General features: G+C 35.3%; 1 protein-coding gene, 1 non-coding gene and 1 pseudogene across 6 annotated transcripts; 1 reads left to right on the top strand and 2 right to left on the bottom strand.

Annotated features, from left to right (window-relative positions):
• The first annotated feature begins 3,103 nt into the window (after nucleotides 1–3,103).
• LOC118523353 (protein FAM98A pseudogene) lies at nucleotides 3,104–4,647 on the top strand (annotated as a pseudogene).
• Nucleotides 4,648–16,814: 12,167 nt separating this feature from the next.
• NCKAP1 (NCK associated protein 1) lies at nucleotides 16,815–119,527 on the bottom strand. 5 transcript variants are annotated; one of them, XM_036072860.2, is made up of 32 exons: nucleotides 119,394–119,518; nucleotides 104,511–104,528; nucleotides 103,340–103,450; nucleotides 84,418–84,504; nucleotides 84,180–84,236; nucleotides 83,075–83,217; nucleotides 82,901–82,991; nucleotides 79,969–80,106; nucleotides 78,377–78,425; nucleotides 74,178–74,334; nucleotides 71,732–71,788; nucleotides 69,409–69,505; nucleotides 68,872–68,978; nucleotides 67,986–68,118; nucleotides 65,316–65,397; nucleotides 63,757–63,815; nucleotides 57,562–57,707; nucleotides 55,557–55,689; nucleotides 51,844–51,963; nucleotides 51,090–51,229; nucleotides 50,111–50,242; nucleotides 47,019–47,237; nucleotides 46,715–46,845; nucleotides 46,336–46,433; nucleotides 34,218–34,311; nucleotides 27,544–27,626; nucleotides 27,055–27,135; nucleotides 21,918–22,011; nucleotides 19,807–19,923; nucleotides 19,123–19,232; nucleotides 18,683–18,772; nucleotides 16,815–17,738 (listed from the first exon to the last, which is right to left on the bottom strand). In XM_036072860.2, the coding sequence occupies exons 1-32, from the start codon at nucleotides 119,499–119,501 to the stop codon at nucleotides 17,622–17,624; spliced, it is 3,399 nt and encodes a 1,132-aa protein (XP_035928753.1). In that variant the 5' UTR covers nucleotides 119,502–119,518; the 3' UTR covers nucleotides 16,815–17,621. The 5 variants fall into 5 exon arrangements, with proteins under 5 accessions (XP_035928753.1, XP_035928752.1, XP_035928757.1 ...); XM_036072859.2 differs by having other exon boundaries at nucleotides 84,418–84,510; XM_036072864.2 differs by lacking the exon at nucleotides 104,511–104,528 and having other exon boundaries at nucleotides 119,394–119,527.
• Nucleotides 119,528–138,466: 18,939 nt separating this feature from the next.
• LOC118523361 (U6 spliceosomal RNA) lies at nucleotides 138,467–138,573 on the bottom strand. Its single transcript, XR_004911059.1, has one exon. It is a non-coding gene; the product is annotated as a U6 spliceosomal RNA (small nuclear RNA).
• Nucleotides 138,574–144,179: the final 5,606 nt, after the last annotated feature.

Consider the following 144,179-nt stretch of genomic DNA (forward strand, 5'->3'; position numbering starts at 1 on the left):
CCTCTCTCTCTCACTCTGCCTGCCACTCCCCCCTGCTTGTGCTCTCTCTTTCTCTGTGTCAAATAAATAAGTAAGATCTTAAAAAAAAAATCTAGGTTACAATAATTTGTTAATGGATACACAATATAAAAAGATGAAAATTATGACAAAAAAAGAGTAAAAAGGTAAAGCTTTTGTAGCAATCAAAGTTAACTTATCAGTGTAAAATAGACTGTTATATCTCTACAATGTTTTATGTAAGCCACATGATAACCATAAAATGAAAACCTACAGTAGATTCATAGAAGGTGAAGAGAAGAGAATCAAAGCATAGCATTACGGAAAATCATCAATTTACATATGGTATTTGTGTGGGGTGGGGGGTTGAGGAGATGTACACACACACACAGAATATTATTCAGCCCTGAGAAAGGAAATTCTGCCCTTTATGTCAACACGGATGAAACTTGAGGGCATTATGCTAAGTGAATGAATATGTCGGACAAAGACAGACAAATACGGTATGATATGACTTATATGTGGAATCTAAAAAACGCCAAATGCATGGCAACAGGGTAGAATGGTGGTTACCAGGGGAGGGAGGGTGGGGGAAATGGGGAGAGGTTGGTCAAAGGGTACACACTTCCAGTCATAAGATGAATAAGTTCTAGGGATCTAATGGACAGCATAGTGCTTATAGTTACCACTACTCTATTAGATACTTGAAAGTTGCTATGAGAGTAGATCTTAAATGTTCTCACCACAAAAAGGAAATGGTAATCATGTGACTCGATGGCCATGTTAGCTAAAGCTATGGTTGTAATCATTGTGCATTATGTAAGTGTATCAAGATTACACATTGTACACCTTAAACTCACATAATATTATATGTCAACTATATCTCAAAAGAGTTGTAGTGGGGGTGTAGGGGAACAGACTTCACAGGAAAAACCCCACATATTTCAGAGGGAGCTTTCCCTCGTGCACTCTTCTACACCTGCCTCAACAAATTTGAGATGGTTTGACTTTTTTCATTTTAAATTTTTCATGATTTTATTAGAAAGCCATAACTGCCTTGGAACCTTACTGATATCCTACTTCAGGATGCCTTTTGCATTATTCATGCATTTTTCACAATAGACTCTTCATGCCTTTGAATTCTTTTAGTTGGAGTAGGAAATGCAAACAAATCAGCAAATGGACTTAGCCCTTAAAAGTTTATGTCCAGCTGAGTAGCTACGATATCAATTACATCATAAAAAATTCCTTTTACCTAAAAAACTGCTAAAGCTCAGAGGGTTGCAGTACTATTTCTCAGCTTAGGACAGACTGGGGTGGGAGCGGGTGGAGAATGTAGATCTCTTTTAAATATCTTTGGATGCTAGCAAAAATCTGGGGAGTCTTGATATGAGAAAAATATGCATTTGTCTTTAAGGTAATATGTTGCCTGTTACATATTAATAAATTGGCTTCAACAAAAACCTTTTTTATCTATTGTTAAAATTGACCAACTATAAAACAGCTACCACAGTTCTGTTCTTGTCAGTGACAAAAGGATTTCCAAATCTTTTCCACTAACAAGTCAACAAAGATCAAAAAGTTTTCACATGTGATCTCTACCTGCCAATAAGATAAAAGTGCTATCTTTTACTACATTATAATAATCCTATTGTGCAATACTCTTTTCCAATGACCTGTAAATAGTACATATTTGAGGAAGGCATTTTTTTCAGTTAAAGAGACAAAGTATGAGTTAGGAAAGGTACATTTGACAAATCAATGATCTATTCTATAAACTAATATGCTTTTTCCCCATTCTGTAAACTTCAGAACAGCAAATGCTTGGCCAATTAGACATAACAGAGACAGACCTTGAACGTTACAGTGCAACTTGACAACATGATTTATTGCCCCTTTGTCATTGAAATAAATAATATATATGCTCTAACATTTATAGCTTTTCACTTATTTTGTTATGCATGTCCTGCACCAAATTAAAATATGTGCACTAGCACAATATTGTAGTCAGATTTCAAAAAGAAAGAAAGGGAGGAAATAAGGAAGAAAAGGAGGGAGAGGGATGGAGGAAAAAAAATCCAGCCAAAGTTGAATTCTAGTTAAGTACAATTTATTTATTTTTTTGCTAATGATATCATACCAATTTTCTAATGCATTCACATATCCATTGGTCATGGGCAATAACATTGAAACTTTTACCTGAGCCTCTGTTTGTTTTTGACACTACAATGTTGAATAGTCATTATTTGTTTAATATTTGCCTCCTGCATCTGATGATGAGAGTTAACACTTGTGTTACCGTCAAGACCAAATATGTAAAATCTGTCTCCTCTATACTGTAAACTCCATGATGTCAGGAACCATATCTGCTTCCTGTACACACCAAGCATTTAGGACACAATGCCCTGTACATTTATTCATTCAACAAATATTTATCGAGGACCTTCTCTGCACTGGGAAGTTGTAAGAAATATAAATCTAGTCAAATCAATTCAAGTAAAAAAAAGAGAGAGAGTCTGGATGTTTTCTCACCTTCATCTTGTCATGTTTCTTTGATTTCTTCTGGGCATCCATGCCATCCCTTTCACCTGATCAGCTTTTTCCGGTTCTCTCCTCCCTCATAACCTGAGAGCATAGGAAACCCAGAAATGGCTGCTCCAGTCTCTACTCCATGAGGCTGCCAGCTTAAGTAGCCACTACAACCTTCAGCCCTGCTTCTAATTTGTGAGAAAAATCTGGTAAAAACAGCCCACCATTTTCAAGTCATCGGACTACCTCCCCGCGAATTCAGTTTCCTCTCTCATTTAATCAGTTGTAGCCAGCAAGAAGACACATCAGGACCAGAGTGTATAATCGCAGAAGGAGCCTCCATTAGGAGTCTTCCTCTTTAGATAAAGCTGTACATAGGGCAGGAAACCTAGATAAGTCTAGTTAAACTGTAGCTTTAGTTAAGATAGTTTTGTTTTTACTATTCTGCCCCAAGGATCTGGCACATAGTAGGTATTTAAAAAAATATTTGTTGCGGGAAGGCAGCACACACGCGAGTGCACACGTTGCAGGAGAAGAGGGGAGCCTGATGAGTAGGAAATTTGAATACCACAGTAGGATGAGGTGTGACCTCATAGAGACTAACATCTTGGAGCCTTTGGAAGATCTAGGTTACAAGGGTCCATTGTTGGAAGATGGCACTCTGTCTCAGGCAGTCTCTGGTGGAGCCAGTTCCCCCAAGTTTACTGAACTCTGTGCTTGGCTGGTGTCTGAATTAAGAGTGTTCTATAAACTAGAGGAAAATGTGCAAGCAACTAATAGCCCAAGTGAAGCTGAAGAATTCCAGCTTGAGGTGAGTGGGCTACTAGGGGAGATGAACAGTCCATATCTTTCATTGACATCTGGGGATGTGACCACACGCCTTCTCATTCAGAACTGCCTCCTTTTGCTCACATTCTTGATCTCAGAACTAGAAGCTGCCAGAATGCTCCTCTAAAGAAAGGTCAAGAAGGAGGTGGTAGTGAGGTCTTTCAAGAGTTGGAAGGCATATGTATTGCTCTAGGAATGTCCAAACCTCCAGCCAATATAACTATGTTCCAGTTCTTCAGCAGGATTGAAAAAAAAAAAATTAAAGGAGACATTAGCAAAAGTTCCACTTAACCATGTGGAAAGCCTTTATGGAAGAAGCCAATGGGACCAGCCCACTGGGCAAAGAAAGAAGCAATTCACCAAGCCATAGCCAATGAATATGAAGTTCTGAGAAAGCTGCTAATAGAATTCTTGGATGTTACTGTCCAGTCTTTTGGTTGGTCTGACAGAGCTAAGAGTCAGACAGAAAAAACAGCAAATAAAAAAATAGAAACGCTAAGTCCTATCTCCTAAAAGTACTATTTCCCTTCCCACCTTTTGGCTACAAGACAAGACTTGCCAAAGATTTTAAGGACAAGCAGTAGCTCTATAAAAGAAAAGACTGCCTGTGCCATCAATAAGGTGTTGATGGGCAGAGTGCCTGACAAGGAAGTAGACCCAGTGAAAATTGAACCTCCATCTCCAGAGATGCCACCATGGCAAAAAAGGTAAGATGGCCCCCAGCAGCAAACAGGAGGCAGAGAAGGAGGGAGAGGTGGTTATGAACACTCTTCATATGGAGGACAAGGAGGTCATGAACAAGGAGGAGGGAGAGGTGGACATGGTGGCTACAACCATGGTAGCGAGGGGGGAGGAAGAGGAAATAAGCCTCAAGGAGGCTGGACGGATGGAGGGAGTGGAGGAGAAGGTGGTGGCTACCAAGATGGTGGTTATCGAGATTCGGGTTTCCCGCCAGGTGGCTATCATGGTGGTGGTAGCTATCAAGGTGGTGGTCATGGTGACTTCCAAACATATGTGTACATATATACATATATAGGGAGTGGATACCACGGTGGTGGATAATAGCAGGACAGTAGGTACCAAGACGGTGGGCACCATGGTGATTGAGGCAGTGGCTGTGGAGGGAGAGGTGGTTGCAGTAGCCAAGGTGGATGTGGAGGCCGGGAAGGAGGCTGGGGAGGAAGGGGGAGCTGGAATTATCACCAAGGAGGACAATTTGAATAGTACTTCCAGCATGGAGGTTATCAGTATAATTATTTTGGATTTGGACAGGGAAGACATTATCCTAGTTGAGGCTAAAGACCCTTACATTTTGCTGGAGCTCAAGTAACAGAAACTTAGTTTCAGAATCTTGAGTCCAACATCAATTTTTAATTACTATGAGACCATAGGTGGCAGGCAGATTCCTGCTGGGCCTAAGTACTTGTAGGTCTTCATTTAATTGTTTTTGTTTATTTTTTTAAGAATTTACATAATGCAGTTTATTTGAGAAACACATACATCTCTCCTTTGTATGAAGAATTTTTTAAAAGGTAATTAAAATTGCCTTTAATTGACCAGTCAACTAATTCCACAGTCAGAACATGCATACTTTTTTGGGAATAAATTACTTGAATAAATAGTTTAAATAAGCGGTTTTGAAAATGAGTATTCTCCTAGAATTTTTTAGATTTATAACTAGGAAACCTCCCTCATATTATGAATCCATTTTAATGTGTTTTCCGTTAAGTATTCTAATGTCTATTTTCCAAGCACTGTTCTGCCCTGATTGGCTTTTCATCCAGAGTTTATGCCACATTTGCTTCATGATAGAACTTTTAGGTCAGTTCCTATGAAATGAGCTCTTCCACAGAAAGCACATTCAGTAGTCTTATCCTTTTGATGGAATACTGTACCATATGCTCAACTCTGAAAACCTTGAACATGGCCAACATCCACAAAGATTAAAAAAGCAAACTAAGTTGTGAACCTATAGTACATGTAGGCATTTATATAGTATAGCAATTCAGACTGACCTGCATCCATTCAAAACAAGTTCTTCCTTAAACCCTATTTTTACTTGAAATCTGTTAGAAGAAACAGCAAACTGAAATTTGTTTTATGCACGAGTTATTACCACTGGCTCAGCAAATACAAGTTAGTTTGCTTTGGGCAGACTTTTTTTGGTAATGGAAGAAATGCACTACCAAGTAAGAGGACAGATTTTCGCTTGGTGCAGGAGGCCCCTTATTATTGCTGCAGAAAACAAAAGCCTGGCTGACTTGATGTTTTACATTCTCCTTTACTGAAATCTACACAAAGCTTCTTGCTGGGTTTTTGTAGACCTAAACATTGTCAAGCTGTGAAAGAAAATGGCTGGAGGTGTGCTTTGTGTAAAAGGTGAACAATAAAGTATCTATCTTTATGTTCTCTCAAAAAAAAAAAATTGTTGAGAGATACCTGGCTGGTTCAGTCAGAGGAGCATGTGAGTCTTGATCCCAGGGTCATGAGTTCAAGCCCCACGTTGGGTAGAGAGATTACTTAAAAATAAATAAATAAAAATAAACTTAAAAAAATACTTGTTGCACTGATGCTAGGATGTGATATATTACAGTAGTCCTCCCTTATCTGCAGTTTTACTTTCTGTGGTTTCAGTTACCTACGGTCAGCTTCTGTGGTCGAGAAGCATCTGATCCTCCTCGTGACATATGGTCAGAAGGCCAGTATTATCCTAAGGCTGTCATAACACCTACATAATCACAAGAAGGGTAAGTCTAGTAGAATAAGATATTTGGAGAGAGAGAAAGACCACCATTCACATAACTTTCATTACGGTGTATTTTTATAATTGTTCTATTTTATTAGTTATTGTTGTTAATCCCTTACTGTGCCTAATTTTTAAATTAAACTTTATCACAGGTATGTATACATAGGAAACATACTATATATAGGGTTTGGTGCTGTCCACAGTTTCATACACCCACTGGGAGTCCTGGAGTGTGTCCCCTGCAGATAAAGGAGGGGCTACTGTATTTCTTTTAAGTGTCACATTTTTATGAGATGGGAAAGAAAAGTGGAGGGAGATAAAGTAATAGTTGCTGAGGTTTTGGACTCTGGAAAGATACATAATGCTCCCAGGATAAGTAGAATTAAAGCTGGAAATTTATAGTTCACTTTCCTATTCAAGCATGGCTTTTAAAATGAAAACTCTTATCAAATCAATCTTTTAAAGGGGCACCTGGGTGGCTCAGTTGGTTAAGCATCTGCCTTCGGCTCAGGTCATGATCCCAGGGTCCTGGGATCGAGTCACATGTCAAGCTCCCTGCTCAGCAGGGAGTCTGCTCTCTCACTCTCCCTCTGGCCCTCCCCCCACTCATGCTCTCTCTCTCTCTCTCAAATAAATAAATAAATAAAATTTATTTTATTTATAAATAAATAAAATAAAAAATCCATCTTTTAAAAATCAGTTAAAACAGAAAATGGAGAGATTCTAAGTTATATAATTTCTCAGAAACTCGTTGCCCGTTATAACGATCCTTGAGGACATGCCACATTCTAAAAATGCCACGATACTGTATTTTCTCCTTTTCTGATTCCCTTTACTTAAGTTATTTAGAATGAAGAGTCCTATTATTAATTTCAAGATTAAATAATTAAGGAAACACTCTCTAATAATTTTCCCCTCAGAAAGTATGCTGTGAAGTGGAAAAGCCTGATGGCTAGACAAACATTACAGAAATCTAGTGGTAGAGATGCCCTTTGCTTCAATGTTAGGAGCAAGCAATTAGTTTCTCTTTGTTCTTATGGAAGGGCTGGCCCCTCTAGTGCCCAGAGGAACATTTATTAGCCTTTCCCTCCCTTCACTTCAAATAAATCAAATTTTGTAAAGGGTGATAAAGCCAAGACCAGATGTGATCACTGAAGCTGGGAATCCAAGCATGCCAGTCACTAGAACATGTCGTGAGCACCTCTACCTGGGTGTTCTCCCCAGGAATACAGGTACTCTCGAGGTCTTCTCCCTTTCACACAGAGAGGCAGTCAAATTCAATCTGAGGATTTACCATCTGTGCACACCTCAACTTCAAAAGATACAATGACATTGATATATGAAGCAAAGCAGAATTTCTATGATACGTTTTATTTAGGATGGCTTGGGGGATTCAGAAGCTGTTCTTGAAAGACCACACCTATCTTCTGACTGTAATGTTTTGTATAGAATGCAAATGTTCAGACTGCGGCTGAAGAAGGCTCTACGGCTTATAGCTGAGGAGAGTATATTTGAATTGTGTGATATTTCCTTCAGACTGAAGTCATGGTATTAATTCACTTGCTAGCAACCATCGGACTTGGGCTCAGATATAACAAAAATAGAACTCACTAGACAGGTCATCAGCTGCTTCCTCTAATCAGTTTCTGGGTGCTGTGACCTCCAGCAGCAAAGGCATTTATTCTCCAAGAGTGTTCTGCCATCTTGAAAGCCTAGGAGCCTTGTCGGTCGTCACTGTGTGATCAGCTGCCAAGGTAATTGCCAGTGCGATCTTGAGAACAGATGAGAAGTTAGACTGACAGGATAACATTTCAAGGTCTACTAATCCTTGTACCTGGTGACATGAGAAGATCATCCGACCAGCTCAAGTATGGGAGGTATTTCTGCAAAGGGATAAGATTACAGTTAAGTGTCTCAAAGCTCCTGCCTTTTTTATAAGTACTGACTTTAGTTAGGGGTGAGTCACCAGATTGAAAGGATTATTTTTCTATTTCAGGACAATGACCTCAACTGTCACTTTGTAATTTCTCTTAGAGCTCCTCTTCTTTGCTCTTGGCATTTCACTCACATTTCCAGATTTTTTTTTAAAAAGTCATTTTCCTGTAACGTGGAAGACTTTCTTGATCTCTCGCTAATCCTCCCATCCTTATGCCTATTTTTTTTTAATTTTTTATTTAAATTCAATTTTGTTAATATATAGTGTATTATTAGTTTCAGGGGTTTGTACCTATTTATATAAGAAGTTCAGATTCCACATCTTCCCCAAATACTCCAAACATGTGAATCATCTCCTTGGGAGAAATCACAGAAACCACTTTGTGTCACCACTGAGCTACCTCCATTCCAGGCATTGGAAGTACCTACCTGTACTTCACGATGCCCTGTCCCTCCACAAGAACAAAAAGAAAAATAACCACTTGCCCCTAACATGAAGCAAAGGACATTTTTCTATAGCATCTGTCTAGCCATCAGCCTTTTCCACCGAGTTGGGGGATTGTTTAAAAAAGGAAAGATGAAATAAACATGGACCCAGAAGGCATTCCCAGAATCAAAGGAGACACAGATATGTAACAATTACACTATGATTCAATAAGTACTATAATAAAGGTATTTACAAGGTTCAGAAGAAACAGAGGATGATGTGCTATGGAGAAGAAAGTGATGTTTGAACTCACTGTTGACAATATGATCAGCAGTTTGCAGGCCAGAATATGAGAGAACATTCCATTCTAGAGGTAGGAAACAACATGAGGAAAGGCACAGAGGCTTCCAATGAGCCACTGTTGAAATTGTTCTGGGTCCTACAATGACATTTGAAAATGTAAGCTTTCTATCTTTTACATCTGTTGTGTATAATACACACAAATATAGTATAAAGTATATACAGTAAAGAGCAGTCTTAAATTAACTTGAGCATTGCTTTATGTTAAATCCACATGAGAAAAAGCTCTTTGCCATTTAACATAAAGACTCTCAGACCAGAGCTGAAGTATAGGCTGACACAACAATGTCACATTCTCATGAATGGAAGTTGTGATGTTACACTACTCATAATGACCAGGACACACTCTCTGAAGATAATTTTATAAAAAGCAAACAAAGCCAAATCAACAACAAACCAGAAAAACAACCACCATTTATTGAATCTCATCGATTTATGTACCTGACCTCACTTACCTTAATCCTTACAACAGCTGTTTAAGGTAGATATTATCCCTGTTCTACACTTACAGAAACAAACTCAGACAAGTCAAGTAATTCATCCTTAAGTGACAGAGCTGGGATTGAGATCCCAGATTTCTTTGAAGCCATGGAATCATACCTCACATACACCCTAAAATCCTAGCAGGAACCAGCAAATGCTCATTATGATTAAGACTTTATGACTGTGAAACTATGCACATTTATGTAGCAGCATGGCACAGCAGAAGGAGTCCTAGACCCACTAAACCAAGAATCAAGATGTAAGAATTCCTTCTATGTGACTTTGGATACATTACTTGCCCTTGAGTAGGTTAAAGTAGATAATTTCTAAGGCTCTATCCAGCTATAAAAGACTGAAGTGCTCCATTATTACTGTCCCTCCATATTTTTGTGACAGGGATTTAAAGCTCTGTGATACAGTTTCTTCATGAAAAAATAATCCCTACTGAGCAATTTGGTTGTGGAGATTAAATGAGGTAATGGGCATGAAAATGCCTAGTATCAAGAGTGGCACAATGTAAGCACTCAGAAGTATTTCCTGACCCTGAAGCTGCAGGTGAGTTAGTGCAAAGCAACTTTAAATGCCAGTGCAAAAAAAGCCCATATTTATATCTGAGAGATCTGAGACAATGTAATGATAAGTATATAGTTCAGGGCCAGATTTAAATCTTAGCTGCTTCTTCCTTGCAATATGAGTTTGTACAAGTTACTTACCTTCCTTCCCTTAGCTTCAGTTTCCACATCAGTAATTTGAGGATAATCACCATGTAGGGTAATTGGGAAGACTAAATGAGCAATACTTAGAGGATCAAATTAGATAAAACTTAGCAGTATGCTGCATAGTGAGCTATCAATAAATGTGAGCTCTTCTTATGACTCTAACCAGCATTTTCAGCTTGGACAAAACCCCTATTAACAGCCAAGGTCAAATTTGACCTTTCCTCCCATCTCAAGTTCTGCCAGCTGGGCCTTGCTTCAGGCTACACACAGAGACCCTTGTACATTTCGGCTGAAGGTAAGAATTAGAAATGAACTGAAGTTCATCTTCAGTCTAGGAAGTTGTGCATTATCTGCTCCTCAGATTCAGCTTCAGTTTTTGCAAGGTCTAACAGTTGAATGCATGCTCCAGCCTGCTTTCTTGCATCCCCACAACTCGTGTGTGATCAATCACCATGTAATTACATAGGTTATGGTCATACCTAGTTAGTACGGCATCTCAATTTATGATTAATAATTGAATATCCACTTTCAAATAAAGATAAACCTTTTAGATGTAATTGGAGTGGAGCTCTCCCTAAATTGGATTCTATCAGTTTAAGTATGAATGTGCCTTTTTTTTTTTAAGATTTTGTCAGAGAGAGAGCGAGCGAGCACGCACAAGCAGGGGGAGCAGCAAGCAGAGGGAGAAGCAGGCAGAGGGAGAAGCAAGCTCCCTGCCGAGGTTTGTTTCTGGAAATATCATCCAATAATGCATGAAGTTCAGCATGCGAGAATACTTTAATGAAATTTTATCATTACCACTGACCCCTAAGACTTCAAATCCAGGAGTTAAAGAGGAAATGCCTTTAACTTAGTTACTAATGGAGAAAAAGCGTATCTTAACTAATTTGATAGCAACTTCATGAGTTGCTCTCCACTCTATACTTAAAAGTAACTATTTAGTATTATATTTTTTTGTTTTTTTAAAAGATTTTATTTATTTACTTGGCAGAAAGAGAGAGAGCACAAGCAGGGGGAGCAGCAGAAAGGGAAAAGCAGGCTCCCCGCTGAGCAGAGAGCCCTACGTAGGACTCTATCCCAGGACCCTGGGATCATGACCTGAGCCAAAGGCAGACGCTTAGCTGACTGAGCCACCCAGGTGCCCCATTAGTATTTTAAATGAGTGGTTTAATATGAGCACAAGAGCAATTTAGCAGTTGACAGTGGTGAAAAATGAATGATCCTGAACTACATTAAGCTTTAAAAACATAAATGATGTAATAAAATTACAATTTTTGAATAAAATTTGTTCATATATCTTAGAAGCTTACATTCTATAATGGTGTTCTTCCATGTAGGCCTTGGCCAAATACTAATTTCAAGACTAGACCATTGAGCATTTGGTCAGTATGTACACTATGAATGTGACTTAGCCCTAAACCACAGTTAAGACAGGACGATCACCAGGTTGTTCATCCAGTATAGCCCCATTTCCAGGTCACCCATGTCGCAGGTCTGTGGACCTCATGCAAGAAGTTGACCAGAACCTATCCATCCATCTCATTCTCGAAGTTAAGAGAAAATAGTAAAGTGAGGGTTAAGGTTAATTAGAAATAAGATATGGCCCTCTCTGGCTAGGTTCCTCACTTTAATTTGCTAATTTATCCTATTTTGTTATTTTTAGGTCAAAATGAGAGACTGAAGACTTTTCTTGGAAGTGAGACATATTAGAGTTAGGCATGCTTGATCTGAAATGTTAGTGACAGTAATGTGTATGGGAAGTTCGATTCATATAAGCATCCCTACTTCAATATACTTAAAGCAGCTTTCCACTCTGAAAATAATACCAAGTAGGATCAATAAATACTAATTTTCCTTTCAACAGGACCAAATAACTAACCATTTTTCATTAAAGATTAAAACATTTAAAATTTCAAACCAATCTTTTTCCCAAAAGACAAAGGTCACAGCAAATCTTTAGAAAAAGAGGCATATTGTCTATTTGAAAATTCAGGCCAATGCCATCAAATGAAATGGTGGTTTGTGCTCAAGTGGCCATAAAGAAGACATGAAGGACCGATGTGGAGTTACTACCTTAGGGATTACTCACTCATAAAAGTTTTTATGAATATCACAGCTGGTATCTTCCAAAGGCAAGTCATTGTAATAGAAGACTTGGCATCATTACATAGATTATGATTCACTGCCTGAAAAAAATTTGAACTTGGTTTAGAAGGCCCGGTGGTAGGTATATAATAGACTTTACCATCCTCAGATCAATGCCACAGCCGATCAGTGAATTCAGTTTCTTTACAGCCAACCTAACTTAGATTGGATTTCTGAACTTCGAATATATAAGCACAGAAGAAAGAAAGAAAAAAGAAGACAGGCAGACCAGAAAAGTAAAAGAGCTAGCCAGCCCAATGAGGCTCCTACAAACAGAAATGCTAATTGGTATACTTTCTTCTTCTCATACCTGTGAAGTTTGTTTTTGCCTTCTGGGCTTTCACCTTCACTGTTCTCTCTGCCCATTTCTGGCCCCCTCTCATCCTTCATGTACCAGCCCAACTGTTTCTCATACAGAGGCCTTCCCTGATGCCTCAAGCAACTCTCTCCCTGACTCCCCAGCCCAGCATCCCATATATTTCCCTCTATCAGAAGCTTGTTCCTTTACTGCCTACCATCATTAATGTGCAAACCGAACTGTAAAAGGGGACCTTCTCTATTTTGCTCACCATTATATCCAGGCATCTAGAAATATTTGCTGAATGAATGAATGGAAAAGTGGTACAGAATTATTAGGAGAGTGCCAATGACTAACAGGAGGATCCAAAATGGGAAGTCATGGGAAGCATTTGTGCCAAGTTCCAGGATTACCTTGAAAAGAGAAGGGAAAATTAAGAGGTAACTTCAAAAAAAGAAAGAAAAAGGAATAAATAAGAGTCTAATGGAAAAAGAAGGAAGCCCCCATTTCAAATCTGAGGCACTGTTTTTACTTACTGGGGAAATACAAAGATAGGTAAGGGCATTTATTGCTAGTTTAAATGAAATTTATCTCATCCAGCCAGTATTTGCTCAACCACATCAGATTCTCATTACTATCACCAGAGCACCATGTAAAGTATAACCCACAAAACTAAGCTCTGAATTTTTTTTGGACTCAACCTTCTCCTGCGTGTGATGAGGGAAAAACTCTCGAAAGGCCTGATAGACAAGGGAAGCCATTTTTAGATTCCTAAGTCAACATGACTATATATAAACTTTGTTCAAACCAAAAGCCCACTTTATGGCCCACCACACATGCATGGTACATCTACTTTGTGAATGAGTAACCTAAAGGAAAACCATCCTTGAGAGATCGATCAGTGCACCTACTCCCTGCATTCCTTTATGATAAACCTTGTGATTCCTGCCTATGTGCTAATCTATACTCTTTTGAGCTTTTACAAGACGTAAAAAGTATATAACCCTGCAAAAACTATTCATTCTCTGGAGCACCTTCTTGACCGTGAAGACTGTTTCCCCAGCAGCTGTCCTAACTTAGGCTCAAATGACTCTTCCTTACTTCTAGATTCTAAAAAGTTTGTTCATTTTGTGTTGATGTTCCCAGAAGCCTTTTTTTCCAGAATAAATGACCAGAGCCCTAGTCCTATTCTGAACTTTGGAATTTTTTCCATCCTTTCTGCGTTAAGAAATTGACAACACTAGAAGAACAATCAGCTGATTAAAAGACGACTTAACAGCAAAGTTCACTCTAAGCTCCCAGAAGGTAGGTACAAGATCTTACCCATCTTTTTCATCCCAATCGTACAGAATATGCTCTCCAACTGACTGAATTAGAGAACGTTCTGTGACCAGATTTCCTGAATTAGCACAATCTATAAAGGTAAGGATTACAGTAAATAAAGATGACTTAATGACAGCTTTCTCTTCACAAAGAATTATCTAAATTACATTTAAAATAATGTATGATATAGATCCTATTTCCTTTATATATTTTTTCCTTTATATTCTTAGTAACAAAAAGGCCACTTTACCTTTGTTCACAATCATTTTGTAAAATGGGAAAACTTTCCATAAAATGAAGGCTGGGGTGAAATGAATGATAGAAACAATTTTATCAAGCACATTAAATTATAAATAGCTTTACAAATTAACTTTAGAGGGTGTAACTAAAAAACAAAGGTTAATACTAGTTATACTAATTTAGGAAGAAAGTGCTGAAGTTCTTTTTGGTCTTTATTCTTTCTCTTTAAAAAAATGATGTACACCAGGCTATTAGTATGAAAGGCAAAGAAAATCTTACAACTGTTTGCCTTCTGATTGGTAGATGTTTTTATTGACAACAGTTTTTAAAATGACATCTCTGAGGAATGAGGTTAAAAACTGCTATATACACAGTCTCCTACATATAGTATCTAACACACAAACAGCATCTCTCTGAATTACCTTAATATATAATTTATTTTATACCTATTTAATAGAATAAAGGAATTACAATCTTGGCATAATTTCAATTGATTCTTAAGTTCATATATTTAAATTGGACATCTTTTCATTCTTTAACATACCCTTTTTATATGAAGCTATTCTTAACTTGGACTTGGAAATAAATGTCCTATACTTCTAAAACTCAATTAAAATTCAGTTTTCAAAGTAGCTGTATCCTAACATTAATTACTATGCACTATTAATAGATTTTAATAGCCTTATCACTACACTCAAGATTGTACAGGAGCTGTTTTCAACCCTAACTATACGCACTACAATTTTTTTACATATGCCAATAAGTGTTCAATTAGTATCTTAAAATAAAAGCTTTTGAACACCACTTGAAAGTAACAAAAAGAATGAAAATGAGTAATTCATTAAAGAAATAAAAATAACTAATTAACACAAAAAAGATATTTCACCTCCTAATAAACAAAGATATGCAAATTAAAACAAGATGTGTCTCCCCTTTTGAACAGGCAAAGATATGCACTGGCAGTAATAGAGGAAATTATATTCACACAATTGCAGGAGTAAAACTTATATAATCTTATCGGAAGGAATCTAATATTATGTATCAAAGTTTAAAATGTGTACATGCTCCCACCAAGCAATCTTACTTGTGAGAAATTATCCTAAGGAGGTAATAGGCCAAATTCACCAAGACATAGATACAAGATATTTAAAATGAAAAATAAGAAATTGCCTAAATGTTCACCAAACGAAATTACTAAATTAGTCATGGCATATATGGAGACACTGAAAAAAAAAATCGAAGACCTCTTTCTATTGCTGAGTGAAATAGCATAGTATAGACACGACGTGACTGTACAGAAAACAATAAAAACAGTATGTTGTACTTTAAGTTTAGAATAAGAAACATTAAGACAAAAAAAAGGTTAAGACAAACAAAATGTTAGAAATAGTATTGTCAATTTACTTTTAATTCTCTAAGTTACCTTTGTCTTTTTTTTTTCCATAGAAAGATTGTCTGTGAAGAATAATCAGACACTACACCAGTCAGTCAGTCAGTCAGTCAGTCAGTTTGGGGATATGGGAAAAAAACTGGGCAAGAAAAACTTCACATGACTATGAAGGAGTGATCTTTTCTTGGCCTGAACAGGGGTAAATAATGGCATATGGACATCCCTATGCTCTACCACATTTACCAATCTAAGTACACATATTCAAATGCCTACTTTACCTCTCAGGATATCATTACCAATAAGTTACTATCACTCTAGGATGCTAATATTTCAAGACAAACAACATTTAATCTTAATTTCAACTGTTCACTGAGTCATCAGGCTATTTCAAGTCTATAAAACCACTCCATTTAAAAATTCCTTCCCCTCTTTTTAAAAGATTTACTTATTTTGAGAGACAGAGAGAGAGAGCACATGTGAGTGAGGGGAGGGGCAAAGGCAGAGTGAGAGAATCTCAAGCAGACTCCCCGCTGAGCATGGAGCCTGATTTGGGGCTCAATCCCAGGACCTGGAGATCACGACCTGACCCCAATTCAAGAGCCAGACACTTAACCAACTAAGCCACCCAGGCACCCCAGAAAATTCCTTCCATTTTCAAAAATCCTCACTGAACTACTGAAAATTTCCAACAGATAGTGGTAACTATTCCTGCTTTAAGTATAGACTGGAAAATATCATATGCAAAATAGCAACACGATAATCTTGTGGCACTTCAATTTCATTCTACTCTTTGTATGTGAACAAAGAAGAACATTATATAACTGAGTTCATAGTGGCTTTCTTTTCTCTTAACATTTTACTAGTGTATACTTAAGAAGCTGTGAGCAAAAGCTCTATTTGATATCCAGATACAAAGCTGTTGAGAAATAGTCTTTATAATGCCAATTAAAGAACAAAACATCTGGTTAGTTTTTAAACAAAATGAGCTATTCTGCCCTCCATGCCAACCACTAAGCAATAGGTCTTTCCCATTCATTACTGACTGATGTAGTTCTCAGCAACATTTTACTAGTTCCATAATCATTCATTTTATTCCCATTCTTTCAAATAATTCTGTCCATTTGGTCGCATATACAATTGCAAGCTGATGGCACATGAGTTTCCTTTTAGTTCTTAACTCTTAAAAAAATGTTACGTAATTTTATTTTCCAATTTTATTTAAAATTTTTTTCCAGTGGAATGTTTTTCAAAATATTTAATCGAATTTTGTGACAGCTGACCTGGTATCAAATGCTACACTTAGACATTCCTATATTTTAAACTAAATTGAAACTAAAATATTCATATTATTGAATAAATTTCTGGAGATCCAAAATTAAGGAAATAATTCAAAATGTGATACAGTCTAGTGTTTATTTTATGTTATGGCAGGTACACTTGAATTTCAAAAATTTAAAACATATAAAAAGTGGTTAGGGACTAACATGTGTATCAACAGTTGATAAATGTCTAAGACTGTTTATTATACAGCAGGGTACAATGGTAGTGCTAATGCCGGCAGGGCACCATGGAAGTTAGTCTAAAAATTATCACCAGGCTTTATACAAGCAACAACATATGCTGCTGTTTTAGAATTTCCGGACATAGTCTGCTTCTAATGCTAAGCAGTCCTTTAACATTTTTAATGTTATACAGTGTTACAGTGTTTAGTTTGGCAAATGTTTCAAAATAAAGTAGAAATGTATTCATAACATCACAGAAATGCACATCCAGTTTTGTTTGCAATAAGAACCATAGGTACAGATCAGAACTCTTCCCTATATGAAATAATTTACACACAGATGAATGCTATAATATCACTATCTAAAATAATCACTAAATACAATTCTTTTTCAGAAATAAACAAGCAAAAGTTTCTTTTATTTTCAAATATCAAAAACATAATGTATGTTTTTCAAACAATGATATTCTAAAATTATAGGAATAATTTTAGTCAATTCAGTGAATGTGAAACCTAAATCAACCAAGTATACTGTAGTAGAACCATATTAAATGAAACCAATGATCAGAAAATACAACCGTATGAAAGAAATTTATAATCCACAAAACTGTTTTTCAGGCCTTAAGGTAAAATAGTTCCACAGTTCACAGGTAAAACCAGAGCAACAAAAATGCGTGCTTGTCTTCAATAAGCAGATATTTTATGCAGAAGATGTAACACTTTGCTTGTAGACAGCATGGTATGCATTTCTCAGCAAGACATAAGGAAAACAAGATTCCAAAAGATCCATTGTCAGGAATGGGGATTCCTGCACAATCTGAAAAGTAGCAAAAATGCATCACAGAATTGAAGTTATTTTAATGGGAACATTTACAGCCAGTAAATCATAATTTCTATAGTGTCCTTATTAGAAATAATTAGAAAATTATTTTCCTTTTACTTTAAAACCTGAAATATAAATGTGACAGTGTTTTGCTATCAAAATGTTTAAAATCACTTTTCAATTAAGTCTATTAATCAGAGGAACAGATTGAGCACTTTCATTTGCCCTCAACTGTATACTAGACATATAAGAGAATATAAACATATTTAAAATATGGTCCATACCATCAAGTTCCCAAGACTAAGCCAAAAAGCCAAATCAAACATAAGACCAACTGTAATTAAGTGGAAAGCTAGAGGAGTTCAAAAGGGATGAAAGATTAATGTGGGCCAGAGTAATCAGGAAAGTCTATCTAGAAAAAGATTTTAGCTATGGGGTACGCCGAATCATAGAACAGATACAGATCTCTGCAGGAAAAGGAAATTATTCTAAGTGAGAAGAGCCACAGTGTAGAAACAAGCATAGCTGGTTCAGATAGTGAAGAGAAAGAGCTGACTAGGCACTGAGAATCACAGGAAATTATATTAGATGGGTGGAAGAGAGAGTGTAGAAAATTCAGAAAACTGGAAGAGTTCAAACTGACACACTTGGAAAATATAAGGCCTTAAATGCTTCCCACTGGTTGAAACCTATTCATAAAATAGGTAATACTAATCTTTTATTCTGTTGTTTTATGGTATGATTACCATATGGTAAAATACAAGTAATGTTAGTCTTTCCAGTGATATTTAGACAGTATGTGGCTTGAGTGGACTGAACAGAAGGGATCAAAAAGGTACTTCAGCTCATATTATTATTTAATTACTAAATGCCAAGAAAAGACTATTAGGAATGACTGGAACTTTTTTCTTGTTAATAAAAAATAAAATGAGACTTACCATATCTAGCAGTAAATAAACAGATTCTCTATTTCTTGTTGTTGTTTTATCGGTCTCCTGGCCAATTTTCAGTAGACTGGAAGATGCAAGCTTAAAAGTATATAAACATTTTAAGAAAGTTTTAATGAAATGTTCACTCACGAGTTACTTATTTTCAGTATGCTTCAACTTATAATATATTTCAATCATTCAGTGCCTATATATAAGATAATGGGCAAAATTCTAGGCAGTCCAAATACCAGCTTAGAAAAAAAGGTCATACTGCAGAGTTCTAGAAATGAGAGATTTCTACGGGAAAAAAATGCTAACCAGCTCCTTGATTTTAATGCCTACCTTCACCTGGTCCTCCTTCCAGGGGAAAAAAAAAGGAGAATTTATTGTTTAGTTACCATTTTTATTTTCCTTATAAAACATCATGAGTTCTATTTGATTATACCTACCGCCAGAAATTCTTTAAGACGGTCTTCAATGCTTCCTTTGTGAATTGTAAACAAAGCTGCGGCAATCTGGTTGATGGCCTTGGCCAAGCAATGTATGTTGTTGCAGTGCCCTGAGAAAAGTGCAAGTAGGGTTTGTGGTTTCTGCATGACCCCAAAATTTCAAATACATAAACAGCAAGTCTTTAATCACTTCACAATCTACATAGTGACATTATTAAGAGTTGGGAGATTGCCTGCCTTGCTCTCCTTTCATTTTTATGAGGACTAGTGCTTTTAGAAACACTATAGCAAAAAAGCAACAAACGATGATGTCTGTATTAAACAGGCAAATTTTCAAAAATATCCCCAAGAGAAATCATACATAAATTTTATATTGTCTCTGAAACTTAAAAAAGATGTTCTTAGCTGCTTTACAAACATTTCGTCATTCGATCTTTAGAGTTGGATACTCCTTCATCATCCCCTGCCACACACACTCAGGCACCCAAAAGCTCACACATACATGTTTCATGAATCAGGAAACCGGGGCTTTGAAAAAGAAAAATCAACTATTCAAGGTTGTAAAGCTAGTAAGTGACTAGTAGGTTAACCCATGTTCTATTATAAATGAACATTAATTACCTGAAAAGTATCTATATCAAAACTCATGACTCCTTCATTGCCAAAACAGTTTTAAACCATTACCTTCTATAGCAGGGCTATACTGAGACATCACGTTACTGGCCAACGTTGGCAAAGAAACTGCCACAAAGACCATAAGGAGGCAGGCAATTTTATATTCTTCTTCTGGACTTATGTTTTCTAAGGGAGAAAAATCAAAATAAAACTAAGGTATTTCTTCAAGATTAGTTAAGAGTTATCAATCTAAACCAGAAAATGCAAATTTCAATTTTTGTATAAGGTATATTACTGAGCTTCTACAGAACTAATCGCAACTTTGTTATAAGTGATATAGAATAGAAGTAACATACATTATTGGCTATTATCAACTACCCAAGCATTTTTTAAGGACCTCTAAAAAAACAGTAAGGCAAAAAAAATTATTCTTAATTGTAAGATTATAAGGCAAAAAAAAAAAATATGATTAGGGTAAGTGGAATCCTAAAATTTCCTAACTGAAAACTGATAAATTATTATTTTATAAGAATATTCTGTGTACTACAGTTTAGAAAATTTAATATCTCATAAATTACTCTGTAAAATCATCCAAAAAAACCTTAATTTTTTTAAAAAAATGTGATTTGAAGTTTATTATTAGTATTTAAAAGATATAAATATGGAAAATGGACTAGATTTCCAACCTATCCATTTTAGAAGACAGAAGGAACCAGTCATAAATGAAAATAACTAGCACTGCCCTAAGTCTTTTAAGATATAATCCTTTCTAAAATATTTATTATAATGTGTACTAAAATTACAGGTTACCTAAGGCACTTGAATCTGGTACCTGGGAAATTCCAGTTATTCTACTATTCACCCCACCACATATATGTAAGAATTGAACGTAAGAGCCAGAATGTTTTAAAATTTGGCTATGAAAAATATAGCTGTAGCTGGGCGCCTGGGTGGCTCAGTTGTTAAGTGTCTGCCTTCGGCTCAGGTTATGATCCCAGGGTCCTGGGATCGAGTCCCACATCGGGCTCCCTCCTCGAGGGGAAGCCTGCTTCTCCCTCTCCCACTCCTTGTGTTCCTGCTCTCGCTATCTCTGTCTCTGTGAAATAAATAAATAAAATCTTTAAAAAAAAAAGAAAAATATAGCTGTAGCCAAATGAGTAACAGTGGCAATTACCCATGTGAATATAATTAACATATTGCATGAATGATGAAACAAAAAGCAATGTTAAATAAAAAAAGAACTGATGAACCCAGCCAAACATGCTAGGTACAAGGGGATAGGGATGGTCATTTTAGTATCAGAAACAGGTAAAATGTTACTTTGTAGACAAATCTAGAAATATCTAGAGCATTCTGGGTTCTACATTTCAAAGAGCTGGTTTTAAAATCTTTTAAATGTTTAATACAACACAATGATGCACTGACTCCACAGTAAATAGCTCTAGTCCGGTGAAAATAGGACACCCTTTTCTAGATACCAATTTTGCTACCTACTGGACCATCTCCATCAGTATACAAATTCTGTGACTCTCTCACCTGAAAAAAATCCTTCTCTTGATTTTATTCCTGCCTCTAGCTACTGTAATTTCATTTCTTTGTTCCCCTTTACAGTAAAACTCTTTGACAGAGTTGTTTTATACTTATTATTATTTCCAATTCCTTTTCTCCTATTCTCTCGTAAGCCCTCTCTACTCAGCCTTTTGCTCCAAAAATTCCACTGCCCTGCTCTTAGCAGCATTACCCATTAATCTGCATACTTGATCAATCCCTCTCCATTTTGGCTGGAAACTCCTTTCCTAGCTTTTCTTCTCCATCATCCATCCTTCTTTCTCAGTTTCTTTTTGGTAGGTCCTCCTCTTCTCCCTGAGTTCTTAAATTTGAAAGTGTCCTAAGGCTCAGACCCTGATCCTCTTTCTTCTGCATCTATGTTAACTAACCTTAGAAATTCCATCTAGTCTTATGGCTTAAATACTGTCTGTATGATGACTCCACTATAACATAAGCTCCAGACGACAGGGATTTTTGTTGTTTCTGCATTGCTATATTCCAACTACCAAAAAAAAAAAAAAAAAAGCAAGTTGGACATTAAGCAGGCATTTGAATAATAAGTACCACACCTGTATCTGTGTTGCCCTGGTAATTTTAACTAAGACTAATACATATTTACTAATGTATTTTACCTGATTTTTGTGAGGAGAGAGCTACCACCAAGGCAGGATCAATCTCACAAGGTAATCCAGCAGCTGATGATAACTCATACACATTCATTGCAACCTGATGGAATATTTAAGAATTACAGAGTAAGAAATATTTTAGCAAATTTCTAAGAAATCTCACTTTAGTAAGAAAGACATACTTTTTAAATTAGAATCTACCTATAAGAACACTACAGAATTTCAAAACTTGGCTGAAACAGGAACTATAGCACAACTATCCTACAATGAAAAATTCAGTTATTACTTCACGATGTGCTGCTTATTAGAACCTCTTATTGTTAGGCCAAAAAAAATTTGTATACTCTCTGCAGCAAATGCCAATAAAATCATGCTAATATTACTTTCCTTGGAAGCATGGATGTAAAATATCAAGCCAAAAGAGATGAATAAATGAACAAAAGTAAATCAAAATTGCTGAACTTATATTTACATTCATATTTATTTAATAAAAAATTGTGGTGGTTCAATGACTCATCATATCATAGCTATAAATATTTAGGTAAATTACTTATCATAATAGATTTTTTTTTTAAAGCTCTGTGCTCAACATGGGCCTTGAACTCACAACCCAGAGATCAAGAGTCACATGCCCTACTGACTGGGCCATCCAGGTGCCCCATAATAGATTTTTAAGGAGTACAGATTTAAAGCCTGATAAAGGAATTTCTAATGACTAAAATAATTCTTTTTGGCATTACATATGGATTTCAAGTATTTATGATATTCTGACTGCTCTATACCTCAGTTAAAAACCACCTACATAGTTGGTTACTTTTGATACTGCTACCAAAAAAAAAAACTCAGTATAAAATATGAAGTAAAACTGTGTATCTAAAAATAAATGGAAATTGTCATGGATTAAGCTCTAGAAAAACATTTTTTGGGGGGGGCGCCTGGGTGGCTCAGTCGGTTAAGTGTCAAACTCTTGATTTCGGCTCAGGTCATGATCTCAGGGTTGTGAGATCAAGCCCCACAGTTAGCAGCAAGTCTGCTTGTGATTCTCTCTCTTTCCCTTTGCTCCTCCCCCTGTTCATGCACATACTCTTTCAAATAAATCAATCTTTAAAAAAAAAAAAAAAGGAAAAACATTTTTTTTGTGATCCATTACTCCACACACAAAAATGAACTCAAAATGGGGCGCCTGGGTGGCTCAGTCCTTAAGCGTCTGCCTTCGGCTCAGGTCATGATCCCAGGGTCCTGGGATCGAGCCCCACATCGGGCTCTCTGCTCTGCAGGAAGCCTGCTTCTGCCTCTCCCACTCCCCGTGCTTGTGTTCCCTGCTTGTGTTCCCTCTCTCACTGTGTCTCTGTCAAATAAATAAATAAAATCTTTAAAAAAAAAAAAATGAACTCAAAATGGATCATAAACCTAAGAGCTAAAATTATAAAATTATTAGAAGAATATGCAGGTATAAATCTTTATGACTTGGGTAAGGCAACAGTTTCTTCGATAGGGCATCAAAAGAAGCGGCAACCAAAGAAAAAAATAGACAAACTGGACTTCATCAAAACTAAAAATTTTTGTGCCACAGAGGACATTATTACGAAAATGAAAAAACCACCCACAGAACAAGAGAGATTTCCAAATTATGTATCTGTTAATGGACTTGTATCCAGAATATATAATGAACTCTTACAACTCAAAATTAAAAAGGCAAACAATCCAAATGAGCAAAGGGTATGAATAGATATTTTTCCAAAGAAGATACACAAATAGTCAATAAGCACATGAAAACGTATTCAACATTCATCATTTCAGAAAAATGTATAACATAACAATGAGATACCATTTCATACACACTAGCATGGCTATAATTAAGAAGACAGGAACAAATATTGACAGGATATGGAGAAACCGAAACCTTCATACATTGCTGCTAGGAATGCAAAATGGTACAACTACTTCGAAAACAATTTGGCAGTTTCTCAAAAGGTTAAACATAGAGTTTCCATATGACCCAGCAATTTGACTCCTGGCATGTATCGAAGAGAAAGGAAAGCGTATGTCCACACCAAAACTGTATAGGGATATCCATGGTAGCATTATTTATAACAGCCAAAAAAAGAAAACCTAAATGTCCATCAACTGATGAAAGGATAAATAAAATGTGGTATATCCATATAATGGAATACTAATCAGCAATAAAAAATGAAGTACTGATACATGCTACAACAGGAATAAACCTTGAAAACATTATGCTAAGTAAAAGAAGCTAGTACCAAAAGCCTACATATTGTATGGTTCATATTAAGTGTCAAGAATAGGCAAACTTGGGGCGCTTGGATGGCTCACTGTGTTGAGCACCTGACTCTTGGTTTCAGCTCAGGTCATGATCTCCTGGGTTGTAGGACTGAGCTCCATGCAGGGCTCCACGCTCAGCAGAGAGTCTGCTTGAGGATTCTCTCCCTCTGCCCCTCCCCCTACACGTGCAAGCATGCATGCCTTCTCTCTCTAAAATAAATAAATAAATAGATAAATCTTAAAAAAAAAAAAAAAAGAACAGGTAAACTTACAGAGACAGAAGCTAGCTTAGTGGTTGCCTAGGGCTGGAGACTGGGAAGAATTCTGGAATAACTGCTAATGGGCATAAGGCTTCCTATTAGGATGATGACAATGTTCTAAATTTGGCTGTGGTGACAGCTGCACGACTCTGTGACTATACTTAGATCCACTGAACTGTATACTTTAAGTGAGTAAATTTTAAGATAACTGAATTATATCTCAATAAAGCTATTAAAATATATATATTTGGGGGCGCCTGGGTGGCTCAGTCGGTTAAGCATCTGCCTTTGGCGCAGGTCATGGTCCCAGGGTCCTGGGATCGAGCCCCGCATCGGGCTCCCTGCTTGGTGGGAAGCCTGCTTCTCCCTCTCCCACTCCCTCTGCTTGTGTTCACTCTCTCACTGTGTCTCTCTCTGTCAAATAAATAAATAAAATCTTAAAAAAATAAAAAATAAATAAATATATATATTTGGAGAACTGGTGGTTGCCAGAGGGGAGGGGGACTGGGCAAACAGGTGAAGGGAATTAAGAGGTACAAACTTCCAGATATAAGTCACATCAATGAAAAGTACAGCACAGGGAAATAGTCAACAATGTTTTATGCAGTATGTTGCTGTATGTAGTACAACATTGTAGTAACTTTGTATGGTGACAAATGGCAGCTACACTTATCACGGTGACCATTTCATAATGTGTATAAATGTTGAATCATTATGTTGTATACCTGAAACTAGTATAATACTGTATGACAACTATACTTCAATTAAAAATTAATTTTAAAAATATATATTTCAGTTTTCAAAATAAATATTAAGTTCTGGGGCACGTGGGTGGCTCAGTCGTTAAGCGTCTGCCTTCGGCTCAGGTCATGATCCCAGGGTCCTGGGATCGAGCCCCGCATCAGGCTCCCTGCTCTGTGGGCAGTCTGCTTCTCCCTCTCTCATTCCCCCTGCTTGTGTTCCCTCTCGCTGTCTCTCTCTCTCTCTCTCTCTGTCAAATAAATAAATAAATAAAATCTTAAAAAAAATATATTAAGTTCTGTTGAAAGTTTGCTAAAAACTAAACATAATTATGTCAGGTGCTGAGAGAACTGGATGGTTGCTGAGAATATTCTCATAATCCACACACCATTGTGTTTTCAACGAATGATTCTTCTTTAACGTTTCCTTAACTTTTTTTCCCACAGTGTTTCCATTTAACAATTTTACGCTAATCACACATGGTTTTCAATCATAAAATCATAGGACAATCATTAATCTCAAATGTTTACACTATGCAAAGCACTGTGGGAGACACAAAAATAAAACAAGGTCTTCAAAATGTTTACAATCTAGTATAAATTTAAGAGAAAAAACACAATTATAATACAAGGCAGAACATATTTAACTCCGCAATGGATAAACAAAAAGTTTTCGGATAAGAAGAAGAAAAAAGAAATCCTTTATTGCCTAGGGATCAAGGAATGTTTCTTAGAATACAGCAATTAAATCAGACCTTAAAAGATAAGCAGGACTTCAAAAGGCAGAAAACAGAAAAGTGCAGGATTTTCAGGTAGAATAAATTAGACAGATGTGAGAATGCACACGGGAAGAACTAGTTACCTCATGGGATACATATGAAGAGAAGGGTAGAGTAAGAAAGGGAAGAGCATGGGAGAAGGATGGAACAAGCCATGGAAGATAAGCCTCAGAAAGTGAGTAGCATCAATCTGAGAAAAAAAACTTGAGTGTCACACAAGAGTTTAGACAACTTTTTTCAGACAGTGCGTTTCAAAACATGTAAAATAGAAAATAATCTTTCCAAGACACGTGAAAGCTTAGAAAACATACATATGAGGTCACTTAGTGGATGTGTAACCACTGGTTAATTATTGCTGTGGTTAGATAAGTGAGTTGGATTTCATGATCAAAAAATTTTCAAAAGAAAAATTGTAAACTCACAAAGGGCTACTAATACTCTATCTTATATTTCTAAAAACAGGGTATTAAATTTTTTTTAAATTATACCCTATAATTGACATCCTCTTACAAGACTTTTTAACATCAATTTAAAAAAACTGATTGAGGGGCGCCTGCGTGGCTCAGTCGTTAAGCGTCTGCCTTCAGCTCAGGTCATGATCCCAGGGTCCTGTGATCAAGCCCCGCATCAGGCCCTCCGCAGGGAGGCCTGCTTCTCCCTCTCCCACTCCCCCTGCTTGTGTTCCCTCTCTCATTGTGTCTCTCTCTGTCAAATAAATAAATAAAATCTAAAAAAAAAATAAAAATAAAAAAACTGACTGAATTTTACTACAACTTTTATTTCACTGGCTTGTCTTTCTAATTCTGCTTATGACCAGGTATGGACAGCTATCAGTGTAAGAAAAGATCAATACCAACCCATTTTACATTGCTATGGGTGATTAAGGAAGATTAACTTTCAAAATGCCTATGTAGCATTTTGGTGCTGAGCTCTCAAAGATGTATTTTCAAAGGTAAACATGCTAACAGATCACTCTAGAATAAAAACTTTACAGTAGTTTAGAATTTATTAAATTTTATTTCATATGTAACTCAAATATTTTATTTTAGAAACTGTAAAATCCAAATAGAAGCTTTATTACCTTCATATCAGTTTCCCTTGGAATATGATCCTTGAAATCTTCAATTGAACTTACAAGAAAAGGAATGTGGTAAGATAGGACCTAGGCAGGGCAACAAATAAAAATGCAGAGTTATTTTTAAATGGTGAGCCCCAAATTTAAATATTACCATTCAATTACTTCTAGTTTTCATAAAAATTATTTTACCTTTTCTATTTTCACATGATTTTTCTAAAGTACTAAGAACAGTACTTAGAATGCCAAACTGAACATAGCCAAAATGGAAAATGCTTCAATGAAGAGAAAGTTGAAAAAGTAGTACAATATCCAGGCAAGCTATATCCCCACCCCAATTTCAATGCCAAAATAAAAATAAGTTTAAATAGCTCTAATTTCTATATATTTGATTTTATGTAACTATGAAAACTGGAATTTTAAGTAACTTTTAATTTCTGGGAAATTAAAAGGGATTACTTAACTATAGGATATGTACTTAAAATGGTTTCTTACATCTCTAAGTGCTTCTTGTGCCAATGATCGGAAGGATAAAATTACACCAATTATTGTCATCCTCTTCAAGACACTGTCAACAGCTAAATTGGAAGAAAAGAGAGAAGAGTCTGAATTCAATTCTTTCTTAACTTTGTGAAGAAAACTCTTAGTCATAAAATTCCCATGATAAAAGATACAACAGCAATTTGATTACAACAAAGGATTAAAGATGGAAAGGTACTGAAAGCTGATATTAAAAGTAAGGAAATTACAGTTTACTTCATATGGAGTAGACACTATTCTTTAAAATGGTTTAGATGGTTCACCAGAATCTTGAAATAATCACATAAAAGTAGCCACCTGTATAATCCTCTCAGAAATGGCAGAAGTAGGAGGAAGGAGAGAAAGACTAGGGGAGAAAGAGGAGTTGTCAGAGTGGACAGGAGTTAAATCCTCAAATGGTCCCAGAACTTGGAGATGCTAAACTCTTAAACTGTTGAGGTCTGGAGAGTCAAGAAACAAAAAAATGACTATTGAGATCACAAGCAGTTTTGGCAAGACCAGGTTGCTGAAGACTATAAATGGATTTGATCATTTACATTTTAGTTAGAAAGCATTATTCTGAAAACTATTACTATATATTCAATATTAAAACTTAATTAACAAAATCAAGGGAGATTAGAATTGGAAGGATCAATACCTTCATATTTTAAAAAGCCAACAAACATTTATTGAATTACTCCCAATATACAAGGCATAGTACTGTGTAAATAAGAACACAAATATAAACAGAATAATAATCTAGACCATAACTAACACTCTAAATGGACTGTCAAGAAAACTAAGAAAATATGATCCTATTTATGTGAGACAAAAAGATACACAACTGACCCATGAACAACACATTTGAATCGTGCAGGTCCACTTACACATGGATTTTTTTTTTTTTTTTTGGTAAATACAGTAAATATATTTCCTCTTCCTGGTAATTTTCTTAATATTTTTTCTCTTGCTTACTTTATTATAAGAATACAGTATATAATACATATAACATACAAAATATGTTAACTATTTTATCAGCAAGGCTTGAGGTGAACAGTAAGCTACTAGCAGTTAAGTTTTTGGGGAGTCAAAAATTACATGTAGATTTTTGACTGCACAGGGAGTCAGCGCCCGTAAACCCCGCATTGTTCAAGAGTCAACAGTATATATATATATACACATATATTTGTACATATATAGCAAATTTCTAGAAAAATGTATAGAAAACCATTAACCATAGTTACCTTTGAGGAGTAGGAATAGAGAGTTGTTTTGACTTTCTACCTCCTATGTGGTTTGCTTAAACTTTGACCATGGCATCTTTTATTAAAACATACTAACAGCCATAATATAAGCCAAAATGTGATGAGACTTAAAACAGTAGTGTTAACAAAATGAGGTAAGGCATTATGTTATTTGTTATACCTTCCACATGAGCAGGAACCAGTCTAATCAACCAATCTTTCTCTAGCACTCAGTGGAGTGCCTGAGACCCAGAAGACTAGAAGATGTTCAATGAAATGGTTATTCAAGAAATGAGACTATGTTATCATCCAGAAAAGGAGAGAAGAAAGAAGGGTGAAAGGAAATATTTCTCTGAGAAAATGTCATCCAAGTTGGTCATAAAAGAGAAGACAAAAAGCATTCCAGGCCAGGGAACAAAACAAAAGGAAATCTAGAAAAAGGAATGACAGAGAATAAGATGAATAATCAGAAAATAAGTAGTGTGATATAATCATGTATTTCCCAAGGGATGATATCCAGAATTTAATCAAATAATTCTGCCAGAAGTATATCCTATAACCTTCTCTTGAATATATATAACAGTAACAACACATTAAAAGTTCTGAGGAACTTCATGGTAAGAAATGTTGTTTAACTTATCATTAATGGATTATTTGCCATACCTTTTTAAGCACTGGCACCTCCTCTAATTCCCCATAATTTCCATTAACATCCTGCTGTGGGCTGAATGTTTATGTCCTTATAAAATTCATGTATTAAAAACTTAAGCCCCAAAAGCTGATGGTATTAGGAGGTGGGGCCTTTGAAAGGTGTTCAAGCCATGAGGGTGAAGTCGCATGAATTTGATTACTGCCTTATAGAGGCTTCAGAGAGAACCCGATCCCTTTCAGTCATGTGAAAATACAATGACAAGTCTGTGACCCTGAAGAGGGCCCTCACCCAACCATGCCAGCACCATGATCTTGAACTTCCAGCCTCTAGACCGATAAGAAATAAATTTCTGTTGTTTATATACTACCCAATCTGTGATATTTTGTTGTAGCAGCCCAAACAGACTAAGGCACATCCCAAGGAACTAACACTAGAGCAGAGCTGTGTGGATCTCAGGCCAGGCAAGCAAAAAGTTGTGAAGGAAAAGAGGGGAAACAATGGCTGGATATGAGGTTATCCAAATAATGGCTTTTGAATGCATGCTAAGGAGTTTTTAGACTATCCTCTAAGCAAGGAGGAGGTAGTTCAGGGTTTTTTAAATATAAAGAGTGATATGAAAAGAAATCTTTAGAAATATAACTCTGAATGTGGGAGATGGGTTAGAAAGTGAAGACTGAACCCATTAGGAAGCCAAGATTGTAGTTCACGAAATAATGACAAAGCCTTAAATGTGAACCATGGGAACAAAAGGAATAGATTTAGGCATCACATTTAAGAGGTGGGATCTGCAGCAGGGGTTACAAGCTCAATATCTATAGCAGGTAACATAAAGTAGTGAAGTAGACTAAGTGAAAGACAGAATAGTGAGGGGAAAAACTGGAGAAAAACACTTCTAAAAGAGGCAACTGCTACTAAGCTCCAGCCAATCACTGCCATGTGGCAAAACACTGCCCAGGATTTGGGGGGAAAGAGAGCCAAAAGTTTGGATATTTATGCAAAATCTTGCATTTTTAAAATAATGATCAAAAAATGTTTTTTAATTTAATGTAGCATAGAGCAAAAAAATTATGTCTTTGGGCCAAACATGACCCACCAATTTGCAAACTCTGATCTAGAAGACACAGCTACTAGATATGGAATGGAATGTGATTACAGGAAAAGTCAGATAACATACCCAAGTTTCTCTTTGAGAATCACTGGGTGAATGGCATAGGAGGTAATATAATGGTCAATAACAGAAGAATATCAGGCTTTTTCTCCCCACCCATTTATACCTCCCATCAGGGGAATATCCTTCCTATTCCAGAGATGCTGTAAAGTATCTGTGGGTCATACAGCTGTAGATATCTAAAAAATGTTTCTCCAACTTCAATGGAAATCAGAATCACCTGCTGGGCCCCAGCAAACTGATTTAGTAAGTCTGGAGTGGAACCCTAATAATTTACATTAACAAACTCCTATGTGGTGCTTTTGCTTGTTGCTTCTGGTCCATAGACCACACCCTGATCAAATTAGCACTTGGTATTAAGTACCTGGAGCTCCATACAGAGTCAAGGCTGGGGATGAATATTTTAAAGATACACTGATAAATAAGACTGGATACATTTCCTCAAAAGAATTATAAAAACAATGGCTTAAAAATGGTAAAAGCATTGGCAAATGAAGAGAATAAAATTTCAATAAAAAGGAGAATAAAAGAGATAAACACTACAGAGAAATCAAGTAGAAGAAGAGGAAAGAGGACCAGATTTTGAAAATGGGTAGTCACTAATGATCTCTTCCAGAAAGGTTTCAGGCAAGTAGCCAGATGAATAAGAGGGAGGTGTAACAACAGACTTTAACAAGTGTTATTTTACAAGCAGTATCTGGCTTCCAGGGAGCAGGAGATTTTTCTGGGATCAGGGAAATTGCTTGGAATGATGAATGTAGCAAAAAGTCAAAGGTATGATAGCACAGAGGACAATATAATTAAAATCACTAAATTTTAAAGTCCTGAATGGATAAGGAAGTAAAGCCAGGAAGAGACTGATTAGAAAACTAGAGAGACATCAATGTTTCAATGAGCTAGAACAAAGAATTTAATAGGAGTGAAGGAGTGGAAAAGCTGGAAGACATAACTGATCTGAGAGTAGAGCTTCAAATTCAAGATCTTACCAGTGCAACAATTTTAGGTGATAAAAACATTCAAAGTATTGTTAAAGTAAAGGTCTTTGGAGGCAACTTGTAGATTTGTAGATGGTGGCAAGGTCAGGGCAAAAGTGAATGGAATGAATTTTTAAAAAGGAAGAATTACTATAGGAAAACTAGAAAATTAAGGTCTATAATAAGGGAGTCAATAAAGCAATGAACCTAGTCCCAAGAGACACACTGTCAGAAAACATGAAGAAACAGATACAGTATTAAATTTGCTCAAGTCACATAGCTAAAAAGTCCTAAAACTGAAAATTAATTCCAGATTACCTCCCAATTCAGAGCTACTTTTTTTTGTTTTAAGATTTATTTATTTGAGAGAGAGCGAGCATGAGTGGTAGGGACAGAGGGATAGAATCTCAAGCAGACTCCGTGCTGAAAACGGAGCCCGATGCAGGGCTTGATCCCAGGACTCTGAGATCATAACCTGAGCCGAAATCAAGAGTCAGACGCTTAACCGACTACACCATCTAGGTGCCCCAATTAGGACTACTTTTAACAAATTACAAGGCTTTTTAAGGGTATTAAAAAGAATATGGTTGTTGACTATGAAAATCAAACTGCTACAAAAGTATATCAACCTCTGGATATAGCATGAAGGAGGCACAAAGATGGGAATCTGAGACAAAAGAGAGTATTTTGAAAAATATTTCAACTGGAAGAATAGCTTTCTCTGGTCCCCTAAGTAAGCCATTCTCAAGCAGATCTTTTCTTTTTCCAAATCACAAAAAAGAATTAATAAATTCTATTTAAAGGCAAATTTGATATAGATGGGCCATTAAGGATTATGGATTTTATTTTGAAAATTTACAAATTGTTTGGAATTTTAACAAATTCCATTTTGTTTCAATTCCACAAATAGGAGAGTTAAAGTAACAGTAAACAGGCACTGAACAATGCAGTGGATTAAAGGCCTTTAACCAAATGATACAGTCAAAATATTATTTACTAGTAAGAAGCTGAGTAGTTAGGCTGGTTGGGTGGTCAACTGAGCATTTAAAAACAGGAGAAACATGAAAAAATAATTAAGAATAAGGAAAACAAGACTGGTAAATATAAGTATATAGTAAAACAATGAACAAAAGAGATCAGGTAGAAATTTAAAAAGTAATTTCCTACTAAGTATTTATTCAGACTCTACCTCCCTAAAATACTACCAAATCAGTATTTTCATTTTTATCATTTTAATTTCATTTTTTAAAGTACTGTACATTAAACCTAACCTTTTTCCCCCCTTTTGGTATATAGCTCTAGGAAAAAATTTTAACATGTGTAGATTTGTGTTACCACCATCACCACTCCAAAAAACTCCCTTGTTGCTTTCCCAGTTCTGGCAACAACTGATCTGTTCTATAAGGCAACCTATTGTGTAGTTCAATTTTATACTAATTTTTATTAAATAAGTTTATATTTTTGAAGCTGGATAAGACAGCCTAAAATAAAGTGATTCTCTAAATCATTTTACACTTTTAAAAATTTGATATAGGTGCATAACATTTAAAAGAAAACTATCAGAGGGGAAGTATTATGTAAAATACATATGGCTTTAATTTTTTTCAGGATTATTTTTTATTTGGGAGAATAAACTCTTTCTTTGGTTTTCTCAAATACAAAGAATATTTTATTTGGTATTTCATTAATTTTTTAATGCTAGAAAGGCTTTTAAATGAATCAATAAGTATGACTTCAGAATAATTTTTAATTATACTTCAAGTACAAAAGCAAATGAAAATAAAATTAATTCAAGTGCACCTAAAATAGTTACCTGGCTAAATATGCTTTCATAAATTTTTAAGATTCACTGTTATTTCACAATATACCTCCCACAAAGAATCAATGTCAAGAAGACATTAGAAACAATTTTTTTTAGTTGTAGGGCTAAAGTTTTCATGCAAAGACTACTAGATAGCAATAAAAAGGAACAGATTACTGATTCACGTAACATAGCTGGGTGAATCTCAAAAACATACTAAGTGAAAAAAGGCAGAGACAAGAGTATATACTGTGTGATTCCATTTATGTGGAGTTCTAGAACAGGCAAATTTAATCTATAGTGACAGAAATCAGATCAGTTTTTGTCTGGGTTTGTGGGATGTTGAGAAACTGACTACAAAGGGATGTGAGGGAACTTCCTGAGGTGATGGAAGTGCTCTATGTCTTGACTGTGGTAAGGTTACATGGATATACACATTTGCTAAAATCCATCAAACTGTTCACTTACATGCGTAGATTTCATTGTATGCAAACTATACCACAATAAAGTTGATATTTAGAAAGTTATAGACTCAAAAGTTAATTCTCCTTTAGTCTAAATTAATATAGACTTACTTGTATTAAATGAGTTTATGAACTAACTGATAATACTCATTAAATATTTGATACATGGTACTAAGACTATGGTTAAAAAAATGTGAAATAGATAAGCCATATATTTAAAATATCCTTTGACTGCAACTATTTTCTGCTCTCTTCATAAGCTAAAGAATACTTATATTTAAGCAAAAGCTAAATACTGAGTGTCAAAGTCTTCTTAATGCTTATAGAAAGTTTCATGAGTTACCCACATGATAATCTTTTAAAGAGTGCGGCCATCTGGTCTGGTTTGTCAAAGCTGGTCCTCATTTGTGTTAGCACATCAACATTCTCCACCACAAGTTTCTAAAAAAAAAAAAGGAAAGAAAGAAAGAAAGAAAGAAAAAAAAAAGATCCTAGGTTAGGCATGGACCACCTTGTGTTAATGAGATAAGAGCATGCTTGGAAATCATAATCCAGCAAGTAGGAAATACAATTCATGAAATCCAGATGTTCTATGCTATATACTTTTGTTGTTGGTTTAACAAAAGAATCTTAAAATTATTTACATAGGATTAATGTTTTTCTTCCATTTGCAAATTCAAGAAGGGAGGATGTTCAGGAAAAAGCAATAAAGATAAGCAGTAGGATAAAGGATTATCTAATGCTTAGACACAGAACAGCATCAATAATAAAAAACAGACACTGAAGGGGATACAGAGAGCAATAAATTCCAACCACAATAAAAAGAACTTGCTAAAGTTAAAGCTAGCCAAAGACAGCCTACAGTTCATCACTGGATGTATACAATCAGAGGAAGAATAACTTTTGTACTACACTTCATGTTTGTACTACTTCATATATATGTACTACTTCATGGGGATTATAAGAGAGCAAGGTTTCCCATACAAATTATAAAATGGAAGTGTTAACTATCTACCTTCTCTTTCAGAGACCACTGCGAAAAAGGAAGAGAAGGAAGAGATACAAATAAGGGAAGGGAGTAAAGAACAGCTATTCAAGGAAAGTATAACTCACTAAAGAATGTTTTTCTTAAAAGGCGCTTTGGAAAAGTAATTTAGTTTGAAATTAAAATGAAAACAAATATAATTAAATTGATTCTGGCAGAGATAATGTCTATATGTATGTGGAGAGCCTGGATATAATATTTAAATATCCAAGGATAAAGCCTGGGTATATTTCAAAATACATACAAATCCAAGCTTCATCCTTGGATATTCCAATTTAGCAGGCCTGGTTGCAAAGATTTAACAGCAAGCATATTGTTAAAGTGCCATGAGGGTTTTGTTACAAGCCAAACACCGATGATAACTGATTTAAGGGAGGATGAAAACCCTATACAGAAAATTTATAAAAATCAGTTTTCCTATACTAGTATGAATTTTGTTTAGGTTACTTGATATTACAGGCATACCTCAGAGATATTGCAGATTCAGTTCCAGACCACTGTATTAAAGCAAATGCCGCAATAAAGTGAGTCAAATGAATTTTTTGGTTTCCCAGTGCATATAAAAAGTTATGTTGACACTACACTATAGTCTATAAATATGCAATAGCATTATGTCTAAAAACCAATGTATGTACCTTAATTAAAAAATACTTAATTGCTAAAAACGCTAACCATCATCTAAGCTTTCAGTGAGTCATAATCACTGATCACAAATCACTGTAACAAATATAATCATAATGAAAAAGCATGAAATATTGGGAGAATTACCAAAATGTGCCACTGACATGAGCAAATACTACTGGAGAAATGGCACCAATATACTTGCTGTCTGACACAGGGATGGCCACAAACCTACAACTTGTAAAACTGCAGTATATGCAAAGTGCAATAAAATGAGGTATTCCTGTACTTCAGATTATTTCTCTTTATGCTCCCAATCAGAAATACATTTCCAGTCATATGTGTTTGCTAAACTCAACTTCTACAATCTCTGATTAAAATGCCTGCTTTTCCTGGGGCCAATTCAATACCTGTCCCACGCTAAAACTTGATTCAATCAATACACACTCAAATATATGCTCAACCCTGACAGTGCTCCTGCACCTTGAACATAATACCACATATATCACTGAATCAGACACCACTGAGTTTTAAATGCACCATTACCTTATGTGCCATTAAGATAAAAAGAAAACTTTACCAAGTAAGCTGACACAATGTTTCCAATCATATGACTTTAAGACACCTACAATTTCAGAAACATTAATACAGAATAACTGTGTTTTAGAATCAATAAATTATAGTATATGTTCAATGGTAAGGATACTATAATCACTTTTTAGCTCCCATACCAGGCAATTTACAAACAATACCATTTACTTGATCTACACGAGAGAGGTGATATTCCAATTTTACAACCGAGGAAACTAAACTAAGGCTTGGAGAAATTAGATAACTAGCCCAAAGTTATAAAGATATTAAATAGTGGATTTTGGAATTTGAATTCAGATAGGTCTGATTTAAAAATCCATGCTCTTAATCCCTAAAGAAATGGTTCCCGATTTTTAGTGTATTGGAACAATCTAGAGGGCTTATTAATTAAAACACACATTGCTGGGTCCCAGTCCCACAGGCTTTGATTTAGCAAGTTTGAGGCAGAACCAAAAACTGTGCATTGTTAACAAGTTCTGAGGTAATAATGCTGCTGCTGCTGATCTGAGGACCATACTTTAAGAACCATTACCCTAAAATATTTGTTTGCACATTATTCCTTACCAAAAAGAATGTTAATAATGTCTCTACTTAAAAATAGTTTATCTATTTAAATTTTTTTTCTTTTCTCCCTCAATTGCATCCTAAAACAGAGCTCTCTAAACATTTAAAGACATTGACTAATATCATTGGCAAATGGACTATAAGCTGGAAGTAATACTAGTGAATATGTATCAGGTAAAACATATATGAAGAGTACTACAAATAAACTTGTTTGCAGTTAATAAGGAAGTGTTAAATTCTTGGCACAATTCATATTTAAATTTCCTACTTCATTTGAAAAAAAAAAAGTCTTCTATGAAGAACTAGAAGAACTGATCTGTAAAATGCTAAAAACGATTCTTTTGGCAGGATTAGAAGGAGACATTGACTCAATGGGCACACCACCAAATGAAACACCTCAAGACTTTCAGTAGGAAAGAAGACTGGCTGTTTTCTTCTCCAGAGAGCAATGAACACGTTTTACCATGAGTATGCATGCACAGTGTTGACTATGTCTGACACATGATTTATTCATGATAATTAAATGTAAAGAAGTTCTCCCTTTTTTCTGACAAAGAAACTTACTCTTTGAAACAAAAAGGTCCCCAACCTAAAACAGGAACTGAAACAATGAATATCATTTTTAAGATACAAAGAAAATATGCGGCCATATATTTAGTTTATGTCAATTTAGATTAAATATAAAAAAAACCAGAAAAATAAAAGCTAAGAAGTTACAGAAATGATCTTAAAAGTATTATAATTCCCCCAAAACATTTTATGTACTAGTTTCATAAAGTTTATTTTTAGTAATTTCTACACCCAACGTAGGGCTCAAACTCACAACCCTGAGATCAAGAGCCGCACACTCTTCCAAATGAACCAACCAGGTGCCCCTTTATTCACTAATTTAAAAAAAGACTAAAATGCGGGGCATCTGGCTAGCTCAGTTAGTAGAGCATGTGACTCTTAATCTCAGCGTCTTGAGTTCAAGCCCTATGCTCAAATAAGTTTGTAAACTATGTGGAAGTGCTGGTTAAATGTCGAGTATTTTACACATATGTCTAAAACTCTTCTTCCAGAAATTCACTAAAGTGAAAGGAAAAGAATAAAAAAGACTAAATCTACAAAAAAAAAAAAGAAAATATAGGAAACAAGCAAGACCAAATGAGAGATGTCAACAAACTTCTAGAAGATGGAAACTGGAGCAAAGAGTAAGTAGAGGTGAGAAATGTGACCAGCAAATTCCAGCAAGGGAGATACAGTATTGAAAGCAAGTGATGCATGCGTCAGGACCCAGGCAGAGCACAGAAGTTGTAGGCAGTGGCATAGAAAGAAAGAAACACTTGAAGATGAAAACAAGAAGGTTATTACATGTCTGTATGGGGGGTTGTTATACACCTCTTGCAATCTTAAGAAGTGATGCCAACAAGGACAACTCTAAAATCAGGAGCAAAAGTTGGCAGGACGGAGGCAGGGGGCAGAAAATGACCCAAGGCAGCCAGCCAGATGTATTAAACGTCCTACCTCCAACACTCCAATGATCTCCAAGAGAATTCCACTCTCTAGGTGGAGGTTACTGTTTTTGAAAAATGATTGTAGGAATCATTTGAAACCTATGATGAAGATACCTTTTTCCAAAGAGTGTTTGTTAGCTTCCGCCAAGCACTTTGGGGCACTACTAATCTAGGACCATCTTAATCCAAGTTTAAGACTATAGGTTCTTTGGACAAAAAGAGCAACACCAAAAGAGCTGGAGATCCTGGGGAGGGGCAAATCATTTCCAGTTCGCGATTACCCTGAAGATACAATCCTTTGGGCTATCTGTGTAAAGAGGGTAGAGGAATTTAAGCAGATTTCCCACTCTCCACTTTAGGCAGGCTTTGGATTTTACTACAGACCCCACTAGGTCACAAAACCTACTTTACTCTTACAAATGTTGCTTCTGGATCAGCAAATATCCTCAGGTCAAAAGTGGCTTCCAGTACTAGGCTTATGTCTCTGAGTTCCCACATTCTTCTTGATTTTGGCCTACCTTTTTAGCTTCTTTAAAAGAAGAATCTTTCTTTATATATCTTGCCACCTTTTTAAGCTGTCCTTAGGAGAAAAGATGGTCTAAACCTACCCTACCAATACTTGAAGCAAAAACCTATATGTTATTTTGTTTCTATAATTTCATAAATTAGGTCATTCTAGAGAAACTTTACAGGACATTAAAAAATGCAAAACAATCAGAATCTTCACTGACAGACTGAGTACTTTAGGACATTTATCTCAATGAGACAGAATACTATACAATACATTAAACTTGTCTATATGAAACACCATTATATTATGATAAGATTGCTTATGTAATAAAATACAAGAATACACATGGAAGTATGCCTCAGTACATAGAGGCTAAGAATACAAAGTCATAAATAACACCTTCTCCAGTTTTTAATAATGCACAAGTAGCTGAATCCAGATAAATCTGGATTACATCTTGCGGTTGTTAAAAAGGATCTCTAAGAAAATGGTCGTAAACTATCAATATTACCTTGATACCAAAACCAGATAAAGACTCCATAAAAAAAAAAGAGAACTACAGGCCCATATTTTTGATGAACACAGATGCAAAAATCCTCAACAAAACACTAGCCAAGAGAATCCAAGAACACATTACAAAAAATCATTCACCATGATCAAGTGAGATTTATGTCCAGTATGCAAAGGTGGTTCAATATTTGCAACTCAATCTATGTGGTACATCACATCAATAAGAGAAAGGATAAAAACCATACGATCTTTTCAATAGATGCAGGAAAAGCATTTGACAAAGTACAACATCCATTCGTGATAAAAACCCTCAACAAAGTAGGTTTAGAGGGAACACACCTCAACATAGTAAAGGCCATATATGAAAAGCCCACAGTGAACATCATACTCAATGAGGAAAAACTGAGAGCTTTCCTGCTAAAGTCACGTACAAGATAAGGAAGTCCACTCACCACTTTTTTTTCAACATACTACTGGAAGTCCTAGCCACAGCAATCAGACAACAAAAAGAAATAAAAGGCATCCAAACTGGTAAGAAAGAATAAAACTCACTATTTGCAGACAACATGACACTATATATAGAAAACCCTAAAGACTCCACTAAAACACTACGAGAACTGATAAAACAGTTCAGTAAGGTCACAGGATACAAAATCAATGTAGAGAAATCCACTGCATTTCTATACATGAATTATGAAGCAGCAGTAAGAGAAATTAAGAAAACAATCCCATTTACAATTGCACCAAAAATAATAAGATACCTAGGAATAAGCCTAACCAAAGAGGTGAAAGATCCATACTCTGAAAATTATAAAACACCGGTAAAAAATTGAAGATGGGGCGCCTGAGTGGCTCAGTCAGTCAAGCATCCAACTCTTGGTTTCCGCTTAGGTCATGATCTCAGGGTCTGGGATCGAGCCCCACATCGGGCTCCATGCTGAGCAGGGAGTCTGCTTGACCCTCTCCCTCCACCAGCTCATGCTCTCTCTCTCTAATAAATAAAATTCTTAAAAAAAAAAAAAAAAGAAATTGAAGACAACACAAAGAAATGGAAAGACATGCCATGTTTATGGATTAGAAGAACAAATATTGTTAAAATGTCTATACTACCCAAAGCAATCCACATATTTAATGCAATCCCTGTCAAAATACCAACAGCATTTTTCACAGAACTAGAATAAACAATCCTAGAATTTATATGGAACTACAAAAGACCCCAAATTGCCAAAGCAATTTTGGAAAAAGAAAAGCAAAGCTGGAGGCACCACAGTTCTAGACTTCAAGTTATATTACAAAGCTGTAGTGATCGAAACAGTATGGTATGGCAAAGAAACACACACACAGATCAATGGAACAGAATGGAAAAATCCTTAAAACAGAGCAGAAAACAAACCCACAACTATATGGTCAATTAATTTAACAAAGCAGGAAAGGATATCCAGTGGGAAAAAGACAATCTCTTCAACAAATGGTGTTGGGGAAACTGAAGAGCAACATGTGAAAGAATGAAACTGAACCACTTTCTTAAACCATACACAAAAATAAATCCAAAATAGATTAAAGACCTCAACATGAGACATGAAACAATTAAAATCCTAGAGGAGACCGGGGCGCCTGGGTGGCTCAGTTGGTTAGGCGACTGCCTTCGGCTCAGGTCATGATCCTGGAGTCCTGGGATCGAGTCCCGCATCGGGCTCCCTGCTCAGCGGGGAGTCTGCTTCTCCCTCTGACCCTCCTCCCTCTCATGCTCTCTGTCTCTCATTCTCTCTCAAATAAATAAATAAAAAAATCTTTAAAAAAAAAAAAAAAAATCCTAGAGGAGACCACAGGCAGTCACCTCTTTGACATAGGGTATAGCAGCTTCTTTCTAGTTATGTCTCCTGAGGCAAGGGAAACAAAAGCAAATATAAACTATTGGGACCACATCAAAATAAAAAGCTTCTGCACAATGAAGGAAACAATCAACAAAACCAAAAGGCAACCTACTGAATGGGAGAAGATATTTGCAAATGACATATCTAATAAAGGGTTGGTATCTAAAATATATAAAGAACTTATAGGCGCGCCTGGGTGGCTCAGTCATTAAGCGTCTGCCTTCGGCTCAGGTCATGATCCCAGGGTCCTGGGATCGAGCCCCACATCGGGCTCCCCGCTCAGCGGGGAGTCTGCTTCTCCCTCTCCCTCTCTCCCTGCTTGTGTTCCCTCTCTCGCTGTGTAATAAATAAATAAAAATCTTAAAAAAAAAAATATATATATATATATAAAGAACTTATAGAAACCAACACCCAAAAAAACAAATAACCCAATTGAAAATGGGCAAAAGAGCAGACATTTCTCCAAAAAATACAGACAGCCAACAGACACATGAAAAGATGCTCATGATCACTTATCATCAAGGAAATGCAAACCAACACTACAATGATCTCACCTTACACCTGTCAGAATGGTTAAAACCAAAAACACAAGAAACAACAGGTATTGGCAAGTATGTGGAAAAAGGGGAACCCTCTTGCACTGTTTGTGGGAATGTAAACTGGTGCAGGTGGCCACTCTGGAAAACAGTATGGAAGTTCCTTAAAAAATTTAAAAATAGAACTACTCCATGATACAGTAATTGCACTACTAGATATTTACCCAAAAAATAAAAAAATACTAATTCAAAGGGATACATGTACCCCGATGTTTATAGCAGCATTTTCTACAATAGCCAAATTATGGAAACAGCCCAAATATCCATCAACTGATGAATGGATAAAGAAATTATGCTCTGTGTACACACACACACACACACACACACACACACACACACACACACACACGGAATATTACTCAGTCACAAAAAAGAATGAAATCTTGACATTTGCAATGATGTGGATGGAGCTACAGAGTATTAGGCTAAGCAAAATAAGTCAAAGAAAGACAAATACCACATGATTTCACTCATATGTGGAATTTAAGGAACAAAACAAATGAGCATGGGGAAAAAGAGAGAGAGGCAAACCAAGGAACAGACTCTTAACTACAGAGAACAAACTGATGGTGACCAGAGGGGAGGTGGGTGGGAGGATGAGTTAAACAGATGATGGGGATTAAGGTGTGTATTGGTTGTGATGAGCACCAGGTATTGTATGTAAGTGTTGAATCATTAAATTGTACACCTGAAATTAATATTACACTATATGTTCACTAATGGAATTTAAATAAAAACTTAAAAAATAAAAAAAATGCTAAAATCAAAAGTTTTAGAAAAAAATGTTTAGTATCCTACACCATCTTGGTTTTGGAGTATATTATATTTAATGAGAAATCCAAGCTAATTCATACCCATGCATCTCAATTATTATGAATCTAACACAAAAAGTTTCTTTCGTCTAGGTTTTTCACTCAAGTTTAATATTATAAAATATTTAAGAGGATCCATCCAAGAAACAACACTCTTGAGTCAGAAAATTCACTAGCATTAAAAAAGAAGTCAATATTATTTATACTCTCATCAAAACTTTAAAATTTTAGTAACATTCAAGAAACAAAAATAGTCACTCCAAAATATAGACAGAAATATTAAGACATAAGCTCTTCCCATTTCTTTTCAAGAATAAGAATGTACTTGATAACAATACTTAAGGACAGAGCTAAGAGAGTTAAGTTTATGAAGTATTACTAAAAGTATTACTAAAAGATTATGACAAAATCTGAACTCAAAAGCAATCTGGAAATAATGGACAGTATCTAACAAGATAAATTTTTAAAAGAACAACAATAATGTAACACTTAGGTCTAAAGAAAAAAAAATGTACAACATCTAAGATGTGGAGAACCATGGTTCAATGTCAGTATGTGAAAAGAAAGAAAATTTATGATTACAAGTTGACATGACAATATTAGTATAGCTACCAAAAGTGTTAACACAATCTTAAACTGTACTAGCAAGTATAGTATCCAGAATAGGTAAGTGCACCTTCACTAATCAGATCTCTAGCTGAAGTTTATTCTTGGTTCAAGGCACTATTATCTAAGGGTGACACAAACAATTTCAAAAGAATTTGTAGAGAAGAAAGAGAGACTAACATGAATATATTTCACATGGGGAAGACAAAGGCAATATACTACAAAAGTTTTTAAATATGTGAAGGGTAATCTTGCCAAAGGCAATCTCTACCTCGATGTTATAATGAAAACCTATCTGATCTTCCTGCATTAGATAAGTGTGGGTTAGATGACTGCTTAGATCCCTTTCATTTCTAAAAACAGTATAGCACAGTACTAGTATAAGCTCTAGGTCAAGACTGACTACACAGGCTCAAATTTTAGTTTCACCACTTCTAAGCACGTGAAACTGGACAAGTACTTAGTATTTCTTGGTTTTACTTTCCTAATTTGTAAAATAGGGACAATATTGGTTTTATGTGAGGAGCTTAGAAAAGTCCTGGGACAAAGTAAAGAGTCAAAATAGCTACCTATTTTTACTTCTGCATCCAACAAATACTTAGCAAGTACCTTCTATGTGTGGACACTAATTTCGTACCAAAGTTTTAAGAGAGTTTGTAACTGAGTTTTTATTCTAGTGACAGTGACATAAACAAATACATGACAAGAAAGGTCACAAGTAAGATACACAGAAAGTTGAATAAAGAGAATAAAAAGTGATGCTTGCTCTTTTACAAAGTGTGGTGAAGAAAGGATATTCTGATAACACATTTGAAAAATACATGAATGTTATGAGAAGGTTAGCTAAGACAACAGCTCAGTGAAGAGTATTTTGAGATAACAAGTAGGCCAACCAGGCTGGAGGAGTTAAGGAGGTGAGAAAAGTGAAAGGCCAGATCTTATAGGGGCTTGCCTTCCAGTACTGTTAAGGACATTAAATGCCTTTAAACTCTCATAGATATGGATACAGATATCTAAATAGGCTAATTTGTTTTATTACATGACTATTCAATCTACCACATTAAATGGCAAAGAAGCACTAAAAATAATTCTAGAAGTACCTATTATTCAGTCTGAAATAAAAATAGCTGGTAAAAGTAAAATTCTTTTCTAGAATGCAAGAAAAAGAATATCTTGTCATAATTCTTCTTTCATACTGAAAAGAACACAAGAAAGTATAATGAAGATGAGAAATTGGTCACCTAAGAACAAGAGGATAGAAAAGAGATCATGTATTTACAGGTGAATGAGTCTAATAAACAGCAGTGATTGCTTGTAAAGAACCAAAACTGTCATTGCAATGTTTATGCATTTAAAACTATATAAAGCATACAGTTTGTATATTTAAAACCCACATTATAAAGTATCTAAAAGTTGACTTTTATACAAGAATTGTAGAACACTCTTTTGAAAAAGAACAGTAAGAGGATAATGGACATGATGAATGCCAAGTAACATTTTACTCAACGCTTATTGTGGGTTAAGAACTACGCTCAGTACCTAACTGTTTGACATGTATTATCTCATATAATTATCTCAAAGTAAAAGCTTAGTGAGTTTAAACTTTGCCCAAAGTCAAAGCTCTTAAATGAGAGGACTGAAATTCAGGGTAATTTCAGTCTTTAATTGTTTGAGTTCTTGGGGTGCCTTGGTGGCTCAGTCAGTTGAGAATCCAACTCTTGGTTTCAGCTTGTCTTGATCTCAGGGTCATGAGATTGAGCCCAGCACTGGGCTCTGCACAGTGTGGAATCGGCTTGAGATTCTCTCCCTCTCCCTCTCCCCCTCTCCGCACTCATGCACTCTCTCTCTAAAATAAAATAAACAACTTTTTTTAAAAAAAGCTTGAGTTCTTAAACTTTTATTCATTCAGCAAAATATTTCTCACCTTGCAGCAATCAACTTATCCTACATATTTGCTCAATTTTCAGTAAATCAGATTACCACATTTAAATCTCTAAGTGCTACATTTAAAATGCAAGCTACTTATCAGTGCTATAACCGTATTCTTGAGAAATTAAAAATGCAAGGCACAAGTAACCACCAAAAAAATTCCGCAAAGGGCACATTTTTTAATAACTTTTTTTAAGATTTTATTTTTAAATAATCTCTATACCCAATGTGGGGTTCAAGCTTACAACCCTGAGATCAAGAGTCTCACACTCCACCAACTGAGCTAGCTAGGTGTCCCTAAAAGGGCACATTTTAAAATATGCCTCATCTATTCTGTTCTTAAAGTTGGAAAGTTTTAGTGGCTCAAATTCAAATTCTTTCAAAAACTTGATAGCTATTATATACACAGACTCATTCAATATAAATCACCTTAACACTGGGATATTTCTAAAAGGATTTAAAAAAAAAGTCATTTAAAATGCCGTTGCTTCAGCTCTTTTACATCTTTAATAAAATGCAAAGCATTGTTTTTTTTTTTTTTTAAGATTGTATTTATTTGACAGCGAGAGAGGGAACACAAGCAGGGGGAGTGGGAGAGGGAGGAGCAGGTTTCCCGCTGAGCAGGGAGCCCGATGTGGGGCTTGATCCCAGGACCCTGGGATCATGACCCGAGCCGAAGGCAGATGCTTAACGACTGAGCCACCCAGGCGCCCCAAAATGCTAACTAAAGGCATATTTTTTATCCAGCTTAAAGGGCATAAGATAATTTAAAAGATTACTTAATAATAAAAAACAAGGAGCTTAGGGGTGCATGGCTGGCTCAGTTGATAGAGCATGTGACTCCTGATCTCGAGGTCATGAGTTTGAGCCCCACACTGGGCATGTAGAGATTACTTAGGGGAAAAAAAAAAAAAACCCAATGAGCCTAATAATGTCTGTAATATAATCTGTGGAAAGTAATACATTCAAACTACAAATTCAAATAAATGGCTTTGGCTGGAATTTTGAACAGTCATTCAAAGAAAAGCATCATGGTAAACAGAATAAAAACATGACCAAAGGTCAAGAAATCTGAGTTTTAGTCTCCTTTAGCAAGTCACTTCACCTCTCTACGCTCTCAGTTTTTTCATCTGTAAAAGAGACAGTACTAAATGAAAATGCTACTGAAAGGCCACGCTAGCTCTATAATTACATATGAGAACTTTCAGGTTGGATTAAAGTAATTAACATTCTAGGCTTACTGTTCATATTCTTGAAATGTTTTTCAGGAATTAATGTTTCAAAGCTAAAACTGATACAGACTGTATTACCTTAAGTTCAGCAACTTGTGATGAAATATGCCACATAAGGCTCTCACTTAGGAACTTCATACCATATGGGCCTAGGAGTTCTGATAATGACCTCATTTCTGAAAGGAAATGTAATTAATTTTATACTTTGACAGAGCAAACACTTTAAGAAAATGAATATTAACATATTGGAATGTTCCATTATAGAAGCAAATTATTAATGCAAATATCCTGAGAAGTCTCCAGAATAAAAAAGTAACACAAATGCACAGGTAAGTCTAAGATATAATGTATGATTATGCATTGAATGAATGTAATTGAGAGAAAATAGTCATAACAATCAAAAGCCAAAGGAATCAAGGTTTCTTCACTCTATAAAACATGTCATAGTTTTATTCACCTGATATGTCAGAATATTCCTCTGCATTGAATGTTAATTCATTTTCTGTAGGTAAGTTCACAAATGCTTTCATTGCAGGGAAATAAGCTATATGACCATTGCTGACTTGTCTTAACAAAGTTTCCAAATACCTAAGGAGAAAAAGTAAATTTATAAAAAGGAGAAATTAAGTCAAAATTTACTATGGTATACATTCCTGTGTAAGTTGACTGATAACAAAAATGAGCACTTATTGATAAAAAATAACTTAAGCAGTTTGTGACAAAGTGACTTTTTATCACTCCAAATTTCTAAATGTGCTTACCAATTTGTATATAGACTTGTAATGGTGGGTTCTCCATGACTGTCTAAATGTTGTGTTTGTTGAAGAAGAACATTATTAAATACTCTCGTAATATCAATTTGCACATAGTTTTCTATTGACTGCAGTACAGTCATGTATGCTCTTACACTTGTTAGAAGCTCTGACGGTTTTGCAATTTCCTGTGTGGCTTGATTATACATAGTCATTCCAACAATTGACCTGGGGAGTGGGGAATAAAAGAACTGATTTTGCCATTTATGTAAATAGGCCATTCAACCTACTGATATCTAATATTAAATAAGCAATAACATTATTTTTAAATACAATTTGTTACAAAGCCATGAAATACTGTCATTATCTTCCAAAGAAACAACCTTTAAAAAAGAATGAACACCTAAAAGCTACAATAAAGTAGAAATATGATTAAATATGATTAAAAAATTCTAATTCAATATTAAAAATGATTTAACAATAAAGATGGTTTTAAAAATTCCTTTAGGGGCGCCTGGGTGGCTCAGTCATTAAGCTAATGCCTTCGGCTCAGGTCACGGTCCCAGGGTCCTGGGATGGAGTCCCACACCAGGCTCCCTGGTGGGAAGCCTGCTTCTCCCTCTCCCACTCCCCCTGCTTGTGTTCCCTCTCTCACTATGCCTCTCTGTCAAATAAATAAATAAGGGGCGCCTGGGTGGCTCAGTCGTTAAGCGTCTGCCTTCGGCTCAGGTCATGATCCCAGGGGCCTGGGATCGAGCCCCACATCGGGGCTCCCTGCTCAGCGGGAAGCCTGCTTCTCCCTCTCCCACTCCCCTTGCTTGTGTTCCGTCTCTCTCTGTCAAATAAATAAAATCTTTAAAATAAATAAATAAATAAAAATTTTTAAAAATTCCTTTAACAGGATACACCGTCTGTAGCAAGTAAAATGGACTAGCTAATCCACAGCTCAAATTCACCTGGCACTACTACGTGCCAGTAGTTTTTTTTTTTTTTTTTTTTTGGCTTTATACTGATCATCCTCATATTTAATAACCCTACGATGTAGTTATTATCACCACCATTTCACAGATTAAACAAACAAAAAACTAAGGCTCAGAACTCAAGTAAACTGATAAAAGTTCACTGTCTGGAAGTAGCAGATCTAGGGTTTGAGCCCACATCTGCCCAACAGTGCTGCCACTCAACAAAATGCATGACAGTCAAAACAAGGCAACAAACAAAAACTTTATTGTTTTTTATATGTAGCACATAAAACACAGATCTGTTATGTTTATATCCCAATAAACTATAAGCCTAAGAAGAAACACAAATTTTGAAAATACTTTCCCACCTGATCTTTTCCTACATTGGCCATCCCTATCTTACCATCTTTAAAACCCCCTAAGCTTTAGATTTGTAAAGATCTTAAACTTGTATTTGTAAGGATAAATCTTTAAAGACGATGACAAATCCCATCAATAGAAATAATCCCAGAAGACCAACTCAAGGCAATAACTGCTATCTTTGTATATAACCCCTAAAATCCTAAGATTGTGCTCAAGTGATCAGCAAAAATCAACCAACTAATACAAGCTATTTGTTTTGGCATAAAAATCTTTCCCAGGTAAACAAGTTTACAGCCTTGCCTTGATCCTGATAACTAAATAGATGTTTTGTCAAAAGAACATCTGTTGGGCGCCTGGGTGGCTCAGTCATTAAGCGTCTGCCTTCGGCTCAGGTCATGATCCCAGCGTCCTGGAATCGAGTCCCACATCGGGCTCCCTGCTCGGCGGGAGGCCTGCTTCTCCCTCTCCCACTCCCCCTGCTTGTGCTCCTGCTCTCGCTACCTCTCTCTCTGTCAAATAAATAAATAAAATCTTAAAAAAAAAAAAAAAAAAAAGAACATCTGTTTCTCTATGGATTAACAGACCAGACTACATACGGAAGGAAAACAAGGGAGCTGTAAAGTGAACCCTATCTTCCACCCACCACTCTTAACAACCCCCACCGAGTTGAGAATAATAAATACCAGAGTGCATAATATCCCTTTGGTCTAAATACTATTCTGGGTTTCACTGTCAGGATGCCTGCCTTACTAAAGGAAAGCAAAAGACAGTCTTTGTCTAACACCTGACTAGGCAACTGATGATTTAACACACAATTTAGTGCCCACTTATATATTCTCCTATTTTGTTCTCTAATTGTTGTAGTCTTCTCACAAACTGTAGCTCTAAACTTTATACTATTTCATTACTACTTATAGTACTTAACACAATGTCAAGCATATGGTACAAATACTACTTGTTAATGACTACAAAACTTTGAAAAATCCTTGGCTAAATTTTGTTTTATAAATTGTTTTAAGGCCTTCCAAGAAAAACTTCTCAAATCAATCTATATTTTCTTTAATAAATAAGTGTGTAACTTTAGAAAAAAGGTTAAAGCAACATTTATAAAATTGAAAGGTTTCTGATATCACATGTAATATGATTTCAAGAAACATATATAAGACTTATAACACTCTAATTAGGAATGAATTCTACTGGCTTAAGAGCATACATTTGAATTCAGAAAAGATAAGAATTCACTAGTTCTGATGTTTTCAAACATTTAACTGTAACCAACTAAAAGATTTGTATCTGGCATACATACATATATGTAAGTGAAGAGTTTCATGAAGCAATATTTATACTCACTACATGCAGTGCATGGATTTTTCCTACTCTTCCCTGTTTCTTTTCCTTTCCTGCCTCTTCTTTCTTTTTTGAAATGCTGACTACAACCTTCTACACTGATTTCATGACCCTATTTGGTTGCTACCTGTCAGCTGAAATACACTGATTTGCTCCAATCTTCCCATTTTGCTTATAAGGAACCTAAGGCTCACAGAGATTAACTGGCTTGTCCAGTGTTACGACTAGTTAATAACAAGTATGGGACAAGAATCTGAGTAATTTAAGTAATTGCTAGTTCACTATTCTCTATGCTTCCGCATTCATTATTCTCGATACTGTATCAGTTCTACTAATACTTTTCCTCATAAAAGTAAACACTACATGGATATGAAGAACATAACAAACTCATTAACTGAACCAACAAAAATAGTTTATATTCTTTCTTACTTAGTAAAGCGGATTTCCAGATGAGAAGTCAAATATTCTCGTGGGGTAAAGGTATGTTCCCAAACCACCATGTTTGGTACGTAATTTATAGAGAAACACAACTCAGAAAGTGCAGTGTGCAATTTATCAAGGCTGAAAAAATATTAATAAACAGTAAATAAAATGTTCATTTCATCACAGCAATACAAAATTACTTTTATAAACATATCAGACCTTATTTGGGGATAATAATTGCAGAATTCAGTATTTTTCTTTCCTAAACTGACAAGTTCAAAATCTTTAAGGATATTACTAACATGAGAGCAGTTTTCTAAAGACAGTAACACTCATTTGTTTCTCCATTCAGATGATAATGACTATATTGATTTAATATACAAGTAAGAGCCTATTACATGCTCATAAAGACAATCATTTCCAAATCTTGCTCTACTTTCTGTATTGGAGGAAGAAAGTTGTCTACAAAACAGCAAACAGCTTGCTCAACATAAAAAAAGCAAGTAAGTAGAAAATTTACTTTAAACAATGTTCATGCATTATTGCCCACCAATGCCTACCCTCCAAACACACAATCCTTAATAATATCTAGTCTGATATATCCACTTTAAAAATGATATATGTTCTAATATAACACATGCCAAAATAAAGTCTCAGGCTATCTGATTTTAAATAAATGGAAAACCATGGATTGCTTATATAGTGTACCCCTCTAAATTTTTAGACAGATTCTTGGCCTTCAGTATTCAGTATATAAAGACAAATATTACCTATTACACGAATTTTCTTCAAAAATCCAAAATCTGTACTTTGGAAATAAGCACTAACTATTCAAGTTTACAAAAGTAAAATAATAATAATAATAATAAATGATTAAGAAATGAAGGATTTATAATTACTAGCATTCCCTCAGTACTAATGCCATACAAAAAAATGAAAAACTTCTACCTGTAACAAAAAGATATAATAAAAATGGATGACTTACTTGGTCACTACCAGCCTGTTTTTCCTCATACTCTCAACTCCTGGTTTTTCCCTTTCAGGTTCCCCTTTCTTACCAGTCTGTTTTTTTGACTTCTTATTCACTGCTTGACTAATGGTTTTGGCACAATGCTTGGGTAGCAACTAAATGTAAAAAGAAATGAAATCTTACATTACACCAATTATTTTGAAAAAACATTAACTATTTAAGCAAACCTTAGCTGAATCCAGACAATGCAGCAAATACCATCTAGCACTAAGAACGGAGGTATAAGTGAGATGCAGTTTACCTAGCTAGCTCGGGGAGCTCACACAGCTTGGTAGAAAAGAGAAATAGGTAAATCTTGTGTGAAGAAAACTTCATAGAGGAAGTTATTATCAAAGCAAAAGTTTAAAGGATAAGTAAAAACAGACTAGGCAAGCAAAGAATGAGAACATTTTACTGGAAGGAGAAGTTCAGAATTTAGTGAGAACTACTAGGTGGTAAGCATCAAGTGCAGCAGGGTGAAGTACACAGTTTGAGCTATGAGGAAGGGATCTGAATGCCAAGCTACAGGTTGGATTTTAAGCAGTAAGTAATCCTAAAGACAGTGGCAAATTTTTAAAACCCGAAAATGGAGTTTTATAAGAAGAGGTAATGAGATTTACTAAGAATTTAACAAAAAAGACAGAAAATTCAAAAAAAACCTGGCTAACAGTTAATTTTCTTGACTTCATACACAAACTTCCTGTCTGTAAGGAAATATGTGAATTATTACCTGGTCACTAAGAGTACACTGTTCTGTGCAAATATCAGTGATGAGATTTCGAGCTTGTTTGGCCATTTCATCCAAGAACATATTACATAAGGAAAGACTGCGATCTCCAATATGATGTCGCTGTCAAAGCAGAATAACAACAACAATAATAAAAGTTATAAGAAAGTAGTCTGAATTAAAATACTTTTTAAATAAACATGGAAAATAAAGTTAAAGTCTATTGTACACGGAGGAGTGGGGGTAGGGAATGTTCTAGATCACTTTTATCTCTTGGAACTAACCTACCATACTGTATTTACACAGTTGACAAAGTATTTGGTGATTATACAAGTAAAGTATGATTGGAGGGATCTTAGAGTACCAGTATTTCAATATGAAAACGATTAATTTTCAATTTTCGCAAGGTCCTACATCTGGATCTTAAATACTAAACTACCAATCAGAGGATGTGAAAGAACACATTTAGAGTAATGTTTTCTAATCGTAACTGATATGTATGTATGCATACACACACACACACACATACATATATACTATATATACATATATATATAAAGATCTTATAAACAGAAAAACTTATTTTTTTTTTAAGATTTTATTTATTTGACAGAGAGAGAGACAGTGAGAGAGGGAACACAAACAGGGGAATGTGAGAGGGAGAAGCAGGCTTCCCGCTGAGCCGAGAGCCTGATGCAGGGATCGATCCCAGGACCCTGGGATCATGACCTGAGTCGAAGGCAGACACTTAATGACTGAGCCACTCAAGCGCCCCAGAAAAGCTTAAATATTTAATTTAAATTGTTAGAAATCAGGTCAGTAAAACAAAGAAATTCACAAGGCATTCAACTCCCTAAAATCAAACGTTTCTGAACACAACGGGGTGGGGGGGAACGACACATTATATTTAATTTTTAGGAGATTAGATATGTATATGTATACATACACTCACACAAATCCATCCATCTCTATAGGATTCTGTATCTTTTTAGTTTTGGTGGCTATCATAATAATTTAATAGGTTTTTCTTGTCAATAGTAACTGGAATGTTGAGTATATAATGCTATAAAATTTTGCACTACACATTAATAATACTTTATAGAGATAAATTTTTGAAAGTTTACCTTACCAGATCTTCCATAATTACGTAACAAATATACAGTTTACATATGGTATTTCTATGCTGCTAAAATAAATGTAATATACAATATAAAAATACTTAAACACCTAAAGTAACTGTTACTAGATCTATCATGATACTTTAATGTATTTTATTCTAAATGCCCTTGAAAACTTTAAGAGGAAGCCAAACCAAAAGGAATCTCCAGGCCAGATATAATTAAATATTGGTTCACTTTACTTGAGGTAAGATTTCAAATTATAAACATTTAGGGTTTTATTTAACCAAATTCTGACTCCTGAAAGATGAAACATATCCCTTGCTATCACTTATTCCTAAAAACAAAACAAAAATTAGTATTTCTTCAAATGTACTAGACTTATTTAAAATACAAATCTGATATCACTACTCCCCTACAATGGCTCAGAAATGCTGAGACTGGATGAAAAACAAAACAACTAAAGTCTCTCCATGATCTGCCTCAGCCTCGGGCTATAGTACTGAGAACGGATTTTAGGAGAACAATGCCAGAAGCAGAGACTACTTAGGAGACTACAAAGATAATGCAGGAAAAAAGATGTGGCTTTGACAATGATGAGAAATGGTAGGAGTCTGGATACATATGAAGCCAAAAGGCAGAAAAGACTTCAAAGGATGGTGGTGGGGTAACATGCAGAGAATCAACAGTTCTATTCTGGACATGTTACATTTCAGATGGCTAAAAGCACCTGAACTGCAGCAGAATACCCAGAAAATCTAGATCTGAAAGGTCTGGAGTGGAGATAAAAATCTGGGAGACATCAGAAATATGCTAGGTGAAAGAAGCCACACACAAAAAGACAAACACTACATGGTTCCACCTATATAAACCACCTAGAATAGCCAAATTTTTAGAGACAGAAAATAGACTAGAGGATACCAAGAGTTGGAGGGATGAGAAATTACTACTTAATGATTATAAAGTTTCTGCTTGGGATGACAGAAGTTCTGGAAATGGATAGTAGTGGTGGTTGCACAACACTGTGAAAGTAATTAATGCCACTGAACCGCACATTTAAAAATAATTTAAATGGTACATTTTTATGTCATATATATAACATACATATATATAGATATAGATAGATTTTAATCACAGGGGTTTGTTTTAAAGATTTTATTTATTTATTTGACAGAGAGAGACACAGCGAGAGAGGAAACACAAACAGGGGGAGTGGGAGAGAGAGAAGCAGGCTCCCCGCTGAGCAGGGAGCCTGATGCGGGACTCGATCCCAGGACCTGAGATCATGACCTGAGCCAAAGGCAGTCGCTTAATGAAATGAACCACCCAGGCGTCCCTTTAATCACAGTTTTTTTAAAAAAGGAATGGGAGCAGAGTGCAAATTGTTGAAGATTTAAATGCCTGGATGAGAAATTTTTACTTTTTCCATATGCAAGAGACAATCACTGAGGATTCTTCAAGAAAGAAAGAGACACGCTGATGGCACTGTATTAGATAGTCTTAAAGGCAGAAATACTGAAGGCAGGAAAACTATTTAGGAGTACATATGAAGAGTATTACAAATTTAAGCTACAAGAGTGACAAAAGAAATGGAAAGCAGAAGACAGATTCAAGAAATGAAACCAAATAAAATTAAGAGGACTTCATGGGTAATTTAATGGGAAGGATGATTATGAGGAAAAAATTAATAGTATATCTTAGGTATAAAGCTTGAGGATAAAATCTATTATATCTAAAAACTCTATAAAAGTATTAAATTTGGTGGTGTTGATATCCTCACAGGTAGTAATCCTAAAAGCAGTCCTTACTAAATTTCCTGCAGGCTAACCTCTGTCTCAGAGTCCACTTCCAATGAATGTACTGCTGGAATACAATCTGCAACAGATGTTACCTAATACTTAAAGACATTAATAATGCTACTGCTACTTGTCAGTTTCTTTTCTCCAAGTTCTGTAGTTCTAATTAAAGGGATTCAACACTAAGTTAAGAAATAGACCATTTAATTTTAACATATAGTCTTACCACGCTTACAAAGTGGCATTTCTTCTTTAAAGATTAGAAGAAATACTGAGTACATTTTTGATACTTATTATTGATAAAACTACTGAGTAGTTCAATTACTTAATAAGTATGTGTGCCTGTATGTATCTTACAAATACTAATAATGTTAATTTTGTTTACTATATCATATTAACAAGTCAGTGAAATTCTTCTTTGACATGTTTATGTTTATAGTCAGTAATCTGTACATTCAATTTTCAACTCTTTCCAATAATAGTTTAAGAGAAAAAGCATAAAAAATCAATTACTGTATGTAACTTTACCATAAATATGAATACCTGACCCACCATTTAATAAATGTAATTCCAAATGACTTTATGATATGTTCTTAAAAATATGTATGTGCATTTATCCATCCATGCAAATAAACATTACATCTATTTTAACCTATTCAAACATTGTTCTGATTCTGCATAGAGAGAAATTAGGTAAGAAGCTAGATTAGGTAATTGTGACTTTGTGAAATCTAGCCAGCTACACGTTTGGTCTAGTGTATTCTGCATATAAATATAAATCACAGTACTACCCTGAAATTACCTCTTCTGGACATAGTTCATGTGTGCAACTCATAAAATGAGTGCAAAGTAGTGGAAATGCAATTGAATATCTTGACTGAGAGGGTAACTCCAAACACTGCTGAAACATCTTCTCAAAAGCACGACTATAAAAACTATATAAGGAAACAAATTAAAAATTAGAATCACCATTTTTATAGTTAAAAATTTTATGATACAATACTTAGTTAATTTAATTTGATTCCAGTGAATGGAAGTTATCAACTGAAGTGTAGTTATTCTTCCAGAGTATGTTTCATACACCAACAATTACAGAGTAATAAAAATATCTGTGTAATAGTAACAAGTTTTAAAATAAAAAATTTACACAAAAAATAAACCATATCTATGGCATGTGAATATATGACATTCAAATCTCACATTACCAACTTTTATCAAAGGCAAGTCACTATCAATTGTAAGAAACACCACTATTTTATGTACCACTGAGAAAGAAAAACACTGTCAATTAAACAATGATGCACCATCAATTTTAAATTACTTCCCGATTTAGGAGATATTAAACATAAAAGAATATGAGTCAATAAAATATAGTACATCTTGGAATAGTAAGACAACCAAAAGTAATAAACATGTCTTTATTTTGGATGTAACAGACAAAATAAGAATGTGATGAGAAAAAAATGGATAAAAATTACTTACATATGACTAAAAATCACACATTTTAAACATTATTCAAAGTATTCTTATTTCCAAGGAAAGGGAAGGGACTTTTTAATCACAGTAGCCTTCTTTTACCAATAGGAACCTTTCTGTAGCTCAAATATATGCAAACATAAAATGTTCCATTTTCTTTCCAAGTCAGACAATAGTATAGGGTTCCAAATAATCTTAAAATTCTTGCAAATTTGACATGTGATATATTGTTTTTCAGTGATATATTGTGTTTCAGGAGTTTCTTTAAGAAACCTCTCATGCCTTCCCTGTTTGGTGATTTGAATTTCTTTTGCAATACTGCTAATTAAAGCTATCCTAACAAACTGCCCAAATCAGTGTGGACTGGGGTATCTTCCAAAATAAAAACAATGAGAAGCTATTCATAATAATGGCTTTTCAATACACAGAAACTACTATCACTATCCACTGAGATTATCTCAGCATTGTAGAAATAAAGGGACATACTAGGTTACTCCGATCAGCTTCCATACAGGAAAAAAAGCCAAGAAGCAGATACAGAGTTGATACTGCACAGCTTTGGAGCCAGAATACTTATGTATGAAACCTGGTCCCACTGTTCATTAGTCTGATCACAATCAAGTTCATTTATTCATTCAAACATTTATTAAGTACCTACTATGTTAGACACTAAAAGAACAAAAGCCTGACCTTCCTTCAAGGACCACATTATATGGGGAGTAAGAGAGGGAAGACAGGCTATGACAGGAGCAAAGGAAAACAGAACACAATGGAGGGAGTAGTCACCACATCATCATAATATTAATATCTAATTACTGCAAAGTGAAATTACTTGTTATTTAATTTCCAACATTTGCTCTACTTGACCGATTCACAACTTTTTTTCCTTAATCTAATGATGCGAAAGAAGATCTTAAGGCAATCTGAAGTGACTGTTTTTTATCTCCTCAAAAAAAAAGTGTAAAAATAAATTCAGAACAGTAAGAGTTGCTCTTATAAAGAATTAAAAAAAAAAAAAAAAACACAAAAGACATGATCCCTACTTGGTAGACTTCCTTTTGTTAGCAAGTTGTCAACTATTCCATTTATTTATTTATTTTTAAAGATTTATTTTTAGGTAATCTCTACATCCAACGTGGGGCTCAAACCCACATGGAGATCAAGAGTCACATGCTCCACTGACGGAGCCAGCCAGGCACCCCTATTCCCTTTACTCATAAGAGTCTATTACCAAATGGTCTCAAGGACGACACTATCATAAAAACGATCAACAAAGAGATCTTTGGATACTAAAAATTTCAAATTCTGATTTAAAAAAAATTACCACATACCAAAATATGGAGAGATCCGATGTTTCCACCAACATTTCCACCAAGGAATCTACCATCTTTGTATGAAAAATTATTGTATTCATCATCTTTCCAAGTTCTCTGTGATCTGCAAGGCTAAGTGAAGCCTTAGAAACACTAGTGTATGCCTGCGAAAGTAAAAAACAAAAGTAGTTTAAGCAAAGACCGATGATTTTAGCCTTGACATTCTACCTGGGGAAAAAAAATACCCACTATTGAAAAATTTTTAATGTATATTTTGACACTGTATCAGTAACATCACGTTTTTAAAGTTGTCAATAGTGACTCAAACTTGAAATTCCTATCAAAAAATTCTTTAAATAAACAAACTGAAATACTACTGCCAATAAAACAAAATCTAATATATGGGTCATTCATCTAGAACCCCAAAGGAACTGCAGTTACAATATTAAAAGTATAAAACAGTGAACTGCCAAGTTAGCTCTACCAAAAGAAATTTTCCAACTAGTTTGAGAGAAAAAATACATGGGAAACACTCAGGTGAAAGTAAGTATTGTACATGTTGATTCACTGAGGTTTTAGATTATAGTAATTAAAACATACTGTACTAACTGATGAATTCTAGAAAAGAACTGAAGATAGTAAAAATTAGTGTAGGTTGACCAAGAGGGTGATAGAACTTAACCAAAACCATTAGGATAGGTTTAAAGGGAAAGAAATTCTACTATAAGGGTACCAAATCAGAGAGCAGAAACCTGTCCACGGACAGTGGGCATTCCAGAAAGGCACAGAACAAGAATAGAAGGAGTGTCTACAGCATAAATACTGTTCACTATGGCTACAGTTAAAGTGAAAAGCAGAGAAAGAAAATGGTGTAAGAAGAGATTCAACTAGATCATGCAGACCCCTGTATACCACGTTAAAGAATTTAAACCTTTTGGTGAACCAAAGGTCCTGTGCAGTGCCCAATTATTGTTTTAGAAAGATTATTCTATGTGGAGGAGGGAATTGGGAAAAGGTAGACAGAAAGGGAATAGGAGGCAGAGATCTATTAAGAGGCAGTGGTGGCAATAATCCAGATAGGATTATGATGGTCTGGTCTACAATGGTGGTAGTTCAAGAGTTTCATCTGGGAAATGATTAGACAGGTGGGCAACAGATGAATTATGAATGATGGCCAGGATTCTGGTTTTGGGAGATACTCCTTCATGGATCCCATGTATGCCTACACATCTTCAATATGCCAAGAATTCAAGGCCCAGAGCACTCATTACTCAGGCCATTTCTCAGGGTTTTATTTGCAGCTACCAAACTTGAGGAAATGAGGCAATATCTACCTCTGGATCAAAGAGCCAGAATGCTTACTGTTGATACAATGGAGGGTTCATCAAATTCAGTGTTCCTCAGCTGCAATACAAACCTACTGCATACATAGCATTCACCTGGGTTCCTCTGGGCCTGCCACCATGGGTCATGGAAGCAAGGGAAAAAAATGAGACATACATGTTGATGCTCATGCTGCTTCCTGTGCAGTGAATAATTAAGTCCTTTGTCTCTGATGCAGGAGCCCCATATGTCTTCTGCCAGTTTCCATGAAACAGTAGAGACTAAAGAATTATTTCCTTGTAGACTGGATAAAAACTGAATCTCAGCCCCTACAATGGCAAGGGGCCACAACATGGATTGTTACCATTCACTAACACAGAAACACCACAGAGAAAACAGAGTTTTGTATTTTGTTGTTTTTGAATTAATGAAGAATAATGAGGGCAATATTCTGATGGCAAGGTATACTCTAGATATATTTTACAAACTAAGTCTAATTGAAGTTTAATTTATCTTTAATCAGCTTTAGAGTATAAAGAGGAACCACATTTGTGGCAGGAACTCAATAAAGACTTCCACTAATTGACCCCCATTTCAAAATTTCTGAATTAAAATATCACTGTGGAAATAATTTCAGATGAAATGGATGGTGACAAAATGAGATAATTTAATTTAAAAGACTCATCTGAAATATTTAACAATGAAAAGAGAAACCAGTTATAAAAAAAAACCAGGTTTAAATAAAAGTATAAGATAAGAACAACCTAAGTAAATCTGATGACAGAAAGGAAGAAGATAAATAAAAGTGACCAAAGATGATTAAGAGACTACTGGAATACATAAGGGAACAAGATGCCTTAGGAAGTAGGAAAAAAATGACAAAGAATACATGGAGAAAGAATTCTTCTTTAAAGATTAGAAAAAAGGAGAACAATATGACCTATAAAAGACCAATGATCTAAGGATCAAATTGGATAGGACTCCAGTGGAGGCATAAAGCAATTATAAAATTCTCCCAAAGGCTTATCCTTCTGGCCCTGCTCTCAAGAATTCTGATATCTAGAGAACTGTACACCTCTGTCTGTCCATGTGTTCATACTGAACTCTTATCCCTCTATCTGACCACTGATAGGTCAGATCATTCATCTCTCTTGTGAAGATTTGTTCCTTCTTGTAGTAATATTTAACACTAAAAAGTCTCTTTACTTGCCCTTTGCTCACTGTTTGCCCTTTTCCTGTGTAAGCTATTTTCCTATTCAATTTCTACCCTTCTTTCAATGTCTGGGCAAAATGATGCTTTCTCTATAAAATCATTATTAGCAATTCCAACTTGAAAAAAGCTTTCGCCCTTCTAAGAAAACTATAGTTAATTTATAATCATATTCTATCAGTGGTATCTTTTAAGTTAATCTTTTAAATTTTCAACTGTTATTTAATTTTTCATTATCTTTAATGCCTGTCTCCACAGCCAGATTTATAACATCCTTAAAAGAGGATCTGTACTCCTCTATAGATTATATAATACTACTCAATATTTTATCTCCTGTCTCCTATGGACTAGTCTGTAGGTGTGGAACCTTCACTGTTGACCTGTTCTTTATCGCCTATGCTAATGTTCTGGATTCTGGCTACTGCCTCACACCTTGCACTTTTACCCTTTCCCTCAGACAAGACTTCTCTGGCTTAGTTGTATGTCCCATGTTTTCTTCCTCGGTATGCTCTGCCCCACTGTCACTAAAAATTTAGGAGTTATTACAGTTGAAAGTGACTGTATGTCCCAGTCATGATTATGAGCAATGTTATGGGTTAAACTGTGTCCACAAAAAAATATGTTGAAGTCATAGTACCCAGTATCTCTGAATGTGACCTTATTTGGAAACAGGGTCTTTACAGAGGCAATCAAGTTAAAAATGAGGTCATCAGAGTAGACCTAACCCAGTACGACTGAAATCCTTATAAAAAAGGAAAAATTTGGACACAGAGATATGCACAGAAGATTGTATGAAGAGAGACAGGGACAATGCCATTAGAGTGACTCATCTATAAGCCAAAACACATCAAAGATTGCCAGCAAATCACCAGAAGCTAGGAAAAAAAGCCTAGAACAGATTTCCCCTCATAGCCCTCAGAAGGAATGAACCCAGCTGACACCTTGATTTAGGACTTCTAGCCTCCAGAACTATAAAATAATAAATTTCTGTTGTTTAAGCTACCAGCTTTGGTACTCTGCTATGGCAGCCCTAGCAAACTAATGAAAGCAAGAATACAACACATGAAAGAATCTGACAGCAGGTGATATTCTTATAATTATCTCATAAAAATTTAGAAAAAACTTACAGAGGGATATATCAGTTCTACATTCTTAATGCTATACAAATGCTTTATATTCTGCCATATGACTAAACACAGCTAAATTCTCAAGTGAATCCTTCAAATGAGTAAGTTACTAATCCTGAAAGTATTTAATAAGGGTAAATTTGAAATGTATCTAAATCTCTAAAATTTTCTGAACCCAAATGTTGATTTAGGCACTCTCACAAACTGACAGCAGGAGACAAATAGTTCAAGCTTTTTGATAATGAGTGACTTTCAAAATTTTAAATGTGTATATCCTGTGGTAGAGCAATTTCACTTTTATTTTCATTTTTATATGCTCTACCTCTATATTGTTTCACAACTTTTGTTAAAACAAAGAAATGTTAATTTCTAAATTTTATTTTTAATAGGAAGAAAACAACCCATTATATATACACATTTAGTATTTTGGGGTGGTGATATTTTAAGTGTTCTTCCCTGATTTCCCATTAACCAACTCTGCAACCTCAGGCAAGTTACCTAATACTTGTGGCCTCATTTATAAAATCATCTCCAAAAGTACACAACCACAGAACAAAGAACAAGAGCAAGAAAAATGCCTATGTATTTTGAGTTTGGAAGGAAAGAACCTGAGAGCAAAATTACCTCAGGGAACTAAGCAGACTGCCAGAAAAGTATGCTCTTCCTAGGAGTCCTTCCTGAGACTGGGTTGATCTAAAAATCTCGTCCACCAACACATATTGGTTATATTTTCACTTTTTAATTAAACAAAAATTAACTTAAGTTGCAGAACCATGGGTGTATACAGTATAATTCCATTTACTGTTTGAACACCTAAAAGGATACAAACCACTTATTAAAAGTATTTCTGAGGTATGAAACTGGGAAAAGTACAAACTTTCATATTCTACTTTATCTCTGGGTATTCCGATATCTTATAATGAGAACATACTATTATTATTTTAAAATATACATATTTTGGGGCGCCTGGGTGGCTCAGTTGGTTAAGCGACTGCCTTTGGCACGGGTCATGATCCTGGAGGCCCGGGATCGAGTCCCACATCGGGCTCCCTGCTCAGTGGGGAGTCTGCTTCACCCTCTGACCCTCTCCCCTCTCATGCTCTTTCTCACACACTCTCTCTCTCTAAAATAAATAAAATCTTTAAAAAAAAAAAATACACATATTTTAAAAATATTCAGTTACTGAAAAAACTAGGCCACAGTTTTCACATAATTACTAGAAGTACGTACATGGCAATTAAATTTCCTCATGAAATTTAGTTATGCAAAGATTTCAGGCTTGAGTTTTAAGAGCCCTTAAAAACTATTTATGTGAGTTATATATTAAATGAAAACTTTTAAAGTCTAATACCAATTATTTCTGCATTTCAGAAAAATGAAGCTTTTGGCACTACATCAGGGGACAGTAAACTACAGCCTGTGAGCTGAATGCTTGTTCTTGCTCTTTTCTAAAGAAGACATCTAGACAGCTAACAAGTACATGAAAAGGTGCTCGACATTATTAATCATCAAGGAAATGCAAATCAAAACCACAATGAGATGTCACCTCACATCTGTTAAAAAAGCTATTAACAAAAACACAAGGCAAAAATGTGGAGAAAAGGGAACTGTCATGTACTCTTGGTGGGAATGTAAATGGATGCAGCCACTATGGAAAACACTATGGAGGCTCCTCAAAAAAATGAGAACTACCATATGGTCCAATAATTCCATTTCTGATATTTATCTGAAGGAAATGAAAACACTCACTCAAAAAGGTATCTACAAACCCAAGTTCATATGCAGCACTATTTACAGCAGCCAAGACATGGAAATAGCCTACGTGGCAACCAATGGATAAATAGATGAAGAAATGGTGGTGTAAATACATACACACACACACACACACGGGAACATTATTCAACAAAAGAATGGGGTAATCCTGCCACATGTGACAACATGGGTGGACCCTGAAGGCATTATGCTAAGTGAATTAAGTCAGACACAGAAAGTCAAAGACCAAATGAACTCACTTATATGTGAATTTTTAAAAATAACAAAAACTTTAAACTAAATGCATAGCAGAAAACAGACTGCTGGTTGCCAGAGGTGGGGAGCCAGAGTTCGGCAATATGGCTGAGGGTAACAAAAAGTATAGACTTCCAGTTATAAAATAAGTCCTGGAGATGTCACGTACAGCATGATGACTGTATCACTAGAACTGTATTGCACATTTCAAAGTTGGTAAGAAAGTAGATCTTAAAAGTTCTCATAAGAAAAAAAATTCCTAACTATGTGTGGTGATGGATGTTAACTAGACTTATGATCATGTTGCAGTATGTATGAATGAATCACTATGTTGTAAACCTGAAACTAATAAAATGTTATATGTTGATTATATCTTAAAAAAAAAACCTATTTCTTTTATGAGGTAAAAACTATAGTTAGTTACACAAAACTAGTCTTTCAACAGGTATACAACAATGAATTTTTTTCTTATTAAATAGTGTTTTCATGTTAGCTAAAATATTCAACACCCAAACAGAATGACAATGAAAATTAAGTTATTCTTACCTGTAATCTAAACCAATCTAATCTCATTCCTCTGAAATCAAATACTTCCCCATCTTCAACTACAATAACAGAAAAAATATTACAAAGCAAATTAATGTTTCACAAATATATAATCACAGTTTTAAAATTTAACATCTAAGGCAATTCCACTTATGGCCATGTACACAAAAGAATTAAAAGCAGAGTCTTAAAGAGGTATTTACACCATGTTCACAGCAGCATTAATCACAACAGCCAAAAGGCGGAAGCAACCCAAATGTCTATCAACAGAGGAATAGATGAATGAAATGTGGTACATTATTCAGCCTTTAAAAGGAAGGAAATTCTGACACATGCTATAGTGTGGCTGAACCTTGAGGACATTATGCTACTGAAATAAGTCAGTGACAGAAAGACAAATACTGCATGATCCCACTTATGAGGTACCTGGAGTAGACAAACCCATAGAACCAGAAAGTAGAATGGTAGATGTCAGGGGCGAGGGGTTATCAGGAGTTGCTCTTTAATAGCTATGGAGTTTCGATTTTCAAGATGACAAAGTTCTGGAGATTGGTCGCACAGCTATGTGAATCTACTAAACACTATTAAACTGTACCCTTAAAAAAACAAAAATAACTGAATAACTAATACAGTGAAGTCATTCTCAAATCCTTTAAAGATGTTGATATAAGGAGGGAGTTATGCTAAGAGATGTGTAAAGTACAGACTTCTCTCCTAAACTCTTTCTCAGTGTGCTTACATGCCAATTTTGAAGAAGCTAGAATAGAGCTTCAGAAATCCTGTAAACAGAAGCTTTGGACAGCAGGGTGAAGCTCCTCAAAGTGACTATAAACCAAGTATCACCAGGCAACTTTACAAAAGTTTCATTACTTAAGTGTGATAAAGACTGATTAAACTAAAATGTATTTATTACTCAGAAATTTTCAAGGCGTTGGATATCTTTTACTTAAAGATTACAACACTAAGACATCATACTAATCTGTTAGACTGAAGTATTCAAATAATGAAGAGGCAGTCAAGTATACAACATTAACATTGGGATTGACAGACCTTAACTTAAAAAAAATCCCTACACTAGTACTTAATACCTGTTAGAGCTTGGGCAAATAACTGAGAGGTTAACCCTCAAACCTTGAGTTTCCAAATCTACCAAATAAAAGTATAAACAGCTTTCTAAAACTGATGTGAATTAAATAGGATAATATGGAACTGCCTGGCACTTTTTAAAACATAATTTTATCAGTGGTACCAACTACTGTCATAGGTGATGCTTGGACCACATATATACTTTTTTTTTTTTTTAATTACAAAATGCCTTTTTCCCCCTGCTGAATAATAAGAAATTTCAAGCTATAATTCTCATTATTTTTATAAACATCATCACACACCCATTTTGGCAACTTTTGCTTCAGAGAGAACAAAGCTAAGACAAAAGAGAACAGAGTAAATGTGTCTAAAATAAATGAGTCTAGAAAAATTAACTGTTAAATCCCCTCCTTAATAATCAAATTTGAAAATCTAATTAGGAGAAAATATGTTTTTATTTGGAAGACTCTCACCTTGTTTTACACTCAGGGAAGTCATAGTGTTAACAAAAGAGGACATGATGATCGATTCATCTTCAGGGCACACAGAAAGATTCTGAAAAAAAGAAACAAAAAATAATGTTAAAAACATTTAACTGGGGAAACAATTCATAGGTCCATCAAGTGGTGGATGGATAAACAAGTTGGTATATCCGTACTGTGGAATATTTTTCAGCCTTAAACAAGAATGAAATGATACATACATTAACACAGATGAATCTCAAAAACACTATGCTAATTGAAAGAAATCATAAACAATAGATTATATAGTATATGATTCCATTTGTATGAGAAAAATTGTTTTTAAGGGCAAAAGTGACAAAGAGCAGATGAATGGTTTACCAGGGTTTAGAGAGAGAATCAATTATAAAGGTACACAAGAAAACTTTTATTTTTTTTTAAAGATTTTATTTATTTATTTGACAGAGAGACACAGCGAGAGAGGGAACACAAGCAGGGGGAGTGGGAGAGGGAGAAGCAGGCTTCCCATGGAGCAGGGAGCCCGATGTGGGTTTTTGTTAGAATAGTAATTTAGGGGCGCCTGGGTGGCTCAGTCGGTTAAGTGGCTGCACTCAGCTCAGGTCATGATCCCAGGGTCCTGGGATCGAGCCCCGCATCGGGCTCCCTGCTCGGCGGGAGGCCTGCTTCTCCCTCTCCCACTCCCCCTGCTTGTGTTCCCTCTCTCACTATGTCTCCATCTGTCAAATAAATAAATAAAATCTTAAAAAAAAAAAAAATTTTAAGTGTTTTAAGTGTCGGAAACTTTCTATGTCTTGACTATAGTGGTAGTGACATGGACGTACAGTTGTCAAAATTCAAACGGTACACTGAAAACAGGTGACTTTTATTGTGTGTAAATTATATTTCAACAAAATTAGGACCAAAATATTCCTAAGTCAGCTAAAAAACTGAATACCTTAAAAACTACATCTGAAGTTGTTGGTGAATAAGATATTTTTTTAAAAAGTGGATGCTTAGCTCACAAATAGCATAATTTTTAAAACCTACACAGCAATGTGAATATACATAATTTCATTATACTGTACACTTAAAAATGGTTAGCATAGAAAGTTGTATGTTATGTATATTTCACTTCAATAAAAAAATTTAACACCTATTACAGTGAACTATATTAACAGGTTAATCTTAGTTCTAAATTTAAATCCTAGTAAATGGTTAAAAACACCAGGCATGTACTTTACAACAGAAGAGGGTATGAACAGCTCGGGCACTGGCATTAAAGCCTGTGCTCAAACACTGGCTCTATTACTCATGAACTCTAGGATACTGAGCAAGTTATGTAAATTCTTTTTTCTTCAACATATGGTAACTATATCTAACCTCATAGAATTGTGCATAGACGTAGTAAAATATACTGTCAATAAATCTGACAATTAATATTATTATTACTGCTACTAATATTGTAATTCCAGAAAAACAAATAAAACTTTAATTTTCCTAGTATTGTTAAAATACAACTGATGTAAAAGACACCACAAGAGATGGAATGACTTAAAAATTTTAATATAATGTAACATAAATCTACATTTATTAATTAATATCTAACCAGCCACAGCAAGTTTCAAAATGACATAAAACCAGGAGTCCGGTTTATTTTTTAAATTGTGACAGCACAAAAGCCTCTGGTTTATCTGGTAAGTAGTAACTATTTAAATAAAAGTACAGCAGAGTAATAACATTTTAGGGATAAAATCAGCTCTTCTATTCCCGTTTTTAATGGGCATTCTAGACAGAAAGCATCTGAGCTCCATCTAGTGGATAAAGGAAAAAATACACCAGTTCAGGATAGTAACCTATGAGGTGTACATATAATTCAAAGGTACACAATTACATGAACAATTTTTTATTTTCTTATTCGCCTTTTTTAGGTAGGTTTGGAAAAAAAAACAGGTTATCAAAGTATGGTTATTCCTCTGGAAAACCAGCAGTTTTAAAATATAGAGAATTCATGCTGTTCTTTATGTGTTAGTTTACTAGTAGTCTTTAGACATCCTGATTTTATAAAATGAAGCCAAAAAAAAAAAAAAAAAACCATTTTCCTTAGTTAGCTTATTTGAAATAAAGATAAATTTATATTAAGATGAAAAAGACTGAATAAAGAAATTATAGAAACCAAAAAAAATAAGACTAAAAATCAACAGAGGAAAATCCAAATTGAAAATAAAATTAGGATATTTAATCAAAGGTCATCTAGATGAATTAGGTCATCCAGATGAATTTTTTTTTAAAAATCTGGTCACCTTCTAACATACTTTGCCAAAAGATTTATCTTCTACTTTTCCCCTAAAACTTGGTTAAATCTGATTTATGGCTATCCTCCTCTTTTGCAAGGCCCTCTATAATTTGGTCACTGTACACCTCCACCTCCAAAATAAAGAATTATTCCCTGCATTGTGTTCACTCTGAACTGTGTACACAATTAAGCATAACAACTATTACACTCAACTACAACTAAGTGTTTTCTCCCCTCTAGATGACGATCTCCTTGACAAGATATGACAACGACTGACTTACACTTATATCTCCACCACTTGGCACTAGATTATACTGAGCAAACAAATCAGTCGCTAGAAAGGAGGGAAGGAAAGAACAATAGGGAGAATAGCATGATACAGTTTTTACCTGCACAAGTTCATTGAGAACAACAGCATCAAAGCCAGAAAGGTACTGCACATAATACCTCTGCATTACAGGTCCATATTTCCTTACATGTGCTCTAAGCTCTTCCATGTAAAATATTAATTCAGCAATGTGCCTTTTTAAAAAATTCAAGAAAAGTATTTCAAAAAATAAATTCATCATTATCAAGGAAAATATAAAATGACTTTGGTATTACTACAAGAAGTTTTTTTTCTTAGAAAAAGCACTGCTAAATATCATTTTATGTCCATTACTTTCTAAAGATATTTCCATGATAGAAAACAAAAATAAAAGAACAGCAAAACAGCTATGACTAAAGAAGTTGATAAAGGAAAACCCAAAATGAAAATAAAATTAGGGTATCTCATAAATTACATCATTACAAAAATATCACAAACGAAAGAAGATTAGAAGATTAGGAATAAGACTTTTCTGTACGCTCGTATTTCTCTGCTTCATTTATCTAACTCCTATTCAAAAGCTGTGGACTAAAATGAGAGAAAGACATTTCAAATCACACACTTGGTTGCAACTCTACTTCGTAAGGATTCTTATTTAAATTTTTGTGTAGTAAATCATCTTAAAAAATGAATTCCAAAGGAAATATCACTGGTTATAGCAAGAAAACAAGGAAGAATTTATGACCACCTAGAGTATTAGAAAGGAAACATTAAAAGCCCTAATATTAAGCTAAAGTAGACTCTGCATTCTAATTCATATCTAATGATATATTACAAATATTCTTTTATTATGAAATATGCAAAGCCCTTAAAAAGGTCTTTCAAAATAATTTAACTCCAAGTTCCCAAGTTCCATATCTCATACATCAAAATATTAAAAAATAACTTTTTAAATGTTGCTAACTTACTTGTCTATAAAGTCATCTGCACTCTTCTTTGGCATGTTATCTGCATGACGAAGTAGCCAGATAATTTCATCACGGGCAAAGGATAATGCCATAAAAACAAAAAGTGCCTAATTAAAAAAAATAAACAACATTGCTTATTCTCATGCCAAGATTGTAAGTAAAACCTATCCACAATCTTTCTCTAAGTGAAAAGTCACCGGCAAGAACTGATAAAATCAAGTTCAAAAGACAAAAATGAAAACACAAAAGAAAACTTGGGAGATATGTATCAAGAAAGGTACACATATAAGTAAGAAGTGAGAAAAAGGGAGGAAGGTGTGATGTATGAGTGTCAAGTAAGTAAATTCATTCTCAGTTAAATGTAAGTTTTAGTAAAATTTCAAATTTTAGTACAATTTCCCATAGAAAATATTTTTTTAATTTTAATATGGCACACCTATAGTTAAGAAATTAAATCAAATTTTAGTAAAATTTCACACAGAAGTTTTCGTTTTAATATGGCACACCTGTAGTTAAAGCAAGAATTAAATCAATTACCTTCGGACCTAGCAAGCCCGGTTGATCAGAGAGGACAGTAGCCAATTCTTTCAGTGCAGACCTTAAAAATTTGCGTCTTTCTCTGTGCATTGAACCACTACAGGGAAAGACATCATTATAATTTATCTGTTTCCACTAAAATTGTTATTGGCAATTAAATAACTTATCATTTCAGGTCAATTTCCAAAGTTTTTTTAGAATGAAGTCCCTACAAATATCTTCTATGGTATGCCATGTCATTAAATGACTTTCCAATCTTACGTTTATCCTTGTCTTTCTTATGCTGTTTTTATAACCATGTTTATTCTGTTACTCTCCCCCTATCAAAATCCTACCCAAACTTCAAGACCAATCCTTCAAAAAGCAGTTCCAGATGTCCATTTCTAAATAATTTCTGCAACTTTAATACCATTTAGCCTAGCACTTTATAAACTAGACTGCGAAATCCTTGAAACCAAGCAATGTTCTATGTATACACATTTCTGTCACCCCCACAAAAAAATCAATGAACACAAGTTAATAAATATATGATAATCCATATCCAGTTTATTAAGTACGTTCCTATTAAATATATAAGACTGACTAAACAAGAGCTATATACAAGAAAGACATTAGGATGAGATCATTTGGCACTCTGGTTCAAAAACAAAGATGAGGAAAGGAAAAGATAATTATAAATATTCATTACTAGGTATTTTTTAAATGAAATGCAAATTTTTAAGAAGAATTACTCTCACATATTAACATGGAAAAAAAAATCACAGAATGTTTTAAGTATTCCAACTTCTCACACTATGCAAAATATACAGTCCCAATTTTAGGTTTAATTTAAGATTTTGATAGGTACAAAAAATGGCACCACCAACAGCCCCCCCCACACGCAATATATATATATATGCCAAAAAAACTAGTGTAAGGGATATAGAATACCAGAAATTTGGCCAGGACACAGATTAGTTTTAGAAGACTCTGATTAAAATCCAACCTCTGCCTAGTGACCTTAGGTTTCACCTCTCCTAGTTTTAGCCTCTTATCTATAAAACAGGGATGATGATACCTGCCTCACAAGATACATCTTTCATAATGGCTGATACACAGTACTTTTACAATGTTAGGTTAATTCCAATGACAAGCTCTTTTTTATCTGACAATAATAAAGTCATCCTGTGCAATTTCTAAGAAGAAAGGGGTCAACTGTTATTTTGACTTTTACTACACAGAGTTGCTACAAGGTGCCTATGGTGTTGTAAATACAGAGAGAAAATGTCTATAAAGTACTAAGCCTGGATTATGGGAATGAGGAATTCCTATGAAAAATTACTCCTGCTTACCACTTATGATTACTTTATATAATAAATAAAGGGGGGAAAATGCCTTACCTTTAAAAGTTTCATAAAAGATAGCTATGACACCATATATATGGCTTACAACAGGGTCTATCCAATGAAGAAGTGATAGTCATTTGTATTTCTGTATGTCAAGAAAGGAATTCTAACACACTCCAAAGTATGTTATTTATACTAGAAAATAACTTTTAATAATATAAGCATCTCATTCAAGTGAAAAAACATGCATGAGGAAATGATACAGCACTGACAGCAATGAATAAAGATGGTTTAAAGTCCCAATATCCATCCCATAGCCTAAACCTAAATTCTAAAACTTGTCGTTTTATATTTTCATCAATGGCAATGGTGCATTATCTTCTCTCTGGCTTATAGAAATACAGATGGATCAAATAATATTACTTCTACCTAAGCTCAGTAGAGAAAATATTCTACACAAGTATACCACCTATAACAATTCAATTGAAATATCAAATTATTTATAATTTATGATAAAATTGAAAAGTTGTTCAAAGATCTTAAATATGCTAACTTTTAAGTTATTCTATATACTTAACTAATATATAATATTTACTACAATTCAGGAAAGGCATACTTTGAAAAGTAAATACTATTTAGGAGAGTGTGAAGATATGTCAAATTTTCATGAAATAGTACAAAAATCATCACAACTTGGAAAGTATTGGCACAAAAGCATAGTAATGGTAAAAGACTTGAATGATACCTAAAATAAAAGACCTTTGTATGGTATTTCCTTAGAGCATTTTTATCAACACTTCAAAAATATTTAAGATCTGTCTACACTAACTTGAAGCTTAGCAGATACTGAGGATATGTGCTTATTTTTCATTGATTCAAAGTCTCTCACTTCTATCACATCTGGCACACGTTAACCTGCAATCACTTCAACAAAATTATTCTTTAAGAAAGAAATTCTTCTTGATTTTAAGTTCCACATATAAGACAGAACTACTTACGCATGTGACACAGCTGCCTCTTTGCATTCTCTTATGTCATTAATACGCTTATTATAGCTACGTGGAAAAAAAAATTTAGAACCATGTTAATCTTAATTTCATCGGTAACAGTTGAAACGAATTAGCCAAACACTAAAAGTCAATTAAAAATTACTATTAGCGGCAAGAAAAACTGGCCCTCAAACTAAAAATGCATGGAACAAATCCACGCACCTCCTCTCCTGGTACCTTATAGTACCCAGTAAAGTCTTCTTAGAAAAATAGATCTCATATTATATTAAATCTCACAAAAAAAATTAAAGCTCACTATGTAGATCTTGATTAAATATACCTCATTAAGCCCCTATGGAGTTATTAAAATTATACTTCCAATGTAATTAACAGTGGTTTCCCAAAATCTAAACAAAGCTATTACTTCTGATTTTTATGCTATCTCATAAAAAAAAGTTCTGAAAGAACATACACTAGTGAGCAACACTAGTGAATGTTTGGAGATAGGGGTTTTGTGGTAGAAAAAACTGGGGCAGGAAAGCATATTGACTACTTTAAATTAAAAGAAACAGGACACCAACATCAAAAGTTTAAAGGTAACATTTGAAAAATAAATGCTAATAAATACATTATTTTCATAAATATTACATACAAAAACTCAAAATTCCTAAAATGTTAAAACTATCTTCCTGACAACCTAACTAAAACCAGTTATACTAAGAACTCCAACTTCTAAATTAAATACTCTAAGATTTATGTGTTCTTTGAGCAAATGTCCAAAATACATTAATTCTGTAATCACTGTCCTTCATAATTAATAAGCTTTTATACTTAACGATCTGACGTGTAACTACTGGAAGTCATATTTTAAATTGATCACTCATAATTTAATAAAAATTAAGACTTCTCAACTTCAAATATGAAGATTCTTAAATGGTAAATTAATATTAGAAAAGCATAACCAAAAAAAAGAAAGGAAAAGCGTTAACATCAAGACAATCGGTCTCATGGTGTCATTATGCTTATGTGTACAATGCATAAATTCGCTCAATATATAGACCACCTGGTTCTAAATGCTTACATATATTTAAATATGATTCCACAGAGTAGCTATCAATATGCTACAAGTTTCATGATTTTCAACCTGAATCAACTAGAAAATGAAAATCAATTAGAAAGTATCCCATATGACATAGGATACTTCCAGGTACTCCACCACCTAAAATAAAAGCCAAATAAGAGCTGGAAAGTACATAGGGCACCAGACCTCATTTTATGACTGAGAAACTACCACATGAGAATGTCAGAAACACCCACGGTGACAGAAATCAGAACAGTGGTCACCTGATCAAGGGCCTGGGAGGTGGGAGATCAGGGGTGGCAGTAATGACCAAAAGGGGCACAAATCAATTTTCTGGGAATAATGGAAATGTTCTGTATCTTGACTAGGTAATCACCTAGAGTATTCATATACAAAGTTGTAGACACCTAAAATTTATGCATTTTTCTGTCTGTAAATTTTGCTTCAAAAATTACTAGGGGAAAGAGGGCAGATTCCTTTAGCCTCTTCAAGATACAGATATAGGAAATACAAGTTAGGGATGATGTCCAGGAACCTGTAATTCTTACACATACTAAAATCTGAGGCTTAAGTTGGTAGGTTAAACAGATCTTTATTTTTTAATAACTAACAGTTGCTTCATCTCAATTTCATCAAGACATTTCTAAATTGGATATGAAATAAACGTAGGTAAACTTCATTTCTATCTGAAGCTAAAAAGCCAAACATAATTATTCAACACTTTCAGGTACAGGACGCCCCAGAATATTTTAGATGCTCCTAATTTCAAAAGATTTCAGAATTGCTACCAAGTCTGAGTTCAACCTGTCTTATATACTGTCTATAGAACCTCATGTGGAAAGCAATGCAGGCATTAACAATTTCAAGGAAACAAATTTGTATGAACCGCTTGCTTTACAGGGAATGAATATAAATGAGTCACTTGGAACACCTTATTAAAAGGAAACATGATTTCTTATGTGCAGCGGTATGACTTCTGTAATTGTTATAACTAATTTAAAGAGCTTTTGATTGATTCACATACTTTTAAATAGCACTTACAAAAATGTCAAAACTCTAAAATGTATATGGTACTTCTAGCATATTTATGTCTAAATCCATATCATGATTTACAAAAGAGGACACATTTTATCCTAGAATACAAATTTTGAAAGGGCAGAAACACTAGATATTTTAATCTATGAAGTTACCTATAAAAAATATGAATACTACCGTATCAGGATGATTGTTAAAAACAACTTACTATGGCCAGTAAGATAATACAGATGATACCTTCTTGCATGACATGACCCTTCTCTATCAACAAACTTCAATAAAGATAATCCACTCACTACCCTTCTCCAAAAAAAGACAAGATAAATGAAAATGCCATACCCTCGTATGTTTACAAATAAGTCTTCTGCAGCTTTGTGAATGTGGAAAACTTCATCCCGAAAGAGAGAGAGGCAAGAGCTACTTTGAAGAGCTAGCTTCCAAAGGTTCAATGCTGTCGCATCAGTATTTAGAATCCCATGGCACAAAATGAAGCCAACTTTAAAAAAACACAAGTAAATACAAATATAAAAGTATTCCAAAATTAAATTCTTTCAGTTACAAAGTAGCTTTCAAAATTTTCAGAAATATAAACATAATCACTATGAGAAAAAGAAATGTTGCTTCTGGGTTGTGTAAGAAGTCATTTTAATAAATGAGTAAAAGACATTTTCAAAAATCTTTGTATTTTAAGCCAAAGATCAGAAGTTACTAATTAACACATAATACAGTAATCATAACAACTGTCAAAATAACTGAAAAGTAAGACTAATGTACTTTTCTAAATCACCAGAAGAAATGCAATAGCATCTTGCATTTTCATAGCAATGCAGTTTACCAAATAAGTTTTCACGTATATTATCTCACGTAATTCTGTGGAGTAGATAAAACAGATGGTATCCTTCTCTTTTACAGTTGGAAGAAATGAAAGTTCAATGACTTATCTAAAGTTATACCATTAACATGTTAGAGCTAGAGTTAGCCTCAAGTATTTACCCTTAAAGCCTAAGATTCTTTCAATATATTATGCTGCTCTCTAGTATATGAATTCAGATCTTTCATCTTTTGTTATCTACTTTGGAAATCTTACACAAATGTATAAGCATACGTATGTTTGTGGATGCCCTCTCTAGCCCTCTATACTAGGCCACAAAACCTCATCTGTCATTCATTCAGCATTTACTCAGTGCCTGCTACACACAAGGTACTGTAATGGGCCAGTTACAAACCAATCCTATTTCCTGTGAAATTTTCCTAGGATTCTCAGTAGTCACTGCCACCTCTAAACTCCTGAATCATTAATATACAACTTGCCATTTATCTTTTTATTCTTAGCTCAACCTCCTTTTAACAGGGCACTACTGGGGCGCCTGGGTGGCTCAGTCGTTAAGCACCTGCCTTCTGCTCAGGTCATGATTCTAGGGTCCTGGGATCTAGCCCCACATGGGGCTCCCTGCTCAGCGGGAAGCCTGCTTCTCCCTCTCCCACTCCCCCGCTTGTGTTCCCTCTCTTGCTGTCTCTCTGTCAAATAAATAAAATCTTTGAGAAAAAAAAAAAACAGGGCCACTACACAAGTTAACTTTTTAAGTTAAGTAGGCATATATTGTGGAATCATATGTACAGAAGTGTATTTAACTTTTTTAAATTTCCTGGAACACATAAAAGTATTTTTAATGGAACAGGACCCCTAAACACAAGCCAATTATACAATCTGGTATACAGGCAAAGAAACAGAATACATGTACAGAAATTTAAAGAATCCTCAAGAGAAATTGTGAAAGATTCTTGCCTTATGTAATGACTTTTTACTCTAAACCCAAGTAAAAAGAGATTTCACTTAGTGTCCTATACCTTGTTGAATACTTAGATTCACAAAACCGCTGACAATAAAAGGTTTCTCTAAAAATATTAGCAGTTATATTATGGGTTACCATATGTTTTATTTTTTTAAGATACGGATTACCTTTGAATTTAGTATATCCATTTGTTTATGATAGAATCAAAAAAGGTAATGTAATTTAAATTCGATTGCCCAAGATTAGGATGGTTTATTAAATCACATATTACCCTCCTTTCCCCACCAATGGCCCATTAAAAGGACAGAAAAAAATTTAAGCCACAAAAATGCTGGAGAACAAGATAAAAAAAACAGATACTAGACAAGAAAGTTAGAGAAAATCTTTTAAGATAGAAAGCAGGTAGAACTCAACTATCAATTTAAAAACAGACTGGAATTAGTAACCCAAAACTCCAGAGATGAAAAGAGATCTTTCCCAAGGAGTCTTCTGAGTCCAACCAATATAGCAAGAATAGACCCTGAAAAGAATATCAGTTTAAGTTATTTTATAATTGCATTCCAAATAGCTGGGTCTTCAACATTCCAGACTCTCAATAACTCTTGGCCCCAGACTATAATCTAGACCCATGATCCTTAAACTTTAGGTTGCATCAGAATTACTGGGAAGGCTTATGATTTTTTAAATCAGATTGCTAGGATCCATTCACAGCCTAATTCAGCAGGTCTAAGGTGGAGATCAAGATTCTGTGTATCTAACAAGTTCCTAGGTGATGCTGCTGACCCAGGGACCACACTTTGAACTAATCTAAAGCAAAGTGCTAAAGAAAGTAGACCACCTTCTACAGAAAAGTCCTACTATGAGTATAGAGGTCAAAAAGATAAGCACAGGGCGCGTGGGTGGCTCAGATGGTTAAGCGTCTGCCTTTGGCTCAGGTCATGATCCCAAGGTCCTGGGATCGAGTCCCGCATCGTGCTCCCTGCTCAGTGAGGAGCCTGCTTCTCCCTCTGCCTCTCTCTCTCTCTTATGAATAAATAAATAAAAATCTTAAAAAAAAAAAAAAGATAAGTACAGAGTTTAAGGTAATTCTTAACCTCTGTTAACTCTACTCAAGGCTCAATTACATGAAAGCAGCAAAACTCAGAGTAAATTACCTTCCTTACTTTGGCAACTGTGGTCATTCCACATCTGTATGCCTTCTCTATGTCCCTGTATCCCCAATTAGAGTAGCCTGCCTTCGGACCCACTTCCCTGCTCATCACACAAAGCCCTATAATCAGCTGTACAGACTGGGGGAACTAGTGCTATTAACTCTAGAGGTCACCCATGCCACCTAACTCTAATAATCACCTCTGTTCACAGCCAAACTTCCATAAACATGAACAATCAAGGATCACAATATATTTCAGCAAAATCAATACTTTGAAAGCTGTGTTTTGAGTCAACTAAGAGAAAGGATTAAAATCTTAACTATCATTATAGAAAATATAAGTATCACAAAACTAATCAATGTAAAAAATATAATTAATAAAAATGGCTAAGGAGGGGCATCCAACTCTTGATTTTGGCTCAGGTCATTATCTCAGGGTTCTGAGATCAAGCCTTGAGACAGGTTCCATGCTCAGCCCGTCTGCTTGCGATTCTCTCTCTCTCTCTCTCTGCCCCCCACTCACCCACTCGCATGTGTGCAGACTCTAAATGAAGGAACGAACGAATGAATGAATGAATAAATGAATAAATAAATAAATAAATAAAATCTTTAAAAAAAATGCTAAGGATAAGGAGTACAAGCTTTCATACTAATAACAGTGCTATTCAAAGTGCCAGGGCACAATGAGATTAAGTAAAGAAAGAGAGTACTTAGAAACTTTTATAAAAATTTGACATTTATGAGTAGAAACCTAGTAATAATCTAATTGTTAGACTAACCTGAATCTAATAATTAAAAATGTAGGCTTTTACTTTGTGTCTTTATTCATTTCTGGTAACTCTAGTAATTCACTTTTAGTTGTCAGTAGTTTAGTAATCCGTATTTTATGTAAGTATCAATCCAAAAAATTTAAAAAAAGAAAACTGAAGGCACTGTAGTTTGAGACATACTATAAGAAAAAGTCAACAAATACTACCTACTAGTTAATAAATCAAGAAACAAGAACTAGACGAAGTAAAAAAAAAAAAAACAAAAAAAACCAACAAACTGCTCAAAATTATTCCCCTCTGCCACTGGACTTCGGGGTTGTAGAAGTAATTGTATTATAGCAATTCTCATTCTGTATTATATCTGTGGGTCACTGTGTCTATTTCCCCTATAGTTTGTGAACTTCTCAGGAGCACAACTAGTAATTTTATCCTCCACGTATACTGAACTGCCAACCATGTACTGAAGTAAAGCAAAATCAAAAACCTTAGCTGAATAAACACAATATTTTTAAAAATCATTAAAAACAAAACAAAAATGTAGTTTTGACGGCTACATTGAGAGGCAATATAATATACCATGAGCCCTGGCATTAGCCTGGGTTCTTATTTTGTCTTTGTCACTTATTAGCTATGTGGACTAAGCTTTAGATTCCTTATCTTTAAAACAGACTATCTATCCTGACAGGGTCAGTATGAGAACTGAATGAGATAAGCACGAAGAAGGCTTATTAGCACAGTGCTTAGCACAGAAGTAATCCATGTTACCCATTATTTTTCTCTAAAACTTAAAACCTGAGGGGTAATTACAAAACTAATTTTACTTACAGATAATCCATTTTTCCATTGCATCCAAAGAGAGATATTCACAAGGCATCTTAAAAAGAGAAGATACAAATTTGTGATTAAAAGAAATTCTAAAAAACAAATCCTGTACTGAGTCACTCTCTTTCTTTCTCCTAAAAATTCTTACTACTCAATTCATGACTCAAATACCACCATGACGTATTTGAAAAGTTGGATAAAAGTTTTATAATTTATACTTAAATGTGCAGTCCATAAAGGAAAATGAGAGCTGGGCCCCTTTCACATTTACACTCCCTGAAACCTCCCTTAAAACAATATTTTGCCAAATTGTCTTCAATCTGGTAAATGATAAATTTCCAAAAGTCTATTCCAAATTTCCCAAGTCCATTTCAGAGTTTGTAATATTCCAAAGGATAATATTTTAATCAAGTTAAAAACGACTTATGTACATGGATGCTCACTGTCTCACCCAAATCAGTAATTATGTGTGTATATTCTCCATATATAGAACATCTATGTTCATACACACAGAGAAAAGATTGAAAATACAGTCGACCCTTGAACAAGATGAGGGTAAAGGACTGCCAACCCCTTCTCCCCGTGTAGTTGAAAAGTCACTAAAAACTTCTGACTCTTAAAAACTTAACTGCTGGGGCGCCTGGGTGGCTCAGTCGTTAAGCATCTGCCTTCGGCTCAGGTCATGATCCCAGGGTCCTGGGATCGAGCCCCGCATTGGGCTCCCTACTCCGCGGGAAGCCTGCTTCTCCCTCTCCCACTCCCCCTGCTTGTGTTCCCTCTCTCACTGTGTCTCTCTCTGTCAAATAAATAAATAAATAATTAAAAAAAAAAAAAAAAAAACTTAACTGCTAAAAGCCTATTAACCAGAAGCCTTACCAATGACATAAAGTCAATTAATACATATTTTGTATGTTATACATATTATATAATATAAGCTAGAGAAAAGAAAATGTTATTAAGAAAATCTTTTTTTTTTTTAAAGATTTCATTTATTTATTTGACAGAGAGACAGAAGAGCACAAGCAGAGGGAATGGCAGAGGGAGAGGGAGAAGCAGGCTCTGCACTGAGCAGGGAGCCCGATGCGGGACTTGATCCCAGGACCCTGGGATCATGACCTGAGCCGAAGGCAGACGCTTAACCATCTGAGCCACCCAGGCGCCCCTATTAAGAAAATCTTAAGGAACAGAAAATACATTTACAAAAACAATCCAGGTGTAAGTGGACCTGCACAGTTCAAACCTGTGTTGTTCAAGGGTCCACTGTGTGAAAGAACATAATAATGATTTTCTCTAGTCGGTGAAGATTGAGGTGATTTTTGTTTTCTTCTTTAAAATTTTATGCATTTTCCAAATTTTCTACTATAACAGAAAACAAACATTTAAATTTTAAAAGAAAATACTTACACTAATTTTATTAACTCAGCATCAGAATTTAGAAATAAGCTCAACAGTATAACTTACTGAGCATTTTACAATAAATTTCACTGACAGGCTAATACTAATTAGAAGAAAAACTGCAACAACACTGCCTAACTGGTATTTTTAAAAAATCAACTTCACTATTTTCATTCAAAAAGTGAAAAACAGAACCATACGGTGTCAGACTGTGCAGGATTAAGCATTGTACTAGGTGCACTGATGAGACTCAATAGTTGGGCATTTCTCCACTGGTCAGCTGAAAGATTCCTTCGAGGATACACCATCTGAAGAGAAATCAGTGCATCTGAAAGAGACTAATTAAAATAGGAAAAAAGGAAGTTGAGGAATAAAATTTTTTTTCCTTTTCCATTTAAATTTCAGCTATAACTGCTGTGTGTTTCTAACCGTATCATCCTAAAACAACAAAACGTAATTACAACTATGCTCCATATAATATCTGAGGTGGGTCTGGCTATCTCAAGTTTATTTTTAATTTCATTAAAGCAACATAGATTCTGCATTCCTGGGCAAGAGCTTAGCTCAGGAAATCACGTTACATCCTTGGAAGTTAAAATGTTTGGCAATCTTGGGATCTTTATTTCAAAAGGGGTAGGAAGCCTAGTGTCATTCTTTTGTACTCTGACAGTTCTCACTGAAATAACAGAATGTTAGGGTTATATGATTAAGTGTTAATAGAACTCAACATATTTCGTATTTCTCCAAAGAAGGCCTTATAAAAAAATGTACTCTATCTTAATAAATTACTTAACTTCTATTTGCCATTTGGTCTGTTAATTACAGCTTTATCATCAAGGTATTTAATGTTTCTTCTCATCTGCTTCTTGTTTGCTTTTAACTGGGCTTTGGTACTCATCTCTGCTTCCTAAAATTTCTGTACAAGAATGATGATTTTTTTTAAAGATTTTATTTATTTATTTGAGAGAGAGAGCCAGAGAGCACAAGGTGGGGAATGGCAGAGAGAAAAGGAGAAGCAGGCTCCCCGCTGAGCAGGGAGCCTGATGCAGGGCTCAATCCCCCAACCCTGGGATCAACCTGAGCTGATGGCAGACACTTAACCGACTGAGCCACCCAGGTGCCCCTAAGAGTGATTCTTTAATCTGACTGCTACCATGGGATTTGTTCAGAAAACAGAAAGCAAGGTTCTACCTAAAACTTAGTGAACCAGAACCTCTGGGAATAGACCCCAGAAATCTGTATTTTTATTATACTCTACCAAGTGATTATGAATATATTTTTTAAATTAAATTAATTTTAACAAATCCTAGCAAATACAGGATAGACTTTCTACCAAAACGTGGGATATTGGGGCACCTAGGTGGCTCAGTCAGTTAAGCATCTGACTTGATTTCAGCTCAGGTCACGATCTCAGGGCCGTGGGATAGAGGCCTCTGTTGGGCTCCACACTCAGCGCAGAGTCGGCTTGAGATTTTCTCTCTCCCTCTGCCCCTCCCCCCATTCACACTCAACAGAAAGAAAGAAAGACAGACTTAAAAAAAAACTGGGATATCACAGAACATCAGAAAAATCATGATTAGGAAATAGTCTAATCCAAATGGACAAATCTCCTCAAGCAATTTAATAGTCTAGTATATGCGAATGATTATGGAGAACTTAAAAAGAGATCCAACAGCCTTTAAGGAAATTTTCATCACCTAGGTGGGAAAAGAAACAAATTTGAAGTGGGTAAATAAAAACAAGGCCATCCATGATTGGCAAAAAATCAGGAAAGGATCCACAGAGAAAACAAGGAAGGAGTAGGGAAGACAGTTCTAAGTGAGGAAAAAGCACTACCAAAATCAGAGACAGATGGCTATGATATGCTCAGCACTCTGAGGAATCCTGACACTTCCATCTACAATGCTGATTTTTACTTCAAAAATGATGCCATCCACTAGCGTCTTTCTAACTAAAGATCCAACTAACTTCAAAACATTAAACCTATATAAATTTGTGGGATAATACAGCTTTGCAAAAAATTAAACTGCAAACACATCTTCTGTAAATGCATCTTCAGAATTTTCACAGGAGTAAGAAAACTGAAGGAAAATTCTTGGCATTAACAGATTTATACAAAATAGTGTATTATTAAAATGTCTAACTCTTATCATTCAAAGAGAATGAACCAAGATTCTGAAATCTTGGGCTTTAGCTCTGGTTTTGCCACTATTACTGCCAAATGACTAATTGTGTCACTTCTCCAGCCCTCAATTTCCTTATCTATAATGAGGATGTATGAGATACCTACACATTTTCTTGTTGTGCTTAGGAACATTTGAAGCAGCCTACTGCAGAGACGCCATATGGCAAGACTCCTTTGAACCAAAACTGTTTCATTAAGAACTATTTTTTTAATATATTGTAAAAGATAGACATTCCAAATTATTTTCACAAAACTCTTATTTTTTCTCATTAAGAGGCTTTATTAGTAATATAGCGAAAATGTATCAGGTAGGGGGGAGAACAAAGAAAAAGAAAATAAAAAAAAATAAAATAAAATGTATCAAATACTATGTATCCAAATACTTTTTATGAAGTAACTCATTTAATCATCCTAACAACCATATGCAGTAGGTACTATTATGCCATTTTTACAGATAAGAAAACAGATACTATGAAGTTGATTAAGTAACTTGCCCAATATTACATACTTAGTAATTGGCAGAGTTAGGATTAGAACCCAGGTAGTCTGGTATCAGAGTAAACATTCTCAAATACTAAATTTCACTACCTCTATACCCTATACCAAATCTAAAAACTATAATGAATGATCCCTGAGTCTCCAAATACTATTTGGAATCTAACTAATATGAGTTCTCTGGTTCACAACTGGATAAAACCATACATAGCTATTATTCATATCCCATTATAATGTTTTTCATAAAAGAAGTTTATCACTCTATTTACCCTTATGCCTTTTCATATGCCTATTTATTTATTTAATTTTTTTTTAGAGAGCAGGCAAGAGTGAGGGGAAAAGAGAATCTTAAGCAAGCACCACATGGGCTCAGCATGGAGCCCAACACAGGGCTCCATCTCCTGACCCTGTATCTCACATGCCTGCTACTGCATCTAAAAACCAGGTCTTACCTTGCTGTGGGGTACAAATTCTTCCATCATCTTCTTTAAAGGGTTTTCATAATCCACAATCATCTGACCAAGGCGTGGGTATTCTCGGTCACTTAAAACAGACATATCAAATTTCAGTGAGGTGTTAGCCATCAAACTGAGAATTTCACAAAGATCTGTATAATGCAGGTCTACCTTGCTCCATGGGTCATTTCATGAGCATAGTTGTATAATCCAATGATTGCCTTCCTTTCTTCAATTCGAGACAGCAGTATCATTAGTGTTGTATAGGTTATGATCAAATCTAAGTAGTTCTTTGTTAAATCAAAGTTTACAGTCTAGAAAACAAAAATCAAGTTTAACTCCTTATTTTGCAAAGTTTTAAACACACACACACACACACACACACACACACACACACAAATCTTCATGGCAGCTACTGAAAACCAGTAATTTTCTATAGTTATTTATTTTATCCCCATTTCTTTTTTTTTTTATTAAAGATTTTATTTATTTATTTGACGGAGAGAGAGAGACAGCGAGAGAGGGAACACAAGCAGGGGGAGCAGCAGAGGGAGAAGCAGGCTTCCCACTGAGCAGGGAGCCGATGCGGGGCTCGATCCCAGGACCCCGGCATCATGACCCGAGCCGAAGGCAGACGCTTAACAACTGAGCCACCCAGGCACCCCCATCCTTATTTCTAAGATTCTAATTCCTTCAACCAAAAATACACCTAAAATTTGGAAGTTATAGGTAACAGTTTTGTGTTGGTGACACAATTTTATGGATGAAAAAAAAGTTTGTTATTGCCTTAACTGATGACAGTTTAAAAGGATAAACAAAACCAGAATAAGAAGGAATATGGAGCCTAAGCAAGAAAAAAGAATATTAAATAAATAATAAAATTCACTGAATAAGTAAATTGTCAATAGAGACATTTTTTACTTTGACTTCCTGTATCTAGAAATTGTCTTACCTAAGAAAGATTCCATCAAGTATGTCTTTCACAGAGAAAAATATTATTCACTTAACTTTTTTTAATTGGGCCTCCTAAAATAAAATACTAAACTTTACTATTTCCCAATATGTGCAAGACTTATACCCAGTGACAAACAAGTAAAAATAGAGAATACATGATAACTCCTTACCTTAAAAAAGTGCTACAAAATAAGCCAATGTAACAATGCTAAAATTTCACACACTAGTCACATAATTTTTTTCTGAAGAAAAATATTCAGTCCCCTTAGTTCTATTAGAAAATCAGAAGAGAATCAGACATTTTTCTGAAAATAATACTTACAATATCAAAGAAGACTTGGCAAACATCAATAGTATTCAGCAATTCACAAACATGGTCCTGAAAATAAAGTTTATTTTAATCTTTTATCTATATAAATAATACTAAATCTAGAAAACATACACAAATTTAAATCTTAGTTCTAGAAGAATTCAAATTTTATTATCTACAAATGATAAAGAAATTTATACAATTAACAAACATCACTGTATGTTAAATACTACATATTAAAATACATTACCTTAAATTCCATAACATCTACAAATGTGAAGTAGTATAATGCCAGATTTTTCAGAATCTCTGATTTTTCTTTCTGTAGCTGTGCAAGCTGTTGCTGTAAAAACAAATTTAGAATGCATTGTTCATTCAGAATAAAGATATTTAATTTTACTACAAACTATCTTCTTTTATGATTGCTATATGGAAGCACAAGCTCTTAGAACAATATCTTTAGATGATTAAGGCTTTTTTAAAAAACCAAAATACTTGAGACAGCAACTGCTAACAGTGATCAGCAACTGACAGTGTGAGGCTATAAAACCAATCAAAGCAGATTAGTATCAAACTGCACTACTATTAAGGAAAGTTGGAAAATGTTAGGAAAAAATATCAAATGAACTCTTTAAAAAAATTAAAAACAACTCATGAGCATGATCACATTACTAGAAGTGAGAGGAAAAAAAAGATGAAAAACACTGTAACTTACACTACAAAAAAACAATATGCTTTATAAATTTGGAACTTACCAAAAAGAACATCCAGGCAAAGCCACGTTACGCATGCAAAATAAAATGTAGATACAAACATAAAATACAGTAACGGTTCCCTGACCAAATCCACAAAACACAATAATACATTAAACAAAAGCAAAAAACCACAACAACAGAAAAAGAAATGAGAAAGAAGCAAAACTAGGGTTAAGACACTGGTAAACATGAAAGAGGGAAATGTGAATACAAAAGATAAATATTATTCAATCAACTGTATTATTAGATTTACAAAAGTCCTAAGTTTTCTTTTTAAAACTATCAATATAAGTTCCAAAAGAATCCAGCCATATTTAATGCCCTGTGTATCATAAGACTGACAGAATTCCAATAAACTTTTCAGAACTTTTGATACTGAGTGTAGTCTACAGAACAGCAACTCCACATCATTTAGGAGCTTATTAGAATAGCAGATTCTCAGGCCCATACAAGATCTAATAAAATACCCAGGTGATCTGAATCTACATTAAATGTCTGAGAATCACTTATCTAGAATATGAGCAAACTAGAAAATACGGGAAAGTGGCTTGAAATAACAAACTTGCTACCAAATCCACACAATTTTGAAGCTCTCACGCAGTTCTTACTTATACAGGAAGGTTGGGGGGAAGATGCCTCTCTACATAACTGTACTGAACACCATTATGATAAGCCAGAAAATTTAGAGCAGTGAGTATAACATCAAGGGAAGATTAAAAAGAAAAAAAACACAAAACTGTAACAAGACTATTTAAAACTGCAAGCACAGCAGTCTGGTAGACCCAGCTAATACAGGGTAAACTACCCTAAAGACTTCAGTCCCTGAAGACATTTAAAGAATTTTGTCTAGAAAACATGTGTAAATGAAGTACCTCATTACTTCCTCTAAATGCCAGACATATTAAAGTGTATACTTACAGTGATGTATAACTGTTTTTAGCTTTATCTACAATAGTAACTGACTTTATTTTGAAGAATATATCTGTTTCAAAACAATTCCATGTTCATATGCACATTTTTAATCAAATCATTACCACTCATAACATCAAGCAGATACTTATTTAAAAGTGATTCTATTTCCAGGGTGTGGCAGATGGTCAAAATGGGTGAAGGGGAGTGGGAGGCACATGCTTCCAGTGATGGAATGAGTAAGTCATGAGAATAAAAGGTATAGCACAGGGTGTTGTAATAGCACTGTATTGTGACAGATGGTAGCTACCCTTGTGGTAAGCACAGTATTAACATATAAACTTCTAGAATCACTATGTCATACACCCTGAAACTAATGTAACACTGTGTGTCAACTATACTTCAATTAAAAATAAATAATGTTTAAAAGGTTCTATTTCCTCAGATTATTCTACCTTTACCTTGTTCAACATTAAACATTTATGATTAATGTCTTAGTCCTTTTTCTTGCTTTTCAGTCCTTTAAATTTGAGTTTTGAAACATAATAGGTGAAAGACTCATTAAGATAAGCAAGAATATAATTCAGTTGCTACTGGGCTTAATTATTAATAGTACCTCTTTCAGCATCCTAATTTGGACAAAAAAAGACAGTCACCATCTCATTATGGCTTTAATGATCTTTTGTACAAACCTCATTTTACATATTGAGAACCTAATGCACACAGAATGTAAAAGAACTGTTCCAAAGTTATGTAACTCCTTCATGGCAGGGTCAGGATTGGAAATCTCATTTCCTTACTCCTAATAAAGTGCTCTTTCTACCATTCTGCATGCCCATCAATTTCCCTTTTTAATAATAAGATCTCATTGTGGTCTAAATTTCTCATTCAATTTTATTTCCCCAAACCATATGTAAGTAGCTTCTACAATGACTAAAAGAAATTCACTCAACTAATGAATGTCTGAATTCAAAACATCAAGGTTTCAAGGCCTTACACAATTTGGTCCTAAATTTAATTTACCTTTCCAATCTAAAATTTCCCCTACATTCATTCACACACAGTAGCCAAAACAAACTATTCACTATTTTCTATACATAGCTCATGTTTTCATTATTGTTTCCTCTACTGAGATGTCCAAATCCCACTACTCCCAAATCACTTAGTTTAAATGTTAACCTATTTTCAAGAAACCATCCCTGGGGGCACCTGGGTGGCTCAGTCAGTTAAACGTCCAATTCTTGATTTAGGTTCAGGTCATGTGGGATCGAGCCCCACGACGGGCTCCACACTCAAGGCAGAGTTTGCTCCAGATTCTCTCTCTCTGCTGCTCACACTCACTCTCTCTCTCAAATAAATAAATAAATAAAATCTAAAAAAAAAAAAAAAACCATCCCTGATTAAACTTCTTCCCTGAATGCAAACATCTCCATCCTCTAAATGTGTATAATTTCTAATAATACCATTTTCTACCTTGTATCACAGCTATCTCCAACACTGTAAGACAGCGTACGAAACTCATTTCTTCAATCTCCACAACCCATATCATATAGCTCTGCACATAAGAAAGTATCCAATATAAACATCTAACAGAGGAGTGATTTTGACAAATTAAAAGGCCTTTATATGTCAATGACAGATGACAGATTTGGGTAGTTTTGTTAGAAAGCCTACCTCTTATTGCACACCCATGACTAAATGACTTCACCTCTCAGAGCCTAATACCCTCATCATGAGCCAAAATAATGTACATAAGAACATCTGATAGTGCCTGACACCCAGAAACTACCCATTAAATATTAGGTAAGTAACAAAGGAGGCTCACAGACCACTTTTTCCAAAACAAGGAAAAATAAGGCTATTTTAAATAATCCCAATACTACTTATAGTACTTCTAGTAAGAGTTAATATTAAGTGAGCATGCACTCCTTGCCAGATACTGTTCCAAATATTCTACAAGTATCTCACTCAATCATCTCAATTATGTTCCCTATTTAATGAAAATAAATTCCATAAAGCTATGCATTAAAGAGTTCAATTATAACAAAGAACAAAAGTGTCTACAACTTTCAGAATTCAACCACAAAAAATGCTACCATTTAGTTCTTAAAGTGAAAGAGAGTAGATACTACTAAAAAGTACTTAATTTTAGGTTCAACTTCCAAAACAAAGTTTTCTTAAGTCATCACCTCACTGTTTTACAGCAAACAAAAAGCAGGGAATAGTTTAAGAACATAAATTAGTAATAAATTGTTTGATGTTACAGAACAGAACATTAGAAAAGTACAATTTTGAGAAGAATTCATTCTATTCATTAATACTTTCAAAAGCATATCATAGATACACAGATTAACTATATACATTAGCAAAAAATATCTGTACAATGCTTTCATTAAAATTTCAAACTATGAATCATTATTCTTAACATTAAAGTAAAATATGTAAAAACTGAAAATAAACAAGATAAAGATTAGCTATGCAGATCATAAAACAAGACTGTATCTTTGCAATGAAAAATCTTGGTAATTAATCTTTGTCAAATTAAGAAGCATTTTCCATACAAAGTAAGTATCTAAAAAATTGATGAAATGTAGTATTTACTAGTTTTCATTCTTTCAAAGAAAAATTACTGACAACTTAAAATAAGGAACCAATGCCTAAGACAGCAACTCACTGATTTTCAACACAAAGAAATGTGGCTATAGTTCTTTATTCACCTATTTCAATTATTACCTTCTTTCATTAACAAAGTTGCTTATGCACAATATTTTTCTTGGTCTAAATTATGCTAGTAGTTTGTTCCTCTTAAAAAACAACCGAGTACAGGGCGCCTGGGTGGCTCAGTTGGTTAAGCAACTGCCTTAGGCTCAGGTCATGATCCTGGAGTCCCAGGATCGAGTCCCACATCGGGATCCCTGCTTCTCCCTCTGACCCTCCCCCTGCTCATGCTCTCTCTCTGTCTCATTCTTTCACTCTCATATAAATAAATAAATCTTTAAAAAAAAAAAAATCCAAGTACAGAAGTTTGGTCTCAGGGAAAGCTTTGTGTATTTTCTTAGTATGATATTCTAAACCAGGCTTTTAAAAATACAAGTCCCAAGAAGCTATCTGGATAAACCTCTTGAACTGTCAGCTACCAGCCTCATCAACTCTCACCTAGATCACTACACTAGCCTCCAAACTGGACTCCATACTTCATCTCTTGCCTCTTCAGTCTTCTCCACATAGAAGCAGGAGAGTGAGAATTTTAAAGTAACACACTACCAAAAAAACTGATTCCAATAATGGTTATGCAAGATATTAATACTGGATAAAGAGTATACGGGAACTCTCTGCACTATCTCTGCAAATTTTTTAAGTCTAATATTATTTCAAAATAAAAGGCTTTTTAAAAATTCCAGTGGTTTCCCATCACACTTAAAATAAAATACAAAGTCCCTACCAGTGCCTCAGAATAAAATTTAAACAGGACACCTGCCTATCTTTAAGACCTCATCTCCTATCATACTCCTCTAGCCTCACTCTGTAAGCTGTCATACTGGTCTTCCTGCTCAGTTAATCAAATTCACCAAGCTTGGCCCTACTTCAGAGCCTTTGCACTTGCTCTTTCTCAAGTCTGGGATGCTCTTTGCCACTTCTTTGCATAGCTCACTCCCACATTTCTCTTTAGAGAAGCCATTGTTAGGCATTCTTCTCTAAAACAGTCTCCTTCCTCATTACTCTCTAACTCCTTATCCTGCTTTTTATTTCTTCCTACCACTTATCTCCAAATCAAAGTATGTATTTATTTCTGTTAATTGTTCGTTGTCTAAAATCTCAACTTGAGGGACGCCTGGGTGGTTCAGTCGTTAAGCGTCTGCCTTCGGCTCAGGTCATGATCCCAGGATCCTGGGATCGAGCCCCGCATCGGGCTCCTTGCTCTGAGGGAAGCCTGCTTCTCCCTCTCCCACTCCCCCTGCTTGTGTTCCCTCTCTTGCTGTGTCTCTCTCTGTCAAATAAATAAATAAAATCTTTTTTAAAAATAATAAATAAATAAAAAATAAATAAAATCTCAACTTGAACTTAAATCCATGAGAGCAAGGACATTTGTATCATTCTCTGCTGTATCTCCAGCATTGAGAACACTAGCACATAGATGGGCAATCAATCAATCCACCAATCAATTACTTATCCTCAACATTCTCAACATAAAAATATTAAGTCAATTTTCAAACTGCACTGCTGATTGTAAATGAATGCTGTATCAGGCATCAACTCTTGTCTCAAATGAGTTTACGTATCCTAACACAGAATGGTGATTTAATCCCTTGAACAAATCCCCAAAGTTGGGCAAAATACTTCATTATGTCTTTCCAGGATAAGAAAGCATAAAAGAAGGAAATGTGAAATATCTAAAGAGAATGACATATTCTATCCAATATAAGCAAATCTCTTAAGATTACCTGAAAATCCAAATTCACACAAAGAATACACATTTTTTAAAAGGTTCATAGGATTTTGTAGGATTCTCCTTTTATCATATACAAAATGATTCTATTGATAGTCAATATTTCAGAAATGCATTTTTCTGAGCAAAGAGTAAATAAATTTTAGGGAAAGTAAATGATAACTAATCCTTCCCACTCTATCCTGCCCACCCCCTGCACTTGCTCTCTCTCTCTAAATGAATAAATAAAATCTTAAAAAAATACATACTAACACAGTTGTGCAGCCATCACTCCCATCTATCTCCAGAACTTTTTTCTATTTCCCAATCCAGGTATATTTTTATGCTCACTTTCCAGATACAGAAATAGACCATAAAAGGGTAAAATGCCAATACAGGTCAATCAAATTTGAAAGCTCAAAACACCTCTTCAATATACACTGCCCTTAAGTGTCATGGGTGAAGAAGCCTCAGATATCATATCATGTGGAAAGAAGAAACTCAGCATCTTGCTAAGCCCAGCTAGGCCCATCCCCCAGCCAACCCACTTGCTAAATGCACCTGTGATGTAAGGCTGGTGAGACAAGCACAAGAACTGCCCTGTCTACCCACAGAATGATAAAAAATAAGTTGTTGTTTTAAGCTCAGTAAGATTTGGGGTGGTCTGTTATGTAGCAATAGGTAAATTAAAACAATATTTTACCACCTCAGTGCATTAACTTGCATCAGAAAAAATTCTGAAAGTTTAAGATTTCTGGTTACAAGATGGTCAAATTAATGCAAACTGATGAAACTACTGTAATTTTATCATTAGTACTAGAAAAATCACTAATTACAGGTCCTAGTATAGTGTGGTTGGTCAGGCATAACAGGTTTATATAAAAGACAGCACACTGTATTAATAATATAATTTACTTCATATAATGGCATCATTTTCCAATGTAAATAAAAATATAAATGAAGCTAGTTCCTTTACATTCAATTTTAATAATTAATTTTTATAAATTTTTCTAATAATATGTGATTACCTTGCTTTCATAACCTGGGGACACAGAAATAAATCAAGCTTTTCTTCTTACTGATTAGATGTCATCACTGTAATCAATAATTATACCAAGCTATTCATGTCAAGATGGCCTCAGGTGCTACTGACATATACAAGATAATAAGCCAACATTAAACAGTCCTTGTTGGCTATACTTTTTACTTTTTAAAGTTTCAATTTCTCTTCCTGTCAATTATCATTTGCTCCTGATGAGAGTACCTTTAATGTACAGTGCGTTAGAAAAGAGACTTGTTACAATTTTGCCTAAGTAAACTCAACAAGCTTGACACAGTGAGAACCAAAAAAGCTTATTTCTGAATAAACTTCATTTTTTCTAAAATACCACTTCTAGCTGCTCAAAATTGTTTTCCTAGCTTTACTGTGCTACAATTTACCTACCATAAAATTCATCCATGATAAATGAACAATTAAATAATTTGTGTAAATTTAGAGTTGTGCAACCACCAACCTTATTACTTTAGATTTCCATTATCGCAAAAAGTTCTCTTGTGCCTACTTAGTTAACCTCACTCTTACCCCCACTATCCCCAGCACCAAGTGCTACTGATCTACTGTCTCAACAAATTTGCTTTTTCTAGACATTTCTTATAAAATAGAATCATACAATATGTAGCTTTTTCCATCCGGCTTCTTTCACTTAACCTAAATGTTTTTGGAGTTCATTGATACTACAACATGTATCAGAAGTGTGTTCCCTTTAATTTCGGAACAGTATCCCATTAAATGGATATACCACATTTTGTTTATTTATTCATCAACTGCTGGACATTTGAACTGTTTCCAGTTCTAGGCTATTATGAATAATGAATGCTGCTATAAACATATCTATATGTGGATGCGTACTTTCTTTTTCTTGGGAAGATTTTTTTTTTTAAGATTTTATTTATTTATTTGAGAGAGCAAGCATGAAACAGGGAGAGGGAGAAGCAGACTCCCTGCTGATCAGGGGGCGCAGCCTGGGGCTCAATCCCAGGACCCTGAGATCATGACCTGAGCTGAAGGTTCAGCTTAACTGACTGAGCCACCCAGGAGCCCCTCTTGAAAAGATTCTTAAAGGTGGAATTGCTTCCTTCCTAGTTCTCAGAGGTAATTCAAAGAGGCAAGTGATATGAAAAGTAACCTCTAGGAAAGTGAAGAGTTACTGTAATAATATATTATTCATTTAGTCAACAAATATCCCAACCTATTAAATTATCAGGCATCATGAGGGGAGCTGGGGATAAAACTATGAATAAAATGATAGCCCTCTAAATGAGTATATAATCTAGTAAGGGTATGTAGATACACAGGTAACTCTCACCTTTTTTTAGGTAAATATCCAGTTTTAGAAGCTGGTTACACCAAAATTAACTTCTAGGTACAAGGTGCCTGGTGAAAAACTATAATGCTTAATTTAACAAGACAAAGACCCTCACCAACTAGCAATTACATGAAAGAGGTTTAAACACACACACACACACACACACACACACACACACACACACACACACACACACACACACAGTTTGAGAAAGACCACAATAAGAATGGTAGGAGTTTCTAAGGGTAGGGAAGACGGTGAAAAAGATGGGGGAAGTTAAAGGAGATCCTAAAATAGAGAAGGCTCCCAGGAATTATTTTTCTTACATACTGACAGAGAGTGGTGGCTCATGTTAAATTTCCTCAATTCACAGGCCTGTAAACAGGAATAACGTTTATGCTTAAACTGTCTTGGCTTCTTTCTGGCCTTTTTGTTTATCTGTTGTTCTTGGGAGATTTGGAGACAAGGTAAAATGGCATCAATGGAAGTATAACTCCCACTTAATACCTGTAATAGCCTCTTAATACCTATACATCTTCATCAATTCTTTGAACTCTGAGGCACCTCCTATCTATTTACCCTATCATCTTTTCACTCACCATCTCATGCCCAATTTCCTTTTTTATCCATCTTAAGACTGAATGGCCCATCATTGTATTACACCCTTGTCCCTTTCTTCCTCTATCATTATTGCCTGATAAAACCCACAGTGAGAGAAAGCATATATACATGCTGACTTGATCTCAACCCCAATTCATGATCATAAACCATAACTGAGTAGCAACATTACTCCATTTTCACTGCCAACTTTTACTGTCAATTCATTCTCCTACTCTCAATGATTATGCCACTCCTCCTCTCTCTTCAATAATTTCTCTTCAACTTCTCAGCTTCATGCTACCTATCTCAGCTCGATACTTATATATAGAATTGGCTACTCAAAATCTCCACTCAGATTTCTAGTAGGCCCTCAAATTTAACATATCTAATATTGAGCTGGTGAGTACTATCCCTTCTATACCCCCACCCCAAACCTGTTCCTCTTGTGTCCTCACCCAAGTAAATCTTGACATCTGTTCAAGCCAAAATCTTGGGGTATTCTCATTGTCTCATATACCCCGTATCAATGCATCAGCAAATTACTGTAGATTCTATCTTCAAAATACATTTCCAGAATCTGAACATTTCATGACCAGTCTTCAAAATAATTCAGAATCTGAACATTTCTCACCTCTACCATTCTAGCCCAAGTTACAATCAGCTCTCATCTCAATGACCATAAATTTCATCCTCAGAATGGCATTCCCTGGTCACCTTAAGTATCTCCCCACTATCACTCTGCTCTGTTCTTCTTCTTAGAACTCATCTCTACCTGGTATTACATTCATATTCTTTTCTGTCTATCTCTAGCCAACAGAATATAAGCTCTACAGGGGGCAGTATTTTGGTTTGTTTATTCACTGCCAGATCCCCTCTCACGTAACAGGACTTGGCTCACAGACAGCACTCAACAAACCTTTCAAGTAAGAGAATAAAGTAATAAGAGTAAGTGAATACAGTGAATAAGTGATAAATGGAGGGAACTATAAATGCAGCACATAACCTAATTGGAAGGGTTAAAAGAAAGCTTCTCTGAAATGGTGACATCTAAGGATAGACCCAAAAAACAAGTAGAAGTTAGCCTAGTGAAAGAATATGGGAGAAAGATATTTAGCCAGATAGTAAAAACAGCAATAAACAAAGGCCTAGAGGCAAAAGAAAGCATGGCCATTTGTGCCATGAAAAGTATAAACACACTCTCCCAAAATAAAATACTCCTTAAAAATAAGCAATTAAGGAGTGCCTGGGTGGCTCAGTTGGTTAAGCATCTGACCCTTGATTTCAGCTCAGGTCATGATCTCAGGGTCATGAGATCAAGTCCCCACGTGGGGCTCCACACTCAGTGTAGAGTCCACTTGAGATTCTCTCTCTCTCCCTCCCTCTGTCCCTCCCCCCACTCATGCACTTAAACTCTCTCTCAAATAAATAAAATCTTAAAAAATATATAAGCAATTAAATAAATTTTCCCATGTTCTACATTCTACCCAACACTAGACAGAGGACTAACACAGTATACTATCCTATTTATTTTTGGCCAAAGACCATTGGTATACATATTTAAAACACTTTTAGCCAAGATCACTGCTAGGAAGAATAAAGAAAAATAAGTGTTTTTGCAACATGTCTCATTTACTCCACTGTAGTTTCTTTTGTTGCCTTTCACTTTGGATCTTGGCAAATAACTTTTGATCTAACCAAAGGTAAGACCAGACCTGCCATGATAAACAGTAAAATACCATGCTAAGGGTACTCAAAGGGTACCAGGCTAAAAGTGGCTAGAGCCCCCTTTAAACAAATGACCAAGAAAATAAAAATTAAAAATCAACAAGTTATTAGGTATTGGTAACATCCTTTGTTATTATGTAGGGGATCATAATTACCATTGCAGTCACTAAAGGTAAGATATAACTTTAGGAATTTGAGGAAAATAGAAAGATGATTGCCAGTGCCAGGAATGTATCTCCTTGGGGGTTATGCTAGGGGCTATGCTATAAAACCCCAGTATAATGTCCATTGGCAGTCTCATTTGCAGGAAAACAGCATTAATGAGCTGAAGAGGTTATGATTACAGTTTAGTATAATTAGAATATACAGTATACAAGATTGTGATTTCAAAGCAGATGTGTTTTGGGATCATAAGAATCAACCCTGAAAATACAATGAAAGCTGAAAAATACATTCACACTCAAGCTCTGTACACAATTTCAAGGCATTCCCAAACTCTATGAAAACTCCATGTGAAAGCCCTGGTGGGACAACAAAGAGAAGATTTTCCAGGATGAAAGCTATGCAGCAGACATAAGCAAACTGTCCAGAGGGGAATTAGAAGACTGCAGGTTATAGGAGAGAGTGAGCGCCACAAAAAGAAAAAAAGAAAGCTTATAAAGATGATATGATTAGGACAGATAAATTTAAGAATTCTATCAAGGCATGTAACTGTAAGTCCAGAAAATCATGATGTACCTATGAAACAAATTTAACTATGAAATAATTCTGGAAGAAAGAATCCATTTCATTTTAATGCTACATATATTATATATATAAACATAAGTAAATATATGTAATATAAATTATTCTAAGTCCAGTGTGACAATGGAATGAAGCACTAAGCACTCAGGTCTTTACTAGTTTTTTGTTTGTCTTTTTTAAAGATTTTATTTATTTATTTGATAGAGAGGGGCACAGTGAGAGAGGGAACACAAGCAGGGGGAGTGGGTGAGGGAGAAGCAGGCTTCCTGCTGAGCAGGGAGCCCGATGTGGGGCTCGATCCCAGGACGCCGGGTCCAAGACCCGAGCCGAAGGCAGATGCTCAACGACTGAGCCATCCAGGCGCCCTCTTTACTAGTTTTTAATTTTTAGAATCAGCATATAATTCAATTTCAGAACATTTTATGATTTCAAAAACAAAAGAAAGCACTAACAATTTTGACAGCATTAAAGTTTAAATGACCAAGGGTGAGGCTATAAAAATAGAGAATTATATTATTTAAAGTTTAAAAAGGGAGTAGCCAATGATCCAAAAATATTAACAACAAAAAAAACTATTGAATATCAAGAAGAGAGGAGAGAGTAAGTAATGAGCAAGAAATTGAATGACCTAAATTCTTACCTTCTGTAGCAAAGAGTTTATAATAGACATTGTCTAACATTGGTAAATGAATTTATAAAAGAAAAAGAATAAGCATATTCCTTATAGAAGTTCCTTCTGAGAAATATGACCAGGGTGGGAAAGAGTGGAATAGGAGATATAACCACTTTTCATCCTAAATTCTTCTGAACTATTTGACTCATTACCATGCATTCATATTATTTTGGTAAAAATTAAAAGACAATTTAAACCAGTTTAGGTAGGTCATTAGTGCTAATGCAATTCCCTGCCAGTACTTGACTTATTTCAAATACTTTTCAAATATATCAAAGCATGGCTTACATGTATCTGCTAATCAGGGTTCATTCTTTTATTTACTCTGTTTATTCAAGCTAGAATTAAAGATTATTACATGTAGAAGAGATATTAAATGAATGTTGATGATACCTTTTTAAAAGAATAGACACTTTAGTTAGTTCTCACTGTTTTTCAATTTTGGCAAAGTTTAAGTGGTCAAGACCAAATATTTAAGTTTCCATTAGCGTATATATAGATCTAAAGAGAGACATATTGACTAATGACAAAATATACCATCAAAATACTGTTACAATGGGACGGCTGGGTGGCTCAGTCTGGTAAGTGTCTGCCTTCGGCTCAGGTTATGATCCCAGGGTCCTGGGATCGAGTCCCACATCAGGCCTTGCTCAGTGGGGAGCCCGTTTCTCCCTCTGCCTACTGCTCCCCTGCTTGTGCTCTCTCTCTCTGACAAATAAATAAAATCTTAAAAAAAAAAAAAGTAAAAAAAATACTGCTACATTATTTTATTATAAGATACTTCCTTTTAAAACCAAAGTATTATTTGTTGGCCTACTACATCCTAGTTAACAGGATTCAAAGATGAGTGCTTGGGCCAGGAAAACAGAGATGTGAGTTGCCACAGAGAAATAGATTAGTTTTGTTTTGTTTGGCCTCTTCTAGTGAGGAGGGAAGGGGGGTAGCAACAGGAGGAGAAACTGTAAAGAATGAAAAGCAGTGTTTGGATTATCATAGCATTTCTCCCAGCAGCAGATGCAGACCTGAAGGGGATAAATTCAAAACATTATTAAAACTGACAAGTATTAAAACTGATGAGCCCTAAATTAGAAACTTGACATTTTATAAAAGTCAAAGGGGTTTCTGAAAAGTCTAGTTTAGGTAACCAAGTGGAAGATAATGGCTCAAGACAGAAAACATAGAAGAAAAACAAAATGGAGGATAATCATGTGTTCAATACTAGATACAAAGTTTGCTATTTAACTTGTGCAGCTGTTCAAAAGGTAGCTGGAATTCAGATCTAGAACCCAGAAAACAGAAGAGAGTATATTACTTAGCTGAAGCCATGAAGTAAATGTTTTCATACATATATACTGCAGGGAGGGGGGGTGGAAAGGGTAGGAGGGCAGGAAGTCATTTAGAAATACCCAAATTTAAAAGGCAGCTAGAAGAATTCTTACTAGTGAAGTAGACCAAAAAGTCAGAGGTAATATAAGTAACTGCTTCCATTTTTCAAAAGCAATTTGTCACACAAATCTGTGAAGTACTTAGGAGATATTAAACTGATTCTTGAGAATTGATTGGTATTATCATCATTTTAGAGATAAGAACAAAGAGGCTGGGCGCCTGGGTGGCTCTGTCGTTAAGCGTCTGCCTTCGGCTCAGGTCATGATCCCAGGGTCCTGGGATCCAGCCCCACATTGGGCTCCCTCCTTGGCGGGAAGCCTGCTTCTCCATCTCCCACTCCCCCTGCTTGTGTTCCCTCTCTCGCTGTGTCTCTCTCTGTCAAATAAATAAATAAAATCTTAAAAAAAAAAAAAAAAAAAGAACAAAGAGGCTTTAAGATGTGAAATGACTTGGGGCGCCTGGGTAGCTCAATCGGTTAAGTGTCTGCCTTCAACTCAGGTCATGATCCCAGGGTTCCAGGATAGAGCCCCCACGTTGGACTCCCTGCTCAACAGGGAGTCTGCCTCTCCCTCTTCCCTCTCCCCCACCCCCAGCTTGTGCTCTCGCTTTCTCACTCACTCTCTGTCTCTCAAATAAGTAAAATCTTTAATAAAAAAAAAAAAAAAGGATGTGAAATGACTTTCCCCAAATCACTCAGCTAGAACTCAAATTCTGGTTTACTGGCTCCAAAGTCCATCCTCTTAACTACCACATCATAATGGAAACCATGACAAGACAACAAATGCCCTCTTAGAGATTAGCTAGAAACAAGTTTCCTTACCCTTTCCTTCTAACTAAACCACAGTGCATTTGTCAGGGCTTCCCTACCTCCATCCTCGATACCATCACCCCACTCCCAAAACACATTCATGTTTTTAAGAACCTGGGACTCCTATTCTTACTCCAGTTTAATCTCAGTATTATCATTAATGAGATGTATTTGTGTAGCTTCACTAAAAAGGATAGTTATTTTTTAGCTAATAACATAATGAAGTTAAAAAATTATTGCTAAGTTTGGGTTCTGACATAAATTTAAAACAATGATTGAATAAAGGAAATTTTATTCACTCATCAAACATTTATTTATTGCCTCTTATGTACCAAGCACTAGGGATAAAATGGTGTTTAAAAACAGATTCTAGGGGTTCCTGGGTGGCTCAGTTGGTTAAGTGTCGGCGTTCGGCTTAAGTCATGATCCCAGGTTCCTGGGATCAAGTCCGGCATCAGCCTACCTGTTTAGCGAGGAGCCTGCTTCTCCCTCTCCTTCTGCCGCTCCCCCTGCTTGTACTCTCTCACGCTCTCTCAAATAAATAAATAAAATCTTTTTTAAAAAAATTAAAAAAAAAACAGATTCTAAAGCTATGTCTCACAACCAACATTATTAGAGTTGCTTTATTTTTGTCTTTCCTTAAATGATGCTGTAAGCTACTTAAAAATTTTAATTTATTACATAAGTATCCTGTAATACTGTGTTCCTTAAGAGAGGAGATAAGTAATACCTATAACACAAAATATTCCTCTAAGTTTGAAAATTTAATTTTCTAATTATTTCAATAATTGCCTGTATCTCAGTCCAGAATCCCTGTACGATTCTTGTGGCACTCTCCTCACCAACAATGCCTTCATTCTTAGCGAATTAAGACCTAATTCAACATATACAGGACAGTAATTTATATCACTTTCCCATTAACTTGGGAATCAAATCCAAAATTTGACACTAAAATGTACAGTAAGTAGACAAATCTTATAATGACACCTTCATGTCAGATATTTTTACTGTTTTAAAAAACACAGAATAGCTTTTAAATGGAAATACCCAACATCAGAACAAAGGGGGGTAAATTAAAATATTTTAAATATTTCATAAGAAATGTTTTAACATACATACACCTGAACATTTCCTTAAAATGCCCCTTAGAATTTCTTGGACAAAACAATCTTTACCTGTTAAAAAAAATAAGAAGTTTCTACTATTTTCTTTATCCAGGAAAATAACAGATTTCCCTCTATACGCTCATAAGAAACTTACGGGGAACAAATTATACACCCATCTGGCAGTCACACTTTCAAAATACTAGAAGATATCAAGTTATAGATAAATTAGATAATCTCTCAGCTCAGAAATGCTTTCCTTAATCTAAAATTAAATAAGAAAAATAACTCTATTAGACACTCAGTAAGTGCTGCTGTAATTATAAAACTGTATCACTTTTATTCAGTTGACTTTTACCTAATCAGCTGCTTTGAAGCCTATGGGGCATCTAGTTCAAAATCACGACTCAGAAAACAAAACAAACAAAAAAACAAAAACAAACAAACGAACAAAAAAACCATTCCTTGATCCAGACTTTCCCTAAATCCAGAATTGGGAGAGTACAGAAGTTCTTACCAGGTCACAAAGGGGCCTGAGCAAGACAGTAAAACTGACTCAGCAGAGCCCAACATCATCACTGTTAAAGCTATGTTAGGCACCAATCTGGCTTTATCTGTCAGCAGTGTCCTCCCTTTGTTAGAATACCAGATGACCAGCTATCTGTGAGCACAAAGGTAGCCTTTTTGTAAGAATCTAATCATGGAAACTTCAAAATAAATTTGTGTTTAATTTTCACCAAAACGATATTTTTATGATTGCCTTTTCTGAAACTGGGGACAAGTGGTGCTTATCTGTCAAAACAGAAACAGTGCTAACCAGTAATTCTCCCTGATCCGTGAGATAAAATAAGCATGCTCTGTGGCACATATTTATACAATGACTCAAAGACCCAAATACAAAGGAAAAAACCCGACTATGATACTAATACCATTTCTTCAGTATACCTAACAGCCAGAAATCTGCAAGTTTCTATCATTCCCAGATGCTACTACCATTCCCCGTCCTTAAACCTCCATTAACTACTCCTATGAAATTAAAAAATAACAAAACTCAACTCATTTCTCATTTCCTGACCCAAGTTTGCCAGGAACTTCTCACCAGGATTTTAAAAGGCTCAGATCAAAACTAAGATCACAGAACTTCATAAATACCTAGTACACAGTACTTCAGTAGGCAAAAAACAACAGAATAGCATTACACAGAATAGTTGTAAAGGCTATATGACAAAACTCAGACTTTGCATACAGAACAACCAGAGTAAATTCTACAAGCAGCGTAATATTCAACAATACTATACAATTGATTTCATAGGTTAAACAAAAAATTACCACATGACCCAGCAATTCCACCTCTAAGTATACATATCCAAGAGAAATGAAAACATAAGTTCACACAACAACTTTTACATATATGTTCACAGCAGCATTATTCATAACAGTAAAAAAAAGCAGAAACAACTCAAACATCTATCAATTGGTGAATGGATAAATAAAATGATATACCCATACAATGGAATATTTTTTGGCAATAAAAAGAAATGAAGTACCGATACATGCTACAACTTGGATAAACCTTAAAAACATTATGCTAAATGAAAAGAAGCCAGTCACAAAAGACCACATGTTATATGATTCTGTTTATATGAAATATTAAAAATAGGCATACAGAAAGAAAGCAGATTACTGTTTGTCTAGGGATGAGGGACTGGCAGGAGTGAATGTTAACAGGTCTGGGGTTTCTTTTTGGGGTAATGAAAATATTCTAAAATTGTGGCACTGGATGCACAACTCTGTGGATGTACTAAAAACCCACTGAATTGTACACTTTAAGTGGGTAAACTGTATGTGTGTGAATCACACCTTAATAAAACTGTTATTTTAAAAAATCAATTTTGTGCTGCAGAAATTGAGAAGGAAAGTAAAATTATTAAAAAACAAAAAACAGCAGCATTATTATAAAGTTTGCCCCACAAATCAGGAAGAGCAAAGATTCTTAATTTACTCTTTACCAAAAAATGCTACTGTTACAAAAACAGTGACCATGTACTTAATCAGACCTTGCTAATTTTCTAAAAAAAGACTTCATATTTAGGAACTATGCTTATTTTCACATGGAACTTTACACACACACACACACACACACACACACAAATTAAACTTAAATGATTCTCTGAAGAGCTCATATCACAGAGATTTTATGAGCCAGGAGAAAAAAAAGTATATATGAAACTATATGTAGGACAGATTTTCATTATAAAATTTCTCTCATTCATAGTGACTATATTATGTCAGATGAGTCAGCTAATTAATGTCAATAACTAAAAAAGAATTCTCCACACAAATAATGGTGTTCTTAAGAAGTGTATACACTGGGGCGCCTGGGTGGCTCAGATGGTTAAGTGACTGCCTTCAGCTCAGGTCATGATCCTGGAGTTCCAGGATCAAGTCCCACATCGGGCTCCCCGCTCAGTGGGGAGTCTGCTTCTCCCTCTGACCCTCTCCCCTCTCATGCTCTCTCTCACTCTCTCTCTCTCAAATAAATAAATAAAATCTTAAAAAAAAAAAAAAAAAAAAGAAGTGTGTACATTGAATCACCCATTCTGTAATCAGGAACTAATTATGATACCTTAATATACCAATTACAAAACACAATCTATTGTGTTTTGTAAACTATTAACCCGTACTCACAAGAAACACAGACTTTTCTTAATTCTTTAAAAAGCACTTTACCAGACTTTATTAATTCTGACTGGTGTTCTACCTCTACATTACAATATTTTTAAGTAAAAGGTGATACCAACAGGTAAAATATGGATCTTCATTAACTATACTTGATTTGAGGAAACCAAAAGATGACAAAATATTTTTTAAACAGTTTCTTAAAAGTACGGAGACCATATGTAAGAGGAAATTTCTAGACTAAGTTTGTATATAAAGAAAAAGAAAGCAAAGATTATAACATGAGACTACAAAAGTAAAAAATTTAAAAAGAGAAGACATGCAGAAAGATTCCAAGTCAACAAAAAGACCATGGTGAGATAAAATTAGCTCTAATTTTCTAAAATTAGTTACTTAGAGAAATTATTATAACGAACCCCTAAAGATTATGTAAACATATCAGGAAGACTCTGGATATGACTATATTTTATATACTAATAAAAACTATTTTTCCTATTATTGTAGGAAAAATAAAGATCCTACACCATCACCTTGTTATATTATTTTTCAGAAATGTTTGTCTCAATTATAAAAATACTGAAGAAACAAATGTATTTTAGAATAAACACAGCTAATTACTAAAAACAATACAAGTTCTATGAAGACATTTACTAATTTCAAAATAAAGTTTATGACTATAAGGAAAAACTCCCCAACTAGTCATGCAAATATCTGAAATATATACATTTCTATTACCTTACCTTCTGTCACAACTTGGAAGAGAAGAAAGTGTGTAAGAAATTAAGATCTTATGTTTTCTAAAGAGTGATGTAGTTCAGAGTCATTTTTTCCAGTTTAGAGATAAGAATATTGTTCCTAAAAGCCCTTAATCAATGTACATAATTGGTATACCAAAATATAAAGAATTAGACAAATAAGAACTACTTCAACATTACACTAACCATTACTTTCCCTACAGATGGCTAAAATCAAGTAATACAAAAATTTCTATGACTTACATTGTTGTTGCGAGTTTCTACAGCAGGGAACTTTCTGACTATGAATTTCACAGCAGATTCCAGGTTTTTGTCAATAAGGTAGGATGGTTTTGCCTTGGGATCTCCACATGCCTATAAAACAACAGTAATAAAAAAGTGAAATGCATCCTTGTTCTAAAACCAAGTAATAGCAAATCTGTAATCAGAAATTAGAGATATTTATTGTTTTTGGTGAGCAGGTGATAAAATGAATAGGCAAAGTGCAGGGATTGTCACAGCTGAAATATGCAATGGGAGACAGTACAGAGATGTTCTTCTACTGAAAAAAATGCATGGAAAGTTTCAAAGCAGTTAGCGCAGAACAGCAGTGAAGGAAAAAGCTCAAACCTAAAAAAAAAGAAAAAGAAAAAAAAAGTCTTGGTTTGAGGTAGGATTGTATTCATCTGAAGCTAATAAAATATTACAAAATTAAATATTCAGAAGAGTATTGGAAATGTTTCTTTCTAAGTGTTATAAAATAAAAGCTTATGTTTAGATGTCTTTTCCAAAATGTTTTCCTCATTCACTTTAAACATTTTAATACGAGAGCCCTAGTTCAAAAGAACTGGAAGCTGCTAAAATTGTCTTTATAGTACTAAAGTGTGTTGCCTATTCCTCTGAACATCTGAGTTACTACAACAGTATTTTTCCATCATACCAGCAGCACTTCAAACAATGAATCTACATCTGTTCTATATCTCATAAGCACAGAATAAATGGGAATGTTTACATTTTGACCACATCAGCCATACAGCATTCTCTGTAGTAAACTGTAAAGCATTATACAAATATCAAGTATTATTATTAGAAAGAACTTTTTATCTGAACTATTAGCAATACCAAATATAATTGATACTATTCAGTGTTTCGTTATGTGACATTTAATTAACTGCGTGCTAGTGAGATGTTATTTCTTAGGGAATTACTAAAATTATAATATTGCTATTTAACTTCTCATTGCATTTTTTAAAAAAATGTGTCCTTTGAAAAAGTTTTCTCTCTCTACTATGTGTGAGGAAACATATTGCAATTTAATGTTTTTTTCATTGTTTACTATGGCTATGTTGTGAATTGCAGAAAGAGAAGTTATGAAACATGAAACTGATCTGAAAGCGGGCAAGCGGGCAGAGGGAAGGTGAAAAGCTTTGCAAACCTTCCAAACTTGTCCTTGCTGGGGAAGCATTGTAATAAAAAGAGAGAAAATTACGTGTAAACAATGATTGTCAAACTATGACATACGTTTCAGTAGAGAACTTATGCACCGCAGACTATGAATAACGAAACAAGATTAGAACTATATGGTGCTACATATTTAAAGGTATCCTAAGTAGCGAGTTTAGTATACAATAGATTTATAGAGTTTATACTATTCATATATATTTAAATACTACTGTGTAAGTGTACAACCATGTCAGTTTCTTGGTGCTCTTCCTAAATAAACTTAAAATAATACTAGAAGGAAAAAGGAAGACTACATGCAACTATAAAAATAGGAGCAAAACCGTCAGTGAAATTTTACATACCTTAAAAAGAAACGGTAGCCAAGAATAAAAATAAATAGTTATTGGATGACTTTTGCACTTCAGCTCAAATTGAAACTACTTTTCAAATATCACCTAACTCCCTTCCAAGCCAAAGTATAAAAATCAATGCAAACATTCCTGTATTTTCCAAATGGAATTAGGAATGCAGTAAGAATTCTCTTAATGCTCAAACATAAGTAGATAAAATTAACTTAAGCAATTTAGAACTTCATAATCCTTAACCAGATTGACACAAGGCAACTATGCAAATTCCATTTCAACATAATCAATACTAAAATACATCTGACTTTTCCTCAGAGTAGATTATCATTTGTTTAAAATATTATTTCTCATAAACTAATCTGCCAATTAATCCACTTCCCAAAAAATATTATACTATATAATAACTAAGAACCACATACTAAGAATTTGTCCAAATAGAAATAGCTACAGATTAGCATTTCCTTACACCAATGATACAATGAAAAATCAAGTTCCCTAAATATGCCCGAGGTGGTACAGAATTCTAAAGTGATTCCAAATTACATTCAGTTTTTTATTTTTTTATTACATTCAGTTTTTTGTTATGTTTTATCTTCCATATTCTAATATTTAAAAATTTAGCTATCCATTCTAACAATATTAGTGACTATCGAATAATGAAAATATGAGACTACCATACGTATTTCCCATGATCACAAATTTTACTGTATAAGAATTTAATCAAATATCTGAAAACTAACACAAACGTATTCTCATATATACAGATGCATGTATATATATGAGAAACTCTTCCTTCTTACACTGAAAACAAAAAGAATGAAATTTCATTTCAATGGAAAAGTAAATGGTTGTATAATCTTTCCTTGGAATTGATTTACCTTTTTCCACACTGCTCAATAAGCCATATCTAAACATACTACACTGGGAGGCAGAACAGACTCTAGACTAAGACTTACTGGGTTTCAATCTTGACCACTTCCAATCCATAGGACCTTGAATATATTACAAAATATCTCCTAGTCTGTTTTTTTCACGTTCAAATGGGGAAATTAGTACTTACCTCATAGAGTCATTATGAGGATTAGAAAAGAGATAAACCATGTACAGTATTTAGCAGAAGGGCTAGCACATACGTGCTCTAAAATGCTCTAAAACTGTTAGCTGTTGTCAATAACAGCCTCAATAATTATAATTACCCAAGTAAAAGTCTCATATGAGTAATAACTGCAAAATAGTCTTTATCATAGTATATAGAACAAAAATGACAATTCCCTTTTCCAATCACACATTTCCTTCATTTGTTCTCTAAATGCCAAATATGTTGTACTCATAGAAAGAGTTTAGCCTAATAGTTAAGAACATGAGTTCTAAGATAGGCTGTCCATATTCATATCCTAACTCCATCACTTCTTAACTGCATAACCATAAGCAAGTGATTTTACTCCTCTGTGCCTCAGTTTTTCCATCTGTTAAATAGGTTGATAATAATTGCAATTTACCCTAAAAAGTTTTTAGGCCCATTACGTGTGTGCATGCACGCGCGTGTGCAGTTTACATAGGTATCTGGAATACCATGAGCACTCAAAAATGCCAATAAAACATACATGGCTCATAGATACTATACAGAAGTACTAGCTCCTATTTTATTTTTTCTGAAATCAACCTGCTTGATTTATTTACTTAATACCAACAGAGACACTGTGTAAGGAACACTCAGGCAAAAAAGAAAAAGTACAAGAAAAAAAAAAAAAACAATGAGTTGACTAAAAGCTAATATCTAAGTAATTAACATCTGTCAAAAAGTCACACTTAGGGGCGCCTGGGTGGCTCAGTCGTTAAGCGTCTGCCTTCGGCTCAGGTCATGATCCCAGGGTCCTGGGATCGAGCCCCGCATTGGGCTCCCTGCTCCACGGGAAGCCTGCTTCTCCCTCTCCTACTCCCCCTGCTTGTGTTCCCTCTCTCGCTGTGTCTCTCTCTGTTGAATAAATAAATAAATAAATAAATAAATAAATAAATAAATAAATCTTTAAAAAAAAAAAAAAAGTCACACTTAATAATTCAATTAAAAAGCGTTTCCTCCTGGGACGCCTGGATAGCTCAGTCGGTTAAGCGTCTGCCTTCAGCTCAGGTCATGATCCCAGGGTCCTGGGATCGAGTCCCACATCGGGCTCCTTGCTCAGCGGGGAGCCTGCTTCTCCCTCTGCCTGCCTCTCTCCCTGCTTGTGCTCTCTCTCTGACAAATAAATAAAATCTTAAAAAAAAAAAAAGGGTTTCCTCCTATACCGATGCAGTATAGCAAAATTCCAACTAACCACATGTCTCAGTTTATAAAAATTAATATTCTTCTCCACCCTCACTCAAAGCATTTTCAGGACACAGCGGACAAAGAAATCATAAAACAACCACCTGTATTTCAGAAACATTGTCTGCAGTTGGTACACCTGAAACTCTACCTCATCCTAGTGTAACTACACTATTACATAAAATTAATCTTTCACTCTCAAAAGTATCACCCTTTGAAGTGCCACATTTAAGAAAACAACATATACTACTATACTTAATTAACAAATTTTATCAGAAAGGCTTACCAAAAGGCCTAAATCAAATAAAACTTTTGAATACTTCTATCTCCCCCACACCAAAAAAGAAAAAGAGAAGAAGAAAAGGTGAGTACAGGGCAAAATTGCATCTAAATAACTGAACCTTACAGTCCTACCAAAAAAAAAAATTTTTTTGCATAATTGGCTAAAAGAGCTATTTCACTAGACAAAAAGGAAACCATTTCTGAACCAAAGAACTTAAAAAAAAACAACAAAAAAACACCACAACCCCAAAACCGTGTATTTTATATTATCTTGACTCAGCATGCTTTCATAATGCATAAAATACTGTAATTTAAAATTCCAGATCTAAAGGAAATTTAATATTTATGTACTTAAATTTCCAGTTCTCACGATTGCAACTTTATTTTCTATGAATATTCTACTTATCTTTAAATTCAACAAAGTTATGACTATTTAATGTGGAAGATCAAACTGCACTAATGTTAAAGGGAATACTTAAATATAATAATTAAGAAATCTGTCCCTGAGTCAAGGAGCACAGCCCACTTGACTTCCTGGCAAATTGTTTAATCTCTGAACCTCAGTTCTCTAATTTATAAAATTAAGGATACTAATACTACCTATTCGCAGGGTAGGTTATTCAGATTTTTAAAAGACAAAATGCACATAAAGTGCTTATTCCAATGACTGGTATGTAAATACCTAATAAATAAATTCTAAATAATAATCTTCTATTTTTTAAAATAAATTTCTCAAAACACATGGGTATCTATAGTGAGTTCCCAATTATCAAAGTAAAATTTTCCATTTAACCAATTCTAACTCAGTATTAATTATCAATCAACATCTCCAAGTTCATTTTTTTTTCACAAAACATAAGTATAATATTATTACCAAAAATAAAGAACAGAGATGTTTTAGAAAACCACATAATACTTTATCCAGGCCACAAAATAAACATCTTTGACTAGAAACCTCAAGACCAGACTTTATGTGATTTCAAAGTATAACTCTAAAACAAATTTTTCTGCCTATCTACCACCAAAACCCCTTCTCAAGTCCTTTCCTCAGGCTGTCACAACATAAGATTACATACTACAGATTAACTTTATATGGTTAATGATAAGTATTTTTTCAAAAACTTACTATGATGTTACAAAAATCAAATAACAGAAATAGTCCTCAATCTATTCATAAGAGATTAAGCAACAATCAAGAAAAAAGAAAACAAAGACCCAAGAGTGGGGAGTAAAAAGAACATTTACTGGGCACCTGTTGTGTGTAAAACATCTATGCTTTTGAAACTGCCTAAACATCTCTCAACAGAGAGGAGAGGAACGTCAGAAAAATTAAATGACTTGCTCAAGGTTCAGCTGTGAGTACCTAAAGATTCCAAAGCACTAAAAATGCTTATCTAAATATATATGCTCATAAAAACAGTAAAAAAACATGCTCCATTCTTTCAATACCTCAACTGCTCAAAACTTGCATTGGAGTAATTACTATCAAAGGAAAAATCTGCTTAGTTTCATCAGTTTTATTTTTTAAGTCCTAGTCTAACTCAGCAATAAATCACATTCCTTTGCCAAAATACTATAGGACAAACCAATTTTTTAAATACAATAACGTAACTGAAAAAACATGAACAAAATTCCAGAGTTCAGAGTGAGAATGCTATTTCTGAGAGTACAAGAAAGAAACTAGCCCTATCTGAATATGTCAGGGAAGAAGAGAAAACCGCACAATGTGACCAATTTATGCTAGAAACAGGAATTTAATTTTTACTCAATAAACAAGAAAAACCATAGTTTTTAAAGCAGGTTTTGCAAAATTAAAAGCATACCAGGACCAAGATTCTTCCTTCAGTCTTCAAGGAAATTAACTGACATTAATGCCTAGAGTAAGGACAGACATCACCTAAAATCATGGACTAGAGAAAACAACTTACTTGTCATTCTTTTATTTTCTAATTTTAAAAATGAAAGTAATACAAAGAAAATTTTCAATAAATATTGGAAAATCTATCAAGAGCAAAACAAGACTTAAATTCTCATATTAGTGGTTTTGTTTCCAATTATTTTGTTTTCTCGTGTGTATCACCTATATTTTGGCCAACCAATCTGATCTGAACTTCCCCTTGAGCTTGGGTAGGTGAAAAAAAAAGGCAATTCATTGCTAAAATTTAGATTAAGAGGCTTCATAGGAAAGTATACTGGAATTATTGGAAATGCTTTAAAATTAATGCAAACTTATCAATAACTACCTGTTACTTAGAGCCAGTAATAGCCAACTTAAAAATATATATATTATGGTTACTGCTTTCTAAGCACAAATTCTGGGAAAATCACAAACTTAAGAAATATTTCAATGCACTATATATTTCAAAATTCATTTTTAAAAATTTTAGTGATTCAAATGAGTTACTAATTACTATTCAATTCACAAGAAGAGGTGTATGTCACTATTGCTCTTAAACATTTTTCAGCTTGCAATACAGAGAAACATCTCAATTTATAAAACAAAGGTGTTCTATAGGTTTTTTTCAAGTATTATACGTAGCCACATTTTTACTGTTTTAGAGAAGCTGTTCTTGGGGCGCCTGGGTGGCTCAGGCAGTTAAGCATCTGACTCTTGATCTAAGCTCAGGTATTGATCTCAGGTATTGGTCTTGAGTTCGAGCCCCATATAGGGCTCCACTTTACTTAAAAAATTGAAAAATCAATAAATAAAATAAAGCTGCTCTTTAAAGGCCAATGAAGAATACACTCCTGAAATACAAATACTTATTTTGTACTAGCAGTAAATAGATATCAAACCATAACGTCAGAGAGTAAAAAAGGAAAAGTTAGGAAATGTTTCCCAAAGGTGGTCCAGAGCTGGATTTAACAGGGGAGAAAAAATGAACTTATTAAATGTCCACTTTGTTTCAAGCCCCAGAAATAGATTTAATAACAATAGCCTAAACTTATTCATTTCTTACTCCTGTGCCAGGCACTGCACTAGCACTTTAGATGAATTAACTCACTCAACCTTCTAAGGTTAATTAAAGAGTATTCTACAGACATGGGAGAACTGGAACATCTATTTAAGATTTCAAGAATTAGAATCAAAACGATTAACATGGCTTAGAAAACAAAATATACAGCTTAGAGCATAAGAGAAGCTAAGAACAAGTAAGTATTCTGGAGATGGTTTCGCTAGTAGAAAGTCTACGTGCAGCCCAGCATTCCAGGAATTTAGTTTTACCCCAGAAAACAAAATTACATCACAACTGTGAATAACTGCCTGAGAAAGAAATCAGAGGTATTAAAAACTTACATTTTACTTATTTCAGTGGTTATTAACATCAGAATCACTTCAGGGCTTTTTCTTACTCAGTAGATTTGGGTCAAGATACAGATATATTTTTAAAAACCTTTTAAAATGATTATATTGTGTATCCCTGGCTAAGAACCACTGGTCTCCTCAATTTATAAATAAAGAAACTATAACCCAGAACATTTAAATAACTTGTCCAAAGTTTAAAAGATAGTATCAGAGCTTTATCTAGAATCTAGCTCTCTCAAGCTACAGAATATATTACAACTATGGAAAACGATAGAGAAGTTTAGAGGCTGTATGCCAGCAATGAGCACATTAGACATTACTAGGATTTTTATAACCTTATATATTTTATATCTTTATACATTCTGCTGAACAAAATACTGGAATCTTAAATAAGGACCCAGTACACCTTGTCACGGCCTACCAGAAGCTTCTACTCATACTTCAAAAGCAAGCACAAAAGTCACTATCTCTTCTTCCCCAGAATGGAATCGTCAATGCCCTTCTCAAGACTCCCATAAGCACACTTATGCAATACATTTTAGGTAAATAACTGTAAATCTCTCAACCTACTAAAATGTGAACTTCTTGGCATTGGAGACTGCATCTTAATTTATCTGTCTCCCCAGTGTCTGTGAAGACATTCAATAAATGAAGAGTAAATGAATTAATGAAAAAGAAACCCTCAAAATTTGGGACTAATAGTTCATATGATTTATAAAATATTTTTTAAAATGTAGTTTTATTACTGTCAAGTATCTAAAATAATCAACTATGCAATAAGAAAGTATTTTCCAAAACAGGCTTTTACTTAAAACAAGAGATTCCTTTGAAATTGGCACATGTACAACCCTATTTACAAATTAGCAATTCAAGAGCTTATGAAGTTTGTTAACTTATTTAAGTAAAACATTGCAGCATAATATTACTCAAAGAAATGATTAACCAAGAGATTGTCTCATCACTGTCAGATTAAGTAAAAAAATCTATCAAAGTCTAATTATAGTACTAAAAATTCCTAAAAGGATCAAAGAAGATTTTACTACATTTACTGATAAAGCCAACAGTAAAAACAGTCAACAAAAAAACCACATTTTGAGAATAGAAAAGAGTACTACTAATTTACTAATTACTAATTTCTCCCCAAGACAGAAACAAACAAACTTACTGGTGGACTTTCTTAAATTGCATTTCTTATATTTCATGTTGCAAAATTTTCAATGTGAAAATGTTACTATTTAACTTTATGTAAGATTTAAAATGAAAAAGTACATTAGAAATTCCAAATTTAGGGCGCCTGGGTGGCTCAGTCGTTAAGCGTCTGCCTTCAGCTCAGGTCATGATCCCAGGGTCCTGGGATCAAGTCCCACATCGGGCTCCCTGCTCAGCGGGAAGCCTGCTTCTCCCTCTCCCATTGCCCCTGCTTGTGTTCCTGCTCTCGCTCTCTCTCTCTCTGTCAAATAAATAAATGAAATCTTAAAAAAAAAAAAAACAACTCACTCAACTTCCTAACTTAAAAAAAAAAAAGAAATTCCAAATTTAGGAGCGCCTGGGTGGCTCAGTCAGTTAAGCATCCCACTCTTGATTTCAGCTCAGGTGATGATCTAAGGGTCCTAGGACAGAGCCCTAGATTGGGCTCCTCACTCAGCAGGGAGTCTGCTTAAGATTCTCTCTCTCTCCCTTTGCCCCTCCCTGAACTCTCTCTCTCTCTCTCTCTCTCTCAAATAAATAAATAAATCTGTGTGGGGCTCCACACTGGGTGGGGGGCCTGTTTAAAATTCTCTCTCCCTCTGTACCCCCCTCCCGAATCCTGCACACTCACTCTCTCTAAAAATAAAAAAAATTTAAAAACCCAAATTTAATTTGGAACAAAATATACCTTCAAGTGGAGAAACGATTGCATGTGTTCTTAAAATTAGGGAAGACAAATGCTACTTCATTGTTTCTTTTTACACTTTTCCTTTCTGCTTTATAAATACTCTTCCCCCAATTCAAACAAAATTTCCTATTTCTTTAGTATTGTTTATATGGTTAGTCCTTTCAATTTCTACATTTTAACGGCAGGGACTATATTTTAAAAATAATCACAAATTAGGGCGCCTGGGTGGCTCAGTCGTTAAGCGTCTGCCTTCAGCTCAGGTCATGATCCCAGGGTCCTGGGATCGAGTCCCACATCGGGCTCCCTGCTTGGCAGGAAGCCTGCTTCTCCCTCTCCCACTCCCCCTGCTTGTGTTCCTGCTCTCGCTATCTCTCTCTCTGTCAAATAAATAAATAAAATATTAAAAAAAAAAAAAATAATCACAAAGAAAAAATTCACAGAACATGAAAAGCAAATACAAAATGTATTTCTCCAAAAAAATTTGAATTGAATTTTAAAATTCCTAATTCTAAACTATGTCTCATTTTAATACATTACAAAGCTAAACAGAGGTCTCCATTAATAATCACTCGGGGGTGGGGTATCTGGGTGGTGCAGTCAGTTAAGCAGCCAACTCTTGGTTTCAGCTCAGGTCATGAGATCAAGCCCCACATGGGGCTCCATACTGAGCATGGAGTCTGCTTCAGACTCTCTCCCCTTCTCCCTCTGCCCCGTGCACTCTTTCTCAAATAAATAAATAAATCTTTTTTAAAAAAATTAATCATTCTGGTACACTGATAGTATGATCTCAATGATCTTTTCATGCAAATCCATAGAAAGTTCGTACAAAAGTAATCTACAGTAAAAAGAAATTATTTCTGTAATATAACTGCATATTTCTTTAAGGTTACTGTGTGTTCAAAATCTAATTATATCTACCACAAAAATGTCAATAATGACTATAAACCTAATGACAAAAATAATTAAATTAGAAACAATAGTGGTCAATAAAAAAAAGTGCCAATCTAAATTCTTATCATTTTCTAGAATAAGAATTGGACAGGGACTGGGCACCTGGGTGGCTCAGTCGTTAAGCGTCTGCCTTCGGCTCAGGTCATGATCCCAGGGTCCTGGGATCGAGCCCCACATCGGGCTCCCTGCTCTGTGGGAAGCCTGCTTCTCCCTCTCTCACTCCCCCTGCTTGTGTTCCCTCTCTTGCTGTGTCTCTCTCTCTGTCAAATAAATAAATAAAATCTTTAAAAAAAAAAAAAGAATTGGGCAGGGGCACCCGGCTGGCTCAGTCGCAGGAACATGCAACTCTTGATCTGAGGATCATGAGTTAGAGTCCCACACTGGTTGTAGAGATTACTAAGATATAAATAAATAAAACTTTAAAAAAAGGGGGGGGAATTGGGTAAATTATTTAACCTCTCCAAATTCAACTGCTTTATCTATAAATAAGTACATCATAGACCTAAGGACAAATTAAAGAAAAAAATTCAAACAGCATACAGTAAAGTCTCAATAAAATGGCAGCTAGCATTAATTTCATTACACATTATTTTTACTGGACAATAAAGAGATGAAACTTTTTAGTTCTACTAACATATAAAGTGTACAACTACTGGAGCCGACCCAAAATTACTGCTGGAATTTAACTTAATGCAAACAATTCCTAGGAAATTATCAAACAAGAATATGGATTAGATTTTCAATCATCCCAACCAGTAAGGACAAGAACTTTTGACCCTGACATACTTTTTCCTCTGGGCTTCCTGATTTTTTACATATTGGATATAGCTAACTAAGTATGTTCATTCCTTTAAAATTTTCTTACAATGTAAGTATACAAGCAATAGATTAAGGACCCTAATTTCATTTATATGTAAACTGCACCATGCTACTTCAATTTTATTTTTGTGAAGAGTCCAATTTAATCAAAATATAATAAAATATGCATGCACATATGTTAGCATTTGTACAGAAAAGGGTATAAGTACATAAGGCTTATTTTTAAAAGTGGGAGAAGGGCAGACAAAGAATTTCTAAAGTGACACAATTCTCTTATGTTTGAGTTTCTGATAGTAAACATGTATTCCTTTTGTAATCATTAAAAATGCTTAATATTTAAGTTATTTAACTAGTCCACAAAGGATAATCTATCATTGCCACTTGAAAAAATAAAAGTAATTTTTTCCTAAGTATTTTTCAGTGATCTTTATCTCCTCAGCCTACCATCCAACATAACATGAAAAAATATTGTCAAATCCTCATTTTTACAAGCAGCTTTCCTGAAAAATAAAGTTACAAATGGACATGATAGGGTCTGTTTAAATAAATAATATATATTATTTAATTCAGATTTATGGAGAGATGTTTCCTTCTTACCATGTTTAAGGCTCTTAATAATGAAACCCCACTGAGGGGAAAAATCTCATACTAATAATACTTAGTAGTCTACAATTTGCTACAAACCAATCTTTGGAGCATGTTTCTGCTCCTGATTGAGGAACAGAGAAAATAATGCCCTAAATGAAGAGAAACATAACACTGAAAGAGAAAACTAAAGCTAGTCCCCTCCCTTTACCTTGCACTTACACACTTCCCATGCACCCTTTTTTTCCTCCTTTAAATAGCAGATACCAGCTAAGGACTTTCAATTTTTTACACTGCTATTCTACTCATTTTTTCCTCATAAAATAAATATATCCAAAATCATGGGGAAAAGACTATGAAAAAAAAAAAGAAAAATAGTCTTTAATAAGAAAATTTTTTTTTAAAACAAACAAAAGTGGGGCGCCTGGGTGGCTCAGTCGTTAAGCGTCTGCCTTCGGCTCAGGTCATGATCCCAGGGTCCTGGGATCGAGTCCCACATCGGGCTCCCTGCTCGGCGGGAAGCCTGCTTCTCCCTCTCCCACTCCCCCTGCTTGTGTTCCTGCTCTCGCTATGTCTCTCTCTGTCAAATAAATAAATAAAATCTTAAAAAAAATAAAAAAATAAAAAAATAAAATAAAACAAACAAAAGTGCATTGAAACCTGCAAACAGATGCCATTCAAAAAGAGTTTACAATGGCTGGGTGGGTCTTCTCTTCCTTTCTGTCCTTTAGAATTAAGGCAATAATGTAACAAGAAAAATTATTCAAGTATTAAATGAGAGATCTTTTTGGTACAGAATTATCATATTCATGTTGGTGACAGGTAGGAAAAGAAAAGAAACAAAAAACAAAATAGATATATTTTCTAAACTCAGCAAAAATGTTTTGGTATTTGCGAATGTGTTTGCTAATAGCAGTAAAATTTCGAAAAAACAAATGTTGCCCCAAAAAAGTTGCTGAGACTCCTAAATATTCACAGAGGTTTTAAACTATTTTCACATTATCATTATCTTTTATCTTCATAAACAATCCTGTGATGTAGGCAGAGAAGGGATTACCATCTCTGAATTATAGAAAACTAAACTGAGTTCAGTTACTGTTTAAAATGGGCTATGACTTCTACTTGTAAAGATAAGATAATCAGAGCTGCAATGGACTTTAGCATTCGTTTTACAGTTAATTTTCCCGTTTTACAGATGAGGAAAGAATGAAGTTCATGGAAGTCAAGATACCTCCCAATGTTACAAAACTCTTAGTGACAGACTGAAGACTGTAATGCAGTTCTCCTAAATTCTGGCCCCATACTCCACTTCCACAACCACACTGCCTGCCATGCCACAGTAACAGATAAAAAAGGAGCTTGGAAAATGTTAAAAATCAACATATAAGTGAGTAGTATTATCAGGTCTGGAAAAAGACATATTTTCAATAAAAAACAGAATTTCTAAGGATTCAAGAAACAAATAAATTTAAATGTAAAACTACCTACCACCTTCATGTCTTTTCCCTAAAACCCTCCTTCTTCATGTGTTCTCACATCCCTGATTAGTCTACAAATTCCTTAAAATTTCCATAATCTGTACATATTAAGATGTCAAAAATTTTTCAACTGATGAAATTTTTTTAAAAAAGCAAAACATTTTCAATAATCATGTTACATTCCTATAATAAGCATTAAAGCATATTATTTTTGATTACAGTAACTTATGAAGTTATTTTACTCAAGTCACTTAAGTATTTTCATTGTGTATGCTCACTAAAATATTTCCATGCAGACTTCCAATTGAAACAGAGCGATCGAATCTGACAATCTGATGCACACATGCATTAATAAAAAGGTGATAATTGATTGGTAGACATGTATTATGTAGTGGAAGTTTTTTTTTTTTTTGAGGACTGTAAGAGATTAGGATTGAAAAGATTAGGTAGCTCATACTGTCATAAAAACGCAGACTGCATGAACCTTATAAACACATGGTGAACGAATCTTACTCACTTTTTTTGGCAAGATTTTTGAACAAATGTTTCAATCCCTAGCCAGCCAGGAAGATATGTCAGTCTTATAGAAAACTCTGTAGGCTAAAAGATTCAAAATCTATCTGATGCATTTGTATGCAAAATTACACAAGGAGAGCAAACCAAAAGCTATTATTAAAACTAGAGCAAGATTATACACACACTCGTATGTTAAATACATACATATAACATAAATTGTGTATTCATCCATTCAACAAGACTTAACTGAAGACTTCGTGAACCAGGTAAGGCTCTGAGTACTAGTAATTCAAAAATGAGTAACACTCTCCCTGCCCAGAGGGAACTCACAATCAGGCAAGGTAGACAAAATATTTCTCAACAAACTCTAAATATGTGTTAAGTGCTGAAATATAACATTTCAATAACTCAAAATATTTGACACTTGGATATAATAATCACATTAAACTCATTTTTCACTAGCTCAGTAATACAAGAGCCTGAAGTTTCTCAAAACAGGAAGTGAAAAAAATCTGCTTTTAAGGCAGTGAACTGAAATAATAAGAGTTGAAATGCCTAAAATTTGGTTTAATCTTACGCACTTTATGAAGATGGAATAGGTAAAGTTTGGTTGTATTTATACCATAAAAATGTTTAAATGCATGCTTAAAAAGGCATTGTGCCCAAATACCCAAATCACTTTTGATGTTACTCTCACTTCCTCTTCTGAAAACCATCATAACCATTTCCTTTAACCACAATACCACAGGTCTAGTAATTTTTAGTACTGCTTGCCTTGCTCGTTTTTTTGGACAAAGTTCATATAGGAACCAAATTTCAAAGTTTGTGAAGAAGCATAATCTCACAAAAAGTTCAGGTCAATACAACCTGTAAGTAATACTATCAAAATTAAGTTCTTTGCAACTACATAAATTTATAACCAAGGCTCTTTGGTAAATGCAGAGGGCTTCTTTGTAATGATACTGAGCTCCTGCCACATAAGATGTAACAAACTGAATAGACATATTGCAGTTACTCTCCAGATTTTACTGTGTTTAGAGGCAAACTAATCTTGCATCCAGGTAAGCAACAGGAACATAAACCATCCTTATACAAAACTTATCACTATTAAGCCAGGACAGTCTTCTCCTTTAAGATTACAATATCTACATCAAATTGTTGGAATAAATCAGTTTTATACTTGAACCTCATTATATGGACTTCAAAAAAAATACTATTTCGTCAGCAGCCCTAATTTACACACGTTATAATTCTACTATGGTCATGCTAAAGGAAATATTCATGACATATTAAAAAGCCAACAAAATAATTATGAAGACATGACATCAAATACACATTGGAAACTCAAAGAGTGTACCCAAAAATCTCTTTTTCTCTTTACGAAGTTCTTTGAAACTTACTAACCTTGCCTTAAAAGGAAAAAAAAATTTGGTTTGTTTTCTCTTAAGATAAATTATCTATTCTATCTTTACATCTATTTTTTTTAACTCCAACTCAGCCTTCCATTTCTTAATCTGCTGAAGCCATTTAAAGACTTTCAATGGGCCTATTAGCTACAACTACACAAATTTTCCTTATATGTTATAAACCAGCAATAATAGCAATATATTTACAGTTTCAATTTTGTACCGACACCGAACTTTAAGAAATGGTGTTTCGGTACTATTAGACAAGGCTGGAAAAACGAAGATGAGGAGGAGTAAAGAGGGATGGGATAGAAGGTTGTTATTCCTGTTCTAGTGACTCACAGCCCAGAAGTATTTCAGAAGAAAATTAGTTCCACCCTCACTTCCCCCTCCTCTCCACCCTCAAAATGAAATAATTCCAAATTGTCAGCATGCTCTCAAACGACTTCTATTTAGCAATCTAAAATAAAGTGGCAAGTGGAGAAGATGCGGGGTTCATCCTGATCAGCAATTCCCTTCCCACATTCACACATCAAAAAATTCAGAAAAAATTGCTACCATCTCCGCCAGATTCCTACCATTCAGCCTCAGTTACGGAACACCCAAGTTTTCCTATGCTCTCCCCACCCCCATCTTGCCCACCCTCTACCGTCCCTTTCCAGTTGACCCCGTTCCGGGGGCGGGGGCGCCGAGGAGGGGGCGGCAGCGGCGCCCCTCACCCTGTGCGGGCCGGGCCGGATCCCACCGCTGGGAGCGGGGAAATGGCTTCTCTCTGCCTCCGGCCGGCCCGCCAGCCACCGGGGGAGGCGCCGGGACTCCGCATTAGGCCGCGGCGCATCTCAGCGACCCCGGGCCGGGCCTGACGCGGCAGTGCCGTGATTTCTGCCGTGGGCGCCGCCCGCTGCCCCCACCCCCGGCTCTCCCCCGCCGCCCGTCCGTCCTCCGCCCGCCCGCCGCCTCCGCCGCGGCCTCGCCGGCCCGTGCGCACCTTTTTGATGTTGTAGAGGCGAGTCAGCATGCCGACGCCCCGGTCGTTGAGGATGGTGAGCTTCTCCGCCAGCTTCTGCTGACTGGGCTGCAGCACGGAGCGCGACATGGTGGTAGCTGTGGTGGTGGTGGTGATGGTGGTGGTGCCGCCGCCGCCGCCGGCCGCCTCGCGCCCAGTCACCGGCCCGCGGCCTCCGCGTCAACCTCTCTCGGGCCTCCTCCCCCCGCCCCCAGCCCGCGACCTCCGTCTCAGGGGAGAACGTCCATGACCCTTGCGCCCCAATCCCGCGCGGCTGACAGAGCGAACCGCGCCAGACGCCTCAGGGTCCCTTCCCCCGCAGCAGCCCGCGCCCCGGCAGCCTCCTGCCTTCCGCCCGCCGCCCTTCCGTCCCCACCCCCGGCGCTCTCCGCCCCAGCCCCCACCGAGCCGCCTTCCCCGGCTCCTCCACTAGGTGTGGCGGCGGCGGCGGCGTCTCCGGCGGCTGAGAACGAGGCAGCTTCCCGCAGCCCAGGACGAGCGCTCGGTCACCTGATCGGCCGCGCCGGCGCCCCCGCGAGGCCGGACGGGGAACTGCGCCTGGGGGGGCCCTCGCCCGCCCCACTCCGCTTGGCCGCTGCGGCCGCCCGCTTGGGACCGGACTCCCGCCCCAGACCCTGCCCTGCGAGCCCACTGTGCCTGATCCCGGCACGGTAGTCCTCCGCCGGGACCGAGTGGAGTCGCATTTCCATGCTCCTTCCTCTTCGCCCCACACCCCTCTCCTACAAGTTCCCAAAAGTTGCCTTTCCGCACCACATCCCTAAAGAAACCAGCAGAAGCCCGGAGGGCGGGAGGGGAGCGTTTCAGGCGACTTTCGCTTAAGAGTGGGCTGGTGGCTCCAAGCTTTTCCCTCCCACTGCTTAACAGACGCTCCCGGCTGAACACAGCAGATGTTGTGCTCCGCTAGGCGGGCATCGCCTCTCCCATCCTCCCCATCCCATCCCTACTCCCCTGCCTCAAGGCAGTTTGTGAGAGAGGAGGTCGGAAGTGAGGGCAACTCAAGTTCCTGAGATAATCGGAATCCGGAATTTGTCGACTAGTGGCACCCATCCGGAGAAGACTCTAAATAGGCCCTGGCATGAGGGAGGCAAAAAATAAATGTTCAATGAATGAAGGAACGATCGCATTTTTTTCTGGCCTCCACCCTAAATCCCACCCCTTCTTGGAAACATTCTACTTTTCCATCTCATTGTTTTTTGGGTTTTTTTCCTGATCGGTTTCTTCCCGGCCACACTCCAAGACTACTCCCTCTAGACAAATGTATTAAACTTGGTTCCAAAAGTGATGGAATCAAGGACTTAGGTAATTGGCTTGAGGAGTTCTAGCCAAGAGGATTCACACTGCTTTGATCATTCTGCCCTTAATTTCTTTCCATGTGTTAATCTTTCTATTATATTCATTAATTTTAAGTGAATGACAAAATGTTCTGCCACACTCAAAAAAACATTCTAAGAGTAAATAAGCTATCATTGGATTGATCAAAACGCTTTATGAAAAGGAAATTGTGATGAAAGCTTTTAAAAAAATTTTAAGGGGTGCCTGAGTGGCTGTGCCTGCAGTTAAGGTCATGATCTCGGGGTCCTGGGTTGGAGCCCCCCACCTTGGGCTCCCTGCTCAGTGGGGAGCCTGCTTCTCCCTCTCCTTCTGCTCCTCCCCCACTGCTCATACTCTCTCTCTCTCTCAAATAAATAAATAAAATCTTTAAAAGATTTTCAAACACTTCAGGGAGATGACCTTAAAAAAGACGGTAGCTTTTTTAAAGCTAGGGTATGTACTATTCCTACAGAAATCTTTATTTTAATAACCTGACAAGAGAAAGGGAATGGACTGAATGCATTTGACTTAAGGGACATTAAAGAAGTCCGATATCCCCCACAAAGTCAATCATACCTGGCACTGTGCTTTAAATTCTACAAATAGAACTTCATTACCTTGAATGAAGACTTTGTACCTAAAGAGTCCTTTTTTTTTTTTTTTTTTTAAATTCAAACACTTCAGGGAGATGACCTTTTGAGCTTTTCTTACTCAGTAAAAGGTTGGGGGATTTAATTTATCTGGTTACTTTCCAACCTGATAGTTAAAATTTTAATTTAGAGGAGGCAAGCATCTGGAGCCTGCCACAGTGAGAGCAGACTTGGGAAAAGCAAAGCTGCATGAGGGGTTTGGGACAGCCAGTTAAGAAAATGGAAAGATGGTGAATGTTGAGGTACAGATATGCTCTTTCGGGGGACCACAAACAAATTTAGCTAGAGGCGGAACTACAGAGTCCCACCAATGAAAGTTTACATCATTTTCTAGTTTTTGAAAAGTGCTATATAAAGAGAACAAGAAAATGGCACCATATTATCATTTGAACACAACTATTACTCCTCAGGAAAAGCCACTATCATGTTTCCATATGAACTTGAACACTTATACCTGCTTATAATTCAGAATACCCAATAGAGGGAGAACTTTTTAGATACTAGTCCAGTATTCAGCTTTCATTATAATTTCTAGACATATTGACCCTAGACTGAATGGAATATGCCTATTTGAGTAAAAGAGATTAGATCTAGCTGAAGTATTTATAATTCTTGCACTTTTTCTACATTTTGCATCAAAAAGCATCTTGTTACTAAGATTCAACCCTTTCAGTATTTGCCTCTATGTATAAAAAGCATACTATCAGAGCTAAGGTAATTATGTATTTTGCCATGTACATATGATTTTATGGCAACTGTAATTAGTATATATCATTTTATATTTTCTTTCAGTTTTTCAGTCTAAAAATACGTTATACTGTGTTAATCAACCTATAAAGCTATTACCAAAAAAATGTACCTGTTGTGGGTTTTTCCTACCATAGCTTTCTGGAAAAGCATAAAATTTTAAAAATGATTAGGAAACTAAGTTTTAAAAGCATTATTGGAGATTTTATTTCCCTCATCATATAAAGCATAGTTTTAACAGTTCATTTGGTACTGAAGATTTCCAGGTAGTTTCCCTTCAGTTAAGAGATTTCTACTCTTCTGTCCCTAGAACATATTCAGAGATCACTAAAATTATAAGCCAGAGATGTAGAAAGTAGAGAATAGCTTCAAATTTGTAAAAATCTTAGAAAATTAACTAATAAAATTAACTAGTATAGACCTGTATGCCTAAGAAAGTGTGAATTTTATTGTATATAAATTATCTCAATAAATCTGTTTCTTAAAAAGTTATATATCTACATTTGAAAAAATGTTTTTTTGAGGCAAGTATAATGGTACTCACTCTAAGGAAAGTAAGCATTTGGAAATCCAAACTGGAAAATATTTAAATTGGAGGAAGAGTGAAGTTGGCTTTATAGAAGAATTTATGTTAGAGTTATAATTTGTGGTCCCCAAATATATTTTACAATGATTCAATTATAAAATTCTCATAAAATTTCAGAAACTAATTTATAGCACACAGCTTTTTATATAGGAATTATAAAACATTCGATCATTTACAGTAACAATTGTGGATGGATTTAAAGAATATTATCCAGTTCTATATAATACATAACTAATCAAATACTTAAAATGTGCAGAGTACTATTCTAGAAGGAGACATGAAGCTGTGTAAGATACAGATTTTGATCTCCTTGAACTCACATCCTGATGAGAATAGAAATATGCATAAGGAGATCTAATATGAGGCAGCCTGAGGTACAAGGCTACAGAAGACCTAGAGAGAACAGTTTCAAACTGAAGCTTCTAAGAGCCCTTTTCTGAATAACTTACATTTGATCTTTGAATGAGAGTGAAGTCTTGGACTTATAAACCTGTAGAAAATGACATTCTATGCACAAAGTTCAACCTTAGTAAATGCAAAATAGCAGGAAAATAATAGGAATGCTCATTACATACACAGCAGACACAATGAGAAATAAAGGTGGAAAGAAAAATGGAACAGAAAATATATAGGCTTACAAATGCTAAGGCAGGAAAAAAATTCAATGGAGAAGAAGAAAGATAGAAAAAAAGATGGGAGAACAAAAGATGACTTTGGGAAACTTGAGGATAATAAAGATAGTTTGAAACAGTTGCTCACTGTGACAAGGATTACAGATTATCCTTCAGTGTCTATGGTTTCTTTCTCACCTAGAAATAAAATAAAGACTACATTTCCCAGCCTCTCTTGCAGCCCACTGTGGCCATATGACTGATGTTCTGGCCAATAGGATATAAGCTTTCAAGACCCTTCCTTAAGAGACTGCTGCAGCTTTCCTTTTGCCAGTTCTTCTACACTTACTTCATTCAGACACATGAAACAAGGATGCAAAGGCCACTATCTTGGACCATGAAGACAATGGCCACATACTAAGGAGGGCAAAGATAGACATGGAAGGTTTATGCGGGCTTTTTAGAGCAGAATCGCCATACCAAACCTTGCCTATCCTGACCTGGATTTTTGTGAAAGAGAAACTTTTATTTATTTTTTTAAAAGATTATTTATTTATTTATTTGACAGAGGGAGACACAGCAACAGAGGGAACACAAGCAGGGGGAGTGGGAGAGGGAGAGACGCTTAACGACTAAGCCACCCAGGCGCCCCGAGAAAATTGTATTTAAGCTTCTTTTATTTGTTTGTTTGTTTTTTTTTATTACAGCCACACCTGATCCTAAATATTAACAGTTTTTGTGGCTAGTATTATATCTCTACTAGAAATCAAATCAGGAATAATAAAATTTAACATTCAGTGTTTTTGCACTGTGTGTTGTTAGGTGCTACTATTTGTGTTACATTTTCTCATCTGTCTCAACAATCCTTTGAGATATCATCATCTTCATTTTACAGGTGAGGAAACTGGAATGCAGATAGGTTTTTTAAATTGCCGTAGAAAGTGTTAAAGCTGGTATTGGATCCCTTATCAGCCTGACCAAAATTCATGCGTACTCTTACTTACTGTGATGTCACTGAAGATCAGTTGGATGGCATAAATTTGTCAGGTATCCCAGTGAACATGATTCTGCAGTTTCTTCTAAAGTCCCTTAACTGTGCTCAAACCTTTATAAATAATCCCTTCATTAAATTTTCTTCAAATAACAGACTCTGTCATATTTTCCCCTAATATACCAGCTTTTTTTAGATAGCTTTCTTTAGCTTTGTTTTCTCCAGAAAATACGATGAAAATTATTTCTGTATTGCTTTTTGCTAATCATGAGGAATATTTCGGTTTACTTTTAAAAATCACTTACGTGATCCAGCCTCCCTACTTAAAGCGAGAAGAGAGAAAAATTGACAAAGGCAGATTGGATTAAAGCTTCTTGATTAGGATGTTTCTTGTCAAAGGTAATGTTCCACTTATTTTTAAAGACAGATGCAACATTTTTCTTCCCCATCAGACTTCAGAAATAGATTTCTCACAGCCTGAGAATGGTGCAACAGATATATATTGGTTTTGTCCGTTCTCCATCCCTTCCTTTGGGAAACCACTACATTCTGACAGAATTGAGTGCAGAAAGAGAAAAGTGAATCAGGCGTTGGGAAGGGTCAGGCACATATACAACAGAAATTAATGGGGACACATGGGTGGCTCAGTTGGTTAAGCTTTTGCCTTCAGCTTTGGTCATGATCCCAGGGTCCTGGGATCAAGTCCTGCATCAGACTCCTTGCTCAGTGGGGAGCCCGCCTCTCCTTCTGCCTGCCGCTCTCCCTGCTTGTGCTCTCTCTCTGACAAATAAATAAAATGTTTAAAAAAAAAAGAAATTAATGGAGTTTTGCAAAGAATTATCATTTTTAAAAATTGTTTCAAAGACTACATGTAGCTGGACCATAATGCAAAGAGAGGAACCAACGCTGAGTGAAGAAGTGTGGAGAAGGACAATCGAAGATTTCACTGTTGTTTAACAATGGTCATAGAAAGGGTAAACAATAACATACATATTAAATCAATACTTCAAGTTCTGTTCCCCTACATCCAAAGACAATCAGGTATGAAAATTTACTCCACTAGAAAATAATTAGGAAGGACAATAGGGAAAAGATGGAGCAACAGTATCCCAGTATCTGTAGTAAATGAAATAGGAGTTGAGACTTAGCCAGAGATTGCAACTTGGTATTGCAAAGGAATAACGAAGACAGGCCTAAATGAAACATGAGATGTCTCCAGTAGTCAGCAGAAGAGAAGCCAGAAATAGAACTGATCCAAAAAGTTCAAAAAGAAAACAATGAAAAATTAGTTACAGTCTTGACCTTGACCATTCACATCCAATTAGTTTCATCTTTTGGCTTGCCAGATTTTTGATAATGCACTTCACACGTGTTTATTTGCTTCTGTTCTGCAAAACTAATGATAGATTTATCTTTCCAAGGAACTTCAGTTTTCCCTGTAGAAAAATTCCAGTGTAATGAAAAATTTTATTTTATGATCGATTTTAATTCATCTTGATTATTTTCATAGTACAAAGGATTTGTGAATTTTTTGGTTTTGTTTTAGATATGTGTTATGCTTAGACTTACACTTAAATAGTGGATGATGAAATACAAATCAGTGTAATTTCGGTGAATCTTTCTAGTTTAATCTTAAACTTTCTTTAAATATGAGAATGCATAGAAAATTGGCAAAGTCAATGGTAGAACAAAACTTGAATTAGAATATAGGATAAGCCTATTATGATACTCAAGTTCCAGGTGAACATATAAGACCCAAAATATTTACATTTAGTAGACCCCAAAAGTAAACAGTTTTTCAAAAATTTGGAAGGATATTGGATAAACTGAACTGGACATCCAAGGAATGGCCTAGACTGTAGATACAAATTTGGGATCATCAGAATACAGATGTTATTTGAAGCCACGGGAATAGATGAGATCACTTTTGGAACAAGTGTTTAAAAAAGGTAAATAAAGCCTAGTCTAAAGCCCTTAGGAACTCCAACTTTTAAGAATTGAGAGCCAGCAAACTGAAACTGAATAGAATTGTGAAAGGGAACAGAGACTGGGGCAGTACCTGGAGGGGTTAAGGGAGGGGCTTTTGCTTATTTTCAGTGGTAGTTGCCAAATTATCCTGTAGAAGGAGAGATTTATAACTCAGTGCAGAGAGGATGGTCAAAAGAGCAGAAGCTTTGGGGCACCTGGGTGGCTCAGTTGGTTAAGCATCCAACTCTTGGTTTCGTCTCAGGTCTTGATCTCAGGGTCCAGGGATTAGACCCTGCTGTGCCTGCTGCCCCCACCCCGCACCTCCCACTCAGCATGGAGTCTGCTTGAGATTCTGTCTCCCTCTACCCCCCACCCACCCTGGTCTAGCACTTGCCTGTGCTCTCTCTCTCTCTTTCTCTCAAATAAATAAATAAATAAATAAATAAATAAATAAAATCTTAAAAAAAAAAAAAAGAGCAGAAGCTTTGATAGAACAGGAAGGAAAGAGATGATGGGGAAGCAGATAATATAGAGCCAGAATGATATTTGATCGGAGGTTGTAGGGAGAGACAAGATAATGATATTAGCTAACATTTACTGGGTACTTGCAATGTGTCATGTTCTATTCCAAGTGCTTTTCAGGCATTAATGTGATTCATAATCATAACAAATAGTTCATTAGCCTAAATGGAAGGTCATGTGCCAGAAGATGTTAAATGTTCATTTGAATTGGTGTTATGTATTTAAATGGTTAGCAGAACAAAACCTAAGCTCTGAGGTCAGACTGATAGAGTTGGATCCTGCCTTTGCCACATACAGCAATGTGACGTTGACCATGTGACTAAAGCTCTCTAAATCTCAATTTTTCACCTTAAATCGGTATAACTTACCTACCTCACTAGATTGTTATGAGGAATGCATGAAATAATTTTTAGCACTGTACTTTATACAATTCAGTGAGAATAAATGTTACTGGTCATTACTACTATTATGGCTATTATTCTTATTGCCCCAGTCTGCTCAGTTGTGTAATTTTCTATATTGGTAATGGCACAAAAAAGATGGAAGGTTATGGATTTTTCTTTTTTTGGGTGAGTGCAAAGGAGAGAGAAAGCAAAGGAGTTGAGAGAAGTGGTTAGGGAATAATATAGCTAATTCATTGTGTTTTAGCATTCGACAAAAAAATTAAAAGCCTACCTAATTGTATTAACATTGCTTTGCTTGACAAATTCCTATTTCAAAGTAATAATTTCTGAAAACGATATTTTCACTATTTCATGTTAAACACACACCAAAATCATTAAGCTTCTAAGTGTTAATTATGTGCAAATGTTAAGGATACTAAATTTGTTCTTATTATAAAATATACATTATGCTAAAATATTATAAACTCATTATAAGATGATTTTTTCCTCCATTAAAACATCACTGAAGTCTAAATGTTTAAAATAAGTCAGGAGTTCACTGATGCTTAAATTCAAGTTTGTATTCCCACTTAAATTCAAATCCAACATTACTTGACCACTATCATAAAAACTGAGCTGCTACTGTCAAATCCTTTTTTTTTTCTGCTTTAAAACTATGAACATACAACTGCCCCACCTGAATTGTTTGCATGTTAAAGTTTTACCATTTCTTCTATTATTTTTAATTACTTCAACTGATTACTATTTTCACAACAAAACTTTAGAATCAGAAATTATTCAAATTTTCCACACTTTTTGTATTTCTCCCATTCCTAATCATCTTTATTTGTGCCATATTTGAAATGATAGGATAAGCAATTAACTTTCAGTTTATAAGGAAATGAAAACCACTTCTCCTAACTAGTTTCACATTATCACTTATTTTATATAGTAGATTCTGCATTTAGAGTATTAGGAGCATTTTAAAACAAACTTTTGCGTATACTTGTATATGTATAAATACTTTCTTGTGTCAGATTTTAATTATAGAATAGTTTGACATGAACAGTAAACATTTGTAAATTGATTTAAATAGAAAATAGTTTTGGTAGTTCTGTTATCTAATATATCAGCTAAAAATGCAACCACTCAATTATAAACTATAGAACTTCTAAACATCAGAAGAAAATCTTGGCTCTGTAATCAATTCTGGAAATAATGGAATTAGTCTAGGTCACTCTCTTGTTTTAAAATAGAGGATGAGATAAACTCAAAGCCCATGAATTGAATCAGAAGAAAGGAATGAAGTGAGCAACTCATTGTTACGCATGTCCTCCAAGGAGTTGAAGCAGAAACAAAACAAACCTGCAATCAGTTTTTCTTTATGTGTTGGTGTTTACAGACCAAATTAATTCTTGTTTCTGACTTAGGTTCCTAATTAACTTTGGATCTTGGACCCCTTTGTACATCTAATGAAGTATGCATCCTATCTATAAAAATATGCAAATTTTTGGTGCAATTTACAAGAGTTCATGGTCTCATTAAAGCCTCTATACAGCTTCATAGACCCAAGATTCAGAACCATTCTGGATTATAATGAGTCCACCTGAAAAGGCATAACAGGAGCAATTGCATACCCAAGTAATCATGTAGCTAAGTGTCCAGGTTTAACCTGACATAAATGTTAAAAGACAAACTTTTAAGACCATTGTCCAGAGGTGTAAAAAGTATTTTCCCTTTTTTTTTTTTTTTTTTTTAAGTAGGCTCCATGCACAGTGCGGAGCCCAACATGGAGCCCAACGCAGTGCTTGAACTCACCACCCAGAGATCAAGACCTGAGCAGAGAACAAGAGTCGGACACCCAACTTACTGAGCCACCCAGGCACCCCTAAAAATTATTTTTCCTTATAGTTCAATGCATTACGACCAACTCCATGGTAATCTTTCCATGGACGTCATAGGGTCGCCTTTGTAATCTTATCAGGCTAATATCAGGACTGAATATCCCACTGCAGATGGATGACTCAAGTTCTCTCTTTATCTGCCTCCTCTGGTTGCCAGAACTTTGGCACCTCCAACAGAAGGTGGGAAGGAGAATTGAAAGCAGGAAACTCAAGTTGTTTTGTTTTTCTTTTAGTTGAATACCTTGACTAAACAGTTTAGTGCAAGGAAAGATGGAAACTGCTGTTTAGCACTAAATCTTTGAATTGTATGCAAGTTATCATTTGCCTACCTATCCCTTTCTCCTATTGTTATATGTAATACAGGGTTGGCTGCCTCCTTAATGAAATGTGCAGTGCTTTAAAGAGATCCTGTGGCTTCTGCACATTACATAAACCATAGTTAGTCAGCCTCGGAATGATTGCAGAAAAATTGTAAATTTAGTCTCAGAAACCTGCTGCTTAAAGCAGGCTCAGCCAGCTTTTCAGTTTTCAAAGCTGCTCTGTATAAAGCAGCACATTTGGAAATCTGTGGCTGATACACCTTATTCATACTCTACTCATAAGAAGTAAGACTTCACAAACTTAACTTGAGAACGAAAGGGGCATAGGATACATGAAAGGCTCACAAAAATGGAAGAAGCAATGAATTCTAAGAAAATCCAGTATTGTTTGGTTTTCAAATACCTGGACATTAACATAACTTTGAAATTCTTGAATTATATGCCAGGTGGCAAATTCCCACTCTACCAGCATATAATTGGCCCTATGTTTCACACTGCTAATGCTTTTCCAGGTAAGCAAAACGTAAATATAAAGTAAATGCAACTGCCACCACTACCAGCATCATTTAACATTAAATAACAGTTTGACACAAAGCAATGGACTTGACTACAATTATCAGAGTTAGGTAAGGTGCTTCAAATTCTTTGACGTCATGTAAAAATATAACCAAATACTAGGATTAAGGGATTTTTTCTCTCTCCTCCATGGGAAACAGATTAGTTTAATTCATGTGAAGGATTTATTTTTCTTTTATGTCTCTTTTATTTGAAGAGGTATTTCAAGAGGTATTTATTCAAAGGGAATGTTTTTCTAAATTTTAACTTTTTATTACAAATGGTTTCAAACATGAAAAGAGTAGAGAAGAGTATACTAACTTCCCATGTACCCATTACCAGGTTTGACACTTAACATTTTCCAAAATTTAAATGTAAAGGGTTTTAATTTGTTTATAATCTAAACCAGAATTTTTAAATTTATGATAAATAATAAATTATTATAATATAAATAATAAATAACTAAGAACTCTTGAAGAGATCTCTTTGAATTATTTTTCTTTTTTTAAAATTTAAATTCAATTTAATTAACATATAGTATATTATTAGTTTCAGAGGTAGAATTTAGTGATTCATCAGTTGCATACAACACCCAGTGCTCATTCCATCAAGTGCCCTCCTTATTGCCCATCACCCAGTTACCCCATCCCCCCCATTTGAATTATTTTTTAAAAGATAACTATTTAGGGGCACCTGGCTGGCTCAGTTGGTAGAGCATATGACACTGATCTTGAGGTTGTGAGTTCAAGCCCCATGTTGGGTATAGAGATTACTTAAAAATAATCTTAGAGAAAAAAAAAAAGACAACTAATTATGTTCCCTCAGGAAGGACCTGAAAATAAACAGTATTCTTAAAATGGGGCTAATTTTATTTTCACCTTTTTTAGTGGTAATGTTTAGACAGATTTTAAAAGAGGAGACTGTGAGGATAAATATCAAAGTGGCATGCCTAACAATGGCCAAACCAAGTGGTAAAACTTACTAAGATCAGTTAAATATATATCTCTTTATCAAACTGAAGCTAAGCTAACAGCATGTGATATCACAGCTATCTGAGTAGTGCTCCCTAAATCTTGGTTTGATCAAAGAAGCAAATACAGAATGCACCAAGTACATTCATCGTGCTGAGTCACTGGGTTGGAAGAAAGATAAACCACCTACTGAACAATGACATATTTTTCTTCTAAGTGACTCACAAGTCTTTGAGGACTGGCAGGCATAAAGCCACCAGGCCTTGTGTTACCTGTCCTGTCTACGATAATTCTCACCCAGTGCTTATTCTGTAAATTTTGATCTTAGGCAACTTTGATTATGAGAATTTGCTTATGTAAAAAGCTCTCTGGCTGGCACGTAGGTGTAAGTAAAAAAAAAATTTTTTTTAATCAGATAGCATTCAAAATCATAGCGAAGTATTTATTAATCAAAACCTTTTTTTTTTTTTTAAAGATTTTATTTATTTATTTGAGACAGAGAGAATGAGAGCGAGCGAGCACATGAGAGGGGAGAGGGTCAGAGGGAGAAGCAGGCTCCCCGCTGAGCAGGGAGCCCGATGCGGGACTCGATCCAGGGACTCCAGGATCATGACCTGAGCCGAAGGCAGTCGCTTAACCAACTGAGCCACCCAGGCGCCCCTTAATCAAAACCTTTTTAGGTTAGTATTAAACATTTGCTAGATATTTACACTAATTGACAAGAAAATTACAAAATCATTTTGGCCAACTCGGTCTAAGAATAGTTTCTCCTTTTTTCATCTCCAAAAAAATCATGGAATACCATTTTTGCTGGAAATACTGCTGTAGCTTTGGGAAACTTGACTTATTATATTGACAAGCTTGATAAATATACTCCTCATTTATTTTTTGTTTAGTAAATTTTAAGTTAAGCCTAAGATTCATTGTAAGAAAAAGAGCTGTAATAAAATAGAGAAATATTAATCTTTATAATTTTGTGTTGTCCATGTCAAATGCCTTTTCCCCTCTATAACACAAAAAATCCAAACTGCATTTTCTTCATGAATTTACAGTATGGGAAAAAAAGGAGATCTCCAAAATTTAGAGCAGCAAGACTTCATACTTTGGAAAACAAGAAAAATGAAGTTTAAAAATAAGCTGGTTTTGCAGTAAAAAGACCACTTTTATACAGTGCTATAACCCTTTTGGGGATCAGTTTGGACATATGTATGAAAATCATTTAAAATATGATACATATTTTGGTATTGGATTAAGGGATTTTTTCCCTTATCCAATATATAAGGGAAATAAATATATATACATATATATATATATATATACACACACACACACACACACACTCATAAATTGAATGTTTGACTTCTGGAAATATTCCCTAAGAAAAAAATCGAAAATAAAAAAATTTTGCGTGTATGGATACTATTTATAACTACACAGTAAGATATAACCTAAATTCTTACACTTACAGGAGTTATAGCATATCCATATCAAGAACTTTTTTCTTTTAAGATTTTATTTATTTATTTGACAGAGAGACAGCGAGAGAGGGAACACAAGCAGGGGGAGTGGGAGGCAGAGGGAGACGCAGGCTCCCCACTGAGCAAAAAGCCCGATGAGGGACTCAATCCCAGGACCCTAGGATCATGACCTGTGCTCAAGGCAGACACTTAACCGACTGAGTCACCCAGGTGTCCCCATACCAAGAAATTTCTAAGCAATTCTATGTCAGTGAAAGAAAACAAGGATATCCAGGTCTAAAACCTGTTATATATCTGCTGCTAGCTGAGGCTTTTGCTAGAAGTTCTTGGTCCTCTATTAGTTTTTGAGAACTAAAAGGTGTGTATTAACTGGTAAAGTAGGCCCTATAATGAAAGCACGTAGATCACCAACTTGATGTGATATGCGTAACACTGTAAGTTCTTGATACTTAGAGTATTACAGTGTTACTTACCTTCAGTTCAGATTCTTAGCAGAAAGGAGAAAGTGGGTGAAATACTAAACTATCTCTTAGGCCCCTTTAAAAGTACTTGGGTCATAACCCAAGATTCAGTAATTCAGATAAATGGGCCTTCAGAGAGGGAGGGGTACCTGGAAGCTTGGTGGTCTAAAAAAAGGGTCAAGACAAGATAAGCACCACCATTTCAAGTCCTCCTTGGCCTCTGGACAATGAGTGACAGAGTTGGACTTCTGGGATACAAGATCCATTAACCTGTGGGAACTAAAATGAAGTTTCCACTTGGGGTTCTTTGTATTCTCTGTGGCACTCACAAAGCCCAATACCAAAATCACCCCTTTCATCGATTGAAGAGGCCTTTGCACAAACTATGCCTTTTGTAGCATTCTGTGGTGCTGCCCTACCCTTTTAAAGTCCCCACCATTCTTGAGGTGAGCCAAAAAATGTAATGGCACTGACTGAAAGGCTGCTTTTAAAATATACTTGTATCCAAAAGGTAGACACAAATTCTCCAGTCCCTCTTTTCTTTTGTTAGCCTGGATTAGGTCACTAGGTAGCCTTGTACTGAGGGGGAAGACCTGAACAGAGTTAGTCTGTTTGGGAGGGAGTCTGGGTTTGGCAAGAATAACAGTGATAGTCTTGATGGTCTGGCCAAGGTGTGCTGTTAGAAGCACCTATTCCCTGATAAGAGAAAGAGGAAATTTCCTCTCACTGAAGAAAGCAGAGGAGGAGGACATATAAGCTTTCAGATGAGCTCTTAGAGAAGAGGTGATACTCCAAAGGAAGGAAACTATTTAAAAGGAATTCTAAAGGAGTTGGGCCCAGAGTAAGGATTGCTCTCAAAGGACAAGTATGGTGCTCCAGTTCTGCCACAGGGAAACTGCCTCCTCCCTATCCGTACAAATCTTGGAGGATAGAGAATGTACGGGCCCTGGAGGTTGTTGGGGTGGGGGAGGAGGAGTGATAGAGAAACTGAAACCCTGAGGAATCAGCCTTCAATTTCCCAAGAACTGAAAATGGGTTGGGTAGAATCAGCTCTGCTTTTTACCATTCTCTCCATTGACGTATATTATGACCCAGCCCATCTGAGGGTCACAGAGACTTTCCCAATCCCTTCGAGGAGTCAGATATTGAAATAGAGAAAGTGGGAAGGAGTATGTGTGAAATAAGCATCTTTAAAACTATAGAAAGGATTTTCCCCAATGTAAGAACTCCATTCAACTTGTCGTCATTTTAGAAAATTAAGATATTCTAATAAAGGTTAAGAAAATGAAGACAACTTATTTAGGAAGAAAGACTAAAAATTTGGAATTTATTAATTTATTATGGTAAATAGTTTTAAAACTCTCCTTTATAGGGGTGCCTGGGTGGCTCAGTTGGTGCCTGGGTGGCTCAGTCGTTAAGCGTCTGCCTTCGGCTCAGGTCATGATCTCAAAGTCCTGGGATCAAGCCCCGCAGTTGGCTCCCTGCTCCCTGCTCCGCAGGGAATTTGCTTCTGCCTCTCCCGCTCCCCCTGCTTGTATTCCCTCTCTTGCTGTGTCTCTCTCTGTCAAATAAATAAATAAAATCTTTAAAAAACAAAACAAAAAAAATTAAGAAAATGTAGACAACTTATTTAGGAAAAAAAGACTAAAAATTTGGAATTTATTAATTTATTGTGGTAAATAGTTTTAAAACTCTCCTTTATAGGGGTGCCTGGCTGGCTCAGTTAGTAGAGCATACAGCTCTTGATCTCAGGGTCATGAATTCAAGCCCCATGCAGGGCATGGAACCTACTTAAAAAAAAAAAAAGTATAAAAAGGTGCATTGCTGATAAAGAAGACTCTTAAAAAAAAACAAAACAAAATACCCTCTCCTTTATCTAACTAGTAAGGAGAAAAAATTGCCTGACTTAGGTTTCAATTTTTTTGTTTTTGTTTTCCAAGCTGATGTTCTCATAATGTTTCAAGTCGAATAGAGAAATCGTAAAATCATAAACTCTTAGAACTAAGAGAGACCTGCAAGATTGATCATTTCTTCCTCTTCATTTTATAGCCAAGAACTCTCAAAAAGGGTAAATGGCTAAAATGCAGGAAGCCAAAAAGTTGCAGGAGAAGCAATAAGTATAGATAGTCCATAAAATGAAAATGAGACCAAACAAAATCTTGAGTTTATTATAGAAATTGTTATTGCACTTAACCATAGTTTCTCCACAGATTTGGATATATGTTTGTTGTCTCTATTTTTGTTGGTTAAGGAATGGATCAAAGTTTTTCAAAATTGTTTTTTGCTGCTAAAATGGAAATCTACAAAAATGGGTAATAGACTATTTTGGGATCATTGTTCAGAAGTGCATTTATCTTAGAAATGGTTACCATGGAGATGAGCACACATTGTGTGACTCTACAGCTTGTGAGTTACAAGTCATCTATGCTACAAAGACATAAATAGCCATACATACACATACATGCACACACCCCCATGCACACATGCACAGTGAAGTTATATTGTTCCTCTCTTTTTGTTAAATAATAATAAAACTCCATGCAGTGCTGATCTCTTCATGGTGAAAGGACCTGCAAACTCTAGACATTTCAAAATGTTATATTGTATAAAGACATAAAATCACTTTTTAAAAACATTGTGACATGCTAAGCGAAATAAGTCAATCAGAGAAAGACATGTATCATATGATCTCACTGATATAAGGAATTCTTAATCTCAGGAAACAAACTGAGGGTTGCTGGAGTGGTGGGGGGTGGGAGGGATGGGGTGGCTGGGGGATGGACATTGGGGAGGGTATGGGCTATGGTGAGTGCTGTGAATTGTGTAGGACTGTTGAATCACAGAACTGTACCTCTGAAACAAATAATACATTATAAGTTAAAAATAAAAGAAGAAGAAGGAGAAGATAGTAGGAAGGGAAAAATGAAGGGGGGGGAAATCGGAGGGGGAGACGAACCATGAGAGACTATGGACTCTGAGAAACAAACTGAGGGTTCTAGAGGGGAAGGGGGTGGGGGGGATGGGTTAGCCTCGTGATGGGTATTAAAGAGGGCACGTATTGAATGGAGCACTGGGTGTTATATGCAAACAATGAATCATGGAACACTACATCAAAAACTAATGATGTAATGTATGGTGATTAACATAACATAATAAAATTTTATTTTATTTTATTTTATTTTATTTTATTTTTTTTAGATTTTTTATTTTATTTACTTGGCAGAGAGAGACACAGTGAGAGAGGGAACACAAGCAGGGGGGAGTGAGAGAGGGAGAAACAGGCTTCCCGCCGAGCAGGGAGCCTGATGCGGGGCTCAATCCCAGGACCCCGGGACCATGACCTGAGCCGAAGGCAGACGCTTTACAACTGAGCCACTCAGGCGCCCCATAAAATAAAATTTTAAAAAATTAAAAAAAAAACATTGTGACAGTAGTCTGAATCAAGCTTAAAGACTAATAACATGCTTAACATGTAAAACAAATAAAGAAGACATACTTCTTAGATATCACGCCTCTTTAAAGTAGAAATGCAAAAATAAGGAAGTATGATGGGGTGCCTGGCTGGCTCAGTCAGTAGAGCACGTGATTCTTGATCTTGGGGTCATGAGTTCAAGCCCCACCTTGGACATAGAGCTTATTTAAAAAAATAAAATATATTTTAAAAAATAAGAAAGTAAAAAAAAACCCAGAGTATATTATTAAAAAGTTATTGAGTTGTTTTTTCCAAAGCATTATATAATATTAATACTAATATATTACTAATATTGATAATAATTAGTTATTAATAATAGTAGTAATAATATTAGGGCATAGTTTTCTGGCTAGTCTTTCCCTCCCTGCTTCTCTTTCTTTTTTTCATTTGTTTCCTTTTCTTCTTTTGCTTTTGCTTTTTCTTCAATAAGTAAAAATTTTTTAAAAGATTTTATTTATTTATTTGACAGAGAGAGAGACAGTGAGAGAGGGAACACAAGCAGGGGGAGTGGGAGAGGGAGAAGCAGGCTTCCCGCAGAGCAGGGAGCATGATGCGGGGCTCGATTCCAGGACCCTGGGATCATGACCTGAGTCAAAGGCACACGCTTAACGACTGAGCCACCCAGGCACCCCTCAATAAATACAATTTTTAAGATGCTTAAATTCCCAAGACACGGGCCAATTTCAGGAGATCACAAAGGTATATATTCTTTTTTTTTTTTTAAGAGAGAGAGAGAGAAAAAACGGGGGAGGGGCAAAGGGAGAGGGAGAGACAGAATCTTAAGCAGGCTCCACACCCACTGTGGAGCCTGACAGGGGGCTCAATCTCATGACCCTGAGATCATGACCTGAGCCAAAATCAAGACTTAGACACTTAACTGACTAAGCCACCCAGGCTGCCCACAAAGGTATGTGTTCTGATAAAAGTTAACCTGTTTTTATTTATTTTACTTATTTGTTCACTTTTTGGTAATGGATATTTTCAATTTTTCAAACAGGAGAAAGGATAGTAAAATTTACCCCCCTCCCAAGTACCCATCACACAGCTTTAGTACTTAATTGACATACAGCTAATTCTGTTTGATTTATAAACCTCCTTCCTCCATCATTTTAAATAAATTCCATTAGCCAATAAGAAAACTTTTTCCTCCATAATTTGATTTTTTATACTTTTCTTAGAAACTTCAAAGGTTTCCTTGTGAATAGGGTACAATATGAGGTCCTAAATTCAGTAGTGTAAGAATGACTAGAACTAGAATAATAAGGCTTCCTTGAACATTCAAACATTGAATACACTGATGATTTAGCCACATTTAGTTTTGAAGCACTGTTGGACTCTTTCTTATGTAAAACGAAATATTTTCTTATGCAGCATAGTTAAATTTCTTAGACTAATTAGTGCATATGTATTTAAAAGCATATTTTAAGGAAGCCATGAACCTTTATTTGTCTTATAGAAACACAAGAAATATACATTAAATAAACAAAACCAAAATATGTTTTTGCTCTTTTTTGCAAGACAACAATTTTAACATATTTGATTAGTAGACAAATACTCTATTCTTGCTAAAAGAGTACACAAAAGTTGTATGGTACAACTATAGAACAGCACGTCATCTTTTGCAGTCTTTCCATAAAAAATAGTCATGTAAAGTTTCTCATTATTTGCTGCTTTTTTCAAACTGAGGTATCATGTAGTTTTAGAGCTGGGGTATATTCTTCCTTTGAAAAATTAACAAAATCCAAAACTGAGATCAGCAAAAAATCTAATATAACCTTTATTCCCTGACTTTTACTTCACTATTCTTGCAGTCTGCTTCCTAGAATTTTAGCATGGGAAGAGTTGTGAAATTTGCATTTTTTTCCTAAATTCATTGATCCAATATGCCTTACTCTCTTCATGCTAAATACTTATTTATCAATGTATGTAAATCTAAATCTTTAAAATCTGAAGTTTTTCAATCTTGGTCTTTTAAATCTAAACATCAGGAAGTAAAAGACTTAGCTATCATCAAATGAGTGACCTCTCAGATAGCAGAAAAAATCCTTTCACCCTACATAGTCTCATCCCAAATTAATTAATAGTTTTAAATAACCATTTTTTTATAAATACGAAATGCTTCACAAATATGCATGTCATCCGTGCACAGGGATCATGCTAATCTTCTCTGTATCATTCCAATTTTAGTGTATGTGCTGCCAACATGAGCACTTAAATAACCAATTTTTGAAAAGAATGAGTGCTTTCTTCTATATGCTTAGCTCTAGTGATTCTAACTTTTACTGTTCATCCTCATAGGATATTTTTAGAGATATTTCCAGATAAGTATATAGTTCTTTAGGAGTATTTCCAGAGAAACAAAAGTTACTATGAACTCCTGACTCAGTTGAGAAGATTGAAGATAAAAATAGAAGAAATGTCATATTGCACTGGACCAAGTGGTCATCCAGCTGAATTTTGACACCAAGACACATTTTTTAGATTTTTAATTTTAATTCTGGTATAGTTAACATAGAGTGTCGTATTAGCTTCAGGCATACAACATAGTGATTCAACAATTCTATGCATTACTCAGTGCTCATCATGATAAATGTACTCTTTAATCCCCATTACCTATTCCACCCATGACACAGAGACACATTTTGAAGGAAAGCACTATGGCTTTCTAATGCATCCATCTAAAATCCAGAAATATATATGGTTTCCTTAGTGGATTAGACCAGTTGATATATGATCCAAACATTTTCTAAACTTCTTGACCATTATTCTGTTGTTTGCTTATTCCAGTGCTTTAGACAACATATTCAGTTAACATTACTACCCACCATGTTTTGTTTTGTTTTGTTTTTAAGATTTTATTCATTTGACACAGAGAGAGAGAGCACAAGCAGGGGGAGCAGCAGGCAGAGGGAGAGGGAGAAGCAGGCTCCCCGCTGAGCAGAGAACCTGATGTGGGGCTCAATCCCAGGACCCTGGAATCACGACCTGAACCTAAGGCAGATGCTTAACTGACTGAGCCACCCAGGTGCCCCCACCATGTGTGGGTTGGGTTGACATAAAATTACTTTTTTTAAACTTCAGGATATACTCCCTAGTATTTTTTAACATCCTAGGCTTTTATTAACTTAGTTAACATTATCCATATTATTCCTAATTTTTAAAATAATTTATTCACAGTTCTCTTCTCCATTTCTATCATTTTAAATAAAAATATAATAAGTTATATTAATATATATATTATATATATAATACATATATATACATAATAGGTATAATTATAGGGACACCTGAGTGGCTCAGTCAGTTAGGCATCCGACTCCTGATTTTGGCTCAGGTCATGATCTCAGGGTCCTGGGATCAAGCTCTGCATCAGGCTCCCTGCTCAGTGCAGAGTCTGCTTGAGATTCTCCCTCTCCCTCTCCCCTCCCCCTGCTTGCACTCTCTCTAAAATAAATAAATAAAATTTTAAAAAATATGTATAATTATATATAATGTAATTATAGATCTCCAATGTATACATATTTTATATATAATGTAATTAAAGAAGTTTAAAGGAAGATAAATTCATGACAGAAAGTGGAGAGGTTAACATTACTTGAGGATGATGCCATGGAAGGGGAATTTTCTGTCATTGACAATCTAGTACTTTCAAGCATGACCTACATCTGCCTTTGCTTCCAGTCCATCAAATCCCTTCAACCCCTCTAATTTGACATCTGTCCCTACCACTCTAATGAAGCCATTCCATGAAAAATCACCAGCTGATCTCATTTTATCATGCCAAGTTATCTTTTGTTGGTTCTCTGTACCTTGGCCTTTCTGTAACTTTTTATACCATTGGACAACTTTTTTGTTTTCAACTCTATTTAACCTTTGATTACACAGCCCATATTTTCTACTGGCTTTCATAACTTCTCCTTGTCTGGTTTCTTTTCATGTTTCAGTTGCTTTTCAGGCCTCCAAAATTTGTCCCCTGGGCATTGTCCTTGACTGAGCTTTCTCTAAACTGGATCTTTTGAGAAATTCATATTTTCTCATTGAACCATCACATCTATGTGAATGGCCTCAGTGAAACTCAGATGTCCTGGCTTTACTCACTCATTTGTCCATCTGTGAAAATTTGTTGAAGGCTTACAAAATGGCAGGTATTAAATAAATAAATTGGGTTCCTCAACACTTGATAAAACTGTAACTCATAACCCTTATAAGACTAGTATCCAAGTTTCCCTAGCTTTAAACTTTCATAGCATGTTTGATGAACCTCTTTGTTTAATCTCTATATTCATTCTTTCAATATCTTTCACTTATTTTTTAAAAAGTGCCTTTTAAGTCATCAGTTCTTATGGGCTTCAACATAATCCCAGTTATCATGTCCCTATACGTGGATTATTGCTTTAGTTTTCTAATTGGTCCTCTGATAATTTTCTTCAGCCTGTATAATAAAAGATTTCTTATCATGTCACTTCTATTGTTCATAAACACTATAAGCCCAAACATTTCCACCTGGCTTTTGAAACGTATATAAACTAAACTTACCATACTGTGTAAATTTTATTCCCAACATGCACCCTTCTTTAAAGCTAGGAAGTTTCCCCACAACATGAATTATTATTTTTTACTTCTATATTTTTGCAAATACTGTTTTTCCTATTCTGTGATTTATTTTTTCTCAGTTGATTACTCCCCTCAAAAATGGAATTCTAACCTCTTGGAAACCAGGATCTATTTGTAGTTGTTGAATTTTATCAACTCTAAACTGCACATTTTTTTCATACTACTAACTTCCTCAAAGTCAAGAAGCATTTCATAATAAAGTTGACATCTTAAACATTATAAAAGTTTAACTGGCAGAATTTATTCTCACCTGGTGGTACACAAAATAACAGTGTGTATTCATTAGTATCTTAAATGCAATCAAATACCAATTTTTTTTTTTTTTACTTCTACAGCCCTTGAAGAAGTATTAGGCTCATTGCAGATATGCCATAAATGCTTGTTGGTTGATTTTTTTCCTAGTAATATGGTTTTGAACCACAAAAGTGGCTGCAATAAAGATAACCCACATTCCTAGCATGTTACTGATTTCAAAAATTAAAACAAAAACCATTTGTTTTTTGAGGGGAGATAAAAAAGATGAAAAAGAATTAGACAAGTATGTGAAGCCTACTTTTAAAAAAATGTGTATTACAAAGAAATTGATGAATCACAGACCTGTACCCGTGAAACAAATAATACATTATGTTAATTAATTGAATTTAAATTAAAAAGAAGTTATTAAAATACTGATCGATTATTTCTGTATAATGTAGGCAGAGTTCAAGTACTGAAAAGACTTTTACAAAAGTGTACAGAAATGTGATAGTCTATATTTCTATGTCATCAACAAATACAAATGTACAAAAATAAATTTAAGACGATAGAAAAAAAATGTATGTTACAGAGAACTGAACTCTAAATTTCTAAATTATATCCTAAACTCTCTTCCTCCAGGCTTTGAAAAGATCTCACTTGTTTTGGGCCATGTGAGATCCTTAACTATTGTATTATCATTATAGCCATGTATATATAAACAAAAGATGTTATGTAATCAAAATGCTCCAGTAACAAATTCATATAATAGGCATTGTATCCATAAAGAAAATTTGCATTCAAATTTGTTTTAATTGAACTGATTTTTTAAAAATATCTTTAAAAAGCTTGCACAGGGAAAAGTGCCATAATCATGAGAGAAGTTTGGTTTTTCTCTGTATTTATTTCAGCTTATGTCTGCACATCTCAGTGAAGTGCAGAATTGAGACAATTAAGTCAAGCCCTACACTGTAATGCAAAGTAGCTTTTTTATTATTTATCAATGTTTTTAGCCATGTAAGTCATATCTGAATTAATTAAGATTACATATTCCCACAATGATTTTATTATGTAATATGCCCAAATGTGTTATGTAGTGGGATGAAAGTGGGCACTGGGATCCAACAGACCTGAGATTGAATACTAGATGCTTAGTAGTTCTTTGCATTTCAATTACTTTATCTAAAAGTGGGATTTTTGTGAGGACTGAAGATAATACTTGGAAAATGCCTAGTACAGCGCTTGGCATAAATACTCTAAATCTGTTAGAAGGGGGAAATTATACAGGGGGCATGGGAACATATTCCAGGGTGTATTCACTTCACACTTTCCCCTTTTGCCCAGCCCAGGGCCCCTTAGCCCCTGGAAGGATGTGTCCCCTCTTTCAGGAAAATTCCTTACCAATCTTGTCCCAACAAATGCAATGCTTCCTCCATGGATGAAATGCTGCCTTCTGCCTCTGGCCTGGATCTCATAACATTTTGCCTCTTCTATGTCGTCTGCCAGCACTGCAGTCCTGAAAGAGTGGAGCTTCTCCCAATCCCTCTGCATCCAGGCTAGCTATGTGAGCCCTTAAGTGTGAGTTTTGCCCTTAAAGGACTTTTTGGAAAACCATATAGTGAAGTAGAACAAGCATTAGCTATTGAGTCAAGAGACTTGGGATCACGAGCGATGTGCCATTAGAAAGATCAGTTTATTTCTCTGGACGTTGGTTGTTGTTCTGTAAAATGACCTGTTGAGTTGGGTAGAGTTCGTGAATAGAATCAGTGTTTGGGTGTCCAGTGCTACTGCAGGCATGTTAGTATTACAGTATAATCAGCAGGGACCAGAGCTATCGATGTGTAACCAACCATTCTACCCATCCTCTACAGAGTGATGTGGTGCAAAGAGCATGGGCTTTGGAGTAAGATGGACCTGTATTCATCCTTGTTATTAAAATCTTACAAACAAACCCAAACTCTGTGACCAAAGGCTAGGTCCTTAAGTTCCAAAGTAAATGTAATTTTCTTTAAAAATGTAGTAGATACTATCTACCTCATTGGGTTGTCATGAGGATTGAATCAGGTATTATTCATATAGTGCTGGGACATAGCATCTGTTCCTGCTGAGGAAGCCTTTAAATCCAGTAATAGTGCTCAGTCTTCATCTTAATCAACACTATCAGCAACATGTGACAGTTGATCATACTGTCCTCCTTGAAACATTTTCTTCATTTGTACTCTCTGACTTCTCCCTCCCTTTTCCCTCCTATCTTTTGGATCTCTCCTTCTTAGTCTCCTTTGCTGGATCCTCCTCATCTTCCTCGCCCCCGAATGAAGGCATACATCAGGCTTCTCTATCAGTTTTCACTACTAGATCATCATATTTAGTCTCACGGTTTTAAAAGGCATCTTTAAGCTGATTACTCCAAAATTTACACTTCTGCAGGGATCCTTTCTATGAAGTCCAGATTCATATGTGCAGCTGTGCACTGGACATATCTATTTGGTTGATTAATAGGCATATTAAATTTAACATGTCCCAAACTGAACTTTTCATCTCCACATCACCTCTTTCTTGGTAAATGGCAAATCTTCTCATTAGTTTCTTAGGCCAAAAATCCTTGTAATTATCCTAATCTCCTCCATATTAATCTGCTAATAAATCCTCTTGCCTTGGTTCTCATATATATCTAGGATCTTCCTACCTGTTACCTCTCCTTCTGCTGCCATTCTAGCCCAAGCAACTGTCGTCTCCCATGTGGACCATTGCAGTAGCCCCCTAACAAATCTCCCTGCCTCCATTTTACCCCCTCTCCTCACAGCAGCCAGAAAGATCCTTCTGCAGCATAAGCATAATTTCATGTCACTTGTCACTGACTGGGTTTCCCCAGAAGCAGACTGAGGTAGGGTTCTGGCATGCAGGACTTTTTTAAGGATTGTCCTTGGTATCGACATTTGTGGAAGTGAAGGGAAAGATCAGGATCGGGC

Source organism: Halichoerus grypus, chromosome 4, assembly GCF_964656455.1.
Source record: "Halichoerus grypus chromosome 4, mHalGry1.hap1.1, whole genome shotgun sequence".
Lineage (NCBI taxonomy): Eukaryota > Metazoa > Chordata > Mammalia > Carnivora > Phocidae > Halichoerus > Halichoerus grypus.

Coding starts and splice junctions, on each gene's coding strand:
- NCKAP1 (XM_036072859.2), bottom strand. CDS start 119,501: ATGTCGCGCTCCGTGCTGCAGCCCAGTCAGCAGAAGCTGGCGGAGAAG. Junction 27,136..27,543: donor CACAAGAAGCACTTAGAGAT/GTAAGAAACCAT, acceptor TGCCCTGCCTAG/GTCCTATCTTACCACATTCC. Junction 17,739..18,682: donor TTTATTTACTGCTAGATATG/GTAAGTCTCATT, acceptor GCTACTTTTCAG/ATTGTGCAGGAATCCCCATT.